Source organism: Zootoca vivipara, chromosome 2 (assembly GCF_965207765.1).
Source record: "Zootoca vivipara chromosome 2, rZooViv2.hap1.1, whole genome shotgun sequence".
NCBI lineage: Eukaryota > Metazoa > Chordata > Lepidosauria > Squamata > Lacertidae > Zootoca > Zootoca vivipara.
Window position 1 is genome coordinate 104,186,435 of NC_142584.1, and position 137,283 is coordinate 104,323,717.

A 137,283-nucleotide genomic window follows, 5' to 3' on the forward strand; every position below is an offset into this window, starting at 1 on the left:
AAAAAGAAGGAGGGAGACTTCCATTGCCTTTGAAGACCTATGTTTCCTGTGATCTTAATATGGAGGGGGAGACTGTCACAAGCTTCTCCCCATCCTTGTATGGTTTAATCCTGCTGTGATCCTAAAGCATGTGGGTGGGGAGAGAGATTCTCGAATGCCTTGTCCGTCTGGAACGGATTAATCCACTTTCCATTACTTTCAATGGGAAAGTTCACTTCAGTTTATGAACGCTTCAGTTCATGAACAGACTTCCGGAACCAATTGTGTTCATAAACCGAGGTACCACTGTAGTAGTAGTAGTTGTCTCCCCCACCCTCTTAAGGACTGCAGTGAGATCAGGCATAAAAGGTATGGGGGGGGGAGGTTTCTCCTCCGCAGTCCCTTTTAAGCCCAATCTCTCTCTGATGGGAACGGATGGGATTTTGACAGGTGAGCAGCTCTGCCCACCTGTCAAAATTTGGCCCGCCAGTCTGATCCTGATAAGAATCTGGCCCGTGGAGCCCAAAAGGTTCCCCGTGCCTGCCCTGCAAAAATCCACCTATTTCAGCCTAGATCAGAAGTCAGCAACCTTTTTTCAGCCATGGGCCGGTCCACTGTCCCTCAGACCATGTGGTGGGCCGGACTATTTTTTTGGGGGGGAGGGGATTAACGAATTCCTATGCCCCACAAATAACCCAGAGATGCATTGTAATAAAAGCACACATTCTACTCATGTAAAAACACCAGCCAGGCCCCACAAATAACCCAGAGGTGCATTTTAAATAAAAGGACACAATCTACTCATGTAAAAACACGGTGATTCCCGGACCGTCTGCGGGCCGGATTGAGAAGGTGACTGGGCCCCCGGCCTTAGGTTGCCTACCCTGGCCTAGATCGAGAGAACCCATCTGAGGAAGCTGTTGGAAGCTTCTACAATCTACATGCTTCAAGAAAGATGGTGGAGGCCCAGTAGAGAAATATAAATTCTGCACTTTTCTAAACCATACCAAGGATGAGTAATCTAAAAAAAGTATAAAAATTCCTTCCTGTAGCACCTCAGAGACCAACTAAGTTTGTCACTGGTATGAGCTTTCGTGTGTATGCACACTTCTTCTGTTTCAGTGTATCTGAAGAAGTGTGCATGCACACGAAAGCTCATACCAATGACAAACTTAGTTGGTCTCTAAGGTGCTACTGGAAGGAATTTTTTTATTTTGTTTCGACGACGGCAGACCAACATGGATACCTACCTGTAACTAAAAAAAGTACTGTATATTCCCGCGTATAAGACTACTTTTTAACCCAGGAAAATCTTCTCAAAAGTCGGGGGTCGTCTCATACGCCGGCTCGTCTTAATACGTTGAGTATATCCCAAACTCTATATTTTAACTGGAAAAGTTGGGGGTCGTCTTATACGCCCAGTCGTCTTATACGCCTGAATATACGGTATGTAACTACTAATAAATTACACATAGTTAACATAAGTTTTATTGCTCTAAGCTCATCTGATTTTGCTCCCAACAGAATATTTTGTTTGCCAGCTCACCAAATGAGAAAGCTGAACTATGAATACAGTTAAAGGTCATTAAACTATTCTCTGTTTGCTTGGGGAGGGCTTTAGCTGAATTTTAGGGGGTGGGGTGGGGAAGGATAGAGCTATTCCAAGTCATTTCACACATTGCAGTTCTGCTTGTTTTACTCGATTTGTAAAATGCCATTTTGAAAAACTGCAGCCAGATAATGAAACTTGGGGATATTAGATTTAAATCTAATCTATCTGGGAGAGGGGGGGGAGGAGAACAACTGGGACATCTGCCGTGACTGTGGTTCCCCGAGAACTTCTGCACATTCCAGCGCTGTTTTGCCAAAACATGTTATGCTTTCATTTTTGTTTTGGCCTCCTGGGTGCTTTTCCCATCACCCTTATCATAATGCCAAAGTCTCCCTTATCTCAATCTGTGCACGAAGGGCAAAGCAGCTTCTGCGAAAGAGGTGCAGATGTCGCTTTGCGTCATCTGTCTGGATCCATCAAGGCTGTTCTACTGTGATTATGAGACATACTGTGTCTGCTTGGACAGGATAGCTATGTGGGCCTCGCAGGGCCCAGATTAAAGGTTTTATATATATTTCACTGCTGAGGGAGGGTAGTACTCTGCACATGCTCAGGCACTCGTCCGTTTACTATGAATCAAGGCCGGCCCTAAGGCAAGGCTGGGTGGCGCAATGCGCCAGGGCACCCTCCCGCTCGCCCTCCTCCTTGCCTCCCTCCCTCCCTCCCGCCGCGGGTTCGAGTCCCGGCCTCAGTCTGGCGGGTCAGGTCAGGGGCATGAGGAAGACAAGAGGCCTCCGCGCAGGAGGAGGCAGCGCCGGCACCCCAGAGGACAACAAGGCAGCCCGGCCCACCCGCTGCGGCGCCCCTGAGCCCGGCCCACCCTCAGCGGCAGGCCCCGCCCATGCCATTTCCCTCCTCTGCGCCCGCGGTGAGTTGGGGGGCGGCGGCGGAGGGACCTTTGCGCCACAGCGCTCGATGTGGTTAAGACGGGCCTGCTATGAATTGAGCATGAGAGCTAAGTGGAAGCTCCATGCATGGTACCTCTAAACACCAGGCACAAAAGGCAAAGTGTGGGATAGATGCCAGACCTCTGAGCCCTCGCTCAAAAAGCCGAGAGGCAGACCACTAGGGACCGTTGGATAGAAAATGCTGAGCTAGTCTGACGCAGCAAGGCAGTTCCTATGCTTACACATTCCAGGGCTGAACCTTGCAGTCAAAACAGTTTGGAAATAAACCCCAAGGAGGAAGATGTATGCAAACCCGCCATTTTTGGTGCACATACGAAAAGTGTAAGGGAGACGTGTTCACCAGTTACAGTTACAATTTTCTCCTTTCCGGTCTTCCATTGCCCCACATCTGTCTCTTCGCCTCCATCCAGAATCGGACTGGATCAGAGAGCAAAAAGCTATCAGGGCTAGCATTGTGTTTTCTGTGGTGGCCCAAACAGATGCCTCTGGGTCCTGGAAATCAAAAAGCACAGACACGAAGGCACTATTCTCTCTGTCCTTGTAACTCAGGGCAGTCCTAGCTTGTGTACAGGGCTGGATTTAGCTTTGATGAGGCCCTAAGCTATTGAAGGTAATGGGGCCCTTTATATGTCCAGCTGTCCTTTGTCAACAACAAATTGTCGCTTTTTTGTGTTGAATATATGCTTGCTATGTGGTAATTGATGGACCTAATAGGTCCATACACAACACAAAACACTGTCGCTGTATGTAGGTTTTATTTTGTTTGTTTTTTATCTTATATTTTGGAAATGTACATCCAGTTTTTTCCCCTTTAAATTTTGTTGGGGCCCCCAAGAGAGTGGGCCCCGAAGCCAGTGTTTCCCAACCTTGTGCCTCCAGATGTTTTTGGACTACAACTCCCATCATCCCTAGCTAGCAAGACCAGTGGTCAGGAATGATGGGAATTGTAGTCCGAAAACATCTGGAGGCACAAGGTTGGGAAACACTGCCCTAAGCTACAGCTTGTTTAGCTTATATGTAAATACGGCACTGCTTGTATACTAGGGGTTGCCTGCCCTGCTCGCTCTGCTAAGCCTAGACTAGCCGATCCAATAGCAATCCAACCCCTCTGCCAATCCAATATTGTGTCCTATATTTCTAAGCAGTGAAAAATTCTGGAGCACCAATATAGGGAGAAAGGGCACCAGGGGTAGGGGGGCTTGTAAACTGGCCATATATGGTTGATCTGTCTGGACTGAGATCAACTCAACCCGCATACCTCTGTTTTGACGCTTAGTTCTTGGCTTGAATTCCCAGAAACCCTAGAAGGTGGAGGAAACGCTTGCACTTTCAGTTTAGAGAGTGAGGGGGAATTCCAGGTTTCTGGGAATTCAAGCCAAGAACTAAACGTCAAAACAGAGGTATGCGGGTTGAGTTGAATGTAATAACTTAAGAAATCATTTACTTCGAGAGAGACAGAGACTCCTGCAACAATACCCAAAGTTGAACAATCATCATCTGGACGTCCTCACTGAGCATCTACGCCAAAAGGTAAGCAGAGCAGCATCCTGATTTGTTTGGGTCTCTTACAAAAAACAGCATTTGTGAGATGTAACAACAGACTTTGCAAATGAGATACCTACTTAATGGCACCTGGCAAATTTTGCAGACTGGCATTCTAGGACAGTTCCCTTGGAGGAAGCTTCTCAGTGTACTTCTCTACTAAATGAAGTCAAGGCGAACAAGTGAAATGTTGAGGGCTAGCAACCTGAGGGCTTATTTGCAAAGCTACAGTATTTTCAGGATGGTGGCTACATTTCGATTTGTAGCCAGAAATTCCTAGAGGTCTTTCCTAAAGCAAAGACACATAGAATTGTGCTGTCCCTTTGCAAGAAAGATAAATAAAAATATTTTGTTATGGTTTTGTCTGTCTCCCAAATAGGATGGGGGGGATTTATTCTGGGGCTCAGCCCTAATACATGTTTCTCGTACTATGTGCAAAGGGGTTTCTCGATCATGCCCATTTAGGACTTTCTGAGGGCTGAAAAACCCTGAATTTAAAGGGCAAAAGGTCAAGGAGAACAGTGGGGTGGGAAGTATCTCATGTGAAGGCCCATATTTTCATGGGGAGGCAGGGTGATGCAAATCTACTCTAGACTGCAAATTCTGCTCTGGAGTAGGGAAGTCCTGAGTTCATAGTGTGGACACATCCTGCCTCCAAAGCTATTTTAGGCTGCAATTGTAACCCACTTGCCTGAGCCCCACCTTGGTAGTCAAATGGCTTGGCTCCCAAGTCCCAAGCACATTGGCTCCTGAACACCGCAAGCCCGGAAGTGAGTGTTCCCGTTTGCAAACATTTTTTGGAAGGCGAATGTCTGGCGCGGCTTCCACCTGAGTGCAGGAAGCTCCTGCAACCAATCGGAAGCCACGCCTTGGTTTTCGAACAGTTTTGAGAGTCGAAAGGACTCCCAGAACGGATTAAGTTCAAGAACCAAGGTACCACTGTATTGAAAATGTAATACCACTATTAAATTATATGAAAATGATATGAAGTGGAATTATGAATGATATATAACTTTTAGAAGACATCCGAAGGCAGCCCTGTTTAGGGAAGTTTTTAATGTTTGATGTTTTATTGTAGTTTTAATATTTTGTTGGAAGCCTCCCAGAGTGGCTGGGGAAACCCAGCCAGATGGGTGGGGTATAAATAAATAAATAAATAAATAAATAAATAAATACCAGTAAATAAAATTTATTATTATTATTATTAAGAAGTTATATAGAAAATAGTATAGGAATTAATACCAAAAAAATACAACACCCATTCCCTGCAAAAAGAAGCATTCCCTAAAAAAAACCTGAGTACACCTCTTATATCAATAGGCAATGGGAACAGGAGATGGACCTTTCCATTAATTATACTGTTCATGTGGGCAGATCCACATAAAACATAGACTATGAATTGCCGAAATCTACCTGGCAAGGGAGAAAACGTGCAAGTGGGACACCGGGGAACTTTGAAACACTGCCGTTGTTATATAGTGAGTCCAGCCAGTGGTAGTATAGTAACATCTTTATTCATGGCAGCAAGCAAGCAAGTAAAAAGGCACACGAAAACCCCAGCCCTGCTGCTATATAGAGGCACTTGGGCTAGCCTACCCAACCCAAGTGAAGCTAATTAAAAGCAGTCACTATCTGCCTTAACTGGGACGCTGGCGGCACTGTGGGTTAAACCACAGAGCCTAGGGCTTGCCGATCAGAAGGTCGGCGGTTCGAATCCCCGCGACGGGGTGAGCTCTCGTTGCTCGGTCCCTGCTCCTGCCAACCTAGCAGTTCGAAAGCACGTCAAAGTGCAAGTAGATAAATAGGTACCGCTACAGCGGGAAGGTAAACGGCGTTTCTGTGTGCTGCTCTGGTTAGCCAGAAGCGGCTTTGTCATGCTGGCCACATGACCTGGAAGCTGTACATCGGCTCCCTCGGTCAATAACGCGAGATGAGCGCGCAACCCCAGAGTCATCCGCGACTGGACCTAATGGTCAGGGGTCCCTTTACCTTTAACTCCCATAACTAGTTCCTGGCTGCTCTGCTACGGTGCTGTGCCTGCAAATTCAATACGCAACAGCCGTGCTGTTTTGCCCAAACTTGTTCTGCTTTCACTTTTGTTTTGGCGCTGTAAGTGCTGTTCCTGTTACTCTTATCATAATGCCAAGGTCTCCGTCAAAAGCAGGAAATGCATGTACGAAAGTCTTCTACAGAAGAGAAACACGACTTGGCAGTGCGTCATCTGTCTTGATCCATCAAGGGTGCTCTATTGTGTGGAGGAAACATACCAGAACTGCTGGCTGCAATGGCTATCAGGGCTCCAAGTAAAAGTAGTGATTATTTATTTCACCACTGAGGGAGGGTGGCACTCTGCACATGCTCAGGCACCCACTCGTTTATTATGGCTTGAACATGAGAGCTAAGTGGAACAGCCATGCACAAAGGCAGCATACCTCTAACAGAAGATCATAAGAAGAGCCGGCCAATGGCCCATCTATTCAAGCGTCCTGTTCTCACAGTAGCTGAGCGGAAAACCAGTAAGCAGGATCTGAGCCCAAGGGCCCAACCAGGAACCAAATGCAAAAGGTTGGATAGATGTCAGTATCTACGTCCAACTCTCTCACCACTCCGATCATGTGAAACTCCTCCTTAAATCCCTACCGTTGGAAAGAAATCCCCAAGGGGGTGGGGAAGCTCTAACATTTGCTGATAGCTTTAAAATCAAAGCCAGAGTTGGCATCCGATTGATGCATGTTAAGATCACTCTTTTAAAACAGAAAATAAGTGCTAAATCGGGTTCTCTATTCATTGAGAGCACGTGTTGCGGAAGGGTTAACAGGACATCCCCTGGGGTTTCTGGGCAGATTAGTCTAAATGGCCACCGGGCGATTGGACAGTTTGTTGCTGGGGGAAAAGTCATGTTGTAAGTTATAATGATTGATAGTGATAGCGGGTATAAATTCCTTGTGGGCAGATTTTTGTTTTCACTTTTGCCAGTACAACGGATCTCCCTCCTGCCCACCCTCTTTAAGGGCCTTTTGCTTTGACATTGCTATGCCTGTCATGGCGTCGCCTGCTTTGGAAACACTTAGTAATTTTTTGATGGAGGCAAGGTGCCAAACTACAATTCCCACAATGCACTAAGAAAGGATGGGGAAACTGAGGCCCTCCAGGAGTTGCTAGCCTGCCATCATCCGACACCATTGGCTGAATGACGGTGGGGAATCCAGCAGCCTCTGCGAAGCAACAGGTTCTGTTGTTGCATTAAGGGCAGTTATGAAAGTCAGACTGGCATAAGGGCAACAGATTGGGGATGGGTTATCTGGGGCTGTGCAGAGCTGCTTCCCACCAGTCCCAGCCAGCATGGCCGACGATCAGGGGCGGTGGGAGTTGCAATGTATGCTTTAATGCACATCTCGTCTCATCCCAACACAAACATTTTGTAGGCTTTCAAGATGGGAGGAGTACAAGCATCTATGCCGCCTCCGGAAGAAGATCTGTATGGTAAATAGAAGTTCTTTCTTATGCTTATATATGGCTATTGATCTGGATCCTCTATATCAGCTGTTGGGAATCTTTGGCCCTCCAGATGTTGTTGGATGACAACACCTGTTAGTCCCAGCAAGCATGGCCAGGGATGATGGGAGTTGTCCTTCCCCAGCATCTGGACGGCCAAAGATCTCCTACACCTGCTGTATACAGTATATTAATAGTACTTCACTTAGTAGTGCTGCGTATCTTAGGAAATCATTTTATGAGCCCGTCACTCAACCACCCAGTGGCGTAGCTAGCCGTTCGGGGGCCCAAGCCACCACACCACTCCCAGGAGAGATGCATGGCTCGGGCGCGCTGCAGGCCCCACGGGAAGTGCCGCCCCCTGCTGTGTGGCGCCCAGTGGCCCGCCTCCCCCCCCCCAGCTACACCTCTCCACCCACCTCTTGAGATATCCTGGGAACAAGGCTTGAATGGTAAAAAATTAACTGCGCTCAGTGTTATTTTTCTAGAAAAAGGGGTGCCAGAACTCACCACGAACGCTTCCCTTGTTCTTTTACGATGGCAATGGCACCTACCTGAGAGGTGGCAGAACTCAGTTCCAGTGAGTTCTGGCTGGAAAAATAAAAGCCCAGGCTGCACTATATTTTTTTTCCTCCAAGGCTGGAGCTAGCGTTAGGCCAAGTGAGGTGGCTCAGATGCTCCAGGGGGGCAGGGAGCAGGGAGGTGTCAGAGAACAGATCACTGCATGCTACACAGTCTGCCCTTCACCCTCAAAGTAAGCCTGTTCTACTCAGATGTGCTGGAGAAATCTGTCCCATCACCTGTGTTCGGGTTTCTGTAAGTGGAACGGGGCTTCAATATGTGGCATGTGGGTGGGTGGGTACATTTTCTCCCTCTGCTCAAGCAGCCCTGTTTGTGTTATTGCTATGCTACCATTATAGTTCCTGAAATGAGCTTGCAGTTGACGTTCTGTTGAATGCATATTGCAGATGGATGCAGGGAAATTTGCAGCCGGGGTTAAGGGATGCCAGGCATTCCTATCAAAGCCAGATGTTTGGTGTGAAGAGGTCTTCTCTAAGGAGGTCTTCTTCTTCTTCCTCTTCCTCCTCCTCCTCCTCCTCCTCCTCTTCTTCTTCTTCTTCTTCTTCTTCTTCTTCTTCTTCTTCTTCTTCTTCGATCACTCGTATCCGAGTAAAGTAAGATTGTCTTCCATAAGCACAGTTTTAACAATGGGTCCATAAGTGACTGCGGAGGCCAATTCTGGATCCACACGTCCTTCCACAGTGGGGACATTGGTTTCCAGGCAGGAGTTGATCACGGATTTGCCAAGCTCACCTTCCTCTTAGCACGTTTCTCCTTTGCGTCCTGAGATCGAGTGTCTTCAAAGCCCATGACACCTTTGGTAAAGGCTGTTCTCCAACTGGAGCACTCGCAGGCCAGGGTTTCCTAGTTGTCAGTGTTTATACTACATTTTTTAAGATTTGCCTTGAGACAGTCTTTGAACCTCTTTTGTTGACCACCAGCATTGCACTTTCCATTTTTAAGTTCGGAATAGAGTAGTTGCTTTGGAAGACGATCATCAGGCATCCGCACAGCATGACCAGTCCAACAAAGTTGATGTTGAAGAATCATTGCTTCAACACTGGTGATCTTTGCTTCTTCCAGTACACTGGTATTAGTTCGCCTGTCTTAATCTAAGGAGGTACCAGCTGTTCCAATGGGAAGTGCAAACCATGCCATATACCTTGTATACTGTACTCAAAAACAGTCTTGCAAGATCAGATCAAAACCCTACCTGGTTCAGCATTCTCCCTCTCCTTCCTTCTCTCTGTGTCCTTTTAAGCAGAGAAATTGTCACAGCTGAAGCTCCTGCACCGCGACCCCCTGATGCTACTAATAGACTTACTGATGCTACCAATAGAGTTGGCAAAGTTGAAATCTGATGCCTATGAACAGAAGGTATGCTGTCTCTTATTGCAATATATTCAGCAAAGAATTTGCTAGGATGCTGAAGTTTTTATGTGTATTTGGAATTTGAGAGTATTTACTTTCTTTCTTTTAATTTATTTAATCAATTTTTCGATACAAACATCAAGCACAAAAGACACATGCAACGAAAACCATAATGACAGTAATAACACAGAATTTGAGAGTACTTTCAAGTGTCCTCTCCTGATAGGAGGCAATGACTTCTGTTCAGATGGGAGGTCCATACTGGGAACATCATGAGTCAGAAGATCCTGCTCCTGTTTTTCAGAAAACTAACATAGTGGAACACTTATTCACATAGGCTGCACACACCATGCATTTAAAGAACACCAACTCCTCAAAAGAACTATGGGAGCTGTAGCTTTTACCTCACAGAGCTACAAATCAGGTTCTCTATTCATTGAGAGCGCGTGTTATGGTAGGGTTAACAGGACATCCCCTGGGGTTGCTGGGCAGATTAGTCTAAATGTCCACAGGGCGATTAGACAGTTTGTTGCTGGGGGAAATGTCATGTTGCAGGTTAATGATTGATAGCGATAGCGGGTATAAATTCCTCATGCACAGCTTTTGGTTTCACTTTTGCCAGTGCAATGGATCTTCCACCCACCCACCCGCCCTCTTTCAAGGACCTTTTGCGATTGACATTCCTATGCCTGTCATGGGGTCGCCTGCTTTGGGGCAGGGGCCCGGTAGGAATTTTGTCCATTTGGCTGATTGGCTGTTGCCATTTGGTTTTTGCCTACTGCGTAGCAAATCGTCACAACTTGTAAGGTTGGCGGTTAGGCATTGGTTAAAAAATTGGTTGGTGGAGGGGTATGAAAAGGCTGGGCCTACCCCTCAAAATTGCTGCTGCTTATAGGGGTATTCCGTTAAAGGAATCCTGGGGCTCGACGGGCTCTCGTCTGTACCCCCGCAAGGGCTAGGGCCATGCAAGTGTAAGAGCCTCGGGGAACATTCGGGGAGAGGGGAAGGGCCTGACACCCAGCTCCATCCTCTCTCAGGGGGTGTTTACCTACTGACTTCCCTAGATGGCTAGGGATGTCAGATCTGTCCCAGGGCGGGGGACAGATGGATGAACCAATCCCTAAGCAACCACTCACATTTGGTTGGATTTTAAATAAAGTTGTGGCCAAAATAATGCCAAAAACCTTAAACTTAAATTGCTGTGTGATGTGTGAATTATTGTGGGGATGTCCTGTGACCTCGACACGCAACTAGGAGGACAATCTCTTAGCCCCCTGCTTGAATATTCCAACCTGGCAGTCCTTCTCTCCTGCCTCGTTTACATACTCAAGTGGTTAGTCATTTGTGTCAGAAAGGAATTGCTTAGTACAGTCGTACCTTGGAATCCATTCCATAAGTCCGTTCGACTTCCAAAATGCTCGGAAACCAAGGTGTGGCTTCCGATTGGCTGCAGGAAGCTCCGGCAGCCAATAGGAAGCTGAGCCGGATGTTCGGCTTCTGAACAATGTTCGCAAGCCGGAACACTCACTTCTACGTTTGCGGCATTCGGAGCCGAAATGTACGAGTGCCAAGGCGTTCGGCTTCCAAGGTACGACTGTAGGCTAGTTCTTTGAAGGTGGCGCGGAATCTCCAACAGAGGCATCTGAGCACCCCTGACAAATTACAATTCCCACCATCCACTAAGATGAGGGTGGGGAACCTGTCACCCTCCAGAGGTTATTGGACTGCATCCCTGACCATTGCCTTTGCCACGTTTTCTGGGTCTAGCAACCTCTGGAGGGCCACAGGTTTAAGGGCACCCATGGCAGTAACACCGGCATAAAAATAAAATATCAGGGACGGGCAATCTGTGGCCATACAGATGGTGTTGTCCTCCCATCAGTCTCAGCCAGCATGGCTAATGGTCAGGGATGGTGGGCGTTGGAATACAGTATATGTTTCAATGTAAGTATTGTCTCATCCCCACAACAACACTTTTGTAGGATTTCAAGATGAAAGAGGAACAAGGATCAACGCTGTCCCAGAAACAATCTGATGGGAAATCGGTACTGATGGACTTGATGCAGTTTAAGGAACTGGATGCCCATGCATTGAAGGTATGCTGTCTCTTATTGTGATATATACAGTGTGGAGTTATAGTCGCTGTGGGTTAAACCACAGAGCCTAGGGCTTGCCGATCAGAAAGTCGGTGGTTCGAATCCCTGCGACGGGGTGAGCTCCCGTTGCTCGGTCCCAGCTCCTGCCAACCTAGCAGTTCGAAAGCACGAAGTGCAAGTAGATTAATAGATACCGCTCCGGCGGGAAGGTAAACGGCGTTCCGTGCACTGGCACATGACTTGGAAGCTATACGCCGGCTCCCTCAGCCAGTAAAGCGAGATGAGCGCCGCAACCCCAGAGTCATCCGCGACGTCTGGACCTAATGGTCAGGGCTCCCTTTACCTTTAAGGAATCTGCTAGAATGCTGAGGGGTTTTTTTCCATGTGGATTTGGAATTTGATAGTACAGTGGTATGTTGGCTCTGGAAAATAATCCATTCCGGAAGTCCATCTGACTTCCGAAACGTTCAAAAACCAAGGCGCAGCTTCCAATCAGTGCAGGTGCCCCGGAAACAATAGCTGACAGTTGTATTGGACATTCGGCTTTCGGAAAAAGTTTGCAAACCAAAGCATTTACTTCTGGGTTTGCGGCGTTCGGGTTCCAATTTGTTCGTCAACTAAGCCATTCGAGAACCAAGGTTCCATGGTACCTTCAAGTGTCCTCTCCTGATAGGTGGCAACTTCTCCTGTTCAATGTGAACAGGAGGTTCACACTGTTCCCAGTGGGGAACATTGTGAGTCACACAAGGCCATGCTCCTGTTTAACACAATAGGGCACCTGTTTACCCAAGAAAAAGGAAAACTTAAGCATGTTTCAGAATACTTTTTACCCAGGGGCAACTTTTTGTCCAATTTAAGAAATTAATTGATCAATCGGCTAAAACACATACATTTATTTGGACCAACATTGTGCAACCTTGAGCAGTTTTACTGAGAAGCCCCACTGAGTTCAGCAATTGCTTGTAAGTGCCTGTAAAAATGCACCCCACATTTTCTTTAAACAAGTGTCAGGCTTAGATAGAAAAAAAGGAACTCAATACTCCTTATTCATGTTAACTGTTCCTGAATCTATTTCCCTTTTGTGAAACAGGTGAATGTCAAGGATAGCGTGGAAAACCTCGTGAGTGCCTTGCTTCAAAAAGCCCACAGTGACCTGGAGAAAGTGCGAGCCATTTGGATGTGGATTTGCCACCATATTGGTAGGTGGGGGTGCCTTGTATCTAAACAGCTCCCAGCCGATGTATAAGCCAGCCGATGTCCTTCGGTCAGGAAAGGCTATTTGTAGTGGATATGCTCGACTCTTTGAAGAAATGTGCAGGTAAATCCTATTGCCCCCAGCCATATATGGGAAGCAGTTGTCACTTGGCAGGGATGATGGGAGATCTAGAGCAGGCTTCCTCAAACCCGGCCCTCCAGATGTTCTGGGACTACAATTCCCATCATCCCTGGCCACTGGTCCTGCTAGCTAAGGATCATGGGAGTTGTAGGCCAAAAACATCTGGAGGGTTGAGATTGAGGAAGCCTGATCTAGAGAACCACAGGTCCCCGCCCCTGCTATTTTATACTGTGAATGCTGTTGAAGTAAAAATGCATATGTATTAAGTTGGAGTAGATTCATTGAATTCAATGGAGAATGATAAACTTGATTATAATGGGTCTCTTCCATACATGACTTAGTGGGATAATAATACTAATACTAGTTATACTAATGATACTAATAAATACTAATACTAATAATCCCAGTCAAAAAAGGAAGTGAAAGCAACCACAATCCCTTGACAACTTCTTCTGTGATCACTTGTAGCCAAGTATGATTGTCTTCCATAAACATAGTTTTAACAATGAGTCCATAATTCTAGTTACAGGTAGGTAGCCGTGTTGGTCTGAGTCGAAGCAAAATAAAAAAATTCCTTCAGTAGCACCTTAAAGACCAACTAAGTTTTTATTTTGGTATGAGCTTTCGTGTGCATGCATGCACACGAAAGCTCATACCAAAACAAAAACTTAGTTGGTCTTTAAGGTGCTACTGAAGGAATTTTTTTAATGAGTCCATAAGTTACTGTAGAGGCCAATTCTGGATCTACACATCCTTCCACAGTGGGGACATTGGTTTCCAGGCAGGAGTTGATCACAGTGTGGATTTGCCAAGCATGCCTTCCTCCTAGCACGTTTCTCCGACTGGAAAGGCTGTTCTCCAATTGGAGCACTCGCAGGCCAATGTTTCCCAGTTGCTGGTGTTTATACTACATTTTTAAAGATTTGCCTTGAGAGAGTCTTTAAACCTCTTTTGTTGACCACCAGCATTACGCTTTCAAACTATGACAATTGTGGGGTTCCTGAATGTGTTTCTTTATCCCTCAGAGTTGCAGGGATACAATGCAAATATTTGGCAGGAGGCTGCAAAAGTGACGACTTTAAAGGGAAGAGCCGCCATGCCTGGAATGCTGTTTATCTTGATGGAAAGTGGCATCTTTTGGACTGCACATGGGGAAGCGGTTATGTGGATGACTCTTGTAGCAAGTTCACTTTCAGGTATGTTGTTAGACAACAGAAGGCCCAGTCAGAGTGTGGGACACAAGTTTGGTTTGCTTCCTTTGCTTTCAGAGGTTGGTTTTTTCATCGATCATGTTTTGTTGTTTAGTCGTTTAGTCGTGTCTGACTCTTCGTGACCCCATGGACCATAGCACGCCAGGCACTCCTGTCTTGCACTGCCTCCCGCAGTTTGGTCAAACTCATGTTCGTAGCTTCGAGAACACTGTCCAACCATCTCGTCCTCTGTCGTCCCCTTCTCCTAGTGCCCTCAGTCTTTCCCAACATCAGGGTCTTTTCCAAGGATTCTTCTCTTCTCATGAGGTGGCCAAAGTATTGGAGCCTCAGCTTCACAATCTGTCCTTCCAGGGAGCACTCAGGGCTGATTTCCTTCAGAATGGATAGGTTTGATCTTCTTGCAGTCCATGGGACTCTCAAGAGTCTCCTCCAGCACCATAATTCAAAAGCATCAATTCTTCGGCGATCAGCCTTCTTTATGGTCCAGCTCTCACTTCCATACATCACTACTGGGAAAACCATAGCTTTAACTATACGGACCTTTGTCGGCAAGGTGATGTCTCTGCTTTTTAAGATGCTGTCTAGGTTTGTCATTGCTTTTCTCCCAAGAAGCAGGCATCTTTTAATTTCGTGACTGCTGTCACCATCTGCAGTAATCAAGGAGCCCAAGAAAGTAAAATCTCTCACTGCCTCCATTTCTTCCCCTTCTATTTGCCAGGAGGTGATGGGACCAGTGGCCATGATCTTGGTTTTGACCAAACAAACCATAGTTAACATTAAAACACCGTTTGTCAGATTTAGGTGAGACAACAAGCTGTGGTTAGAAGCTAGCTTCCAAGTTTTTACAGCTCTGGGGGGAACAAGGGTGTAGGGACAATGGAAGAAGGGTGGTTGGGCCAAGTTAGTACAAGACCTGCTAGCCTAACCCCCCCCCCAAAAAAAACCCCACACCTGACAACAGATATTTTTGTATTCCCTCGAGTTAAAAGACTGCTCAGGGATTGGATTTATAAACAGGAAAATGAGCAAGACTTATCTTTAATCCGTATCTCAAAATTCTCCCATTGGTACTACGGTATTTGCTGAAATCTCACTCAATACTTCACTCTACGTGGGGCCGCCTTTGAAACTGACCCAGAAACTCCAGTGGGTGAAGAATGCCGCGGCGAGACTCCTTATGGAATCCTTGCCATGGGATCACATTCACCCGGTGCTATACCAGCTGCACTGGCTCCCGGTGGAGTACAGGATCAGGTTTATGGTGCTGGTTTTAACCTTTAAAGCCCTATACGGCCTAGGACCCTCGTATCTATGGGACTGCCTCTTATGGTATGCCCCACGGAGGACCTTACGGTCTGCTAACAACAACACCCCAGGGAAATTAGACTGGCCTTGACTAGAGACAGGGCCTTTTGGGCTGTGGCCCCGGCCTGATGGAATGCTCTCCCACAAGAGACCAGGGCCCTGCGGGATTTGACATCTTTCCACAAGGCCTGCAAGATGGAGCTGTTCTGCCAGGCCTTTGGGCAGGATGCAGTTTGACTTACTTTCCTTTGTATAAAACAAGCCTGAAGGAGGTCCCAACCCGCTCACAGGTCCTTGTATGATCAGTGGAAACTGTTGGTCCTGGCAATTAATAACCACTCTCATTTCCACCCTGATCATTGCCACCTGCCCAGATTTTAACTTGTCTGAATTAATTTTAAGATAATTGATGTCTGTTTTTATGCTTATTGTGTTGTTTTTATGATGTTAGCTGCTCTGAGCCCGGCCTCGGCCGGGGAGGGCTGGATACAAATAAATTATTATTATCATATTATTATTATTATTATTATTATTATTATTATTATTATTATTATACTTGCTGTCACTTACCTTCCTCCCTGTAAACTGCATTTACAGCTCTCCATTTTCAAACAAGGCCTACATCAGTCTTAGATGGAAGATATAGAAATGTTCCAAGGCATTTAAGACTTTGCATTTGTGGGGTAGGCGAGGTAGAAGATCTCCCCCATTATATACTCCATTGTTAGCTCTGTCAAAACCCCAGACCCCAGAAAGAGATTTTTGGAACAGATGCTGACACTGCTACAGGGACAGAACCCTGAAGTGAAAATGTGTTGGTGATTATCGGTGATCTGCTTGTTACATACAAAACAGCCCTATTTGCTATAGCCGCTAAGAGTATTTGTGCTAGCTACACCAAAGTCAATGCTGTAGACTGTGCTGGCGATGCATGCATTTGATTTTGGGGGGGTAAATGGGTGTATATCTCTGGATTTATCTTAACGGGTTTTAATTGACTGGCTGGATCGGTAATTGAATTTGTAAGGAGTGTCTCCACCCCCATCGTTCTGCCCGGACACTGAGGTCCAGTGCCGAGGGCCTTCTGGCGGTTCCCTCGCTGCAAGAAGCCGAGTTACAGGGAAGCAGGCAGAGGGCCTTCTTGGTAGTGGCCCCCGCCCTGTGGAATGCCTTCTCACCTGATGTCCATACCTGCCAAGTAGCTGTCAGAGAAATAAGGGACCGGGCCGGAAATAGCAGGCCGGAAGTAGCGCTGCCGCCATTTTGGAACTGGGTGGAGCATGCTCAGAAGTGACTTTTGATGCTGCTTTGCCCAGTTCCAAAATGGCCGTCATGCCAGAAGTTGCACTGCAGCCATTTTGGAACTGGGCAGAGCAGCATCAAAAGTCGCTTCTGAGCATGCTCCGCCCAGTTCCAAAATGGCCGCCGTGCCAGAATAAACCGGGGAGAAACAAAAAAAGGAACAGCTGGAAAAACGGGGATTTCCCGGGGAAAACGGGAGACTTGGCATCTGTGCCAGATGTCAAAGAGAAAAACAACTACCAGACTTTTAGAAGACATCTGAAGGCAGCCCTGTTTAGGGAAGCTTTTAATGTTTTATAGATTATTGTATTTTAATATTCTGTTGGAAGCCGCCCAGAGTGGCTGGGGAAACCCAGCCAGATGGGTGGGGTATAAATAAATAATTCTTATTATTATTCTTAAACACAATAAATGATTGATTGATGAACAAGGGTAGGGCGTGTGTGAAGCTCGCTATGGCTCATTCTCAACAAGCTAAACTATGATTTCGCTTGACTTCTGAACTGGCCCTAGAATTATTCCAGCTTCATCCTTGGATAGCTTTGCCTTTTTGACCCTGATGCTGATTTAGGAAATGTTTTGAAATACGGCACTATTCCACCTTCTCCTTTTGCAGATATAACGAGTTTTACTTCCTCACCAGTCCTGCTCTGTTTGGGAAGAATCACGTCCCTGATGAGGATGAGTGGCAGCTGTTGAAGCAGAAATTGACACCTGAAGCAGCTTAAATATAATATACAGTGGTACCTCGACTTACGAACGACTCGACAACCAAATTTTTCAACTTACGAATGGGGCTAATGGCCGCATGCTTACGAATGTCTCGACATCCGGAAAAAACCACAGCAGTTTTAGATAGGGATTTTTCGACTTTCAAATTTTTAGATAGGGTTGCTTCGACTTACGAATGTTTCCGTTTCCAATGCATTCCTATGGGAAATTGTGTTTACAATGGCGTTTTTCGACTTGCAAATTTTTCAACTTACGAAGGTGCCTTCAGAACGGATTAAATTCGTAAGTCGAGGCACCACTGTACCGTGTTTCTCCGAAAATAAGACACCGTCTTATATTTATTTTTCCTTAAAAAAACACACTATCGCTTATTTTCAGGGGAGGTCTTATTTTTTTCTTCCTCCTCCTCCTCCTGCCGCGGCCGGCATTGCTGCTGCGCCTATCACTATGTCTTATTTTCGGGGTATGGCTTATCTTCCTTGAATGCTTAAAAATCCTGCTATGGCTTATTTTATGGCTATGTCTTAAAATAGGGGAAACAGGGTGCCTAGTATGTAATTTGATGTCCTTAAAAAATAATCACTTCTTTCTAATGTATTGATTCATGGATACTCAATTTGTGTTAGTAGCAGAAAGAATACTGAACTCACTCTCTGGTTATCCTTTATGAATAGATTTTTATTTTTTAAGTCGGCTATTTATTTTCTTTTTCCACTGCATTGGCAAATCATACTAGGTACAATCATTGTTCTCTTTGTATGAAGTTGGTGTGAGCTATTTGCCAAAGTAATAGTTTTGTAATGTAGCTAAACATTACAAAACTATTACTTTAGCAAATAATAATTGCTGTTGTGCAAGAAACTGATTTCTGCATTTGTTGCTATACCATCTAATTGTAATCGTGAGTAACACCAATGAAAGAACAATGGCAAGACAAATTGATGGACTATGCAGAGTTAGCAAAGTTAACAGACAAACTATATGAAAAAGATAACAGTGACTTTAAAAATGAATGGGAACCATTTACAATTTATCTGGAGAAACAACAAAAAGAAATGGACTCACTGGCAGGATTTGAATAAACTTTCACAACTTTATTTCATTTAAATACAGAGGATGACAATGTAACAGTATTCAATCTATATAAATAAAAATGTAAATGTCCGTTTGTACAAAATAAAAAATCTCTGAAAGTTCTTGACCGATTGTTTTGAAATTTTGACACAATGTTGCATTCGAAAATGGGAGTGTTTGCATATAATTAGATTATATAGATGTGACACCTGTGACAGGTAAAAAACATGCTTTTTTGGAAAAACAGCACCATCTGTTGGGCATCAAAGCAACACACACTATAGTAATTTTTTTACTCCCAGGATGCCTTGGGGTGCGTGGTGGCATCCTTCCAGCGTGAGCGTGCTGGGAGCGGGTGGCTGGCGGGCCCTTCTGGGAGAGCAGGGGCCGGATCCTGTCCCTTCACTGCTGGCACCTCTCCTCTCCCCCCCCTCGACATGTCTGCCTTGTATAAGGAACGGCAGCTGGGCCGCCTGCCCCCTCCCTGCCGGGATCCGCCGAGGGAAGCGGCCAGACCCTCCCAAAAATGTGCATGTGGTAGGCGGCTCCTTCTGGGAGACCGTGGTCTGGATCCTGTCCCTTTGCCGTTGACACCTCACCTCACCCCCACCCTCGGCATGTCCGCCTTTGATAAGGAACTGCAGCTGGGCCACCTGCCCCCTCGCCCGCTGGGATCTGCCGGGGGAAGCGGCCAGACCCTCCCCAAAATGTACATATGGTATGCGAGGGGGAGAGAGAGGGGGGTCGTGGTGGAGGGTGGTGTCACGTGGGGGGAAGATGACGTCATGCGCCTGGGGCAACAGAGAGAGGGGTGTCGTTACGTCATGCCCCTGTCCTGGGAAACGGGGACCCTGACTGAGCCACAGCAATGCGTGGCCGGGTACAACTAGTAGTATATATACATGCAGAATACAACAAACAATGTAACAAACCAGAAGGGGAAGATGAGGGAAGTCGGGGGAGGGGGAGGGAGGGGATTGTAAATGTAATGGTAAGGTAGGATTGGATAATGGTTTATGATATTTGATATTTGCAATTACAAAATCGCAATAAAAATATTATTAAAAAATAATAATTGTAATCGTGAGTGATGGCCTTTCAAATAAAGTTTCTCAAGCCAAAAGTTTTAAATGTATATTGCATTTTTAAACATAGTTTTAGTAAGTTGGCGGAAGCAGAAGCAAAACTTGTGTTTTTGGCAATCTAGTAAGGTAAAGTCAGGGAAGTACCGTAATAATGGCAGTCCTAAAAATAGGTTTAAATGACACAAACGAAAACACATTTATGCTAGGTAAGTTGCACATTGTGGTGTTACATTGATCAAAAGAAATACTGCATGCAAAACACATTTCAAGTAGCATCTCATCACATTTCTTAACGCTAAGAACCTCAAAGAAGAGAATAAAGTTAAAACATATAGCTTTTTCTTTTCATTTGTTTTGTGTGTGTGTGTGTGTATTTGTGACAAGCATAATATGCTAAACTCATAAGTTTTATTGTCGTAAGCTCATCTGATTTTGTTCCTCACATATTACTCACATGCAGGGCACCAAACCCAGAAATAACCCTAAAACGTCACAAAAATGTCACAAAAAGGAGTGAAAAAGGCGCTGACCCGCACAGAGGTCTGGAACTAAACCCTCACGCAAAACGAGGATTGCCTGTACCCTACTCTGGACTTCTAAGCCAGTGGTTCCCAAACTTCCTGGTGCTGCTGCCCGCTTGGTTCCATAGACTTATCCCCAGGGCCTCCTATAGTCCTACTCTATAAAAAGCATTGGGACGTGGGTGGCGCTGTGGGTTAAACCACAGAGCCTAGGGCTTGCCGATCAGAAGGTCGGGGGTTCGAATCCCCGTGACAGGGTGAGGTCCCGTTGCTCGTTCCCAGTTCCAGCCAACCTAGCAGTTTGAAAGCATGTCAAAGTGCAAGTAGATAAATAGGTACCACTCCGGCAGGAAGGTAACGGCGTTTCCGTGTGCTGCTCTGGTTCACCAGAAGTGGCTTTGTCATGCTGGCCACATGACCCAGAAGCTGTACGCTGGCTCCCTCGGCCAGTAAAGCGAGATGAGCGCTGCAACCCCAGAGTTGGTCACAACTGGACCTAATGGTCAGGGGTCCCTTTACCTTTACCTTTATAAAAAGCATTACAGAGGAACCTCAGTTGTTAAATACTTTGGAAGCCGAACACTTCCAAACCGAACCCAAACGCTGACAACCCGGAAGTGAATGCTTCTGTTTTTGAACGCGCCTTGGAAGTCGAACCGAAGTCAATTTTTTAAAAAGAATTTGCCAGCTGGCAATTGATCCTCTGTTATCAAACATTTCAGAAGTCAAATGGTCTTCCGGAACAGATTCTGTTCGACAACCGAGGTTCCACTGTACAGTCGTACCTCGGAAGTCGAATGGAATCTGTTCCAGAAGGTCCATTCGACTTCCGAAACGTTCTGAAACCAAGGCGCGGCTTCCGATTGGCCTCAGAAAGCTCTTGCAGCCAATCGGAAGCCGTGGAAGCACCGCTGGACGTTCGGCTTCCAAAAGAACGTTCGACTCCCCAGGCGTTTGGGAACCGAGGTACGACGGTATTCAGAATAGTGGTTTGCACAACCGACTAAGAAAGATAATAACACAATAAAATTTAAAACAGCAACAATCAATTGGACATTTATTCCAAATCCAGTTAAAACTATTTAGTTCAATCAATTCAGTAAAATCGATGAGCTTGATCGAGTGATACCAGTTTTTCAAATTCTGATAGGTATGCCCCCCAGTGCCCCCTGCTGTTCTCTTGCCTCCTAGCACCCTCTGGTTAATCCCACAGCCTGTGCCCACTCTGGGAACCACTGTTCTAAGCCAGGGGTAGGCAGCCTAAGGCCTGGGAGCTGGATGCGGCCTAATCGCCTTCTCAATCCGGCCTGCGGACGGTCCGGGAATCAGCGTGTTTTTACATGAGTAGAATGTGTGCTTTTATTTAAAATGTATCTCTGGGTTATTTGTGGGGCCTAGGAATTCGTTCATCCCCCCCCCAAAGTCCGGTCCCCCACATGCTCTGAGGGACAGAGGAAAGGCCCACGGCTGAAAAAGGTTGCTGACCCCTGTTCTAAGCCGTGAAAAATTATGGGGCGACAATACAGAAAGAAAGCGCATGGGTAGGGCCAGTGCTTTCCCCCCCCCTAAAAAATGTTTAGGGGTAATCTCATTTTCCCACTCATATTGAAATACTGCCCCTCAATGAGGCCAAACTTAGTTTCACAAAATGTTTAGGGGTATGCATACCCCTGCATCCCCCCCCCCCTGAAAAAATGCGCTGGGTAGGGCAATACAACGGCCACATCTGAGTGATCTGTCCTCCTGACTGAGTTCAAGCCATGTTCCTCCCTCGCTCCTCCCCTTTGGGACTTTATTACACAAATACAGAGTTCCCCGTTACTCTCCAAATTCACACTACTATGCCATTGTGATGGTGACACACCTTGGCTGTATAAATATCTTTTCCCTAAGCAACCTCTATAAATAATATGATTGCTTGCATTTACGTTGTTAGAGAGAGACAAAGTTCAGCCTTTCTCCAACAAGGAAATGAAACAACTTAAGCTGTTTCTCCAAGGTGCACCGAGAAACAAACAGTCTTTCCTGCATGAATACTTCTTCTCCAAGGGAAAAGAATCATTCTCTGGACGTCCCTGCTGAGCATCTATGCCGAAAAGGTAACCAAGAGCATCTTGAATTGTAACCAAGAGCATCTTGAATTGTTTGGGCCTCTTACAAAAGCAAGGTTTGTGAAATGAAGCAACTGACTGGTCCATGGAGTGTCTATTTACCAGGAACTGGTAAGCTTGGCAGACCGGAATCCTAGGAGAGTTAGCAAGCAGAAGCTCATTCCAGGCACAGCCCCTGGAGGGAACTTTTCAGGTCACAGAATAACAGTTCAGTGAATTCTCCAGAGTGGTTCTCTCCAGTTTTATACAAATGAACGGTGAGGGATGGATGGGAATGGCAAGAAAAGCAGGTAAGGTAAGAGCTTATGCTCTCGGGCCCTTTTGGCAGGCCCTATTCATTCACCTTAATAAACCTGACTATGTCTGAAAATACAATGGATTTAAAAGCTGAATTAATATATCACATAGGTTATCTTTTTTCCTATTACAGTACTTTCTGCTTCTACTGAAAGAAATACAGATGATAGATAGATAGATAGATAGATAGATAGATAGATGATAGATAGATATAGATTGATATAGATAGATAGATATAGATGATAGATAGATATAAATAGATAGATAAGAGAGAGAGAGAGCACACGCTTTTTTTCTGGGGGGATGCGAGGGGATGCATACCCCTAAACATTTTGTGAATCTAAGTTTGGCCTCTTTGTGGGGCAAAAAAAGAGCACTGAATAGATAGATAGATGGATAGATAGATGGATGGATGATCTAAAACAAGGATGGATGATATAAAACAAGGACATGGGTAAATAAAGGCGGTCAGTGTGAACAAGTGAAATGTTGAGGACTAGTAACTTGTGGCAGAGGCAGATTTAGGGCAGCACAGCCAGTTCTGCCGCACAGGGCATCAAGCCAAGGGGGGGGCACTGCAGGGTGTTGCAACTATGATGTAGTGAATTGAGCAGAGCAGAAGGTGAGGCAGGGAGCTGCTGGATTTTGACCTTGCACAGAGCGCCACTGAAATTCGAAAGATCAAAGTTTTCCCCACCTCACTTGTGGGCCGAAAAAAGGCCCCACTGAATTTTTCAGGACAGTGGCTAATTCTTTTTTACCTATAACCACAATGCTCAAGTATTATTGTTCCAGTTGCTAGAACTGAGCTGAGGGGGTCTCCTTATACCGGTACCTCTTTCCTACAGCAGAGACGTGAAGGATCTCTCTCCATATGGACCTACCCAGACCCTGAAATAAACACTGGAGGCCCTTCTTTGTGTGCCTCCCCCACGAGAGGGCCAAAAGGTGGCAACACAAGAACAGGCCTTTTCTGCAGTGGCTCCCTGTTTGTGGAATGCTTGGCTGGCACCTTCATCATGCACTTTTAGGCACCAGGCAAAAACATTCCTCTTCCACCAGGCCTTTGGCTGATCTGTGGGTTAAACCACAGAGCCTAGGGCTTGCCGATCAGAAGGTCGGCGGTTCGAATCCCGCGACGGCGTGAGCTCCCGTTGCTCGGTCCCAGCTCCTGCCAACCTAGCAGTTCGAAAGCACGTCAAAGTGCAAGTAGATAAATAGGTACCGCTCCGGCGGGAAGGTAAACGGCGTTTCAGTGCGCTGCTCTGGTTCGCCAGAAGCGGCTTAGTCATGCTGGCCATATGACCTGGAAGCTGTACGCCGGCTCCCTTGGCCAATAATGCGAGATGAGCGCTGCAACCCCAGAGTCGGTCATGACTGGACCTAATGCTCAGGGGTCCCTTTACCTTTACCCCTTTTAAATGTGTTTGTGGGAGGGGGTGGGGTGTTATTGGTTTGTGGGGTTTTTTTTCCTGTTTTCATCGTGTATTTTGTGTTTTTTGTACTGTATTTTTATGTTGTGAACTGCCCTGAGATCTATGGATGAAGGACAGTACACAAATTTAATCATAATCATAATCATAATCATGCAGTACCTTTATAAGAAAAAGAAACAATAAGTTTTGGTTCTGTGTGTCTCCTGATATGATGGGGAAACTCTGTTATCAGGCTCATCCCCCCATGTGTTCTGGGTGCCAATCTTGCTGCCTGACAGGGCTCACTCAGTGCAGTCCTATAGCTGCCCAGATCTGCCTTTCCTAGGAAGCGCAGCAGAATCAGGGGAGTGAGAGCCAGTGTGGTGTAGTGGTTAAGAGCGGTAGCCTCGTATTCAGGTGAACTGGGTTCGCGTCCCCGCTCCTCCACATGCAGCTGCTAGTCACACTTCTCTGAAGTCTCTCAGCCTCACTTACCGCACAGAGTGTTTGTTGTGGGGGAGGAAGGAAAAGGAGAATGTTAGCCGCTTTGACACTCCTTAGGGTAGTCCTTTGGACAGTGTCCTCGAAGCCACCAACATGAGTCTGACCAAACTGTGGGAGGCAGTGGAAGACAGGAGTGCCTGGCGTGCTCTGGTCCATGGGGTCATGAAGAGTCAGTCGGACACGACTAAACGACTAAACAACAACAACAAGGGTAGTGATAAAGCGGGATATCAAATCCAAACTCTTCTTCTTCTTCTTTCTGGCTTGAGGCTGGCCAGCTGCAGACCAGACAGGGTGGGAATTGCAAGTCATATCTGCTTTGCATAGGGAGGTGATTACCAAAGTGACCCAGTCTCCCTGCAGGAAGACAACTTGCACGCACTAGGAAAAAGGTTTTATGCTATCTGTTGTGGTAATGATCAGCCTGCAGGGCATTGTGTTTGCATGTGAGCCCTGGCTCATAGCTGCCAAGTTTTCCCTTTTCTTGCGAGGAAGCCTATTCAGCATAAGGGAAAATCCCTTTAAAAAAGGGATAACATGGCAGCTATGCCCTGGCTAGCAGTGAAGTGTAGGTGGGTTCCCACGAGGCAAGACACAGTGATAACAGCAAGAACGTTTCTTGAACTACATAACTGGGAAACAGAGGCAAAGCAACTACTTATATACATTTCTGAAGGCTTGTGCCATGTCCCATTCCCAACGTGATTGGTTGTCTACATTTCCAAACTGCGAATCATGACTCTAGAGCAGGCATCCCCAAACTGCGGCCCTCCAGATGTTTTGGCCTACAACTCCCATGATCCCTAGCTAACAGGACCAGTGGTTGGTGAAGATGGGAAATGTAGTCCAAAACATCTGGAGGGTCGAAGTTTGGGGATGCCTGCTCCATACCTGCCAAGTTGCTGTCAGAGAAATAAGGGACCGGGCCGGAAATAGCAGACCGGAAGTAGTGCTGCCGCCATTTTGGAACTGGGCAGAGCATGCTCAGAAGTGACTTTTGATTCTGCTTTGCCCAGTTCCAAAATGGCCGCCACGCCAGAAGTCGCACTGCAGCCATTTTGGAACTGGGCAGAGCAGCATCAAAAGTCGCTTCTGAGCATGCTCCGCCCAGTTCCAAAATGGCCACCGGGCCAGAATAAACCGGGGGGAAACAAAAAAATCTGTTTTTTCAGCTAGGAACAGCTGGAAAAACAGGGATTTCCCAAGAAAAACGGGAGACTTGGCAGCTATGGCCTGCTCTAGAGTTCAAGGGCCAATGGCAGAGGCCCAAATCCTGAAATGTTCTGTGATTGGACAACATGTATTGAATCAGAACACAGGAGCTCAGAATCCTTAGTCCAGACTCAAGCTCAGGCAAGCACATGATACTGAATACATCACAAGCAGGCTGAAACGAAATGGGGAAAACCAGGCATAGGGCCCCCTAAGCTGCATGGGGCAATACCTCTGTGAGTACCAGGCATACCTATAAACCAGCTCAATGCAAGATCTGGAAGGCAAGATGCAACTACAGCATCCCTGGCAAATTGTGGTCCAGTTTCTGCTTAGATGCCTCCAGCGAAGGAGGGCTCAGCGCTTCCCAAGTCCATCTGTTCCACTATAAAACAGCTGTTACCATTAGGACTCTTCTCCTGATGCTTAGCCGAAATCTGTTTCCCGGCCATTTCCACTCATTACATAATTTGGGCATGAAATCTGCATGGCAGCCCTTCAGATGTCATTCGAAGAGAACAACCATGTTTATCTGACCTGTCTAATATCTGTATTCCGCCAGTCTAATATGAGGTATGCAGTGCCAGGGTGTCAAACTGTCAACTTGTAAATATTTTGATAAAGAAATAGATTTCACTGCTGTTTCTTTCAGCTGAACATCCAAGGAAAGGATGGCCTTTCATGATGGTTTATCTCGCACTCAGCAGATACTCCTGGCAATCTTCTGCTTCCCACTGCTGCCCTTCTATCTCTGCTACTTGTGTAAGTAGGAAGTGTAACTTGAGCGTTAATAGCCCGCATACATGGGAGTAAGTCTTACACATCTTATTCCATACCTCAGTGAACTCAGCAAGAATTGCTTCTGGACGTGTAGAGTTGCACAAGAAAACAGGTCTGAGGAAGTTGCCGTCTAAAGGGCAGCCTTGGAGGAGATTTAATTCAAGAATTCCGTCATTAGTTCTATGAGCCCACTCACCTCTGAGTAAAATGCAAAATAGCTGGCGACTGGTTTTAACATTTCATACACTTCATTGTATGGTTTTATGTGTAACTGTTGTAAACCACTCTGATAATTTTTATGAATAGGGGTGTGTGTGTGTGTGTGTGTGTGTGTGTGTGTGTGTGTGTGTTCTATAAATAAAATTCCCTCCAAATGCCCCCTTTATTCCCAGCCTGCTCCACCTGCCTTTCCCCAATTCCTTTTCGTTCCCTTCTGTCCATCAGCAGAGAACTAAAATTCCCACATTGTTTTTTTCAGAGCAACCTCACCCTGTCTCTGCCTTGGAAAACAGCCAATGAAAACAGAGTGATGATGTTCTTACAACCTTATCATTTAGCAAGATAATATATATTCATTATAGGTTTTAATGTCTGTATCTATCTATCTATCTATCTATCTATCTATCTATCTATCTATCTATCCAGGGCTGTCTTGTGTATATTTGGCGCCCTGGCGCGGCGGATCCTCCGGCGCCCCCGCCCTGCCCCGTTTCCCGGGCGGAGCTGCGCAGCCGGGTCGACAGGTGGGCGCAACGCACAGTGCGGCTGCCGGGAGTGCAGCTCTGCGGCGGGTGGGCGGGCGCCCTGCGCCACCCAGCCTGGCCGTAGGACCAGCCCTGTATCTATCTATCTATCTATCTATCTATCTATCTATCTATCTATCTATCTATCTATCATCTATATCTACAGTGGTGCCTCACAAGACGAATTTAATTCGTTCCACGAGTCAATTCGTTTTGTGAAAAAATTGTCTTGCGAATCGCGGATTCTCATAGGAATGCATTAATGCATTGAAATTTCATTTTTTGCCCATAGGAACGCATCAATTAAATTTCAATGCATCCCTATGGGAAACTGCGATTCGCAAGACGAATTTTTCACAAAGCGAATTCATCTTGCGAGTCACCATCAGATCGCAAAAAGCATTTGTCTTATGGAAAATTCGTCTTGCAGGGCATTTGTCTTGCGAGATACCACTGTATCTCTAATTTGTGCTTAGGTCGTGTGCTGGTTTCCAGACTTGTCACACACCTTTTGCATCAGAATCACTCCTCATAAAACTGCTGCCAAATTATGCACGAATACCCAAGATCCAAAGCAAGGGACTTGTGCTGCTTCTGTGCCAGTCCTTTGTTCTGGAATTGCTGCCCTTCTTTCACTCCATCATTGCCAACCCTCAGCTGGGAAGAAATTAGGACAGAAGGAGAAGGTAGACCTGAAAAAGAGAGCTATTGACCATCAGGCATGTTTCCTATGTTCCTTTTTGTAATAATGATGTCTCTGTAGGCTTTGCAACGAGTGAAGAGGATAAAGGGCAGCCTGGCTCCCTTGGTGAGTGGATATCCAAATCCTATTCCATTTATTTCTTTTTATACTTTGGATTGCATCCTTAGGCCTTCATTTCTCTTCACTGATTTTTAACCAGATTGGATGTAAGATGTTCGTAGTCTCTAGGAGTTAACATTTTAATGTATTTTTGTAGGAGGGGACCCAGGTGGCGCTGTGGTTAAACCACTGAGCCTAGGGCTTGCTGATCAGAAGGTCGGCGGTTCAAATCCCTGTGACGGGGTGAGCTCCCGTTGCTCGGTCCCAGCTCCTGCCAACCTAGAAGTTCGAAAGCACCTCAAAGTGCAAGTAGATAAATAGGTACAGCTACAGCGGGAAGGTAAACGGCGTTTCCATGTGCTGCTCTGGTTCGCCAGAAGCGGCTTTGTCATGCTGGCCACATGACCTGGAAGCTGTATGCCGGCTCCCTCGGCCAATAATGCGAGATGAGCGCCCCAACCCCAGAGTCGGTCACGACTGGACCTAATGGTCAGGGGTCCCTTTACCTTTACCTAATTTTTGTAGGAAGCCGCCCAGAGTGGCTGAGGAAACCCAGCCAGATGGGCGGGGTACAAATAATAAATTATTATTATTATTATTATTATTATTATTATTATTATTATTATTTAGGAGTTAACACTTGGTGTAACAGCCTGCGGTCTAACTTGTACAGTGGTACCTTGGTTTTCGAACGTAATCCATTCTGGAAGACCGTTTGAGTTCTGAAGCGTTCGAAAACTGAAAACTCAGCAGTCGACAGCTAGACCTCAGGATCTTGCACCCAGCATCTTCGACTTCCGAGGCATGTTTGAAAACTGAAGTATTTACGTCTGGGTTTACGGCATTTGTAAACCAAAATGTTCGTCAACGGAGACGTTCGGAAACTGAGGTACCACTGCATAAGGTTCTATCCAATGGTTGGAGCTGAGAGGGTGGAATATTGTAGCTGGAGGTAAAAGTTGAACAAACACCTCTGAGGTCTCAGACTCTGTGTGAGCCAGTTTTCACTCAATTATCTCTGAAGAGTGAGGGAGTGATCTCAGCCTATCTGGTCGCAGCTGAAGATCCCCACCCAAACCTCCCTTATGTGAAATAAAAAAAATTCCTTCAGTAGCACCTTAAAGACCAACTAAGTTTTTATTTTGGTATGAGCTTTCGTGTGCATGCACACTTCTTCAGATACAGTGAAATGGAAGTTTCCAGGCACTTATGTAGAGAAGGGGTGGGGAGGGGTGGGGATGGGGAGGGGGGATCACTCAGAAGGGTGGTGGAAATGGGTGATTGACTGACTGATAGCTGTTGATGACCGCAAACGACTGCAAATGGTTTTGCATGAAAAAGCAAGGGTTGAGATGGCTGAAGATCGCTTATCATGTATAATGAGATAAGAATCCGATATCTCTGTTCAAACCAGGTCCCTCCATGGTTTTGAGCTTGGTGATAAGTTGCAATTCAGCAACTTCTCTTTCCTTATGTGGGTTGCATGGCAGCAGCGGCAAAGCATCAGCAGGTTCCAGCGAGATCTCACTAGATCTCGCCAGAAGCTGCTGCCGCTGCAGCTTCTCCACCAATGGTGGAGGTGGCAGGGAGGGTGGGCCCCTAGGGGCATGCCACCTTTTGGGGTTCAGCCCTGAGTTATTCCCAAATTCAGGTGTCATTTCCCCAATAAAAGCTTCCCTTTTCCCAAAGCCCCCCCCCGCCCCCCATGCACACATGTGAGAAAGACAGGCACAATACAAGCCAGAGCAGTGATGGTGAATTGTATTTTTCCAACAGATCAAGTAGAAGAAGGGACGGTGCAGCAATCAAATAGACAGCGCAGATTAGCCGGTGAGAGAAATGTGTTCCCAGAATGGTAAAGCTTTCCACAGGGGCACTGCTGTCAATTTATTTGGCCAGTTTTGCCCCGTGATGCCACAGTTAGTTCATTGTTATGTCTGTGCATGTCTAATGGCCTGAATCTTGCTGGGGAGTTTTCCTCCTCGTGCTCTGTGTCAGGAAGATTTTGGGCATCACATGGCAGGACAGAGTCTCCAAGAAAGATGTGCTCTCCCAAACCCACATTCCCAGCATGCTCGCACTCCTGTCTCAGCAACGTCTACACTGCCTTGGTCATGTCCACAACCAGGGACGCGGGTGGCGCTGTGGTCTAAACCACCGAGCCTCTTGGGCTTGCCAATTGGAAGGTCGGCGGTTCGAATCCCCGTGGCGGGGTGAGTTCCTGTTGCTCTGTCCCAGCTCCTGCCAACCTAGCAGTTTGAAAGCATGCCAGTGCAAGTAGATAAATAGGTACCATTGCAGCGGGAAGGTAAACGGCATTTCCATGCGCTCTGGTTTCCGTCACAGTGTTCCATTGCGCCAGAAGCTGTTTAGTCATGCTGGCCACATGACCCGGAAAACTGTCTGTGGGCAAACGCTGGCTTCCTTGGCCTGAAAGCCAGATGAGCACCACAACCCCATAGTTGCCTTTGACTGGACTTAACTGTCCAGGGGTCCTTTATCTTAACCATGTCCACACAGTGGAAGATGGCAGGATCCCCAGTAATATACTGTATGGGAAGCTGGTTTAAGGCACCAGGCAGACCATCTCTGCCTTACAAAGATGTCTGCAAACCTGACATAAAGGCCGGCAACATCAACCCTGCCATGTGGGAAGACATTGCATGCAAACACATACCGGTAGTTTAATTAACCAACTAAACTATAAGAAGAAGAAGAAGAAGAAGAAGAAGAAGAAGAAGAAGAAGAAGAAGAAGAAGAAGAAGAAGAAGAAGAAGAAGAAGAAGAGTTTGGATTTGATATCCTGCTTTATCACTACCCTAAGGAATCTCAAAGCGGCTAACATTCTCCTTTCCCGCCCTGCCCCACAACAAACACTCTATGAGGTGAGTGAGGCTGAGAGACTTCAGAGAAGTGTGAGTAGCCCAAGGTCACCCAGCAGCTGCATGTGGAGGAGCAGAGACGCGAACCCGGTTCCCCAGATTACGAGTCTACCGCTCTTAACCACTACACCACACTGGCTCTGTGAGCCAGTGAGCAGTGAGCAGGCTGACTTGCATGTTGTTTTCTCAATTTCCCTCGGAGGAAATGGGAGGTGGTGAAAGAAGTATATGGACTATGATTGGGCTCGCACCCTTATCAGAAAGGGTCCAGTATGCACTGTTGGGAGTTAAGGATAATAGAAGGTCATGCAGCCTCCCTATGCCACTCCCAGAGCCAGTGTGGTGTAGTGTAAGAGTGGTAGACTGGTGAACTGGGTTCACGTCTCCGCTCCTCCACATGCAGCTGCTGAGTGACCTAGGGCTAGTCACACTTCTCTGAAGTCTCTCAGCCTCACTCACCTCATAGAGTGTTTGTTGTGGGGGAGGAAGGGAAAGGAGAAAACAACATGCAAGTCAGCCTGCTTACTGCTCACTGGCTCACAGAGTCTCTCAGCCTCACTCACCTCACAGAGTGTTTGTTGTGGGGGAGGAAGGGAAAGGAGAATGTTAGCCGCTTTGAGACTCCTTAGGGTAGTGATAAAGCGGGATATCAAATCCAAACTCTTCTTCCTCTTCTTCTCCTTCCATGTCCAGTGGGAGTGTTTGCAGACAATTTTCGGTAAGCCAAGAGCAGGGGTGGGGAACCTGTGACCCTCCAGGTGTTGTTGGGTGTCCAATACTCATCAGTTCTGGCTAGCATGGCCAATGGTCAGAGATTATAGGAGTTGCAGTACGACATCTGGAGGGCTGCAAGTTCCCCGTCCTGGACTTAGTGGGACAAACATATGAAATGATCTCCCCCCAAAATAACCTCTGTAGACTTTAGTGCTGCGGCTTGTGAGGTACTCTCAGCTAACATGGACATGGGCTTAGTTGCATGCTTCAGGTATGGTATTGTTGATCATGGCGGATCATATTTCCAACAGCTCGAGCCGAAGAAGGAACATGTCAAGAAATAAACGAGAATCCCAGAATCACAGGTGAGAGTGGTTTTCTGTTTAACAATCAACTGTAAGGCCTTCTTTTTGGGGCAAGTTGTCTAGTGTGCCTCCATGTTGTAGCTGTGCATGTCTGTCTGATGATCTGGGTGTCTCTACAGAGAACCTTTCCCTCAGATGCCAGGGCAGGGTGGGAGGACCAATGATGCAGCCACCATTGCTGAAGCCAAGGAAGTTTGGGTACAGTCGGGCCTGGACGGGAGGCTTCCTGGGAACATAGCTGCCAAGTTATCCCCTTTTTTAAGGGATTTTCCATTATGCTGAATAGGCTTCCTCGCGAGAAAAGGGAAAACTTGGCAGCTATGCCTGGGAATTCCCTATGTACACTGCCTCGGGTTCCGGGAGGAATGAAAGATGTACATTTGGCACATGCATGGACTAAATAAATAAATAACAGGCCCCCTCTCGCTTGTTGAGATCTTATCGGGAGGCCTCGCTTGGAGCACCTTTAAGGATTCAAGTAGAAGCAACTCTGCGTGTGTTCAGTAAACCTGAAGGAGCATCTCCACTCCCATCGTTCTGCCCGGACACTGAGGTCCAGCTCTAAGGGCCTTCTGCCGGTTCCCTCCCTGAGAGAAGTGAGGTTACAGGGAACCAGGCAGAGGGCCTTCTCAGTAGTGGCGCCCGCCCTGTGGAATGCCCTCCCATCAGATGTCAAGGAAATAAACAACTGTCTGGCTTTTAGAAGACATCTAAAGGCAGCCCTGTTTAGGGAACTTTTTAATCTTTGATGTTTTGTCGTGTTTTTAATATTCTGTTGGGAACCACCCAGAGTGGCTGGGGAAACCGAGCCAGATGGGCGGGGTATAAATAATAAATTATTATTATTATTATTATTACAGTGGTACCTCGGTTTATGAACACAATTGGTTCCGGAAGTCTGTTCATAAACTGAAGCGTTCATAAACTGAAGCGAACTTTCCCATTGAAAGTAATAGAAAGTGGATTAATCTGTTCCAGACGGTCCGTGGAGTACTTAAACTGAAGCGTTCATAAACTGAAGCGAACTTTCCCATTGAAAGTAATGGAAAGTGGATTAATCCGTTCCAGACGGGTCCGCGGAGTACTCAACCTGAAGTGTACTTAACCCGAAGCATGGGTGTAATTGGTTCCGGAAGTCTGTTCATAAACTGAAGCGTTCATAAACTGAAGCGAACTTTCCCATTGAAAGTAATGGAAAGTGAATTAATCCGTTCCATAAAGGTTTGTGGCGTTCATAAACTGAAAATTCATAAACCGAGGTGTTCATAAACCGAGGTTCCACTGTATTATTATTATTATTAAAATATAGTCGGAGTGAATTTCATGCTCTTTATTCAGCTTGTAGTAGCAAAGGAGAAGAGAAGAAGGATGGCTCTTTCCCCAAAACGTCTGCTTATATACAGTGGTATCTCTACTTACGAATTTAATGCGTGCCGAACGCACATTCGTAAATCGAAAAAAATTGTAAGTCGAATCCCATAGGAATGCATTGGGAGAAAAAATTCGTAAGTTGAAGCAACCCTATCTAAAAATTCGTAAGTAGAAAAAATCCTATCTAAACAGCATCCAAGATGGCGGACGGAGCTCCGTTCGTAAGTAGAAACATTCGTAAGTAGAGTTATTCGTAAGTCGAGGTACCACTGTACATTATTTACACAATGGGCCTTGCGTGATTGGCTACTTCAGGGCTGCACCTGTGGGCCAATCAGGTTGCGGATTGACTTCTGTCAGCAGCCTGATTGGCTGCTCCTGCAGGCCAATCAGGTTGCGGATTGACTTCTGCCAGCAGCCTGATTGGCTGCTCCTGCAGGCCAATAAAGTTGCTGATTCACTTCCACCTGGAGCTCGATTGGGTGGCTTCTGCGGACCAATCAGCAGTACATAACAATTATTATTATTACTTGCCCTGAGTGGAGACCTTCAGGTAAAGGTAAAGGTAAAGGGACCCCTGACCATTAGGTCCAGTCGTGACCGACTCTGGGGTTGCGCGCTCATCTCGCATTATTGGCCGAGGGAGCCGGCGTATAGCTTCCAGGTCATGTGGCCAGCATGACAAAGCCGGAGACCTTCAGAGAACAACACAAAACTTAATGTTCTTTGCTTGCCACCATCGAAGTACTCCTCTCACTGTGTCCCTCTCACAACAGCCCTGTGAAGTAGGTTCCTATGGTTCTCATTGTACAAAAGGGGTTGGAAGGCCACCAGCATTCACCCAGCCAGGCCAGTCATAAGGGCCTTGGTGGAGGTAAGATTTCAGTCTGCAAATCCAGCCCTATTAACCCCCGGGGCTGCACTTAACATTCAGATTTCCTGGATATTTGGATCTGCTTTAGGCTCAGAACAGGGACACAGGTGGTGCTGTGGTCTAAACCACAGAGCCTAGGGCTTGCTGATCAGAAGGTCGGTGGTTTGAATCCCCACAACGGGTGAGCTCCCGTTGCTCGGTCCCAGATCCTGCCAACCTAGGAGTTTGAAAGCACGTCAAAGTGCAAGTAGATAAATAGATACCGCTCCGTCGGGAAGGTAAACGGCGTTTCCGTGTGCTGCTCTGGTTCGCCAGAAGCGGCTTAGTCGTGCTGGCCACATGACTCGGAAACTGTACGCCGGCTCCCTTGGCCAACAAAGTGAGATGAGCGCTGCAACCCCAGAGTCGTCCACGATTGGACCTAACGGTCAGGGGTCCCTTTACTTTTACCTTTACCGTAGGCTCAGAACATTTGATGAGATCCCTTGTGGGTTCCTTTTCAGGTATACGACACTTTGAATGGTTTTGTTTGTTTATTTATACTGTATTTACTTGAATGTAATGCGCACCTTTTTTTGGCCAAACTACGTTGCAAAAAATTAGGGTGCCCATTAGATTTGATGGCGCATTTACATGTGCCAGCAAATTCTTTTTTTTTGGTTTCAAGGTTTTGAAAACTGAGGTGCGCATTAGATTCGACGGCTCATTAGATTCGTGTAAATGCGGCAGTGAAGCAGTGTGTAAAGTTTACGAAATAAGTTATGCAACAACATATGCTTTTTAAAAAATCACTTTTTTCGGTCTCTGAAATGCTCTCTGTTCTTTAAACAGAGGCAGCTGAAACGCACAATGAGGATCGTCTGCCGGTGCTTACCTATGAGCCTAAAGAAAGTATGTGAGCCGATGAATGTTGATAACATTAACTACAATTGCTGTAAGAATGATCTTGCTAAGGAAATCTCGATAAGGAGCTTGGTTTGAAAGAAAAGCCCATTTGTAGTAACAACAGCAACAAAACTTTTTTAAAGGGTGTGCATTGAATATTTTCAGCTTCTGGTTTTTCAGTATTCTCTGGCACCGTCATTTCCTGATACAGTAGTTGCTTCTTCAGGGCTACTTTTCTGCAATCTGGATTTATTTTGCTTATGTTACCTTTTATATGTGATATGGAGCCTGCGCAAGGGCTTAGAATCATAGAATCATAGAGTTGGAAGAGACCACAAGGGCCATCCAGCCCAACCCCCTGCCAAGCAGGAAACACCATCAAAGCATTTCTGACAGATGGCTGTCAAGCCTCCGCTGAAAGACCTCCAAAGAAGGAGAATCCACCACACTCCTTGGCAGCAAATTCCACTGTCGAACAGCTCTTACTGTCAGGAAGTTCTTCCTAATGTTTAGGTGGAATCTTCTTTCTTGTAGCTTGAATCCATTGCTCCGTGTCCACTCCTCTGGAGTAGCAGAAATCAATCTTTCTCCCTCCTCTATATGACATCCTTTGATATATTTGAACATGGCTATCATATCACCCCTTAACCTTCTCTTCTCCAGGCTAAACATACCCAGCTCCCTAAGCCGTTCCTCATAAGGCATCATTTCCAGGCCTTTGACCATTTTGGTTGCCCTCCTCTGGACACGTTCCAGCTTGTCAGTATCCTTCTTGAACTGAGGTGCCCAGAACTGGACACAATATTCCAGGTGAGGTCTGACAAGAGCGGAATACAGTGGTACTATTACTTCCACTACTGTATATTCCTCATTCCAAACCCAGAGGGTTAACATGCTACCTCTTAAAAATGAATATTCGATTATTTCAAAACCCATAAGAAAGAGCAAGCCATTTCATCCCGTACAAAGCAGGTTTCCCACCCACCTGCCTTAAAATAATAAAATAATAAAATAAAATAATAAAATAATAAAAATAAAAATAAAAAGATAATAAAAAACAAAAAAATAAAAAACAATAAATTACTATTACTATTATTATTATTAAAAGCAGCAAGAGGGACATTTCATTTTTCCTGCCACTTTTGTATTTATTTATTTTTACTGTGTGGTCGACTTGATATCTCTGTTTGCAAGTTCTCGTTGTTTGGTTTTTCGCCAGATCAAATCACTGTAGAAATACACCCTAGACACAGCACATCGCGGAGCAAAAAGAAGTTCCCCTTCAGAAAAGGTAGGTCCGTTTCTATGTTACAATGATGCATAAGAAAACAGAATATTATTTTTTTTATGGGAAATATTTTAGCTTCCTCCTGCCTGCGCTGCTTTAATGTGAATTAAAGGATGCTGTAGTGAATGTGGCAGATGGATGACATATTCGTAAGTTACAGGTAGGTAGGCGTGTTGGTCTGGCGTAGTCGAAACAAAATTTTAAAAAATTCCTTCCACTAGCACCTTAGAGACCAACTAAGTTTGTCATTGGTATGAGCTTTCGTGTGCATGCACGAAATCTGAAGAAGAAGGTATCTGAAGAAGTGTGCATGCATACGAAAGCTCATACCAATGACAAACTTAGTTGATCTCTAAGGTACTACTGGAAGGAATTTTTAAAATTTTGTTTCGATATTCGTAAGTGTTGCATATTCTGTAACCTTCTGGAAGCAAGAAGTGACCTGTACTTTTTAGTCATGCAGAGGAATGCTAAACAGGTTTGGCTAGAGTTATGAGCTTAACTTGTTCGCAGCCTCCCTGCCCTTAGAAACTCATTTTAAAGATATAAAACCACAGGCAGGCAGAGGACCCAAAGATGGACATCCAAAATAAACCACCCCCCCCATATTCTGAAAGAGCTGAGAAACGTATTCATGTATGCAACCGTCACCGCAAGAATCTTAATACCCTGTTTCTCATATTTTAAGACATACCCATAAAATAAGCCATAGCAGGATTTTTAAGCATTCAAGGAATATGAGCCATACCCCGAAAATAAGACATAGTGATAGGCGCAGCATCCATGCCGGCCGTGGCAGGAGGAGGAGGAAAATAAGCCATAGTGTGTTTTTTTGAGGAAAAATAAATATAAGACGTGTCTTATAATATGAGAAACACGGTAGCTAAATGGTGGAAGGGAGATAAAACACCAACTAAAATGGAGCGGCAGGTGAAAGTACTTGAATATGTAGAATTGGCGAAGATGAGAGGAAAAATTAGGAACCAGACAAACCAACAGTTTAACAAAGAATGGGATTTATTCAGATTATATTTAAAAGAACATTGTTCTCATATGAAGTCTTCGACGTGCTTTGATTAACTTCTGCAATGTAATATGCTACAAAGATCATGGATAATTTATGTTAAGTGAAAGAGTATAGAAATATGCAGTCAACAAGGAAACGACGGACCCATACCGAGGACGAGGGAAGTCTCAACATATGGAAAAAATATTTTATATGTAACATTTTCTTTGTATTTGATGGGATCTGTTTTTGTTGTTCTTTATGTGGTGAAGGGACTTAATAATAATAATAATAATAAATCAATCAAGATTAAATTGCAAAATAACCCCCAGTCCTTAACGTATTATTCCACCTTGTGTTCCTATGGATTTATTTATTATTTTTTGTCACTCATTCTTTGTGTGCATGTGTGCTCCTGGTGTTGCAGGAATCCAGGTGTTTCCTGAGTGGACAGGGAAGGACAATGAAGGTAAGGGCTCCAAATGGGACTTAGGTTCACATGTGGTGGGGATGTAAATATGGACAATGTTTCTGGCAAAGAGTGTTTAAGGCAGGCACCCCAAACTTTGGCCCTCCAGATGTTTTGGACTACAATTCCCATCATCCCTGACCACTGGTCCTCTTAGCCAGGGATCATGGGAGTTGTAGGCCAAAACATCTGGAGGGCCACAGTTTGGGGGTGCCTGGTTTAAGGAGATAATAGAAATCACTGGGTTAAAGCTGACCGAAAGTCCAGTGTTAGCATTATTATCAATTTACGATAGAAGGTTTGCAGGCTATGAAGGTCTTGCTCACATATTTATTGACAGCTGCACGTATTATGGTAGCTAGGAGATGGAAGGGACAAGCAGAATATAAAATTGGAAGAATGGTATAAAGAGGTGTGGGATGAAGCTATTAATGATAAATTAACATGTGCCATTAAGGTAAGACGGGGAATATGCAGGAAAAATGATTTCGAGGAGATATGGAGGGTGTTTGTAGAATTTGTACTGTTAAAACAGAAAGGGGTCAAACCATTTCAAGAGGGGTTGAAATTTTGGGAAGTTCGGTTAGTTGCAATGGAATGGTCTTGGGGGTGGGGTGCACATTTTAATTTTTATTTGCTTATGATTATTACTTTGCCAAAACAACAACAACAACAACAACAACAACAACACTTTCTTTATATTGAGGATTTGTTCACACTTCTGTTTGCCCCCCTGCCACTCTCCCTGGGAACCCCATTTTTTACCGTTGAATTGGAGCAAACATCAACAGGCTTTTCTGCAGATTGATGTTTGCTCTGATTCAGCAGTAAAGAGCAGGTTTTCCTGGGGAAAGTGGTGGGGCAAAAGGAAAAGTGCTCGGAGCTGTGCTTAGAAAGCAATGGAACAGTGGGGAACCACTCAGACCCATTTTTTAATAACCATGGGACAAGTGGAAATGTGAATGAGTCCTGAGTCAGATCATTGGTTCATCTAGACCAGTATTGTTGATACTGACCAGCTAACTGCCTCCCGGCATTTCAGGTGGAAGACATTCATAGCACTTCCAGGAGATGTTTGAGTTTGAACCAGGGACTTTCTGCTTGCAAAGTAGATGCTCCAGCAGTGAGCTATGGCCCACTCCCTAAAGGCAGAATTCAGAGCAGTGATTGTACTGAATCAATGGGGTGGAGCAACTCCCCTTTGAAGAAAGGGTGCAGTGTTTTCCCTCCATCCCCTTTTAACACTAGAACTCATGAGCATCCAAACTGGATGCTGGAAGATTGCCTTCCCCCATGTAGCCTAGCAGCCTCTGGGTGGCAGCAGCTTTTGCATCATTGCTTTAAGGGCAGCTATGAAAATTACACTGACATAAGAGCAATATAGGGATGCAGGTGGCGCTGTTGGTTAAACCACAGAGCCTAGGGCTTGCCGATTAGAAGGTCGGCAGTTCGAATCCCCGTGACCTCCCGTTGCTCGGTCCCAGCTCCTGCCAACCTAGCAGTTCGAAAGCACGTCAAAGTGCAAGTAGATAAATAGGTACTGCTCTGGCGGGAAGGTAAACGGCGTTTCCGTGTGCTACTCTGGTTCACCAGAAACGGCTTTGTGATGCTGGCCACATGACCTGGAAGCTGTATGCCGGCTCCCTCGGCCAATAATGCGAGATGAGCGCTGCAACCCCAGAGTTGGTCACGACTGGACCTAATAGTCAGGGGTCCCTTTACCTTTACCTTTAAGAGCAATATATCAAGGTCTCTGTGGCTGTATGCCTGTTGTTGGGCTCCCATTGTTCCCCACCCAGCATGGCTAAGGGCCAGGAATGATGAGTGTTGCAAAATATGTTTTAATGTAGATATTGTCTCATCCCAGCAATAACCGTTTTGCAGGGTTTCAGGATGGTGGAGAACAGGGATCAAGGCTGTCTAAGGGACAAGATCTGTACGGTAAATATAAGTTGTTGTTTTTATTTATATATATAAATTTTATTTTTGCATTTTACATTTTACATAAACAAATGAATTAAATACATACACATATAATCCATTTTGACTTCCTCCCCCTCCCTTGTGGCTCTTATTGCAATAATTCCCCCCTCTGTATCTCCATAATAACTCTAGTTTTATAAATCCTTTCTCAATCCATAGTTCAAATTTTTACACAAGTTTTCTGTCAATCCTACCAATACATGGAATTGTTTACAATAGCTTTTCGTATAAATTATAAACTTCCCCCATTCTTTATTAAAGACCTCCTCTTCCTGGTTTCTAATTCTTCTGGTAAGAATTTTCTCTTCCTGTACAACTGGTTTCTCTTCAGGTCGCATAAATCTTTTCCCTTTTATAAGTTGTTTCTTATATTTGCCTGCTGGCCTGGATCCTGTATACAGTGGTACCTCAGGTTACAAACTTACCGTGTTTCCCCCTTTTTAAGACACCGTCTTATTACTTTTTTTTCTCAAAAAACCACAGGGTGGCTTATTTTTGGTGGCATGTCTTACTGGTATTTTTATTACGAGTCTGAGGGAAGGGAGGTGTGCAGCCCTCTCTCCCCGGCCCTGGGATGTTCGCGAAGGGCTGCTCTCTCTCTCCTCCAAGGTGGGGACTCACTTAATAGCAATCTGCTACACTGGAGCTTCTTAAATCTAAACCAGTATAATGGAATCTATCTGTGTGATACAGTCCTAGCAGTAGCCTATACGTAAAGCAAGCAAGGATCTCTACCAGCCAGCTGCCCAAGACTTAAGTTCCAACAGTCTGATGTTCCAACAATGTAGCACTTTGTAGTCACTGATAGCAAAGAAGCTACCTGCTGAGAACAAAGAAGCCAGCTAAGCAGCAATTAAGATTGCTGACTTGGTAAATGGTAGCAATTGAGAAGCAATTGAGCCAGCGAGGTGAGGAAGCACGTGTTGTTAGGACCGGCAGTTTAACTTTTGTGTAGAGCAGCGTTTAGCAGCTCCGTTTAGCAGCTCACAAACAGCGAAGGAAAAAGTCCTTAATAAATAAAAAAAAGTCCCCAAGGCAAGGACTGCGATCCAAACTACTTACAAATCCTTAAAGGGGCAGCTCCACAGACAACCAAGCAGCATAAGGTAGAAAGAAAACTGCAGCAGGCTTTTTAAAAGGCTGCCTTATGCCTTCGGTAAAAGCAAGGAGACAACAATCAGACACGGGAGATTCCCGTTAAGAGGAAATCAACGTGCATTGAATGGAAAGGTGGGGGGAAGCGAGAGGTGGGCTGTGTGTGTGTGTGTGTGAGAGAGAGAGAGAGAGAGAGAGACGCAGGGGGGGGGAGAGAGACAGACGCGTGCACGGAGGTCTCTCCCTAAAAGGGAAAACAGCCTTTGCATTCTTCAATCGCCCCTCTTTTCTTCCTCGTGCCTTCATCTCCTCCCCACCCCACTTTTCTCCCCTTCACCAAGTAGAGCTTACACAGCTTGGCTAAAAAAATATTTTTGGATCCTTTTATTTAAAAAAATGCTCTCAGAAACGGGAAAGGGAAATCACGGGGCTTTGGCAGCCAGCAGCTACGGCTGTTCGGTGCATTTTTACAAGCTTTTAAAGGAAATACGTGTCTGTGGAACGACAGCAAAATGGGGAGAGATTTTTAGGGGGGGGAGTTGGCTGGCGGGAGGGGGGTTATTGCTAGTGGGTGAAGGGTCTATCAGTATGTCTTATTTTCGGGGTATGGCTTGTATCGCGCAATTGCTTAGAAATCCTGCTATGGCTTATATTATGCCTACGTCTTAAAAAGGGGGAAAGACGGTAATTCGTTCCAGAAGTCTGTTCTTAACCCGAAGCGTTCTTAACCCAAGGCATGCATATAGGCCTCCCGCGGCCCCAGAAGCAGATTGTGTTCATATCCCGGGGCAAAGTTCGCAACACTTACTCCCGGGTTTGTGGAGTTCATAACCCAAAGCGTTTGTAAGTAGGACTGTTCGTACCCCCACCCCAAGGTACCACTGTATTTGGTGTGGGGAGTCTTTAGCTCGGCAGGTGTTGTTAGACCACAATTTCCATCAGCCCCAACAAGCGAGGCCAGTGGCCAAGGGATGATGGTAGTTGTAGTTCAGCAGCTTCTGGAGGGCCAAAGACCCCCCACACTTCTTGTATATCTTAGCTGAGCCCATGCACAACCACTTGAGGTCTTCGGGGAACAAGGCTTGGATGGGAAATATTAACCACACTGTACCTTGGCGGGATGCGGGTGGCGCTGTGGGTTAAACCACAGAGCCTAGGGCTTGCCGATCAGAAGGTCAGCGGTTCAAATCCCCGCGACAGGGTGAGCTCCCGTTGCTCGGTCCCAGCTCCTGCCAACCTAGCAGTTTGAAAGCACGTCAAAGTGCAAGTAGATAAATACAGCGGGAAGAGGTAAATGGCGTTTCCATGTGCTGCTCTGGTTCGCCAGAAGCGGCTTCGTCATGCTGGCCACATGCTGTATGCCGGCTTCCTTGGCCAATAACGCGAGATGAGCACCGCAATCCCAGAGTCGGTCACGACTGGACCTAATGGTCAGGGGTCCCTTTACCTTTACCTTGGCCGCCAAAGCCCACCCTACCATTAGACAGAGCAAGGTGCCGCCTCAGGCATCAGACGCTTGGGAACAGGAAGAATGAGTGAGGTGTCGTTGAGCAGCTCTGTACATGCTAATGCAGCCTGCCCTGCGTCCTCTAAGTTAGCCTGCTCTCCTCTGGTACGGCGGAGCATTCTGTCTCATCTCTAGTGTTTGGTTCCTACAAGCGGAATGGGGTTTCTATTATATGTGGCATGTGGGTGGGTGGGTACATTTTGTCCCTCCCTTCATGCAGTCCTGTCTGTGTCCCTGTTATTGCTACCTGCTAGGGTTAAAAGACAGATGTTTTGGTTTGAAGGGAGATTCTTTGAGGAGGTAACAACTGTTCCAATGGGAGGTGCGCACCCATAGCTGCCAAGTCTCCCGTATTCCCCGGGAAACCCCCATTTTTCCAGCTGTTACCAGCCGAAAAAATGGATTTTTTTGTTTTTCCCCGGTTTATTCTGGCACGGCGGCCATTTTGGAACAGGGCGGAGCATGCTCAGAAGCGACTTTTGATGCTGCTTTGCCCAGTTCCAAAATGGCTGCAGCGCGACTTCTGGTGCGGCAGCCATTTTGGAACAGGGTAGAGCAGCATCAAAAGTAGCTTCTGAGCATGCTCCACCCAGTTCCAAAATGGCGACAGTGCTACTTCCGGTCTGCTACTTCCGGTCCAGTCCCTTATTTCTCAGGCCGGAACTTGGCAGCTATGTGCGCACCATGCCACTCCCACCACAAGATTTGTCTGCTTTGGCCCATGAAAAGTCATGCTCTTAAAATGTATCGCAAGAACTGATCAACATCCTATCTGGTCCAGCACAATTGGCTCCCTGTTTATTTGCCCTTTCCGGTTCATTGTAGTCCAACCCTATGAATCACATTTTAGGTCCTTCTCCTTTTCGCCCTCTTCTGTTTTTCCACTAGACTTCATCTGTTTATAGAATCACTTTTCCATGTTTGTTCCTAGATTACCCATGGGATAAATCCAGTCTGAAAACAATACCAGTCAACTTGACGCAGTTTAAGGAACTGGATGCCTATGCATCAAAGGTATGCAATCTCTTTTCCAGGGTGGAATAATAGTCCTGTGTGGAATCTGCTGGGATGCAGAGATCCTTCTCCATGTGGATTTGGAATTTGAGAGTGCCTTCAAGTGTGCTCTCCCGATAGGAGGAAACCCTCCGTTCCCAATGGGAAACACCATGAGTCGCAAGACCCTGCTCCTGTTTTCCACATGATGGACAGACACAACAGAGCACCTATTTATGTAGGCTGCAAACGCACCATAGGTAAAGGACCCCGGGCGGTTCAATCTAGTCAAAGGTGGCTATGGGGATGTGGGTGGCACTCTGGTCTAAACCACTGAGCCCCTTAGGCTTGCCAATCAGAAGGTCGGTGGTTTGAATCCCTGTGACTGGGTGAGCTCCCATTGCTCTGTCCCAGCCCCTGCCAGCCTAGCAGTTCAAAAGCATACCAGTGCAAGTGGATAAACAGGTACCGCTGCGGCGGGAAGGTAAACGGCATTTCCGTGTGCTCTGGCACTTGTCACGGTGTCCCGTTGCGCCAGAAGTGGTTTAATCATGCTGGCCACATGACCCAGAAAGCTGTCTGTGGACAAACACCGACTCCCTCGGCCTGAAAGTGAGATGAGTCTTGCAAACCCATAGTTGCCTTTGACTGGACATAACCATCCAGGGGTCCTTTACCTTTTACCTTTACCTTTTATACGCACTATAGAAATACACCAAAGTATCCTGGAAACTATCCTAACCCCACAGAGCTGCAATTCCCAGAACCCATAACACAAACCACTGTTTCTGGAATTCGTTTTCGGGTGGAGAGATGTGCTTTAAATGTTTCATGCTTAGTTATTTTGGGATGGCATTACCTTGGCTGCTCCTCTGCTTTTAAAATTCAAGAAATCAAAAGCCAAATAAGATTAGAGTCAACAACCACAGTTAAGCAGCCATTCCCTCTCCTCAGAGAACTCTGGCTAGCAATCATTAACAAGCAGTGCCGACGTCAGGAATCTCTGAAGGAGCTCATAGCAATTAAACTGGTGTACAATCAATATGTATTGTTGGTGGCACATCAATCCGCCCCAGATTTCACACTTCTGCTGGGTGACAACAGTAGGGTCGGCTCTGGATCCTGGGCTGCCTCAGCCCCTTGCCTTCCCTGCTCTCAGCATGGCTGTCTTAAGCATATGCGGTGCCGGGGTGCAAAGATCTGCTCAGTGCCCCCCCCCAGGCTGCCCATTCCCAGGAGCGCAGGAGGGTGGAGCATCTCACCTCAGCATCTCACTGGCTCGGTTGCCTCCAAACTCGCGGTGCAGAGCCCCCTGCAGTAGAAGAGCCCACCGTGGTGCTCCAACCAATGGGCAGGCTCTTCCCCAGACTCAACTCTTGGGCCCCGGACTCTCAGCCTGGTGCCCCTGAGAGCCCGGCGCCTGGGTGCCCCACACCCCTAGCGCCTATGGTTAAGACGGCACTGGCTCTCAGAATGCCCCGCTGGCTGTGGTTTCGCCCACCCACAGGTGGAACAGGTTGCTCTGTACTGGTGGACGGAGGCTGGTATCTCTCTCCACCAGTAGAAGTCAGCACTTCTGCCAAATCCAAGACCACCACCCACTGCCTGGCACAAAGGGGATTTGGATTTCAGCCAGAGATTGTGGGAATGGCATGCCCGTGTGCCCTGGAAAAGATTGTGCATGCTTCTCCCTTCAGAACAAATTTTAATGTGCAGTTCTGTGCAGTTTTACCCTGAAGTCAGCCTCAGTGAGTTCAAAAAGACTGATACCCGCTCTGAAAATTCATCAGCATTCTAATGCAAATTTTACAGATTTTTGCAAAGCATTTCCCCTAATACAATGTGTTCTTATGCACATACTATCTGAGTGCATGCAAATTTATTACATGTACATATGTTTTTGCAGACATTCTTATCTGGAGAGCTGTACTGCAACATCCGGAGCAGTGCAGATTTTGAATGATTGCTATGTTTCAGTTTGTGTGTCTCATTTTGGAAAGCTCAAATTAAATAGGATGACCTTGAAATGTAAAAAATAAATAAAAGAAAAAAGGCTGACACCCTTGTAAGTGCGTGTAGGATTGCACCCTAGGCTTTATTTAAACAGGTGGTTGCCTTAGATAGAAAAAATAGAACTGGGTACCCCTTTTCCATATTAAAAGCTACTGAATCTATTCCCATTTGTGAAACAGGTAAATGTCAGGAATAGCGTGGCAAACCTGGTGAGTGCCTTGCTCCAAAAAGCCCACAGTGACCTGGAGAAAGTCCGAGCCATTTGGACGTGGATTTGCCACCACATAGGTAGGTGGCGGGGACAACTTTTTGTATGCTTGTGCCCCTTTGCTTCTGACAACATCACAACGGACAGGCATTCCACAGGTAAAGCTCTCCCCTAGCCCTGCATCTCCATCCATACTGGGGGAGATTTTCCTTTCGAAGTGCTGCCTGCCATGCAGCTGATAGATGCATGGATGCCCCACAGGAGGGCGAAAACTCTGAAACAGGGTGGGGAACCTGTGGCCATATTGTTGGGCTACAACTCCCATCATTCCTGAGCACTGGTCATGCCGGCATGCTGTGAGAGGAGCAGGAAGTATTTGTGTTGCTGGTTGTTAGGGTTGCCAGACTCAATAGAGGACAGGACTTCTGTGCCTTTAATTGTGCTGCTCTCTTTTGAGTCTGGAAACCTTAAAGAGAAACCAGCAGACCCTTTGCTCGGAAATTAAACTTGGACTTCTTTCCCTGCACAGACAGCTTTCTAGGTCATGTGGCCAGCAGGACTAAACCACTTCTGGTGCAATGGGACACTATGACGGAAACCAGAGCACACAGAAATGCCGTTTTCCTTCCCGCCGCAGCAGTACCTAGAGGTGAAACTTGGAAAATTAGAATATCGTCGAAAAGTGCATTTACAGTACAGTGGTACCTCGGTTTATGAACCCAATTGGTTCCGGAAGTCTGTTCATAAACTGAAGCGTTCATAAACTGAAGTGAACTTTCCCATTGAAAGTAATGGAAAGTGGATTAATCTGTTCCAGACGGTCCGCGGAGTACTTAAACTGAAGCGTACTTTATCTGAAGCGAACTTTCCCATTGAAAGTAATGGAAAGTGGATTAATCCGTTCCAGACGGGTCCGCGGAGTACTCAACCTGAAGCGTAATTAACCCGAAGTATGGGTGTAATTGGTTCCGGAAGTCTGTTCATAAACTGAAGCGAACTTTCCCATTGAAAGTAATGGAAAGTGAATTAATCCGTTCCAGATGGGTCCGCGGCGTTTGTAAACCGAAAATTCATAAACCGAGGTGTTCATAAACCAAGGTTCCACTGTATTTCAGTAATGGAACTTAAAAGGTGAAACCAATATATGAGATAATGCATGACATGCAAAGCAAGATATGACAAGCCTTTATTTGTCGTAATTGTAATTATTTGTCGTTAGGCGGGTCAATTATAAATGGAATGTAATCAATGAAATGTAATAGCGATGTTTATTTTTGTTTATTTTTGTATTATTGTAACTATTTGTTTTATTACTGTGGAATTTCCAAAAGAAAGCATTTGTAAAAAGTAAAATAAAATAATAATAATAATAAGTTGCTTTACTGAAATAAATGCACTTTTCGATGATATTCTAATTTTCCGAGTTTCACCTGTATCTACTTGCACTGGTGTGCTTTCGAACTGCTAGTTTGGCAAGAGCTGGGACAGATTCGAACCGCCAACCTTCCGATCGGCAAACCCAAGAGGCTCAGTGACTTAGACCACAGCGCCACCCATGTCCCTTGTAACAATATTTTCATTTAATTGATCAATCACTCTGATCTTCTGCTCAAAGTTTGCAATCCAAGTGAAACTGCTGCAGTCCCTTATTCACTGTGCATTTCATGCTTTGGAGTGGTATTTCACAAATGTCTTTTTTCCTGCAGAATATGATGTGGAAGGCTACCATAACCTTGACAAGGTGTCTTGTGCAGCAGCTGATGTCCTTCAATCAGGAAAGGGCATTTGCGCTGGATATGCCTCACTCTTTGAAGAAATGTGCAGGTAATTCCTATTCGCCCCAGCCTCCATGACAAACGGTTGTTACTTGGCAAGGATGATGGGAGATATGGTGAGCCAGGGGTTCCCTACCCCAGCACCAAACTATGAATGCTCCTGAAGCAAATTTTGATATACAGTGGAACCTTGGTTTATGAACACCTCGGTTTACGATTTTTTGGTTTACGAACGCCGCAGACCCATCTGGAACGGATTAATTCACTTTCCATTACTTTCAATGGGAAAGTTCGCTTCAGTTTATGAATGCTTCAGTTTATGAACAGACTTCTGGAACCAATTACACCCATGCTTCGGGTTAAGTACACTTCAGGTTGAGTACTCCGCGGACCCGTCTGGAACGGATTAATCCACTTTCCATTACTTTCAATGGGAAAGTTCGCGTCAGTTTATGAACGCCTTCATAAATGTACATAAGGAAAATAAAAAAATTCCTTCAGTAGCACCTTAAAGACCAACTAAGTTTTTATTTTGGTATGAGCTTTCTTGTGCATGCACACTTCTTCAGAAACCTGAAGAAGTGTGCATGCACACGAAAGCTCATACCAAAATAAAAACTTAGTTGGTCTTTAAGTTGCAACTGAAGGAATTTTTTTATTTTACTTCGACCCAGACCAACACGGCTACCTACCTGTAACCAGTACATAAGCAGTTGCTTTGCCCCTGTTGTCTAGTTCTGTTAATTCAATAAAGGTTCTTGCAGTTATTGCTGTGTCTTGCCTTGTGGGAACCCACCTACACTTCACACTCTCCCTAACAAGCATCCTTCACCAAGAACTGCCTGCATGTTTTAAAGCTCCTCTGTGCTACCTTAAAAGCTTAAGCTAAATTTCTCTGTCTGCCTGCCTGTCGCCTGCCTGTCTTCAAAATCTAAGCTGAGATTCTCAGGGTGCCAGATTTTTCTTCTAACCACAGCTTCTATGTCAATGCACGAAACACAGTCCGAAATGCAATGGGCTCAAAATAATGTTCTTTGGCATAACAATTCCAGCCGAAAAGAGCAGTGAAATGACATTCCTGAATACCTTTCTTCTCTCCTCCCCCCCCCCCCCAGTATTGCAGGGATACAGTGCAAGACGTTGTCAGGGTACGCCAAAGGGGCTACGTACAAACTAGGAAAAGTCTTTAAGGGAGCGAGTACTCATGCTTGGAATGCTGTCCATCTTGATGGAAGGTGGCACCTTTTGGACAGTACGTGGGGAAGTGGCTACGTGGATGACAACAACAAAAACTTCGCTTTCAGGTATGCTGTTAGGCAAAAGAAAGCCTGGAGATAGTGTGGGACTCAGTGAAGGTATAGTTTACTTCTGCTGCTTTTAGAAGCCTTTTTGTGTGTGTGTCTGTTTGCGATTTGATGGCCACAAGGCTGGCCGTTGTAAGCATTTGCAACGAGAACCAAGCCATAGTGATGGGGGAAATTATGGAAACTCCACCAACCATTCATTTATCCCCTTGAGTGGTTCTAGAGTATTATGCTTATCCTGGGGAAGCTGGAAGCTAGGTTGTTGCAACACAACAGCCTTCGTCAACCCAGTGCCCTCCAGCTGTTTTGGACTACAATTCCCATTGTCCTTCATCAGTGGCCATGCTAGCTGGGGTTGATGGGACATAGAGTTCAGCAACATCTGGAGGGAATAAGATTGGGGAAGGCTGGTTTAGCACAGCGTGGCCAACGTTAACTAAAGTTGGTTTAAACAAGCTAGCTGGATAAGCCATGGCTTGTCAAACAAACCGCTGTTGACATTAAGCACAGATTTGGGTGAGATAAACTGTGATTAATCTGAACCAGGATCTAGTTTCTTCACAGCAGTGTGAAAGAGAGAGTGAATGTGAGGCTGGATGTGGCTCATTTTCAGCTGCCCCCCCCCCAATCAAGTAAATACTGTAAATCAAAATACTTAACTAGCTGACCAGTTGCATCAAAGATAGCTCAGTTCTGCCCCCCTAACCTAAATCCTGGCTATACACATGAACTGGGCCAATATAATTCCACACTAAGTTTTAGGTAACTTTCCCAGTTTGTCCTTGGTGATGATTGAAGCAATTTTATGAAATGCTGCACAATTCCGCCTTCTCCTTTTGCAGATACGAGGAGTTTTACTTCCTTACCCACCCTGCTCTGTTTATTAATGATCACTTCCCAGAAGACCACAGCTGGCAGCTTCTGAAACGGACATTATCACTGCGGCAGTTTGAACGCAATGTGTGGTATTGGCCTGCCTTTTATTCGTTAGGACTGACTGGCACATCCACGGCAACGTCAGTCATCGAAACAGGTAAAGTCAATCAGAAGCTTTTGGCTGTTTTGTTGCTTTTGGCTGTCACACTGCCAATCCGTCTCATGTTTTTTCAAAGGCAAACTGCCCCATAACATGAGTCGCTACTGCATTATTATGAAACAGGGATGAGGGAACCTGTGGCTCGGGGAACCTCCAGAGGTTGCTGGACTGCAACTCCCATCATCCCTGGCGATTGGTCATGCTAACAGGGGCTAATGGGAGCTAGAGTCCCACAACAGCTGGAGGGGCCACGCAGGTTCCTCACACAACAATTGAGAGGCAGCTGGATTGCGCCTGGTCTACCTGGACAATCCCTGTGCATTACATATTGATATATATTTCAGCAGAGCACATAACATAGCTGCTAAGTCTCCCGTATTCCCCGGGAAACCCCGTTTTTCCAGCTGTTCCCAGCCGAAAAAACAGATTTTTTTTGTTTTCCCCGGTTTATTCTGGCGCGGTGGCCATTTTGGAACTGGGCGGAGCATGCTCAGAAGTGACTTTTGAAGCTGCTTTGCCCAGTTCCAAAATGGCTGCAGCGCAACTTCTGGTGCGACGGCCATTTTGGAACAGGGCAGAGCAGCATCAAAAGTCACTTCTGAGCATGCTCCGCCCAGTTCCAAAATGGCGGCAGCGCTACTTCTGGTCTGCTACTTCCGGTCCAGTCCCTTATTTCTCAGGCCGGAACTTGGCAGGTATGGCACATAAATGAATACACTGGTAAAACCTACTGAATGACGAACTAAATAAACATAAAGCAGCACAGCAAACTCTCACGTGCGCAACAGAACTTTCCCCTCCTCTCCCCTGCAGCCCTCCTCACACCCTCCAGGTCTGCTTTAGAGGGTTGGATGACCTTCCAGATCAGATTTGGAGGGCATGTGCCAAGAGGAAAGGGTGGGCAGAACTCTGCACGAAGAGCTCTTAGTGACATCTATCAGTTTCAATGGGTCTACTCTTGGGTATAAACAATAACAGTGCAAGGTGGAGGGAAAACCTCCAAAAAAAAGTCTGCTGATGAGCATTTCTCTATAATAGAAGTATTAACAATTGGAAACTCTTCACTTTTCTTTCACAGAAAACGGCAAGGCAACTGTTTTCATTGAGAGTCGTTCTCCGACCCTCTTCCTTTGCAACCTCAACGGGGCAATCGAACACTGCTTCATGAACCTGCAGAGGAATGGGATGACCCTGGAAGTGTATCCTCAAGAGGTGGGGACTCATAGCTTGAACATCTCTGCCAAACCTTCCAAGAGCAAGGAGAACTACAGCCATGTGGTAAAATACTCCCTGGTGTGCCGATCTGTGGATAAGAGCTTCCGCTTGCCCAAACCGCTCTTCTACCCCATGGGGCCCAGCTGGTCATCGGAGGAGAAGGGGATCCTGGAGGCTTCGCCCGATAGCCCCATCATACACACTGATGACGGCCGCTGTGTTGTCACTTTCACTCGGTGGAGTGACCTGGACTTCTTTGCCACCCTGGACTCGGATACCAGCCGCACGCCAGAGAACGTGCGGAGGCGCCACATCTGGGTAACTCGCTGGGGTACTAAGGCTGAGTTGAAGGTACAGCTCCCTCATGCAGGGACCTTTGCTCTTCACATCTGGGCAAAGAAAGCATCTGATCCGGGCAAAAGTCATTGCGCCCTCAGCTACCTCATCTCCTGCCCAAATAAGGAGGTGACGTGGCCGGTTTTCCCACAAAGCTATACGAACTGGGAGGATGGCTTTGAGCTGGTGGCACCTCTCGCCGGGGTCCTGCCGGCCAACCGCGATGTCACGTTCAAGCTCAAGCTGCCTGGTGCAGATGAAGTGTCTGTCGAATGCAGAAAGTCTCGCCCACTGAGGCTGAGTGAAGACGGTTTCTGGGAGGGAACCTGCAGCACCTCAGGTGGCTCCACAGTGACAGTGAGAATGTCAAAAAATGGCAGTAATACCTTCTGGTCCTTGTTGGAGTACAAAGTGGAAAGTCACTAGCTAGTAGGAGACAGACTCAGTGGGAGAGTTGTGAGCCACAGATTGCTCCATCGACTCTGATGTGGCAGAGCAGCTCCACAAGGCCACCTCCTCCCTCAACTGTCATTTTGGGGCTGCCTCAGTGGGGGAGTTAGGAAGCAGGGCTCATTTCATCAGCTTTGCTGGAAGCCCAGTTCTTTCAGGGAACCTCTTGCCCCTGAACTGTGGCAGATGGTTGTAATGTATTTAGTGGTCTATGTTTGCCTGAGCTTGAGTCTGGACTAAGGATTCTGAGCTCCTGTGTTATGATTTGATACATGGTGTCCAATCACAGAACATTTCAGGATTTGGGCCTCTGCCATTGGCTCTTGAACTTTGAGTTGTTATTCACAGCTTGGAAGTTTAGACAGCCAATCATGTGGGGAGTGGGAGCGGCCCAGGCTTTCAGGAATGTATATAAGCAATTGCTTTGCCCCTGTTTCCCAGTTATGTAGTTCAATAAAGGTTCTTGCTGTTATCACTGTGTCTTGTCCCGTGGGAACCCACAGGGGCATACCCAGGATCAAAACTAGGGGGGGACAAGGGGCGGGGCCAAGGCACGGGAGGGGAGGGGCCACAAAGTGGGAACGTGGGCAGGGCTACGAAGCCCAGGTGAACACTAATAATAGTACATAAACCCAAAGGAAGAGAAAAAAAAATCTTTCTGACTCTCGGAGTCAGGTCATTGTTCCATTTTTCTTCTCCTCTTTATGCATTCCATATATTGGGGGCATCGTTAGGAGTCTTTACACGTTTCTGATGACCCCGGCGCCCGATGGCTAAGGCCATTTCCCAACAGGGACTAGGCTTGGACAAGCACGGCATGGCCAAAGGCTCTTTTGCCTCTGTGCGCCACGTGCCGAGCGGTGCATTTTATTTGCAGAAAACACACACAGAGAGAGGGGGAGGGAGAGAGGTTGAAAAGCTCATTCCTTCTTTCTTTTGCCAAGGACATGAGAGCGTGGCGTTGCAGATCGATTTCAGACCTCGCACGCAAAAGCTACGGATTAAGGGAAAGTGGCCGCATTTGCCGCCGCCGCCACCTAGGTATGGTGACTCAGGCTCCGCTGCCTGCTGCCGCTCCTTGAGACCAGTTCGGAGCCTGGCGGCGTTGGTGCTTAAAGCCATTTCTATCCGCTTTCGCTCTCACAGAAATAATGGGGTGCTCATTCCACCAGAGTAAAACAGCCGGAAACACGAGAGTTTTTGGAGAAACGCCGCTGTAGTGGAGAAGGGTTGCCTGGCTCGAGAGTAGACCTTCTGTTTCCCCCCAACTTTCCCATTGCGCCAAAAAAATATGTTTAAATTTCCCCGCTCAAATATTTCCAGTTCCTTGCTTTTAAGCTTACATTAGAGGGCGTAGGAGGCACAAGAAGCACTTGCAGCTCTTTGTGTGCGGCGCACTATAAATATAAGGCTCAAGGAAGGAGAGAACAGCTTGGGAAGATCAGAGGAGGAAGCTGACTTTAATAAGAAATACAAATGCTCTAAATAAATAATAAATAAGTTTGGCCACATTAACAAGATCTAGCCTTACTTGAAGAGACGGAAATAGCAACACATCTATTAACAGCAGCTTGTATTGAGGGGGTGCTTATCAAATTTGCAGATGACACCAAACTGGGATGGGTATTCAATGCCACAGAAGACAGAATGAGGATTCAAGATTAACTGAACAGATTGGAGACATGGGCCCAAAGTAACAAGGTGAATTTTAGTAGGGACAAACATAAGGGTCTACACTTAGGCAGATAGAGCCAGATGCACAAATATAAGATGGGGAAAACTTGGATTGCCATGTGAAAAGGATCTAGGAGTCTTAACATGAGTCAACGGTGGGATGCTTACCTTCCAAGTCCCGGACTGCAGAATCCGGGACCGGCAGCCGTGTGACACCGGAAGTTGCGTCAATGTAAAAAAACCCCCACAAAAACCCTAATGCTATTGCACATGCGCAGACCGCGCACACCACTTCTGCGCATGCGCATGCCACACGTGCGGTTAAAATACTTCTGGGTTTGCGGACTTCGTAAGTCGAAACCTTCAGAAGTCGAGGCATTCGTAAGTCGAGGTACCACTGTATAGTGTCTAGATCTATGGAAGTCATAGTCCCACGTGGAGTTCTCAGTCCAGTTCTGGGTGCCACAATTTAAGAAGGATATTGACACGCTGGAACGTGTGCAGAGAAGGGTGACCAAGGTGATCGAGGGTCTGGGGAACCAAGCCTTATGAGGAATAGTTGAGGGAGCTGGGTATGTTTAGCCTGGAAAAGAAGAGACTGACAAAAATCTAAAGGGATGTCACATGGAGGATGAAGCAAACATTCTCTCCTGCTCTGGAGGGTAGGACACAAACCAATGGCTTCAAGTGACAATAAAGGAGATTTCAACCAAACATCAGGAAGAACTCCTGTCAGTAAGCGCTGTTCAACAGTGGAACAGACTCAGAAGGTGGTGGACTCAGGGGCGGAGCAAGCGGGGGTGGGGGGCGGCCCGCCCCAGGCGGCGCCCTGGAGGGGGCGCCACTCACCCTGGAGAGGGTGTCACTCGGGACTGCCATCAGAGGCCCCAAGGCCAGGTGGCAGCACCACGATGTTCCGCAAGCGCTCGGTGGTCCTTACGGGGTGCCACTCTCGCACGGCACCCTTTAACGAGCCGCTCTTGCACATGCGGAACACCGTGGAGCCACTGCACGCCAGCGGCACGCCCAACGGAATGCGCATGTGCTAGATCCGGCACGTGCGCACTCCGGGATGCCGCTGGCGCTCGGCGGCCCTTACGGGATGCGTGCTACGTAGAGGGGGATTGCCCCCCTGCGACTTCTAAACGGAGCCTAAACGCCCCGTTTAGAAGTAGCGGCTGTGGCGAATTTGAAACGGTTATGTTATGTTTTTGTTTCGCAACCGACCTATCAAAGGGTTAACCCAGACTCCTGGTTTACTGACAGCAACATTCCATGGAAGGCGTGGCCTGCATGGGGTTTAAATGGAAAGGGGAACTGTTATTATCAGTTGGCGGTTGAGGGTTTTGTGTGGGAGCTTGGGTGGTTGTGGAGAAGGTAGATTTGGAGTAGATGAAGTAGTTGATAGGTATTCTGTTATTTGATTACCAAGAACGTTACCTTTGAAATTAAGTTTGTACCAATGTTACCAGAAAGCAACCATTAAGATTCAAGCCAATAAATATCCATCTTTAAAGTGTCATACCAGTAATCATCTATTTCATTTTCCAGCTAAGGTATCCAGGAACCCAGTTGGTGGGGAACTCTTTTAAACTGTCAAAACTGCCTTTTAGAGGAGAAAGGTTAGTTTGTGGCTGAGAGTGCACCAAGAAAAGGAGGGGGGCTAAAGGAGGAGACAGGTTCTGAGCGATAATAAAGTTACCTCAGGAAGGAGGCTAGCTTTACAGTGAGGGTGTTTCTAGTGAAGTGAAACCCTTATCCGAGTACACATAGGAACAGTCTTACTTATAGCCCGGAGTCTATATAGGTACCTGGCCACGTTTAGGCTGAAAGAGGACTCTCTTTTATTTTTGAAAACCCACGAGCGCTAGAGGGTTTAAAGAAAGGCTAGAGGGATAAGTGGGAGGTTTGAGTTACCTCAGAAATCCCTGTTAGTGCTTTTAATAATTGAGAGGTCAAAGCTATAAGACTGAAAGTGAGAGGACTTTCGTCGCAGCGGCCCATGCATCACTACATAGCGACCCATGCGTAGCGATGCCACGCCCCTCGGGTACATGGCAATTTGCCACCCCGGGTGTCGCGGCGGCTCCCTACGCCGATGGGTGGACTCTCCTTCCTTGAAGCTTTTTAAGCAGATGTAGGGGGCCACAGGTGAGAGAGCTGAGTGCAGGGTGGGGACCAAAGGTGGACGGACTATCCCAGAAGGAACATGACCTGTCCCCCACCAGAGATACTGCCCTTCCCCATACACCCCATGGCTTTCGTTACATATATGCAGATTGAGTATAAGATGGAAGAGCTCACCTCATTAACACTCTGACATGCCTTGTTCTCATAGCTGCCAAGTTATCCCCTTTTTTAAGGGATTTTCCCTTATGCTGAATAGGCTTCCTCGCGAGAAAAGGGAAAACTTGGCAGCTATGCTTGTTCTCCCATTGGGTTTCTAGGGGGGGGGGTCCCTGTGTTTTGCCTGCTCCAGGTGAGACTGGCCCAAGTCTATTGTTCTCTTACACTCACTGATGACATCACCTCCGGCCAGGGGAGGGGGGAGGGAAGGCTGGTCCCCTGAGCATCTGCAGCCCGTACTTTCTGTAGCAAGTAGTCACCTGTACTTTTTGGTCATGCTCAGAAATGCTTCACAGCCATGAGCTTGACCAAGAGACTTGCTAGCCGCCTCCCTTTCTTTAGAATGTCACCTTAAAGGTATAAAGCCAAGGGCATGGCGAGGACCCGAATATGACATCCAGACTACTCCCACCCCCTAGTCCTATGACGTTGTGTCCCTATGGATCCTTCAGTAACTCGTTCTCTGTGTGTATATGTTCCTGGCGCTGCAGGACTCCAGATATTTCCCCACCGGACGAGGCAGGACAATGAAGGTAAGGCCTCCTCTGTACGGCCATACATTCGGGGTAGGCACGGCGGTTGTAGATCAGCCCAAGGCACAATTTTGGACTACAGCGTTGTGGGCAAACGAGAACAGCATAGGAGGCTGCCTTATACTGGATCAGGCCATCAATTTATAGAATCATAGAGTTGGAAGAGACCACAAGGGCCATCCAGTCCAACCCCCTGCCAAGCAGGAAACACCATCAAAGCATTCCTGACAGATGACTGTCAAGCCTCCGCTTAAAGACCTCCAAAGAAGGAGACTCCAAAGAAGGAGACTCCTTGGCAGCAAATTCCACTGTCGAGCAGCTCTTATTGTCAGGAAGTTCTTCCTAATGTTTAGGTGGAATCTTCTTTCTTGTAGCTTGAATCCATTGCTCCGTGTCCACTTCTCTGGAGCAGCAGAAAATAACCTTTCACCCTCCTCTATATGACATCCTTTGATATATTTGAACATGGCTATCATATCACCCCTTAACCTTCTCTTCTCCAGGCTAAACATACCCAGCTCCCTAAGCCGTTCCTCATAAGGCATTGTTTCCAGGCCTTTGACCATTTTGGTTGCCCTCCTCTGGACACGTTCCAGCTTGTCAGTATCCTTCTTGAACTGAGGTGCCCAGAACTGGACACAGTACTCCAGGTGAGGTCTGACCATTCATCTAGCTCCATGCTGTTGGCACTGTCAGGCAACAGATGTCTGTTGGTGGGAGGCATTCCCAGTCCTACCCAGAGATGTCAGGAATTGAACAAGGGACCTTCCGCTTTCAAAACAGATGCTCTGCCACTGAGCTACAGCCCTAAAGACAGAATTCAGTACAGGGATGGAGGCTCAGTCTGCGACATGCTAATGCTCGGTCAGTTGCTTCCCCCCAACTGCCCCAATTTCTCTTTTTATATCTAAAGTTTAGGGAAGTTTTTAATGTTTGATGTTTTACCGAGTTTTAATATTCTGTTGGGAGCCCCCCAGAGTGGATGGGCGGGGTATAAATAATAAATTATATTATTATTATTATTATATTATTATTATTATTATTATTATTATTATTATTATTATTATTACCGACAGTCTTCACCACACACACCCTCCTCTGCCCCCTTCTTCTTCTTCTTCTTTGACGATCACTCGTAGCCGAGTAAGATTGTCTTCCATAAACACGATTTTAACAATGGGTCCGTAAGTGACTGTGAAGGCCAATTCTGGATCCACACGTCCTTCCACAGTGGGGACACTAGTTTCCAGGTGGGAGTTGATCATGGTGTGGATTTGCCAAGCGTGCCTTCCTCTTAGCACGTTTCTCCCTTGCATCCTGAGATTGAGTTTCTTCAAAGCCCACGACACCTTTGGTAAAGGCATAACACATTTAGAGGAATCTAGCTTCCCCCCCGCCAACTCATAATGATATTGTCTCACCCCAACAATACCAATTTCATAGGTTATCAGGATGACGGAGAACAAGGATCAACGCTGTCTCAGAGACAAGATCTGTATGGTAAATGCAAATTATTTGTTATATATGACTACAGACCTGTATATCAACCATAGGGAACCTTTGGCCCTCCAGATGTTGTTGGATGACAACTCCCATCCAGCCCTACAAGCATGGCCGGTGGCAAAGGATGATGGGAGTTGTAGTTCAGCAGCACCTGGAGGGCCAAACATCCCCACACCTCCTGTGTATCATAGTAGAGAAAGCACGTGCCCATGTGTACACCCACCATATACATGCCATGAGATGTTCTGGGAACAAGGCTTGCATGGTAAATATTAGCTGCACTGCACCCTTGCGTCCAGGACTGGCCCCATATTTAGGCAGAGTGGGTGCGGGGCATGTCTGGCACCAGATGTTCATCAGGAGAAGGGGGGCAGGCAGTGACGGATCAGAGGGCCGATCTCTGCATGCTACGCAGCCTGCCTTGCACCTTCTGCATTGGCCTGTTGTCGATAGTAGAAGAGGATATATTGATTACCGTACTTTTCCGTCTATAAGAAGCCCCCACGTATTAGATGCCCCCTATTTTCGGGGACTCAAATTTAAGAAAATGGGGGGAGATGGCACAGAGTTGCTGAGCTTTTTTGGGGGGGAATTACCCAAGGGTTGTTGAGCTTTTTTTAGGGGGGATTGCCGAAAATCGCTCACCCGCACGCATCGCAAAAGCCGCCTCCCATCTGTCCCATTGCTGGCAGAAGCTGCCAATCACCCGCCCAACTGCCAGAGTGTCAGCCAATCAACACCACCCATTGAAGCAGCACCCAATAACACGCGCAATAGCAGCGGCAGCAGCAACCAATCAAATGTCCACACTATGCACTACCCATGTATAAGACGACTCCCACTTTTTAGCATGATTCTTAAAGAAAAAAACCAAAGTCTTATACAAGGAAAAGTACGGTAAATATTATCCTACCTCACGCTAGTGAGCTGGTCGCAGAGTACATTCCCCTGTATATTTCAGGAAGCTAGTTGGTAGATTTGTTTGAATCTCTTGAGTTAAGCAATCCTGTCTGGCTTGTCCAGATTGGATTGTTCCTGGTGAATTCCCCTTTATTCCCTCTTAAAACACAACAGTGTTCTTTAAAAGTAATGATAAGAAGTTTACTTACATTCAGTTCACAGTATGATCCTGAAGGCAGGCTTTAGCTTGTGGTTACAGAAGAGAGTGTGAGTTCATCCCATATATGGGGACTGAGCCCATGTGCTGCTGGCTGAGAGCCAGCAGACAGCAAAAGCAGAATGGCTAAAAGAGAGCAACAAGAGAGTCACGAGAAGATGGCTGCATGACTAGCCCCTTTAAAGGGTCTGCCAGGGTCAAGCCCATCTACCTGGTCACATACAGGGGGAGGATGCTCCAGACAAGTGTGACAGGAAGTCCTCCTGGCTGGAGTAACATCCCCCTGTGTGTCCACTCTGGGCAAACAGGAAATGTTGTACTTGACTGCTACAGTGATGCAACTCATCCCACAGCCTGCTCTCCTCAGGTGTGGTGGAGGACTCTGTCCCATCACCTGTGCTTAGTTTCTGTAAATGGAATGAGATGGGTGGGTATGAATAATAAATAGTGATGATGATGATGATGATGATGATGATGATGATATATGTGGCATGTGGGTGGGTCGGCCAGTACACTTTATCCATCATCTGAACCAGCCCGTGTACAAAACCAGAGGCTTCAGTGTAAAGAGGACTTCCCTAAGGACTTCACAATATTTGTCAACTATGGTCCAAGAAATAAAGGTAAAGGGACCCCTGACCATTAGGTCCAGTCATGACCAACTCTGGGGTTGCGTGCTCATCTCGCTTTATTGGCCAAGGGAGCAGGTGTACAGCTTCCGGGTCATGTGGCCAGCATGACAAAGCCGCTTCTGGCAAACCAGAGCAGCACATGGAAACGCCGTTTACCTTCCCGCTGCAGCGGTTCCTATTTATCTACTTGCACTTTGACGTGCTTTCGAACTGCTAGGTTGGCAGGAGCTGGGACCAAGCAACGGGAGCTCACCCTGTCACAGGGATTCGAACCGCCAACCTTCTGATCAGCAAGCCCTAGGCTCAGTGGTTTAACCACAGTGCCACCTGGGTCCCTGGTCCAAGAAATAGAACCATCTAAAATTGTCTTGTGTGACGGCAGATCAAAATCTGCTCCAGCACTGTCTCGCTGGTTCTCTTTCTCCATGGTCATGTAAGCAGAGGAACATTGGTAAATGTGTAGCTGCAGTACCTCCACTCTGGGTTTTTACTTGGGGAGTAGAAAATGCCCGATATCTGTGGCCTTTTTCATTTGCTGCAGTTCGGCCATTTCAATCCCATGGTAGGTCCTCCTCCATTTCTCCTCTTGCCTTTTTCTGCTGGATTTGCACTGGTTCTAGAATGACTTTTCCATGTTTGTTCCTAGATTACCCGTGGGATAAATCCAGCCTGAAGTCAATACCAATGGACTTGACGCAGTTTAAGGAACTGGATGACCATGCATCAAAGGTATACTGTCTCTTACGGTGATATAGTCCACACGGAATAATAGTGCTGTAAAGAACCTTCTAGGATGCTGAGAGTTTTTTAAAAACAATAAATGTGGATTTGGAATTGGACCCTAAGGATCCATTCCAACTCTGCAATTCTATGATTCTATGATAGTACCTTCAAGTGTCCTCTTCTTACAGGAGGCAACTTCTTCTGTGCACATGGAAGTTCACAGTCGGAAACATTATGATTCAAAATCCACCCCAAGCCTGACACAAAGGGGATTTGGATTACAGTTGAATATTGTGGAAATAGCATGCCTGTGTACCCTGGAAAAAAGAAAGGTTAAACATGCTTCATCCTTCAGAATGGGACGCGGCTAGCGCTGTGGTCTAAACCACAGAGCCTTGGGCTTGCTGATCAGAAGGTTGGCGGTTCGATTCCCAGCGATGGGTGAGCTCCCGTTGCTCGGTCCCAGCTCCTGCCAACCTAGCAGTTCAAAAGCACGTCAAAGTGCAAGTAGATAAATAGGTACCACTCCGGCGGGAAGGTAAACGGTGTTTCTGTGCGCTGCTCTGGTTCACCGGAAGTGGCATAGTCATGCTGGCCACATGACCCGGAAGCTGTCTGCAGACAAATGCCGGCTCCCTCAGCCTATAGAGCGAGATAATAATAATAATAATAATAATAATAATAATAATAATAATAATATTTATACCCCACCCATCTGGCTGGGTTTCCCCAGGCACTCTGGGCAGCTTCCAACAGAAAATTAAAATACAGTAATCTATTAAACATTAAAAGCCTCCCTAAACAGGGCTGCCTTCAGATGAGCGCCGCAACCCCAGAGTCGTCTGTGACTGGACCTAATGGTCAGGGGTACCTTTACCTTTACCTTTATCCTTAAGAACAATTTTACCCAGGGATAAAATTTAACAGATCGATAGACTGATCAAGTAGAATGCATACACTTACGCAGCTAACTGTGTATTCCTGAGCAGTTTTACACAGAAGTAAGCTCCATTGAGTTCAGTAAGGCTGACTCTCTTTTTAGTGCATGTAGGATAGCAGGCACCCTAATTTTTCTTTAGACAGCAGAAATGAACTGGGTACTGCTCCTCCATGTTAACTTCTACCGATCTACAGTATTTACCTTTTGTGAAACAGGTGGATATCAGGAACAACGTGAAAAAACTGGTGAATGTCTTGCTCCAAAAAGCTCACAGTGATCTGGAGAAAGTCCGAGCCATTTGGGTGTGGACGTGCCATCATATAGGTAGGTGGGGGTGTGACCTTTCTGCCTGCGAAGCAGGAAGCGATCCCTCCAGACAATGGAACAACTCTTCTAGTGGTGTTATAGGAAAGCTCCTTTATATTGTTGTTGTTTAGTCGTTTAGTCGTGTCCGACTCTTCGTGACCCCGTGGACCATAGCACACCAGGTGCTCCTGTTTTCCACTGCCTCCTGCAGTTTGGTCAAACTCATGTTCGTAGCTTCGAGAACACTGTCCAACCATCTTTTCTTCTGTCGTCCCCTTCTCCTTGTGCCCTCCATCTTTCCCAACATCAGGGTCTTTTCCAATGATTCTTCTCTTCTCATGAGGTGGCCAAAGTATTGGAGCCTCAGCTTCACGGTCTGTCCTTCCAGTGAGCACCCAGGGCTGATTTCCTTAAGAATGGATAGGTTTGATCTTCTTGCAGTCCATGGGACTCTCAAGAGCCTCCTCCAGCACCATAATTCAAAAACATCATATATATAGCATTGGATTAAAGCAGAGCCTTTGAAGGTGATTAACTGTTGATTTGTGAATGAAATGGATACCCCTAATTGAATTGATTAGCTACTTGGCTCTTCTGCTAAAAGTTTCTGATGTAAGTGAGGTTGCTGCAGTCCATTATTCATTGTGCATTGCAGACTTTGAGGTGACTGTCCATAAATGTCTTTATTCCTCCAGAATACGATGTGGAAGGATACCATAACAAGGTGCCTTCTGAGGCAACTGATGCCCTTCAGTCGGGAAAAAGCGCTTGTGGGGGATATGCTGGCCTCTTTGAAGAAATGTGCAGGTAATTCCTATTGGGCCCGAGAGAGCTGGAGAGCCACAGGTCCCCCACCCCTGCTCTATACAGGCGACTTTCAACACATCATTATGGAGGCAAACTTGCCCCCCCCCCCCACAGCCACTGGAAATCCTGTTTGGCCCTCCCCACCATGCTTCTTTCACCAAACACTTCTTGTACCTTTTAAAACCCTTCTGTGCTGCCTTGAAAGCTTGTACAGTACTAGATTCCAGTCTCTCTCTCTCTCTTTCCAACATGCAAACCGAGATTCTCAGGCTGCCCGATTCGGCTTCTAACGACAATTTTTGTACCAGTGCAACATACAAAACTATCATGCAGGACTGGGGGATCTTGGGCCTTCCAGATGTTGTTCAGCTACAATTCCCACCAGCCTTAGCAAGCTTGGCCAACCGCCAGGAATGATGGGAGTTGTAGTTCAGCAACATCTGGAGGACCAAAGATTCCCCAAACCTGTAATATGCAGTTAAATGAGGCAGCCTGGCATTTCATAGAATCATAGAATCATAGAGTTGGAAGAGACCACAAGGGCCATCCAGTCCAACCCCCTGCCAAGCAGGAAACACCATCAAAGCATTCTTGACATATGCCTGTCAAGCCTCTGCTTAAAGACCTCCAAAGAAGGAGACTCCACCACACTCCTTGGTAGCAAATTCCACTGCCGAACAGCTCTTACTGTCAGGAAGTTCTTCCTAATGTTTAGGTGGAATCTTCTTTCTTGTAGTTTGAATCCATTGCTCCGTGTCCGCTTCTCTGGAGCAGCAGAAAACAACCTTTCTCCCTCCTCTATATGACATCCTTTTATATATTTGAACATGGCTATCATATATTTCTTCAGAGTAGTCCACAGGTGCCATTTAGCATAACTTCTCTTTCCTCCATCAAAATCCCAAATTGCACATCCTTACGGGGCAAGGTTGGGCAATATAGGAAAAAGCCTGACACGCAGGGTGATGTTTGGCTTCTCCCTGAAAAGAGAGCAAAATGAAGGATGCCCATTCTAATCCAAAAAAAGCAGCAATTGCAACCACGGTGCCTTGTTCACAATTGCGTTCCTGAATCCCTTTCTTTCCCCCTCAGTCTTGCAGGGATACAATGCAAGCGGTTGTCCGGCTTCGCCAAAGGGTTCCAATACAAACCAGGAAAAGTATTTGAGGGGAAGACTAATCATGTCTGGAATGCGGTTTATCTTGATGGAAGGTGGCATCTTTTAGACAACACCTGGGGCAGCGGCTGCGTGGATGACTCTTGTAGTAAGTTCACTTTCAGGTATGTTGTTAGGCAACAGAAAGCCCAGTCAGAGTCTGGGATACAGCAAGGGTATAGTGAACTTCCTTTGCTTTCAGATTTTTGTTTGGTTTGCTTGGACCACAGTCAGAATTGGTGATCTGATAGCCACAGGGCATCAGCATGGAGTGTTGAGGTAGTGGTAGGACAATTAATAGGTTCCAGAGCAGGGAACCCCAAACTAAGGCCCGGGGGCCAGATGCGGCCCAATCGCCTTCTAAATCCGGCCCGCGGACAGTCTGGAAATCAGCATGGTTTTACATGAGTAGAATGTGTCCTTTTATTTAAAATGCATCTCTGGGTTATTTGTGGGGCATAGGAATTGGTTCATATTTTTTTTCAAAATATAGTCTGGCCCCCCACAAGGTCTGAGGGACAGTGGACCAGCCCCCTGCTGAAAAAGTTTGCTGACCCCCGTTCTAGAGTATTACACTTATACTACATTATGGTTACCAGACGTCCCCGGATTTCATTTAATGTCCCCAGATTTATATTTTTAAGTGTTGTAGATTTATTATTAGGGAATGAATGTTGCAGGATTGGTTCAACGGCACAAGACACATCATATGGGGACTTCCGGCGAGTCAAAATGCCGGGCGCCACGGCAGCGAGCAGCTCCTGAAGCCAGCCAGAGCCAACTGCGCTACCAGGGTGGCTCCGGGCTGCTGAGACTACCGCTGCTGCCGCGAGAACCAGAGACACCCGGCGTGTCAACCCTGGAATACCCCGGAGCCGACTCAGGGAGAAGGAGGAGAGGAGAAGGAAAAGGAAAAGAGAGAAAGAGGAAGGAAAAAAAAAGAGGGGAGCCCCGACCTTGCCGCGCTGCTGCCATAGCTGCCACTTAGGAGGAGAGGTAGGAGAGCACTGGGAGGGCAAGGACACGTGGCTGAGCCCAGGCCCGACCTGAGCCTACTCCACGGCGGCTAGCGCTCCAGAGGAAGGCCACGCAACAGAGTGCCACGGTCCGGTCGGCGGGCGTCAGGACCAGAGGCAAGATGGTGGTGAAGAAGCAGGGTTGAGGAGCAAGGCAGAGGCGAAGGTCCACGGGGCATGAAGCAAGGCGAAGGCGAAGCAAGGGTCCAAGGAGCAAGGAGCAAGGCGAAGGGTCCAGGAACAAGAAGCAAGGCGAAGGTCCATGGGGCAAGAGCAAGGCGAAGGCGAAGCAAGGGTCCAGGAACAAGAAGCAAGGCGAAGGTCCACGGGGCAAGAGTAAGGCGAAGGCGAAGCAAGGTCCAAGGAGCAGGAGGCCAGATGCAACCAGGCAGGGATAGCGTTGCTGTGGCAAAGAGCTGAAGGGAAAATGCTGAGCTTTTATCCCTCCCAGCTCCTGCCACCAGGTGCAGTGAGATCTCAAGTGGCCTCACCTGGGTGACTACTCCTTGCCTCTCCAGCACAAGCTGAGGACTTCACCTGTGTGGCCACGCCTTGCTTCTCCAGCACAAGCTGAGGCATGCCCCAGTCCTGCAAAGCACTACAGGCCCCAGAGCCTGACTCCTGCCCATACTCCTGACACAGAGGAGACCACAGAAGAGAAGATATTACTTCTTCTTTTTTTAAAAAAATACCTGTTTTAATAACTTTTTTTCTCTCTTTTTTAAAAAAGTGTCCCCGGATTCTTTGAAAAAAAAAATCTGGTAACCTTATACTACATGTGTAGGATTTGGGGATCCTGTGGCAATGCCCCTCCCTCCACATGAAATAAGACACGAGACACAATGAATAAGTTTAAGTGGGCGAAAAGGCCACAACTTTATTGGTTACTAATGATGAGCGGTATTGGCTTAGGCATTGGAACCTAACCAGCTATATCCGACTGTAACCCGTGTGTTACAGTCTGGGAGAAATTAACCACCAGAAAGGAGCCCAGTGATGTACATCTACTGGGACACCTCCTGTGGCCACCGTTGGGGGGTGCCATAAGGCCCTGTCCTCTGCAGGCCCAGGACAAATCTACCGCCCCCGGAACACCTTTAACGGAGTTGCTTCTCCAATTTCTGGGCAGAGGATGACGCAATCTGCCCCCTTCTTCTTTTATGCAAATTTCCAATGCCTAACCGCAAAACCAAGTTGTGACGAATTGCTATGAGGTAGGCGAAAAAACCAGCTTGGCTAGCCCAAGTGGAAAAGGTCCTACCAGGCCCCTGGCCAACCAAGGCGACCAACCGAAGTCCATAGCAGCGTCGGCTTACCTGCCTAGCCTACAGGGTGGGTGGGCGGGTGATCCGTTCGGGTTGGGAGCCGGGGCAGGAAAGGCTGAGTTCCCGCCTCCGGCCGGTTTAAAGTTTGCAAAACCCCGCCTCCCGGCTGACCCTATTGGCCGGCCCAGGTATGACGGAGGCGGGAACTCCCACCTTGTGAGGGGTTTTGCAACACAGCAGCCTTTCTCTACCAGGTGCCCTCCAGTCATCACTAACTACCAGGTGCCCTCCAGTCATCACTAACTACCAGGTGCCCTCCCATCATCACTAACTATTGGGTGTAAGGCTTCAGGGACTCGGCTCCCCCCCCCCGCCCTTTGGCAGTAGATAAGCAAAACAAAGCGAAAGGAGTCTCTTACCAGTTACGAGATTTTAAATGGTCGCAGCGAGAGAACAAAGAATCCATTTCTAGGAATGAAGGTGCTCCCAATTAAGGATTCCACCCACTTCCTCCCTGGTCACCCACTTCACTTCTGCATCTTACAACCTGATCTCGCAACCACTGTGCTTTCTGTGCCGCCACCTTATCCACTCTCCTTGACCTTGGGCTGAGTGGATGGGCGCTTTCCAGCGAAATGGAGTCTGTTAACTCTCCCCCCCCCCAGGTCCTTTCCTCCTAGCTGTTCACCACCTTGCCTTGCCTTGTCAAATGAAGCATTATTGTCATTAAGCACACTTTAGTCAGATTTGGGTGAGAAAACAGGCTGTGGTTAATCTAAACAAGGACCTGGTTTCCAAACTGTTCACATGTGTGGCTGTGGGGGAGGGAGTTGGAACGAGGCTTGCTATGTTTCATTCCCAACATGCTAAGCTATGGTTTCTCTTGACCTCTGAACACGGCCTAGAAGTATTCCACGCTCATCTTTAGATAACTTTCTCCGTTTGACCCTGGTGCTGAGATTTCACGAAAGGCTGCACAATTGTGTTTCTTCCTTCTGCAGGTACAATGAGTTTTACTTCCTTACCCACCCTGCTCTGTTTATTAATGATCACTTCCCAGAAGACCACAGCTGGCAGCTTCTGAAACGGACATTATCACTGCAGCAATTTGAACGTAATGTGTGGTATAAGTCTGCCTTTTATTCAGTAGGGCTGACAGGGACATCCACGGCAACATCAGTCATCGAAACAGGTAAAGTCGTAGAATCAAAGAATCATAGAATCATAGAGCTGGAAGAGACCACAAGGGCCATCCAGTCCAACCCCCTGCCAAGCAGGAAACACCATCAAAGCATTTCTGACAGATGGCTGTCAAGCCTCCATTTAAGGACCTCCAAAGAAGGAGACTCCACCACACTCCTTGGCAGCAAATTCCACTGCCGAACAGCTCTTACTGTCAGGAAGTTTGTCCTAATGTTTAGGTGGAATCTTCTTGTAGCTTGAATCCATTGCTCCGTGTCCGCTTCTCTGGAGCAGCAGAAAACAACCTTTCACCCTCCTCTATATGACATCCTTTTATATATTTGAACATGGCTATCATATCACCCCTTAACCTTCTCTTCTCCAGGCTAAACATGCCCAGCTCCCTAAGCCGTTCCTCATAAGGCATCGTTTCCAGGCCTTTGACCATTTTGGTTGCCCTCCTCTGGACACGTTCCAGCTTGTCAGTATCCTTCTTGAACTGAGGTGCCCAGAACTGGACACAGTATTCCAGGTGAGGTCTGACCAGAGTGGAATACAGTGGTCAATAAGTCGATCAGAAGCACCTGTCTTGTTGCTTTTAACTGTCACAGTTACACTGACAATGAGTCTCGTGTCTTTTTCATAACACAAGACGCTACTGTGCTGTAAAACAGGGATGGGGAACCTGAGGTTGCTAGACTACAACCCCCATCATCCCTTACAATTGGTTGTGCTAGTTGGAGTCCCACAACAGCAAGAGGGCCACACAGGTTCCTCGCCCCTAATCGAGCAGAACCAGAACTCACTGGGTCTTCCAATATGTGAAGGATGCTCGAGAAATCTGTTATCATTCTCGGAATTATTAGGTACAAACGATTGTGAGGCAGCTGGATTGTCCTTGGTCTATTTTGATTATCCTTGTGCATTATATTACTCCTGGCAAACAAAGCCATTCTGTGGCCTTCGTGGAGTCGTGAGGCGAATCAAAACTAACCATCAAGATGAAACAGGAAGTAAAGCCTGAGGGGAGAAAACCTACAGGTAGTTAGTTGCTCAAGGAGGAGTCAGTGAGGAAAGAACAGATTGCCTGTTTCCCATCTACCAATCTATGAACCATCATTATTTTCAATGGGTCTACTCCATAGCTGCCAAGTCTCCCGTATTCCCCGGGAAACCCCCGTTTTTCCAGCTGTCCCCAGCCGAAAAAACGGATTTTTTTGTTTTTCCCAAGTTTATTCTGGCGCGGCGGCCATTTTGGAACTGGGCGGAGCATGCTCAGAAGCGACTTTTGACGCTGCTTTGCCCAGTTCCAAAATGGCTGCAGCGCAACTTCCGGTCCAGTCCCTTATTTCTCAGGCCGGAACTTGGCAGGTATGGTCTACTCTTATATATGGGTGTAACCCTATTTCTCACGGCAAGGTGGCAGAAAATCCATAGGGGGAAATCCATTCATGGGGTTTTAAAATAAAGATATTAACAAGTACAGAAAAACCATTACTTTTTGCCCCTTCCAACTTTTTTACTGGATTCCTGTTGCATACGAAAACATGTCGACATCAAAAACCTTTGCTTTTCTTTCACAGAAAACGGCAAGGCAACTGTTTTTATTGAGAGTCGTTCTCCGACCCTCTTCCTTTGCAAGCTCAACGGGGCAAACGAACACTGCTTCATGAACCTGCAGAGGAACGGGATGACCCTGGATGTGTATCCCCAAGAGGTGGGGACTCATAGCTTGGACATCTTCGCCAAACCTTCCAGGAGCAAGGAGGAGAACTACAGCCACGTGGTAGAATACTCCCTGGTGTGCCGATCTGTGGACAAGAGCTTCTGCTTGCCCAAAACGATCATCCAGCCTGTGGGGCCCAGCTGGCAATCGGAGGAGAAGGGGATCCTGGGAGCCTCGCCTGCCAGTCCGATCGTCCACACGGATGACGGACGCTGCGTTGTCACCTTCACTCGAAGTAGGGACCTGGATCTCTTTGCCACCCTGGACTGTGATGCCGGCAGCATGTCGGAGGACCTGCGGAGGCGTCACATCTGGACAACATGCCAAGATGCCCATGTTGAGTTGAAGATACAGCTCCCTCACGCAGGGGCCTTTGCTCTTCACATCTGGGCAAAGAAAGCATCCGACCCGGGCAACAGTCGCTGCGCCCTCAGCTACCTCCTCTCCTGCCCAAACAAGAGTGTGTTGTGGCCAGTTTTCCCACAGAGTTATACGAACTGGGAGGATGCTTTTGAGCTGGTGGCACCTGTCGCCGGGGTCCTGCCGGCCAACCGCGATGTGACATTTAAGCTCAAGCTGCCTGGAGTAGATGAGGTGTCTGTCGAATGCGGAAATTCTCGCCAATTGACTCTTAGTGAAGACGGTTTCTGGGAGGGAACATGCAGCACCTCGGATGGTCCCAGGGTGACAGTGATGATATCCAAAAATGGCAGTCACTCCTTCTGGGCCCTGCTGGAGTACAAAGTGGAAAGTCACTAGCTAGGAGAGGAGCAAATTCAACTATGTAAAAAGATCTACGCTTACCGGAAGAGAGGGAAACGGTAATCCATCATTAACCGCAGCTTGTATGTTAACCAGGTATAACTGGGAGCAATATTAGCAGTCGGATACTGGAGTATCTGATATTAAAAGACTAAGGGCTTGGGGAAGTGGTCCAAACAATAACCCTGACTAATTATAATTAAAGTAAGGGAAGGCAGACCTCTTAATAGTTGTTTTCTTTGAAGATGGAGTTTATGGTGTAACCAAAGGCAAGAAAATGCAGAACCACATACATTTTGAGAACGCTGTAAAATGGATTCATCTATATACACATACTTGATGGGCAAGCTTGTAACTTTGGCTGGTTGCTACCCCTAACAAAAAAAAAGTTCAACAGCACCTCTTTTTCTAACAAAAAAAAGAGGCCTGGTTCCATCACAATTTAAGCATAAAATATAGAGGAGGAAATGAGCAAGTAAATGGACCACATTCTGAACCAGGACTTCCTGCTCATGTTGAATGGACCACTGCAAAGTGTAATCTAAGGTGGTTATATGATGTGTGCCTATATTAATAGGGGGCCTTCACCATTAAAATAAAAACATGCTTCTTGTAACATAAGGTTTCCCATGGTTACAGGTAAGTAGCCGTGTTGGTCTGAGTCGAAGCAAAATAAAAAAATTCCTTCAGTAGCACCTTAAAGACCAACTAAGTTTTTATTTTGGTATGAGCTTTCGTGTATGCACACTTCTTCAGATACACTGGAAACGGAAGTGTCAGGCCCTTATATATATATACAGAGGGTGGTGGGGGTGGGTGGGGATGGGTGATGGGCTGATGGGAGTGGTAAACCTGTGGATGGCTGTTAACCCATGGTGTTGGTGTTGGACTTACACATATTTAACATTACAGTGGACAGCATGACAAGTCCGCTCTCTCACGAGGCCTTATTGGAGCAGAAACACTCCTCTCAAACCAGCAGCATCGCTAGCCTTCTGGCTGCCCAGGGCGGCAAACCAGAAGGCACCCCGCGCGGGATCCGGGTGCTGGAGCACCGCCGCTGGCAACCTGCTCCGTAGCGCGACGTGTGCTTCTTCCTACTCGGGCGGAGCGGCGAGGGGCGTCAGCGGCCGCCACTGATGCTGCTCTCTGGCCCACCCCTTGCCTCCGCCCCACCAGGAAGAAGCGAGGGGCGAGGACAGAAACATCGGGGCCTCCACAATGGCGGTTGCGCCGCCGCCACAGTATTGAGGGGGTGCCATGCTGACCCCCGCAGCCGTGCTGCCCCCCACAGAGCAGAGCCCAGGGCGCCCTGCCCCCCTATTGCGACGCCCCTGCCTCAAACTCAGTCATCTTACATGTGGACTCGGATGTTGCACTTCCACAAATAAATGCAACAGCAGCTACTTTGGAGCATTAGCCACACAGGTCCATTTATCTGTGCTTTATTTGAAACTGTAAAACCTGATCTCAAAGAAAGAGGGTGGGTGGACCTGCTAGTTCATAGAATCATTTGTAACCAGGGACCTCTGGTGGCAAAAGGAAGTGAAACAGCCACTCAACTCAGTTCACTTGCCTTCAGTTCCAACGTTGTAAACCACATAGAACCACATAGAATCATAGAATTGCAGAGTTGGCACAGCCCAACAAGACAATGACAAAAATCTACTGACAGCATACAAATCAGTAAGGCTCACCTGATCCAAAATACCCACCCACCCCACTCACACAGGAAAACAAAGACCACCGCAGCCAACCACAAATTAACAATCCACCAATCCCAATCTCTCTCACCCCTAAAAGAACACAAGCGAATAAAGGAGAAGCTGCACAAGCAACGCTGACATCAAACCCTACATATAAGTAAAATAGAAACATCACCACCCGACCCCCCCTTTCCACCCCCCTATCCACCTCAGTCCCCCTCTTTCTTCCCAGTGTCTCAACAAACGTAACTGATTTGCAAAAATGATACATGTAAAAATAAGAGAGACACACTGCACACACCCTTGTAAATCAAGAAATCTTTAATAAAAATACTTTAAAAAACAAGAATTGCAGAGTTGGAAGGGACCCTGAGGAATCTCAACTAAAGTTCGGGTCCTAGTCTCCAGAGCAGCAGAAAACAAGCTTGCTCCATCGTCCATGTGACAGCCCTTTAGAGCTCTGAAGATGGCTATTGTATCTCCTCTCAGTCTCCTCTTTCCCAAGCTAAACATACGCAGCTCCTTCAACTGTCCGTCACAAGGCTTGGTTTCCAGACCCTTGATGTTATTTCTTGCCCTCCTCTGGGCACACTCCAGCTTGTCGACATCCTTCTTAAATCATGGAGCGGAGCCCAGAATTGGAGGGCTCAGTATTCCAGGGCTGCTCTGACCAAGGCAGAATAGAGAGGTACTATCACTTTCCTCCATCTGGACACTAGGCTTCTGTTGATGCAGCCTAGACTAGCGATAGCTTTTTGTGGTTGGTGGTGGGTGGGTGAACAGGGCCGGATTTAAGTTTGATGAGGCCCTCAGCTACTGAAGGTAATGGGGTCCTTTATATGGCCAGCTGTCCTTTGTCAACAACAAATGGTCACTGTTTTTTTTTTTGTTGAACATATGCTATATGATAACTTATGGACCGAATAGGTATCTAAAGCCATTTGCACATAACAAAATAACCAGTCCATGCAGAATGTAGGCACCCTATACAGTATAGCCTATAGAAATGAGCAAACCAGTGATATTTTAGGGAGCAGGCTAGCAGGTGGGGCCGATTACTTACATCATAGGAGCCTACACAACACAAAACACTGTTGCTGTATGTAGGTTTTATTTTATTTGTTTTTCATCTTATATTCTGGAAATGTACATCCAGTTTTTTATCCTAACATTTTTTTGGGGGGACCCTCCCTAAGCTATAGCTTGTTTAGCTAATACAGGTGAAACTCAGAAAATTACCTAGAGTATCGTCGAAAGGTGCCTTTCTTTCAGTAACACAACTTAAAAGGTGAAACTAATATATGAGAGATAGATGCATGACATGCAAAGCAAGATATGTCAAGCCTTTATTTGTTGTAATTGTAATTATTTGTCATTAGGCGGGTCAATTATAGATGGAATGTAATTAACAAGATGTAATAGTGATGTTTATTTTTGCATTATTGTAACTAATTGTAATTACTGTGGAATTTCCAAAAGAAAGCATTTGTAAAAAAAAAAAAAAATAATAATAAGTTGCATTACCGAAATGAATGCACTTTTCGACGATATTCTAATTTTCCGAGTTCCACCTGTACATATGAATATGCCCTTCCGAGGAAAACCTCGTACAGCGCGGCTGCAGCGATGGCGCCTTCGCCCTCCAGGCAGGATGCTACCCATCCCTGACTGCGGTGCTTGCTTGCTTTTTTTAACAGTCCGCCCCTCGCTTCCCTCTCCCTCCGCCATCCCGGGTGCCTCCTGCCGGTGGCAGCCCCACCTTTCCCAGCTTCGGCTCCGGCCAGCCTCTTCCTGTTTCCCTCGCCAAAGGATGGGACGTCGGCGCCGCGACCCGGGAGGCGAGGGGGACCCGGGCATCGTGGTGGCTCTGCTCGCTGCCTTCCTCCTAACCCGCTCCTCGTTGGTCTGCTTCCCTCCTTCTCTGCTTTTCCTCGACGTGGAGCGCCGCGGAAGCAGCTGGCAGGCGGAGCCCAGTCGCTCTTTTGCCCGGAGCGCTTTCGTGTGCCGTCCGAGCAGCAGCCATGGCCGCCGCAGCCGGGATCCTGGCCGGGACCGTCAGAGTGGGTTGATCTCCCGGGGGAGTTTGGAGGAAAGACAGCGATGGGGAGCAAGAGATTTATGGGCATGCAGCCAGGACTGAAGGGAGGGCCGGGAGGAGCCAGGAAAGAACCCAAAAGAACGCCACCCCAAGTTTTGGAGCAGGGTTTCCCAAACCTATGTTTCCAGCTGGTTTTGGACTACATTTCCCATCATCCCTGGACCAGAGGTCCTGCTAGCTAGGGGTGATGGGAGTTGTTGTGGTCCAAAAACAGCTGGAGAGCCCAGTTTGGGAAACCCTGTTCTAGAGGCAGGGGGTCCCTTCTGATGTTGCTGAACTGCAACTCCCATCATCCCTTGCCATTGGCTGTGCTGGCTGGGGCTGATGGGAACTGGGGTCCAACAACGTCTGGAGTGCCAGTGGTTCCCCATTCTCCTTGTGTAAGCTGGGCAAGGTGCTATCAAACTGAGCTGACGGTTTCACTCTGGGTGCAGCAGCTCTTCCCTGTAATCCAGGGTTTCTCAAACTTTTTGAACTTCTTCCCAGCTTTTAACCTCGGTCTGTTATGTTATTGCTTATTTGTACGTAGCAGCCTTGCCAAATGGCCTCCAAGCAGGGCTGCAAAAATATCAGAATGAGAAAGAGACACAATAATAAAACGAAGCCACACAAGAATACAATTGGATGGAAATATATGGCAAGAACATCCTCCCCCCCCAAAAAAAATTGCAGCCTTCTCTGTGTTGCTCTACTGACTGGGAAGGAAGCTGCGATGTTCACCAGCCAGATGGGCGGGGTATAAATAATAAATTATTATTATTATTATTATTATTCACCCGGCTCCCTTTTCACTGAGCGTGGGTGGAACCATTAGCTCAGGCATCCCCAAACTTTGGCCCTCCAGATGTTTTGGACTACAATTCCCATCTTCCCCGGCCACTGGTCCTGTTAGCTAGGGATCATGGGAATTGTAGGCCAAATCATCTGGAGGGCCGCAGTTTGGGGGTGCCTGCATTAGCTAAATCCCACTGGGACGTGTGAGTGTGGCCTCAGTGGATGTGAATGAGTTGCATGTGGGAGCCGGTGTGAGAGTGGAGCCAGAAGCTGCAGCGAGAAAATGCGCCAGTAACAGTAATGCTTCTGATCTCTCCTTCAGGTGGAACTGCAAGAGCGCCTGGCTTCTCTAATGCAGCAGAGGGAAGTGGCGAAAGCAGATGAGAAGAAAATCAAGGAGCTGCTGGCAAGTCTCCAGAGCCACCTGCCTCCCCTCCCCCCCCAGCCTCCTCTTCTTAGAATATTTATTTATATTTATTTTATTTGTCCAATTTGTATACCACCCTTCTTTTTTGGGGGGGAAATTATTTTTATTTGATTTTACAAATTCATTCACATTCAAAATCACAAATAATAAAAATTACACAAGATTATTCCGAATCTCATGACTTGCCCCCCTTCCCTCCATGGGTTCTTTAGTTAACTTTTTCAACTGCGTACTATGAATCCCCATAGTTTTCAGTCCTCCGTTGTATCCAAAGTCTATGCAACATTACAAGAGTTATTTAAGTGTTTACAGTAGTCTGTCAAATACAGGTGAAGCTCGGAAAATTAGAATATCGTCGAAAAGTGCACTTATTTTAGTAATGCAACTTATTCTTTTTTATTTTTCTTTTAATTTTTACAAATGCTTTCTTTTGGAAATTCCACAGCAATAAAACAAATAGTTACAATAATACAAAAATAAACATCGCTATTACATTTCATTAATTACATTCCATTTATAATTGACCCGCCTAACGACAAATAATTACAATTACAACAAATAAAGGCTCAGCATATCTTGCTTTGCATGTCATGCATCTATCTCATATATTGGTTTCATCTTTTAAATTGTGTTACTGAAATAAATGCACTTTTCCACGATATTCTAATTTTCCGAGTTTCACCTGTATAGTATAAATTTCTCCAATTCTTTGTTGAAGTTTTGATCCTCCTGGTTTCTGATTTTCCCAGTCATTTTTGCCATCTCTGCATAATCCAATAGTTTAGTCTGACAGATCTCTCTGTTCGTCTTTCCAACTTGTCAAGCAGCATTCTTGCAGCTCAATTTGTATACCGCCCTTCATCCAAAGTTCTTAGGGTGGTTCATGTCGTCGTCATCATCATCTCATCATCAATATATAAAATAAAAGGTGCCTTTTCTCCCCATTTTTAAACTTCCAATTGTAAGCTTCTTGTGGCAGAGACTTCTTTCATTCCCTTCAGGGCACTATACCCTTGAGAGCCCCCCCTGCCAACTCCAGAAGTGGTTGCACTATGACCCTCCCCCAGCAGCCCCCCCCCCCGACCACCACAGCTCTCCTTTGCTGCCCCCCCAAGCTGGTTTTCACTAGAGAGGGTGGGGCTTGTGGAGTTTCCTTGTGGGTTGGGCCTGGGTTGGTTGGCCAATCCAAACATTACCTGGGAGGAGCCTGGGCAAAGCTTGCAGATTCCATTCATCCTAGGCATGGGAAGAGCCTGCTGCATAAGACCTAAGGCCCATCTAGTCCAGCATTGTGTTTTCACAGTGGCCTGAAGCAGGACCCAATTGCAGCAGCCCTCTCCCTAGTTGTGATTCCAGCTCCTGGTTCTCAGGGACATGCTACTTCCAGTGCTGAAGATCATTTGTAGCTATCATGGCCACTGGTAGGTTCATCCTCCAGGAATTTGCCTATCCCCCCTAAAACTCATTTAAGTTGATGGCCGTCACAACACCTGGTTGCAAATCCCGTCGTTTAATTGATGTGCTGTGTGGCAAAGTCCTTTTCTTTGCCCTGAATCTTCCAACATTCAGCTTCGTTGGCTTTCCCAGAGTTCTAGTAGGAGAGGAAGAGAGACACAAACACGTCTTCCTATCCAAATTCTCTGCACTGTGCATAATTTTCTGCCCCCACTGATTGACCTTTTCTCTCTTCGAGTTCTAGCATTAGGAGAGAAGAGGGGAAACCTTTTCTCAATCCCTTTTCTCTATGCCATCTATAACTTTATGAGCTTCCATCACGCCTTGCTTTTTCTCCAAATTTAAAAAGTCCCAAACTTTGATAGCCATTCTGCATAGGAGAGTCACTCTATCCCCCTTGATCATTTGGGTGGCTCTTTTCTGAACCTCTTCCACCTCTACAATATCCTTTGTGAGGTGAGGCAACCAGAACTGGATGCAGTATTCCAACTGAGGGGGCAAAATAGATCTGCATCATGATACGGAGAAGCTTTAGTTTCAGTTCTTTTCCTAATGACCCCTACTGTGGAATTCACCTTTTTTCCACAGCTGCTGGATGCTGAGTTGTCCTCAAAGTGATGGGTTTCTCCCCCCCCTTCCTCGGTGTCCCGGCTTTGTTCCTTTCTTTGGATTGTAGAAACGGATCGAAGCAGAGAAGCAGAAAATCATCCAGGAATGGAAACAGCTCTGTAAGTTTCTGAAGGAGCAAGAGCAGCTTCTGCTGAGTTGGCTGGAGATGCTGGGCTGGAAGATTGCACAGAAAAGGGAGGAGAGCCTCTCCAAGCTCTGCCTGGAGATTACCCTGCTTGAGGATTTGCTCGGCAGAAAGGGAGCGGAGAAAGAGGAGCCAAATTGTCTCTGGCAGGTGAGGCTGGGCTGTTGAACCTTGGCAAGAGTCTCTCTTGATTCTGCTCTGCCTGGGAAGGCCCGTTTTGAAAGTGTGAGTGGGGGGTTCTCCCAAATTTGAGTGTTTAAGGCAGGCACCCCCAAACTTTGGCCCTCCAGATGTTTTGGACTACAATTCCCATCACCCCTGACCACTGGTCCTGTTAGCTAGGGATCATGGGAGTTGTAGGCCAAAACATCTGGAGGGCCGCAGTTTGGGGATACCTGGTTTAAGGCCATGACAGCTTAGGCCTGAAATATCTGAAAGGCCTTTCCTACCTGCCCTCTTGGATGCTAAGATCAACAGAATACTCTTAGAGCTTCCACCATACCTGCAAGAGTACCAGAATAAAACAGAGCATCCCGTTTTCTCACCGAGAACATGGTGGCCATTTTGGGTTCCGTGATCTTGTGTGGTTTCATGCCGAGATCTTGCCCAGAAAAAAAACACTCCCCCCCAAAAAAACGTGTTGTGGGGTGCTGTGCTAGCATGGCCCCGAAAACACACATACGGTATTTCGAGTCCTGCAAGAGCATAGGCGGGAAGACATTTTTTCCCTGGTTTTGGGACTCAAAATGTCAGAGGGTATACTTCCACCACCCTTTGAGGTTCAGGTGGATGGTGGCTCAGGAGAGGGTCTTTTTAGTGGTGGCCCCTAAACTGTGAAACTCCATCCACACAGAGTTGTGTCTAGCACCTTCGTTATATAGCTTTCATCATACACTGAAGATACACCTCTTTACCCTGGCCTCCAATGCCTGGGATGAGGCATTTTAGGAGCCATCCTATTCTGTCTGTACATTTTAACTTTAACTGCATTTAATACTGCGTTTTTATGTATATGATCTGTCCTGGGACCGTATGGTAAGAAATCTGATGATGTTGATTCTCAATAATGATGAGAATGAGAGCTTAAAGGCCAAAAGAAGGGTGATCGTGGGCTGAGGGAAGAGGGAAGGGGTGGAGGTCCCATTCGGGCATGACCCTCGGATGCTAGGATCACACAGCCCCCCCATCTGCACCATACATTTATAGCAGCATAATACTACTTTTAACACTTATTGCTTCCCTCAAAGAATCTTGGGAACTGTGTTTTCTTAAGGGTGCCGAGAGTTGTCAGGCGACCCCTATTCCCCTCCCGGCGCTACAGTTCCCAGAGCTTCCTTGGAAGAGTGATGGATCGAGAACTGTAGTTCTGTGAGGGGACCGACAACTCTATTAACAAAACGGGATTCTTTGTGGGAATCCAGGACTGCTTAAAGTGATGTGTTCCTGCTTTAAATTGATAATGTGGATGGATGCAGGGGGGTCACAAGGCCATAAGAGCCCCACAGCCTGCCACTGACACCCCACTTTTTTTGTCTTCCCCACTAGGGCTTCAGAAGCACAGGGAACAGGTGAGTCTCTTTCTCTTTGTGGCTGGGCCGAGATAGATCCTGCGACGAAAACTACGGCTGCAGGGTAGTCTGGGGAGCGGGATTGTGCCTCGCCTTCTCTTCCTCTTCTTCCTTCCCCCAGTAATATGGAAGATGGCGCATCACCAAAAGCGGAACTCGACTTGGAGGAGCTCGGACAGAGAGTCAACTGTTTCTCTGAGAAAAAGGACACCCTGCAGGAAGTGATGCTGCGGCTCAAAGGTGGTCCAAGGTCCCTTCCCTGCCCTGCTTCCCTCAGTTTTCTGGCGTTGAAGAGGTTATGTAACAAAATTCTTTTAGGTTCGGGTCGATTTCATTATTAGATATATGGGGGAATAGATCCATCAAAGGACGTGGAAAGTAAGTAACAAGCAGTGCCATAGAAACCAATTTTGTCATGTTCTAGTTTGATGCTGGAACCTTCTGGCCCAAGATGGGTACTTCTCTTTTTTAAAAAAAATAATTATTTTTATTGGTTTTATATATACATCAACATCACACGAACAACAGATATTAAAAGAAAATAACAATAAAAAAGAGAAAGACAAAAAACAAAAAATAGAAAATACAAAAAAACATGAAGATAAAAATACATTAAAACAAATATCCAAATACTCCTTTTAACTTTCTTCTACCTTTCCAACCATTGTTTCTTGAACTTCCCCAGATCCCTCCTAACTGATTTCCTTTTCAAATCCTCTTTAGCAGTTTCTTACTCATTACTTCAAATATTAATCACAACTATAACTATTACTTCACCTTTACCTCAATCCATTAAATTTAGTTCATTTATCTATTTTCCTCGCATCTTCTTTCCTCCCTAATGCCTTAACAGCGAAATATTCCCATAGATATTCAGTCTTTTATATTCCAAAATATTTCCCTAAATATACTTTAAACTTCTTCCAATCTTCCTCCACCGTCTCCTATGCTTGGTCCCGGAGTCTTCCTGTCAGTTCCGCGAGTTCCATAAAGTCCATCATCTTCATTTGCCATTCTTCTATAGTAGGCAGTTCATTTTTCTTCCAATATTTCACAATTAGAATCCTTGCTACCGTAGTAGCATACATAAAAAAATTAACATCATTTCTTGGGATTTCATCCCCAATTATACCAAGTAAAAAGGCTTCTGGTTTTTTCAAAAATGTATTTTTCAATACTTTCTTCAGTTCATTATAAATCATTTCCCAGAAGCCTTTTACCTTAGGGCATGTCCACCACATGTGATAGAAGGATGGGTACTTCTCTATGGTTCTGTAGCCTCCCTCCCAGTGCTGCCCGACTGGCAATGTGCTGTGGGAGGTGTCTGGCTTTTCAGGCTCAGGGGAAGGTGTCCATGAGGTCCAGGCTCTGGCCCTGGTGGTCTGGGTCAACTTCGACAGGTGCATAGGACCTCCCACCTATTGGTCACCCGGTGGCAAAAGTTGGCTCACAGCAGTGCAGGGAGATAAAGGTCTGACTCGCTGGGCCAAAAACGTTCCTAACCCCTGCTGTAGTTGCCCCCTGCACCAAGCAAGGGGTTGGGCTAGATGAGCTCCAGATTACGAGCTCCAGATGCTACTACGAGGAAATTTTGCGTTGTCTCCATAACCCAGAAGGAGGCTGGTGAGCTGCCGCTGAGTGATAGCGGCTTCCTAAAGCTACCCAGTCAGTTCACTGGCGAGCTGCACCCGTTCTCTGCACTCTCGCAGCCTCAGTTTTCCCACCTGTAAATTGGGAATAAGGTGGCCTATTTCACAAGAGGCTTTTGTGAGAGGTCAGGCAGTTACATACCCAAATATTTTGGGCCGGGTGGACTGCTGATACATCCCTGCGAATTCTTGGGAGTATAAAATATTCTCTTCCTTGTTTTGTTTCTCCCTACCCAGAGACTTTACGGATGGAGCTGGAGGGTGACACAGGTACGTCTCGGAGTGCGTGCTGGAGAGAGACACTAAAACAAGACTGGTCAAAAGGAGGAGCAATAGACACACCTGGGCCTCCAAGACAAGTCCATCAGCCACATATTGTGGCTGCCCCAGAGCCTGACCATCACTGCCACCTGGTTTTTGCAGCACAGGGCAGGTAGCAGGAAATGATGGTTTATTGAGCACATGATGCAGCCACTTTGCCGAAGCCACATAGTTCAGTGCCTGGGATGGGAGATCGCTAAGGAGTCCCATGTACACTGCCTTAAGTCGCATGATTAAAGTGGAGGGGAAAGCCATTGTGTTGATGTACCAAACTAACTAAAGATGGAATTTTCCTGATGTCCCCCATGTTGTGCTTTCCATCTTGACAGGCTTCAGAATAATATCCACCTTTCAGTCCAGAGCAACGCCTCCTCGCGGCAATCAGCCAGTGGAGATTCTCAGAGGAGGTTTACGTGCAGCCGAAGGAACTCAGGTATGTAGGTGCGGAGATCTCCAGGACACAAAATGGCCATGTTTCTGGAAGGAAGCCAAAGAACCGATCCTGCTTCTCAGCTGTCACCGTATAGCCACATTCTCCCTTTAGTGTAAAGAGGGGCTAGAACCTTAGAATCATAGAATTCCACTGCCGAACAACTCTTAGTGTCAGGAAGTTCTTCCTAATGTTTAGGTGGAATCTTCTTTCTTGTAGTTTGAATCCATTGCTCCGTGTCCGCTTCTCTGGAGCAGCAGAAAACAATCTTTCTCCCTCCTCCATATGACATCCTTTCATATATTTGAACATGGCTATCATATCACCCCTTAACCTTCTCTTCTCCAGGCTAAACATACCCAGCTCCCTAAGCCGTTCCTCATAAGGCATCGTTTCCAGGCCTTTGACCATTTTGGTTGCCCTCCTCTGGACACGTTCCAGCTTGTCAGTATATTTCTTGAACTATGGTGCCGAGAACTGGACACAGTACTCCAGGTGAGGTCTGACCAGAGCAGAATACAGTGGTACTATTACCTCCCTTGATCTAGATGCTATACTCCTATTGATGCAGCCCAGAATTGCATTGGCTTTTTTAGCTGCTGCATCACACTGCTGACTCATGTCAAGTTTGTGGTCTACCAAGACTCCTAGATCCTTTCCACATGTACTGCTCTCAAGCCAGGTGTCACCCATCCTGTATTTGTGCCTTTCATTTTTTTGCCCAAGTGTAGCACCTTACATTTCTCCTTGTTAAAATTCATCTTGTTTGCTTTGGCCCAGTTGTCTAATCTGTTAAGGTCATTTTGAAGTGTGATCCTGTCCTCTGGGGAATTAGCCACCCCTCCCAATTTGGTGTCGTCTGCAAACTTGCTCAGGATGCCCTCAAGCCCATCATCCAAGTCATTGAAATCAAGTCTTACCTTGATTGTAAGAACGTTAAGAAGAGCCTGATGGATCTGGCCAATGGCCCATCAAGCCCAGTATCCACTAGCTCTCCTGGTGGTGAACCAGAAGCCTCAAAGACGGTCCTAAGTTCAGCTGCCCCTGCCCCACTGGTAATTCTTGGCAAGATGATTTTTTTTTCAATTAGGCAATAAAACACAAGCTGCTAGATTATCCATGTGCACAAACATGGCTCATTTGGCACGGGTTCGAATTTAAGACTGCTAGCGCATGCTCGACATCTAGAGCGGGGAAGCTGCTGAACTACAACTCCCGCTGTCCTTGACCATTGGCCAGGCTAGCTGAGGCTGATGGGAACTGGAGTTCGTCAACATCCGAAGGGCCACGGGTTCCCCATCCTTGGCCAATGAGCTCTGCATCTGATAGTAGATTTGAATCTGGGTCTCTTCCGTCTTCGTTCCAAAACTCCAGCTGCAGCACCACGTTGAAGCCCGCATAGTGCCCTGATGTATGTAGGAAAGGAAATAAAAAACGTAGGAACTCCAAGATATCCATTTGTGTACCAGTTACTAGATTCCAAATTGCACATCTGATGGATAAGAAAATGCCGGGTGCACAGCCCACGAAGCTCCTGCTTTTACTGACAGTAAGAGCTGTTCGGCAGTGGAATTTGCTACCAAGGAGTGTGGTGGAGTCTCCTTCTTTGGAGGTCTTTAAGCAGAGGCTTTACAGGCATATGTCAAGAGTGCTTTGATGGTGTTTCCTGCTTGGCAGGGGGTTGGACTGGATGGCCCTTGTGGTCTCTTCCAACTCTATGATTCTCTGACTTCTATGACTGTATCTTTCAGAAAGCATGAAACCCTTTATTTCCAGGGTCTTCTGGTCTTGGATCAGGTACCTGACCACCATAGCATCGAACGGTGGACTTCCAAGGAACCCAGGAAGGGACCGTTGATCAGAGGCCTAGAGGAACACAAGGAAGGTGAACTGGACTTAGTTATATATTTTGTTCCGCTCCGGAAATTACCTTTTGCTTCTGTCCAGCAGCTGCAGTAGCTCAGTCTGCTCCTGGCCCCGCAGTCTCTCCAAAAAAAAGGGCATTTGGATAGGTTCAAAATTGCTCAGTACCTTGCCTTTCTGAATTAAGTTGTTTTAATCTGTTGTCAACACTGATTTTTGATCGTTGGAACCTGCCGAAACTGTTGCTCTTCCTATGCTGCGAGCTGCAAAATCAGATCCAGCCATATCCGTCTTCAACAATGTGCTGCCCTCTAGAAGTTCTGGACTACGAGTCCATGGGCGAAGACTCCATGTTAGGGGGGCAGAACCTCAGTTAGTTAAGTATTTTTATTTATTTACTAGGTTGGGGGGGGGTAGCTGCCCCCTTCCCGCACCCCTTTGACTACGCACATCAGTATTGGCTGGGACTGGTGGGAGTTGTAGTTCAAAACCCTCAGAGCACCGGGTTGGGGAGCTTTACCACAGGCATCCCCAAACTTTGGCCCTCTAGGTGTTTTGGACTACAATTCCCATCTTCCTCAACCACTGGTCCTGTTAGCTAGGGATCATGGGAGTTGTAGGCCAAAGCATCTGGAGGGCCGCAGTTTGGGGATGCCTGCTTTTACCATGTTTCCTACAGCTAGGAGACTGCTGGTCCCTCCCCCCCCAATCCAAGAAGCTTACTCCCTCAATTCCTGGTGGAACGCTCTGTCCCAGGAGACTAGGGCCCTGCGGGATTTGTCATCTTTCCGTGGGGCCTGCAAGACAGAGCTGTTCCGTTTGGCCTTCGGACTGACGCAGTCTGACCCCACGGTTACCCTCCCCATAGGTTTTATTTCATAATGGTTTTTTATCTTATTTGTAGATTTTTAATTTTTCAAATTGAATTTTAACATTGTATTAATCTGCGTTTTAACTGAATTGTTTCTTTTATACTTGTGTTGATATTATTTGTTGTTAGCCACCCTGAGCCCGGTCTTGACTGGGAAGGGTATAAATAAAAAACATTATTATTATTATTATTATTATTATTATTATTATTATTATTATTATATTTCCATGCCACTTTTCATACAAATGAACACCAAAACGTCTTACAAACAATAAATAACACGATATAGCACAATGAAACATCACAATGAAATATCATCAAGATGACCCTTGGGGTCCCTTCCAACTACGATTCTACGATCATAAATACAGCATAAATCATATAGAATAATTAACATATAGAATAATTAACATATAGAATAATTAACAAACCATCACAGCCTATAAAACGCTGTTAACAAACCAACAACTGAAAGATAAGCTAAACATCACAACTAAAGCAAAAGTCATATTACAGTGATACCTTGGTTCTCGAACTTAATCCTTTCTGGTAGTTTTTCAACTCCCCAAACCATTTGAAAACCAAGGCGCAGCTTCCGATTGGCTGCAGGAGCTTCCTGCACTCGGATCGGAAGCCATGGCAGCTGTGTCGGATGTTCGGCTTCCAAAAAACGTTTGCAAACCGGAACACTTACTTCCGGGTTTGCAGCGTTCGGGAGCCAATTTGTTCGACAACTAAGCCGTTTGGGAACCAAGGTACAGTACCACTGTATATGGTTAACGCAGTGGTTCCCAACAGGTGGTCCGCGGACCCCCAGGGGTCTGCGAGCTATGCGAGAGGGGTCCGCAAGATGCTATTAGAATAAAAAATATATTAAATATATTTCGTATGTTAACAGATTTTTTGTTTTGGCCGCTTCCTGCATGAGCAGAGTCTAGTGCAAAACTAGAATTAGATGAGGCAGTAGTTCTGCTGTATGCCGTTAGGTGGCGCTTTACAAACACTACTGTTTTGCAAAGAGGCAGCGCGCGCATTCTACTAACACTCACCTCCCCAAGATGCTTTGCGCGCGTCGTCTTCATTTGTGCGCTACTGCGCAGGTACCCTGTCTTCTCCATTCCCCTCCCTCCTCCCTGGATTCTTATAAAAAGACTCTTAATTTGGCTCTCACTTTTTAATTTTAGGATTAGGAATTAATGGGGGTCCTTGTCACAATAGCTGCTCGATGAGGGGTCCTCGAGAAAATTTTGTTGGGAACCCCTGGGTTAACGAATCATTACAGCATTTATAACCTATAAAACACCATTAACAAAATAGCAGCCCCAAAATAAACTAGGCACTGTTTAGGTCATACATGGGTGTCTCTACACCAGTCAACCCCAAACTGCGGCCCTCCAGATGTTTTGGCCTACAACTCCCATGATCCCTAGCTAACAGGACCAGTGGTCGGGGAAGATGGGAATTGTAGTCCAAAACATCTGGACGGCCAAAGTTCTGGGGATGCCTGCTCTACACTCACAATCTTTCACTCTGTTCAGTTTGAGGACCTACCCAAGAAATCGAAAGTGAAACCTAGAAACTTTTGTAACGTTTGCTTTTTGTCCCAGTAGGGAACGGAATGCAAAGCGAGGACGAGATCAAGGTCTTTCAGCAGGAGGAGCAGACACAAAGGGAGCAGAATGTGACTGCTCCAGGCGAATGCCACAGGGTCGTTCTGAAGAATGTCAAAAGCGAAGAGCCAATCGGAACTGAGTGCAGGTTTGGGAATAACCTGCCGGGATTCCAAGGCCATCCAAGCCACCAGGAAACCGGAGGACTCCAAGCCCTGCTCGAGAAGAAGCCCCACGAGTGCCCGGCCTGCGAGAAAAGCTTTCGCCGCTTTTCCACTCTTGTTACCCACCAGCGCATCCACACCGGGGAGAGGCCTTATGAGTGCCGCCAGTGCGGGAAGAGCTTCAGACAGAGCTCCAACCTTTTCCGGCACCAGAAAATCCACACGGGCGAGAGGCTGCACAGCTGCCCCGAGTGCGGGAAGCGCTTCTGCTTCGCCTCGGACGTTGCCAAACACCAGAAAGTCCACCGGGCGGGGAGATCCCTGACGTGCCCCGTGTGCGGGAAAGGTTTCAGAGGCTGCACGGCCCTCGCCCGTCACCAGCGTACTCACTCGAGCGCCAGGCCCTATGAGTGCCCCGACTGCGGCAAAGGGTTCCGGTTTAATTGCTTCCTCCTGGCTCACCGGAGGACGCACACCGGGGAGAAGCCGCACAGGTGTGCCTCGTGCGGGAAAAGCTTCAGCTCGCACTCGGCCCTCTTTGCTCACCGCCGAGTCCATACGGATGAGAAGCCCTTTAAGTGTCCGGATTGTGGGAAGGGCTTTGGCCAGAATTCAACCCTCAAGACGCACCGGAGAGTTCATACAAACGAGAAGCCCTACCGGTGCTCAGACTGTGGGAAAGGCTTCAGCCAGCACGCCACTCTTCTGAAACACCGGATAATCCACACTGGGCATAAGCCTTACCCGTGTGCCGAATGTGGCAAGAGCTTCAATCGCAGCTCCGCCCTTTTGGCCCACAAAAGGATCCACACAGGGGAGAAGCCGTTCGAATGCCCTGACTGTGGGAAAAGCTTCACTCAAAACGGCCATCTGATTCGACACCGGACGGTCCACACCAAAGATGCAGGAGCCCACTAAACTAAGGCTGTGCAGAGACCAGAAATGAACCCAGTTCAATAATAATAATAATAATAATAATAATAATACTTGTATTATTTGTACCCCAGCCATCTGATTGTGTTGCCCCAGCCGCTCTGGGCGGCTTCCAACATGTATAAAAGCATAATAAAACATCAAACATTGAAAACTTCCCTTCACAGGGCTGCCTTCAGAGGGTTCCACAGGGTGGGTGCCACCACCGAGAAGGCCCTCTGCCTGTACATGCACTTATATGGTAGCCTGAATGGTTAGAGTGTGGCACTGATAACACCAAGGTTGGAGGTTTGATCCCCGTATGGGACAGCTGCATATTTCTGCATTGCAGAGGGTTGGAATAGAGGGCCCCTTCCAGCTCTATGATTCTATGACTCCTGTTCTTGGACACAGGTGGAGCTGTGGGTTAAACCACAGAGCCTAGGGCTTGCTGATCAGAGGGTCAGCGGTTCGAATCCCTGCGACGGGGTGAGCTCCCGTTGCTCGGTCCCAGCTCCTGCCAACCTAGCAGTTCGAAAGCATGTCAAAGTGCAAGTAGATAAATAGGGACCACTCTGGCGGGAAGGTAAACAGCGTTTCTGTGTGCTGCTCTGGTTCACCAGAAGCGGCTTAATGGTCAGGGGTCCCTTTACCCCTTTCCAGCTCTATGATTCTATGACTCGTGTTCTTGGAGGTACATGGGGACAGCTTAAGCAGAAAAACTATTTTCATTTGGACTGTGTGGTGGCATTTAAAAAATAATAATTGGGAGGAGTGGCTTGGTAGGTTTGCAAGCTGCTGGGAACTGGTGCCTCTGCAGAGTGGGTGATAGGCGGAGGGACACCCCCCCCATAGCTGCCAAGTTCTCCCTTTTTTAAAGGGATTTTCCCTTATGCTGAATAGGCTTCCTCACGAGAAAAGGGAAAACTTGGCAGCTATGCCCCCCCCCCCATATACCAGCCTGTGAGGGCCGGTAAGGCAGAAGGCTGGAGCTGAACAGTAGGTGGCGCCAGAGCCAGTGTCCAGCAGAGCCAATGACTTGTATCCCCATCCTCCTCCCTACTGAGTTCTTCAAGGGGGAAACAGACTCAGGAGGAGGGAGCTGACAGGCAGTTCCACCTCCTGGTCTGGCTATCAGGAAGGCAAGCAGGGCTGGAGAAATCAAGACTGATGTTGGCAGAGCAGTGCTGCATTTGCCCTGTGCTTGCCTTGCTGTCTGCATAAGACTATTGCCTGCTTCTCCAATAACATTTTTAAAAATATTAATGGTTAGTCCATATTTGGATTTGTGTTTCTTTTGCCCCAGGCCTTTTGCAGCAACGTCAAGGTGTTTCTGCGCATGCATGCGTGGGCTTCTTCCCTCCCTCTGTCTGTGATGGTCCCCAGAGAGAGGATGCACAGAGAGAGACAGGTGCACAAAGAATCTCAGCACCTGCAAAAACATTCTGCCGGAAAGGTGGTATATATACCATAAATCACTTAATAGAACACATTTCAAAAGCCACCTCCTGGCTGCTTTCTGCTCACACTGAAATCTGGAGGCGCATTTACCTCTTGTGTGTATATTGGTCACTAGAGCATGAGACTCTTAATCTCAAGGTTGTGGGTTCAAACCCCACGTAAGGCAAAAATGTTCCTGCATTTCAGGGGGTTGGACTAGATGACCCCAGGGGTCCCTTCCAAGTCTAGAATCCTACGATTCTAACACTCATTTCATGTCTGGAGCATGATGCATTGCTGATTCGGCTTGCAGAGCTACAATTCTCCAGACTGGGAATACAAGAAAGAATGATCTTGTAATTTCTGGATTTTAAGATTGAAAAAAATACTGGTTTATAGAAGATGATTTGATGATGATGATGATGATGATATGGTTGGACCTTAAGGGACGACTATCATATGTAGCTGCAGGACAGAGAGTCTGAATTGCTTTTATTTTTCCTTCTTTATCTCTTTTTCTTTCTTTTCCTTTTCTCTCATTTTTCCTTTCATTTCCTTCCTTCTGACTTTCTTCTCCTTTAGGCTAAGTAGCTGTTTTATCTCAGTATAAAACAGTGCCACCTGTGTCCCAGTGAAAGTGGACAAATAGGTTCTGCTCCAGCAGGAAGGTAAACGGCATTTCCGTGCGCTGCTTTTGCCAGAAGCGGCTTAGTCATGCCAGCCACATGACCAGGAAAAACTGTCCGCGGAGCGGACAAACGCCGGCTCCCTCGGCCTTTAAGGTGAGATGAGCGCCGCAACCTCAGAGTCATTCGCGACTGGATTTAATTGTCAGAGGTCCCTTTACCTTTAGCTGTTTTATCTCAGTATAAATAAAAATAAAAAAATCCTCCCAGTAGCACCTTAGAGACCAACTAAGTTTGTCATAGGTATGAGCTTTCGTGTGCATGCACACTTCTTCAGATACCTCATACCTATGACAAACTTAGTTGGTCTCTAAGGTGCTACTGGAAGGATTTTTTTATTTTTATTTTGACTGCGTCAGACCAACACGGCTACCTACCTGGAACTAGTATTATCTGAGTATATTATAAAAAAGATACTTTGTAATGGGTATGTATTTTTTGTATATCTTTGAATAAGTATCAGTTTATTTATTTCTAAAGCAAGCTTGCATGCTTGGGGAAGGGATGTAGCTCAGAGAGGGAGCATTTGCTCCGCACACAGAAGCTCCCACATTCCATTTTGGACTCAACAATATTGAAGTTAGAAGGCAGCTTCTCATGTTCCTATTCTGTTCCATCAACCCAAGTTAATCCAAATAGTGGAAGCATCACAGCTTATTGTCTTTGCCAAGAGATTCCTGCATTGTTGGTGAATGCTGGGCATTTCTCCTTTGTTATGCACCGTTTGGGGTTATGGTGCTCATTTCCATTTTGAGCCTGTTTTTTTTAGGCAAGCAGGAAGGATCCTCAGCAGACAAATCAATAGGGCAAAAGGTTCCTGGAGGGCAGGAAGTTTGAAACCCCAGAGAAACAATTGCTGTTCTGGGTCAATTCTGTTTCAGCCAGATTATGCTGACTAGATTATTTAAATTTAAATAATAATAATAATAATAATAATAATAATAATAATAATATCCTGGAAGGGGTGTAATTGGATGCAAAGGAAAGCAGAGCTCCTGTACCTTTAAACAATTGTGGAGCAAACAATTGACCTCTGCAGCTTTTCTCTGCTCTCCATGACAAGCTACAAGTGGCTGCTATATCTACATGGAAGCCTTTGCATCTGGCCACTTGCAGGATCAGGGTTTCAAATCCCCCACTCAGCCATGATACTCTCTAGTTCAGGCATCCCCAAACTGCGGCCCTCCAGATGTTTTGGCCTACAACTCCCATGATCCCTAGCTAACAGGACCAGTGGTTGAGGAAGATGGGAATTGTAGTCCAAAATATCTGGAGGGCCGAAGTTTGGGGGTGCCTGCTCTAGTTGCACCCTGGGCCAGTCACTCACTCTCAGCCTAACTCACCTCACAGGGTTGTTGTGAGGATAGAACGAAGTAGGGGGAGAAGAATGGACACTGGCTTGGAGGGAAAAGCTAGGATATGAATGCAAACGATCAGAGTTCAGGGCCGGCTCTTCATAGACCCCTGGTGGCACAGTGCACCATGGCGCGGGGCTGGTAAGCTGGGCACCGGCCTGGCAAGGTGGGTGCCACGCGGCGAAGCCGTGCGGAAACCAATTGCGCTCTGCGAGGGCGGGGCGGGCGGCGGAGCGATCTCCGCCCCTCAGCACCAGGGCGCGTAATCTGCTCAAGACGGCCATGTCAGAGTTGCCATCTCTCTTCACGTTATGCTGCCCTAGCAAGTCATGGCAGACTTGTCTGCGTCACCAGGAAGTCTGGGCTTTTTTATTTTAAAAAAATGCAAACTGGCCCAACGGCTTATCATAAGAACCGATTAACGGGGTCTATTCTTTGTGGATTCAAGTGCACTTCATCAGATGCACGAGGAAGCTCATCTGATGCTCATTTGAGATCCAAGGAGGCGAACTCTAGCCAATGCAAACTTGGGTAAAGGTAAAGGGACCCCTGATCGTTACGTCCAGTCGCAGATGACTCTGGGGTTGTGGCGCTCATCTCGCTTTACTGGCCAAGGGAGCCGGCGTACAGCTTCTGGGTCAATTAAGCAGCATGACTAAGCCACTTCTGGCGAACCAGAGCAGCACCCAGAAATGCCGTTTACCTTCCCACCGGAGTGGTACCTATTAATCTACTTGCACTTTTTGGCGTGCTTTCGAACTGCTAGGTTGGCAGGAGCTGGGACCGAGCAATGGGAGCTCACCCCATCGCAGGGATTCGAACCGCCGACCTTCTGATCGGCAAGCCCCAGGCTCTGTGGTTTAACCCACAGCGCCACAGCAAATTGGGTCATCTTCCAGGTGCCACAAGGCTAGTTGGCTACCTCTTCCACCTCTACGGAAGCTCTCGCTCGGTGTGCATGCAGTGGGAAAATACAACAGAGACCTATAATACGATGACTTCCAATGGCATGTTCAGCCATTGATTAAAAGTGCTCATTGGTGATGAACCGTCACACATGACACCTGCGTTTGCATGTTTTCAGGGGTCTGGAAACCCAGCCTGATGAGGAATGGTTGAGGGAGTTGGGTACGTTTAGCCTGGAAAAGAGGAGGTGTGATAGCCATCTTCAAATATCTCAGGGGCTGTCAGGTGGAGCAAGCTTGTCTTCTCCCGCTCTGGAAGGTAGGACTCAAACCAAGTTACAAGAAAGGAGATTCCGACTTAACATCAGGAAGAACTTTTTTGAGAGCTGTTTGACAGGGGAACAGTCTTCCCTCTGGGAGGTGGCCGACTCTCCTTCATTAAAGGCTTTTAAGCAGAGGTTGGATGGCCATCTGTCATGGACGCTCTAGTGGAGATTCCGGCATTGCTGCCGGGGGTTGGACTGGATGACCCTTGGGGTCCCTTCTGACTGAACAATATTCTGTGTTCTGTGTTATTTCCTACATTGGACTTGAAGGCAAGTGGTGGTTTCGCTTTCTTTTGCCACCAGAGGTCTCTCCTTACCCCTGAGGCAGGGGCTGCCGCTTCTACTGCCGGCCTCCGCACGTTGTGGGGCGGCAGAGCTTTTTAAGAAGTAACATACCGGTAGATGCCTGTCACCCCCATTGCGGCCAGGCGTCCCGCCGCTGCTCTTTCTCCTGGTTCCAGCTGGATTTCGTTCTTCTTTCTAAAGAGAGGAAGATTTGCTCTCTTGGCCCCTTATCTACTGCGATGGGAGCCAGCAGAAGTTAAAGGCGCAGGAAAAGGACTCTCCTGTCACCTGCAGTTCCCAGGTAATAATAATGATAATGATAATGATAATAATAATAATAATAAATGAATCCGGGAGATACATGCCGGGGGGGGCTGCGAAAGGGGGGCTTTCTACCTAATGCAGAGGCGGGAGAGGGGCCGGATCTTCGGATCGGACCGCAGGCAGCACCGGGGGTAGGAAGGTAGTAGCGAGCAGTGGTTATTGTTTTGTTGTTTTGGTTTTAACGATTCATTTCTGCTCTTACCTGAAGCGCCCTGAGAGGAAGGGCGGCACATAAATCAAATCAAATCAAATCAAATCAATAAATAAATAAGTAGCGGTTTTGCAAAGGACAAACCAAGACTTCCCTGAGCGGCTCAGCTGCCTTCCTCATTCTCCCAGGATGCTGCCAACCTTTATGGGATAAGTCATTCATTGCAAATAAAAAATAAAAAAAATAGAGATAGCGGGGGTTCCACCGCGGGTTGATCCATCTTAGGAGAGGGGCTACCTGAAAAACGGACCCCTTAATCCCCGGGGTATATGTGTCCGCTCCAAATCTTTTCTTTTTAAAGGATTTTGTTGCGTTCCCTCTTGCCCTAGGTTAGCTTCACTAGAGGGCTTGATGATTTCCAATGTGGGAACTCTTTTGGGGCTGCGCAGCGGCGTGGCTCTCTCCCCCGGGACTTTGCACGTGCTCAGAGGCACTCCTGTGATAGTCCAGGCAGAGAGCCTTAGTTCGAAATAGGAAAAAAAGAGTATTGCTTGTACTTGGTTGTTTTGTGGGAAGGAGAACGTTCCACCACGGCGCTCCTTGTTAACTGTGTGGGCTGAGGTTTGTTAGTTTTTAATTTAAAAACGAATCCCTGTTTTACTGCATGTGTTTTGCATGAAGTATACAAGCAAAATGCAGGTTCCTGCCTCAAGCAGATTAGGCGGCAGAGATTGGGGAGGGGGGGGGGAAGAGAGACAATAAGAAGGCAGGTTAAGCGAATACAGAATTTTGCTAGGATGTTGCACGGTATTCAGCCAGCTTTTAGGCTCCCCAGAACTCCTAACGGGCCTGGATGTTAAGCAAAAGGGGTGCAGGAGCTTGAATGATGTAACCACAAGACTAGGATCTAGTCATGATCTTAACATGGAGTATACCAGGAGATAGTGATCGTAATTGAAGATTACTACCGGTAGGTGTTCTGCAGGCTTCAAGTTGCACGCAGGTCGTGGGGGTGGGGGAGTCATTCCTTTTTGAAAATAAAGCATCTAGCAGTTACCCAGTTTTTGTGTCCCACTTTTCCTTCAAGAAACTAAACGGCCAGGTGTTGAGAGCCAGAAGATTGGTGTCATGGTTGAGTGCTAGACTAGGATCCTGGAGACCAGAGTTCAGATCCCACTCTGAAGCTCATGGGGGTGACTTTTGAGTTAGCCACTCACACTCATGTTAGTCTACCTCACAGGGTTCTTGTGATGATAAAATGGGGTGGGGCCACTTTGAGTTTATTGGGGGAAGGATGCAATAAATTGACCTGGGATAGCTCAGTTGGTAAAACAGGAGACTCTTAATCTCAGGGTCGTGAATGCGTTGTGCAAAAGAGTCTTGCATTGCAGGGGGTTGGACTAGATGACCCCCGTGATCCCTTCCAAATCCACACTTCTGTGCTATGAATAAAATAAATATCTGCGTGGCCACAGGTTCCTCATCCTTGGGTTAAGAAATAAGTGAGTGTCCCAAGGTCTCACACAGTGAGCTTCGCTGCTGAAAAAAAGGAGTTTGAACCTGGGTCTCCCCGCTCCTCGTTTGGCACCCTAACCACTACACCACATTGCTCCCCAACGAGGGCTGCAGCCCTATGCCTTACACTCCCACCTTAAGACTGCAACTGAATGTAGAGTTTGTGACATCGTCAGACTGAATGCAAAGCAATGTAGGGAAAAGACAAAAGCTAGATTGAGGTTAGGAGCAGGGGAAGGTGCCTTATGCCTGAGTCAGAGCATTTGCTCATGTAGCTCAGAGTAGCCTACACTGAATTGCAGCAGCATTGAATCCACATACAAAACAGATGCTGTACCCAGGGCCGGATTTAGGTTTGATGAGGCCCTAAGCTCCTGAAGGTAATGGGGCCCTTTATACGTCCAGCTGTCTTTGTCAACAACAAATTGTCACTGTTGCTTACATCCTAGGAGCCTACACAACACAAAACACTGTTGCTGTTATGTAGGTTTTATTTTATTTGTTTTTATCTTATGTTTTGGAAAGGTACATCCAGTTTTTTTCCTTTAATTTTTTTGGGGACCCCCAAGAGAGTGGGGCCCTAAGACATAGCTTGTTAAGCTTATACGTAAATCCGTCACTGGCTGTGCCACATTCTGGAGATCTGAAAAGCAGCTTATTTTATGCCGTTCTGGCTGGTCCTACTTTCCTAGCTGTGGATTTTGGATTTCCCTCCCTTTTCCCTTGTGAACCAACCAGCACATCATCTTTTGCTTTCTATTTACACACAGTGGAAGGCTTTGTTTCAGGAGGTGGGGTGGAGGCTAAGGGTTTCCAAAGGGATACTTGAGGCAGGCTGGGAACATCGGCCCTCCAGATGTTTTGGACTACAATTCCCATCATCCCTGACCACTGGTCCTGTTAGCTAGGGATCATGGGAGTTGTAGGCCAAAACATCTGGAGGGCGGCAGTTTGGGGATGCCTGCCTTAGAGAGAGGGAGGGGGTGCCCCTTTTCAGGAAGTTAAAATATCCTCTGTTCCTTATTAAGACCCTCAGCTCTGCTAATAATAATACGGTAATAATAATAATAATAATAATAATAATAATAATAATAATAAATTTATTATTTATACCCTGCCCATCTGGCTGGGTTTCCCCAGCCACTCTGGGCGGCTTCCAACCGAATATTAAAACAGTACAGCATTAAACATTAAAAACTTCCCTAAACAGCAACCTTCAGTTGTCTTCTAAAAGTAAAATAGTTACTTATTGCCTTGACATCTGCTAGGAGGGCATTCCACAGGACGGGTGCCACTACCGAGAAGGCCCTCTGTAGTGTGAGCAAGTTCAAGACTATGCGAAGACTAGCTGCTTTTGAAGAGAATTGCCAAAGCAGAGTCCAATCAGGCAAATACTGTAACCATTGACAGACTGGGATGGGGGTGTGAAATTCCTGCTAGGCCTGGGGCCTTTGTAAGGTAAGGTGGTATGCCTCAGAATACTGGGCCCCATCTGCATGGTACATTTAAAACAGTAGCATATATCACTTTGAACATTCTCCCAAAGAATCCTGGGAACCGTAGTTTGTCAGGGGTGCTGGAATTGGTTAGGGAACTGCTGTTCCTCTCCCAGAGCTTATCAATCAAACCCTCTTCTCAGAGAGCTCAGGAAATTGTAGCTTTGTGAAGGGAATATGGGGGTCTCTCTCTCTTGCGGATTCTCAGCACCCTTAGCAAACTATGGTTCCCTTTTTTGGGGGGGGGGGAGCCATGGCTGTTCAGAGCGGTGTGACAGGGCTTTAAATCTGTGGTGGAGATGGAGTCCTTGTTGCTTGGAATTGCCCGTCGAACCTGAACGCTGCCACACTCAGGTTGAAAGGATATCTCGAGGGCAAGAGAGAGAGAGAGAGAGAGATCTCAGGCATGTAGTGTGAGCAAGTTCTATCTCTAAGATCCAGAGGAGGCATAGTTTCTTTTATCATATGCGCATACTGCTCTGGGCCCCAAGACCCCTTGGTTCCTCCTGGCTATGGTTCACGCTGGAATCCCTCTTGCATTGCACGGCACTCTTTAGCCTACTTAAGACTACTGCATTGGCTACTGCGGCTATTTGCTGTTGCCACTGTCCGAAGTGTGCCTCTGAATGCCAGTTTCTGGGAACCACAAGTGGAGGGTGCAGCTATCGCACTCAGGTCCTGCATGTGGGCTTGCCAGAGGCATGTGTTGCTGGCCACTGCGAGAGCAAGACAGTGGGCCTTCATCCTGAGCCAGCAGGGGTTCTTCTTGCATTCTTATTTGAGAGTGAAGCAGGAGAGGGTTTTCTGTTTGTTTCAGATCCAGCCGAATCTCCTGGATGCTGATCAGCGAAGCTTCTACAGAGAAGCCATGCAGGAGAGGTACAGCTCCATCTTCATGGGTGAGATTATTTCCCCCCTGTTCTTTGCAGTTGTAAGGTATTGGGTTTTTTTTTTTTAGCACCGCAGAATTAAACTGAGCTGGACTTTGTTTTTAACTGTTGCGTAAAAGTTTGCTATGAAAGCCATGAGGATGTTGCATGGGAGAGAGGCAGAGCTAAGGACTCGCCGGGCACTTCTGCATCATGGATGTACAGGCAAGCCCATGCATGTTTACTTGGAAGTAAGTCCCCTTGTGTTCAAGGGGACTTACTGCAAAGTAGCTGTGCAAAGGACTGCAGCCTTAAACTGGCTAATAATAGTCATTCTTTCATATTTTGAGAGTGAAATGTATTATGTATGGGTTGGGAAACTTCAACACTTCAAAGGAGAGGAAGGGGAAATGTCTCTTCAAATATTTCAATTGTTCTATTAATGTAAGCTGCCTTGATAGTTTTTTTTATATTAGAAGCCAACATTTATATTAGAAGGCAACATTTATCCAATCCTAGTTTTTCTAAAAATTAACTGAAAAATTAACTTGATAGTTTTTTATATTAGAAGCCAACATTTATATTAGAAGGCAACATTTGTTGTTGTTGTTTAGTCGTGTCCGACTCTTCGTGACCCCATGGACCATAGCACGCCAGGCACTCCTGTCTTCCACTGCCTCCCGCAGTTTGGTCAAACTCATGTTCGTAGCTTCGAGAACACTTTCTAAAAATTAACTGAAGTTTTTTCTAAAAATTAACTGAAAGAATGAGATCTGCCTAGTTAATCAGGGCTACCTTTTTAATCCATTCAAATGTTTCTAACCTTTTAAATCTAGTCAACCTACTATGGGAAAACCAGTCACATGTACAGTACAGTGCATTCCCTTTCATATTTACTCAGAGGCAATGCCCTCCTCTAGTTTCAGTAAGGCTTATTGCATAAGGAGTGCAGCCCTAGATGAATGATCTATTTAAACATTCCCACATAAAAATACAATTCTCCGAAAGGGGGAGAAACCTTCTTTGTGTTATTTAGATTATAAATTCCATGCATGTGTCTTAACAAGCATAATCTAAAAAGAGGCATTACCCCTTCCCTCTTTTCACAGGATGGGGTGCTCCCAGTTAGATGGTGCTTGTCCATAGCTGCCAAGTCTCCCGTTTTTCGCGGGAAACCCCCGTATTAAAACCCGTTTCCCGCTGTTATCCCGAATAGAGAAAAATCCCGTAAACCCCCCTGGATTTCCTGCCTGCCAGGGAGGCTCCTTCTGCGCCTGTCTGGACATGCGCCAAACTGATTTCGGGTGTCGCTCTTCCCATGTCTGGGCACCGGAAATCGGGCAGCGCCGGCACCGGAAGTTGCTTCTACGCATGTCCAGACATGCGTGAAAACCTGTAGTTTTCACAAGTTTTCTGTTTTGAAAACTTTACTGCAGAGTGATTGCTTGAACAGTAACCTCCCCCCCCCCAAGAACTCTTGCTGGCTGGGGAGTCCAGGCTTTCTTTCTTGAAAAAGCAAGCGGGAAATGAATCCACAATTCATCTCTCTCTCTCTCTCTCTCTCTCTCTCTCTCTCTCTCTCTCTCTCTCTCTCTCTCTCTTCCTCTCCAAGCCTCTGGGCTGTTTGCCTATCTGGGACAAGGGCAGAACACTTGGGCCCCAGATTTCCAGAGCTACCGCCGTGATGCAGATGAAGAGATGATTAAACAATTGCCAGAACAAGGGCCAGAGGCAGCAACCTGGTTCAATTCCTACCGGTGTCCTGTGAGCATCCATAGTTCAGATCCATCTGATCCAGGTAAGGGTTGTACTTGGCACCTTCAAGCTTAAGCCTAAAATCACCTTCCGAGCCCCAAATCAGAGGTGGCTAAGTTATCATGTTCCAGATGTCATTGAACTACAGCTCCCATCAGCCTCGGCCAGTGTGTCAGTGATGGAATTTGTAGCCCAACAACCTCTGAAGGGCACCAGGCTCTCCTCAAGAAGGACATGAAGGCCACAGACCCTTCCCCCAGCTACAGAAACTGGTATTCTGGCATATACTGCATTTGAACGTGGTGGTTCAGTCATGCCAAATAAGCTTTGCTAACCTTAAAGGTAAAGGTAAAGGGGCCCCTGACCATTAGGTCCAGTCGTGACCGACTCTGGGGTTGCACGCTCATCTCGCAGTATTAGCCGAGGGAGCCGGTGTACAGCTCCCAGGTCATGTGGCCAGCATGACAAAGCCGCTTCTGGCGAACCAGAGCAGCACACGGAAAGGCCGTTTACCTTCCCGCTTACCTATTTATCTACTTGCACTTTGACGTGCTTTCGAACTGCTAGGTTGGCAGGAGCTGGGACCAAGCAACAGGAGCTCACCCCGTCGCAGGGATTCGAACCGCCAACCTTCTGATCAGCAAGCCCAAGGCCCTGTGGTTTAACCCGCAATGCCACCTGCGAACCTTATCCTCCTCCTAATTTGTACCTGTAAAAAGGCCTCCATGCTAGCGGTCATCCTCACCTCTTCTGCTTGTGAATTACATAATTTTTTTGTGCCAGATGTGTTTCCCCGTCAGCAATCAAGTTCACCGTGTTTGACAAGAAACCACTTCTCTTTCGACACCACGTATAATTTTATACAGTTCAGTTCGGTCCTCAGCCCTAAACGGCTTCGTCCCTGCATACATGAAGGAGCATCTCCACTCCCATCGTTCTGCCCGGACACTGAGGTCCAGCTCCAAGGGCCTTCTGGCGGTTCCCTCACTGCGAGAAGTGAAGTTACAAGGAACAAGGCAGAGGGCCTTCTCGGTAGTGGCACCCGCCCTGTGGAACACCCTCCCATCAGATGTCAAGGAAATAAGCAACTGAGTTTTAGAAGTCATCTGAAGGGCAGCCCTGTATAGGGAAGTTTTTAATGTTTGATGTTTTACTGTGCTGAATGTCTTTAATTTGTTGGAAGCCACCCAGAGTGGCTGGGGCAACCCAGTCAGATGGCCTGAATAATAATAATAATAATAATAATAATAATAATAATAATAATAATAATAATAATAATAATAAACAACTATTATTATTATTATTATTATTATTATTATTATTATTATTACTACTACCCCGCCCATCTGGCCGGGTTCCCCCAGCCACTCTGGGAGGCTTCCAACAAAATATTAAAATACAGAAATCCATCAAACATTAAAAGCTTCCCTAAACAGGGCTGCCTTGAGATGCCTTCTAAAGGTCTGGTAGTTGTTGACCTCTGGTGGGAGGGCATTCCACGATGAGGGGAGGAGACGCTCCTTCAGGTATACTGGACCGAGGCCGTTTAGGGCTTTAAAGGTCAGCACCAACACTTTGAATTGTGCTCGGAAACGTACTGGGGGCCAATGTAGGTCTTTCAGGACCGGTGATATGTGGTCTCGGCGGCTGCTCCCAGTCACCAGTCTAGCTGCCGCATTCTGGGTTAGTTGTAGTTTCTGGGTCACCTTCAAAGGTAGCCCCATGTAGAGCGCATTGCAGTAGTCCAAGCGAGAGATAACTATAGCATGCACCACTCTGGCGAGACAGTCTGCCGGCAGGTAGGGTCTCAGCCTGCGTATCAGATGGAGCTGATAAACAGCTGCCCTGGATACAGAATTGACCTGCGCCTCCATGGACAGCTGTGAGTCCAAAATGACTCCCAGGCTGCGCACCTGGTCCTTCAGGGGCACAGTTACCCCATTCAGGACCAGGGAGTCCTCCACACCTGCCCGCCTCCTGTCCCCCACAAACAGTACTTCTGTCTTGTCGGGATTCAACCTCAATTGAATTATTTCCCCACCTCCCCCCTGCAACACACATTTTATTTTCATTTCACTTTTCATAGGGAGGATGTTCCGACCTCCTTTTGGTAGCCTCTCCCAAGCCTTCTCAGGGATTTTTATTTTCCTTTCCTTTGCAGATGATGAGCCGATGAGCGAGGAAGAAGATGAAAACCTGAAGAGGGTAGAAGGTCCCAGAGTCACAAAACCACAGGCCTCTCTTTTGGGGAAACCCAATGTTGGTTCCAAGGAGGGAGAAACCTGGGAGAGTGGGAACAATCACTTGCAGGGACATACGGCCAGCAACAATCCTGCCGCTGAAAAAGATGGAGACCTTGTTGGTAACGAAAACATCCAGCAAGGCATAGATGCAGAAGAAGGGAGCCAGAACGTATGCCTCAAGTGTGGGAAAAAATATGGTAGGACGTCAACTCTCAAAAGACATGCAAAAAGCCACAGTAGTACGAGACCCTATATATGTGCCACCTGTGGCAAAGGTTTCATTGAGAAATCAAAGCTCATTGCCCACACACAAGCACATAATAAAAAGCTTCATTTGATAAGGGAACCCTACGAATGCCCCGAATGTGGGGAGGACTTCTTTACGAAAGCCTCTTTCAATAAGCATCGGGCGACACACACCAACGAACCAACCTATTCGTGCCCTGACTGTGGGAAAAGCTACAAGGCAGAGATGCGCCTAGTTCGCCATGTGGCGAAGGCCCACTCGGGAGCGACTCTCTTCAAATGCCCTGACTGCGGGAAAGGCTTTACGAAAGAGAAAGCTCTCACTCGGCATCGAGTGACGTTCCACACCGAAGGAGGAAGCTTCTACCGGCGCCATAACTACAGGCCGCGTGTCGGAGAGGAATCTCCTCCAATCAAACGGCGGCGGAAGCTCCCCGCAATGGAGCGTCCTTGCAGACTCTCAGAATGCAAGGGAGGTTTGGGTGACGACGCCGGTCATTGGAGAATGCAAGAAAAGGGGAAGCCTCATAAATCCCTTCCCCGTGAAATGCACTTTGGAAAGAGGCCGCCCCGCCCCACAAATAGGGAACGTGGTGCAGAAGAATATAGCCACGAATGCCCCGTGTGTGGGCGATGTTTCAAGAATGGGAGATGCTTTGCTAATCACTGGAGGGTGCATGAAAGACAGCGGCAGCGCGAACAGGCCGGTGCATTCGGGGAAGAAACCCGGCTCACTAGAAATAAAAAAACCCAAGTCGATTTTGAATCCGATGCATGCTTTGACTGCAGAAAGCCCCTCTGTGCCGACTCGACGCTGCCTGTGCGGCCCGAAATTGAAATGGAAGGAAATCTGTATAAATGCCCCAACTCTAGGAAAATCTTCAGAGACAGCCGACGTTTTGCTAAGCGTCAGAGAAGAGGACATCAGGAAGACCTTGAGGCAGGAGCACTGCCTGCTGACCAGTTGGAAACCCCCCGGAAGAAAGGATCCTATAGATGCTCACGTTGCGAGAGAGTCTACTCAACCCACTCCAACCTCAGGAGACATCAGAGAGTCCACTCGGGATGCAGACCCGCCAAACGTCCCAGCGGTGGGGAAGGTTTCGCCTGCGCGGGGTCCTTCCCTGACAACCAGAAAGCCTGTGTCAAAGGAGGAAGCGGCTTGCATAAATGCTCTTGCTGTGCGAAAGGGTTCCGTGCTAAAAGTGTGCTGAAGGGACGCTTGCCACCCAGGGTAAAAGTCAAGCCTTACAAATGTCCCATTTGTGGGAAAGCCTTTGCGTCCAGATACACTCTCGCTCAGCATCTGGAAACCCATGAGGATGAGCAACACAGTCTGCATATATGCTCGTTCTGCAGCAAAGCATTCCGAACCTGGACCTCCCTCAATAGACATCAGCAGCTGCACATGGGAGAGAAGCGCTACCAGTGCACTGTTTGTGGGAAAGCCTTCGCCTACAGAGATGCCCTCGCTCACCACCGGGAGATACACACGCAAGGGCAGTTCCACAAGTGCAATTTCTGCCTGAAAACCTTCCCGACCGGTAATTCTCTCAGTAGACACAGGCTCATCCACTTGAAAACAAGGTCCTACCAGTGCTCTATCTGCCAGAAAGCCTTCGGGACAAAATATTCCCTCCGTAGGCACCAGGACACGCACGGCAATGGAAGTCCAGGCAAACTGACCGGTGGTGGGGAAGGTCCTGGTGTAGCTGAAGAGGAAGCTAGCACGACAGAAGAGAATTCCAATGGCTCGCCCGATGGTTCAATGATCTCTGGGCATGAGGACATCGACAAGGAGAAGGAGAGCTTTGAGAGTGTGGGTGGCGCTGCCTGGGACAGCCGCTCGGGGGGAAATTCTGCCAAAGGGTTAGAAGAATATAAGAACACATTCGGAGATGGCTCGGTGCTTCCCGAATACCAAGCTAGACATGCCGACGAAAGTGTCAGCCCATTGTGTGAAAATTCAATAAATTCTAAGCACCAGGGAGTCCACGTTGAAGGAAATTCACCTGAATGCTCTGGGACGATGGGCAGATCAGAGCTTACTGGACAAGAAGAACCTGTTACTGGTGACCGAACCCTTTCCAGGGATGGGTCCGTGGTTGCTCACAATCCAGCGAGCGATACAGAAGGACATTTCAGCCTGTGGACCGACAATTCAGCCTATTCTGGACTGGTTCAGGGAGCCTCTATAGGAGAAAAGCCTTCTGGGAGTGTGATGACCCTTGTGGACGGCTCATTGCTGGCTGAAGAGCAGAGCACCCACTTAGAGGAACACCCCGTTAATGGGTTAGATGGTCAGGATCCCGTTGGGGTCAATTCAACTCACTTGAGTCGTGAGGGAGTTGTCACAGGCAAAGAAAGACATACATGCCTTAACTGCGGGAAATCCTGCAGAGATAAATATTCCCTCACTAGACATCAGGTAACCCACACCTCAGCGGGATCTTATCAATGTCAAACCTGTGAGAGGAGTTTCCGGAAGCCTCAAATGCTAGCAAGGCACCAGCTCACACATGGAGATCTCAAGCCTAATCAATGCCATGAATGTGGGAAATGCTTCAAAACAAGGTCCTGCGTTGACAGGCATCTGAAGACCCACAGGGAGAAGCCCTACTGCTGTGTTTATTGTGACAAGAGGGTCGCAACAGGCACAAATCTTCGGAATCACCTAAGGCTTCACACAGGAGAGAGGCCGTATAAGTGTGCAGAGTGCGACAAAGATTACACGACACTGTGGACCCTTAAAAATCATTTGAAGACCCATTTGAAAACGAGCTCCGCCTAGAGCCTCTCTGCAGAACAGCTAGATCAGGTTTCGTAACATAGAGTTGCCATATTTCAAAAAAGTAAAATTCCTGACACCCGCAAAGTTGTTCAGCTTTTAGGCAGACCCCCAAATTGTTAAACTTCTTTGGTGGACCCCCTTCCCCACAAAATAGTGATTTTAAGCTTTTGGAACTGTTTCCGTTGCTTTTTCCACCACGTTGCCAGAAATCCGTGTTTTCCCCGACACTTGGCCGATTTGGCTAAATTTCCCTCAACGCCACTTTTGCACCTGAAAACCAGGACATATCAGGGATTTTCCTGACGTATGGCAAGCCTACTTACTATGTTTTCCCACAACGTAATGAAATGGGACGATCCTTAATATGGTCTGCTGCTGTGGGTCTCTTTTTTTCCTACGGTCGTTGGTGCTGAAACAGGCCTGTGTCTTCAGGGAACCCAGAATCTCTATACAGTATAAGGAATGCTCATAATCTACCTCACAATCAACTTTACTTGTGCAGTTTCAAAGTACCTTTGCTCAGGGAATGAACCTTTCATGCTGCTGGTGATACATACAGTAGATATTTTGGTTGTTTTGAATGACTGAACCTGACTTGGGAAACACGGATACTGCTTGATTCTTAGAATTTTGAAGTGTCAGGCATAGCTCTAGTGGCTTTAGCCCAAACGTAGCAGAGTTTTCCTGCACAGCGCAGAAGCTAGTTGAGGTGGAAATGACTAGTCGGCTAGACGCAGAATAACTATTTACAGGATTTATTAAAAGAAAATAAAACCAGCAGAGTTTCTGCATACAAAGCAAAGCAAAATAAATCCTTACTCTCTCTCTCTCTCTCCAACCATACGCAGCACTCCTACTCCTAACACCCAACAAGAAACAACTGTGCTAGCATTCCTAGATAACAGAGTTCAGTGCTGGTCATTAACCAATCAGAGAGCTGTTGCCAGGCCAGGCAGACTTTGGCTTTCTGCCAAGACTAAATTGACACTGCCTTGAGTTAACTGTGTGAAGCAAGAATCTGTAAGTTTCCCATGAGAACCAATTAACAGAAACCGAACATTGATGGAGGAGGGAGGTGATGACCAAGAGGCCAGTCTACGCTCTCAAAAGAAAAGGTGTGGGGAGAAACAACTGCGTAGTTATTAATTTTAAAACATCCACACCCTAGTCAAAAAACAAGAGCTGCAGAATATTGTTCACTTGGGCATGGCTTAGTTTGATGTTGAACTGGTCTGAATTCTAACACCCTGGTCTGAGCCAGTGAAGCATAATGGTTAGAGCAGGGTTCCCCAAACTTGGGTCTCCAGCTGGTTTTAGACTACAACTCCCATCATCCCTAACCACAGGTCCTGTGCTAGCTAGGGATGATGGGAGTCATAGTCCCAAAACATCTGGAGGCCCAAGTTTGGGGAACCCTGGGTTAGACCTGACGGACCAGGGTTCAAGTCCCCATTTGGCCACAAAACTCACTGGGTGACCCTGGGCCAGTCGCTGCTTCTCAACCTAACCTTGCTCACAGGTTTGTTGTGGGGGATTAACAGAGAAGCAAGGGAAACATGTGTGTCACCTTTGGGGGGGAAAAGTGGTATGTAGATGCAATAAATGAATAAAAGTAATATTTCAAAGTCCCTCTTTCATCTTCTGGAATATGATGGCAACAGAAGTACTGTACTGAAATATGGTACAAAATTAAAACCTACAGATTTCTACAATTTACAGTGACTGGAAAGCCCAAGATCGTTCAGGATAATTGCCCTACAAAGTCCATCCTTTGCAGGAATCCCAATTTACTATTGTTTTTCACCTGGATATATTGTGTGTGGTTTTTTTTTTATAGGAGCAGCTGCTACTTACTTATCGCAGACACTCCTCTGGAGCCTAAAACATTGAGGATGAATTATTTACACTGTTTTTTTCTTCATAAAAGCTTTTGTTACTGATATCTGTTTTCTGGATTTTATTTCGATGTGGGTGGGGTCAAAAGACATGGCTGCTGGATGGCAGAAGAAGGAAATTATCTTGAGCGTAGGAAAGTGATTTCTCTGCCTAGTCAAAGACTGGGAGGGGAAAAGCTTCTTCTTCATCATCAGCATCATCATAATATATTATTTATACCCTGTTCATCTGGCTGGGTTTCCCCAGCCACTCTGGGTGGTTTCCAACAAAGATTAAAAATGCATTAAAACATCAGTCATTAAAAACTTTCCTAAACAGGGCTGCCTTCAGATGTCTTCTAAACATCTGATAGTTGTGTATCTCTTTCACATCTGACAGGAGGGCATTCCACAGGGGGGGTGCCACTACCGAGAAGGCCCTCTGCCTGGTTCCCTGTAACCTCACTTATTGCAGGGAGGGAACCGCCAGAAGGCCCTCAGCACTGGACCTCAGTGTCTGGGCTGAATGATGGGGGTGGAGACGCTCCTTCAGGTATACCAGGCCAAGGCCATTTAGGGCTTTAAAGGTCACCACCAACACTTTGAATTGTGCTTGGAAACTTACTAGGAGCCAATATAGGTCTTTCAAGACCGGTGTTATATGGTTCGGCGGCTGCTCCCAGTCACCAGTCTGGCTGCCACATTCTGGATCAGTTGTAGTTTCTGGGTCATCTTCAAAGTTAGCCCCATGTAGTGCGCACTGCTAGTCCAAGCAGGAGATAACTAGAGCAGGGGTAGGCAACCTAAGGCCTGTGGGTCGGATGCGGCCCAATCGCCTTCTCAATCTGCCCTGTGGATGGTCCGGGAATCAGTGTGTTTTTACATGAGTAGAATGTATCCTTTTATTTAAAATGCATCTCTGGGTTATTTGTGGGGCCTGCCTGGTGTTTTTACATGAGTAGAATGTGTGCTTTTATTTAAAATGCATCTCTGGGTTATTTGTGGGGCATAGGAATTCGTTCATTTCCCCCCCAAAATATAGTCTGGCCCACCACATGGTCTGAGGGACAGTGGACTGGCCTGGAAAAGGTTGCTGACCCCTGAACTAGAGCATGCACCACTCTGGTGAGACAGTCCACAGGCAGGTAGGGTCTCAACCTGCGTACCAGATAGAGCAGGTAGATAGCTGCCCTGGACTCAGAATTGACCTGCGCCTCCATGGACAGCTGTGAGTCCAAAATGACTCCCAGGCTGCGCACCTGGTCCTTCAGGGGCACAGTTACCCCATTCAGGACCAGGGAGTCCTCCACACCAGTCTGCCCCCTGTCCCCCCAAAAGAGTATTTCTGTCTTGTCAGGATTCAACCTCAATCCGTTAGCCGCCACCCATCCTCCAACCATATAATTCCTCATTTGTCTGTGACTTGTGTGTTTTGGTATGGAGGAACTCTCGGTCCAGTGAATAAAGTAGTTTAACTTAGAACCAGGTTTTCCATCTCGCCTGAATTTTGGGAGCCAGGGTGGGTGCCAAACATCTCAGATCAGCCGCCCACTTCCATCACTGGTTGCCCAACAAGCGTTTGGTTGGATTTCTTCTCCATGTTTCGTGTCCTGGTTCCATCTTTTGCAGAATCTTGTGAGAGCCCTCAGGATGGCTACTTTGTGAGGGCAGAAGTGAACCAGGGCCTCACAAGTAGCACCTGGCTTTCCATCTCCCAGCAGTAATTAAAGCGAAGGGTCAAAAGGGGAAAGTCAGGAGATGGAGAGGGAGTGCCAGAGCTCTGGCAACATCCAAGAGCCACTGCTCCTCAGGCAGGAAGAGAGGGAGGGGGAAAGAGAGGAGGGGACTCAGACAGGCCGGAGACCTTCCCCCCCCACACACACTGGAATTAAGGAGGAGGGGAAAGGGGAGGAGGTTAGCTGTCCCCCGACTGTTATGTTGGTCAAGGTCGCGAAAGGGGGCAGTGCCGGATTCTGAATCGGACTGATGAGACATGAAACCAGCAGCTCAATTCACTGTAAATAATGTGCACCAATGAAAGTTCCTGAAAGACAAGCATGTGGGGGGTCGTTACTCAAGAGTAGTCGCAAAAAACCTGACAGTATGTAAGCTTTAACACACACATTTGGGTATTAAGTCAAAAGCAGGCCATCGTCAGTCTTCCTAAATTGCCACAGCTGCTGTATTTCTGGGTGGGGCTTTAAATAAGTGAATGGAAGATGGAATGAGCTGCTACCCAGTAGAAGCTTCTAGAACCCTGTCACTAAGCCCACACTCTCCCTGGGTTTATTTTTGTTTGGTTCAAAAAGTAGAAGTTGTCTTGATTGAACAACAGCTTTTTTTTCGTACACAACTGCTTACAATGATCACCTTCCTTAAAAATAAAGTTAAGACCTTGTGTGAAAAGAATCTTACAAATGAGTTTATCCAGGCTCCGTAAAAGTCAAGCACAACAGAAAATTAAGCTATTAACGCTCTGAGCCAAAGGGTGGTACTTTGAGGCAAATATAACACTGCATAAATTGGCCTGGTAGGTAAGTGGGGATTTGAACCCGGGTTCTTCAGCATTCACTTTCCACATTTCAGAGACCTCTTGGCCCTGCAGATCTCTCCTATCTAGCTAGAGTGGGTTGAGAGCAAAGGCAGCTGTGTTGACCCATAAGGAAAATGTCATAATCCTCACAAAACTCTGTGCAAGCCGTCAGGTTCTCCAGAATGCTTTCATCAGGCTAAATGGTGAATAAAGAGAAATAGTTCTGGGTAACTCAACAGCTTCCACACTAAAGCCAGAATTATGTACAGTGGTACCTCGGTTTATGAACACAATTGGTTCTGGACGTCTGTTCATAAACTGAAGCGTTCATAAACTGAAGCGAACTTTCCCATTGAAAGTAATGGAAAGTGGATTAATCCGTTCCAGACGGTCCGCGGAGTAACCGTTCATAAACTGAAGCGAACTTTTCCATTGAAAGTAATGGAAAGTGGATTAATCCGTTCCAGACAGGTCCGCGAAGTACTTAAACTGAAGCGTTCATAAACTGAAACATGGGTGTAATTGGTTCCGGAAGTCTGTTCATAAACTGAAGCGTTCATAAACTGAAACGAACTTTCCCATTAAAAGTAATGGAAAGTGAATTAATCCGTTCCAGATGGGTCCGCGGCGTTCATAAACCGAAAATTCATAAACCGAGGTGTTCATAAACCGAGGTTCCACTGTACTGTATAGTCAAAACCCATTGGGTGCGATGGCTGGTGGCGTTGCCAAATAGGTTTTCTCCAAACACCAGCCCACTTTTGAATTAAAACATATTTTTGCCCAGGTGCATAAAGATGAATGTGCACAAGTTAAAATAGCATTCCATTGCCCTAATGGGGATTTTGGAACTCCCATCTCTCCAGGTGGTTGTGCTGGTTATCACCTGTAAACCAGCAAGCAGATTTACTAAGGTCTGAACAGCTTTACTAGGAAATTTTATTAAGGAGTTTATTCCATCAGCTTGGGCTGGTAGCCCAGGGATACACTACTGCTGTCTATGTGCTTTGGCAACCTCTAGGTGAGATTATGGCAATGTATTATACATAGGATTGCCTCTGAAGATGGTTCAAAAACTCCAGTTGGTGCAGAATTGGGTCAGGCAGCTCACAGGAACCATACTCTCCAAGTGCCCCTATTACCCAGGGACAGTCCTGGATTTAAATAAACTGTCCCAGTTTCTGACTTGACCCACAAATGTCCCACCTTTCCTTAGGGTGTCCCTATTTTCACTGGAGAAATGTTGGAGAGCATGGAGTTATCCGACCCCCCAAGCCATCTGAAGGAAGCCTTGTACTGTATAGGGAAGGTCTAAAACAGGCATCCCCAAACTTTGGCCCTCCAGATGTTTTGGCGTACAACTCTCATGATCCCTAGCTAACAGGACCAGTGGTTGGGGAAGATGGGAATTGTATTCCAAAACATCTGGAGGGCCAAAGTTTGGGGATGCCTGGTCTAAAATGTTGAATGTTCTCTTATGTTTTTATATATGTTGGAAGCTGCCCCAAGTGGCTGGGGCAACCCAATCAGATTGGGGGGAAATAGAAACCTATTCAGACCCTGAGGTCATCCTCTGAGGCCCTTCTTTGTGTGCCTCCATGAGAGATCCAGAAGGTGCATGGGTGTAGGGAGGGGGAAACTGCCCCCCAAATCAAATAAATAAATAAAAACAACTGACCAATTGCGTCGCAGAATGCTTGGTTCTGCCTCACCCATGAGCGGGTGGAAAGATGTGCCTCCCCATTTGTGGCATGTTCTCCCCAGGGAGATTTGTCCAGTGTTTTCATTATATACCTTTAGGTGCCAGGTAAAGGTAAAGGGGCCCCTGATCATTAGGTCCAGTCATGACCGACTCTGGAGTTGCGTGCTCATCTCGCATTATTGGCTGAGGGAGCCGGTGTACAGCTTCCAGGTCATGTGGCCAGCATGACAAAGCCACTTCTGGCGAACCAGAGCAGCGCACGGAAACGCCGTTTACCTTCCCGCTGTAGCGGTTCCTATTTATCTACTTGCATTTTGACGTGCTTTCGAACTGCTAGGTTGGCAGGAGCTGGGACCGAGAAACGGGAGCTTACCCCGTCTCAGGGATTCGAACCGCCGACCTTCTGATCGGCAAGCTCTAGGCTCTGTGGTTTAACCCACAGCGCTACCTGGGTCCCTTTAGGTGCCAGAAACCGCCCCAAAAACCATTCCTCTTAACCCGGTCTTTGTGGGAGGGGGTGGAAGTGTGGAGTTGTTGGTTAGTGGGTTTCTTTGTTCTTTTTTATTATATATTTTGTGTTTTTACCTTGCATCTGTATGCCCTGAGATCTATGGATGAAGAGTGGTATACAAATTAACAACAACAACAACAACAACAACAACAACAATTTAAAATTCATTTCCCCTTTGAGGTAATGCAGTCAGGCCTTTCAAGAGAAAAGGGACATACCGGTACTTCATTTCGGAGTAAAATGGGTTGTGTGGAAGTGGTTGTCCTCATTTGCACCTTGGCATGCTTGCTGGAGTGGTCTGAAAATATTCAGCTTGCAATGCAGTCCTGTAAGTGTCAACTCAGTAGCAAGCTCAACAGAATCCAATGGAAACTACTCCCAAGTAACAGGTAGGTAGCCGTGTTGGTCTGAGTCGAAGCAAAATAAAAAAAATCCTTCAGTAGCACCTTAAAGACCAACTAAGTTTTTATTTTGGTATGAGCTTTAGTGTCTTTAGTGTCTTTAAGGTGCTACTGAATGAATTTTTTTATTTAACTCCCAAGTAAGTACAGGACCAGGGGTGGATCTATTATAAAACTAACGAAGCTTAAGCTACAGGGCCCTGAATCTCAGAGGGGTACCAGAAGCGACCTTAGTCCATATTGCTTAATTCTTATTATTTTGACTAGTAGACCCCATTTGACTCAAATGGATTAATTTTTTGTTGTATATATTTCAACAATCCTAAAGTTTGAGAGTCAGGAGCTTAGATGTTGCAATGGTGTGGCGATCTGCCGTGGAACAACCCCATTGAAGAAGTTACTACAAACCTAGTAGCTGGTTGTGAAGGGGCCCCCGGGACAGTCCAAATTTCAGGGCCCCCAAAATCTAGGTCCACCACTGTCTACAGCTGCACATTTGCTGACTAAAATATATACTCAGAGGAAAGCTTATCAGGGTTATTGAATGGAGCATGTTCTCAAGTAAGTGTGCGAGGATTGCAGTCAAGTAATTGTAAATAACAGTAGAAAAGAATTGAAACTCTCTCATCGGCACCCCCAAAGCTCCAAGGCGATCTTCATGCCATCTACTTCCAAATCATATTTAAAGGGAACTCCTCCACACAAAGCACATAATAATAATATAATAATAGAGGTTCCCTAACAACTCTCAGTACCCTCAACAAACTACAGCTCATGACTTTGGGGGGGGGGTTATTTAATGTGGGACGGTACTGCTTTAAATAGAGTGCCTTGGGGATGGGCGTGCGTTTCAGAAAACATTGCACTCTGCAGGTGCCTAGAGGCACACTGCTCTGATAAAAGCTCTTCCTGACTCCGGAGAGAGAGAGGGAGAGAGAAAAAACCTGGTCTTTGTTATCAACTTCCAGGCGCCAGAGGGGATTATCAGAAAGGCAACACACTTCCCTGCAACCCCAATATCCCTTTCTATCATTGCCCCCTTTTTTTGCATTTCCATTGTTCCATTGTTGTTCTCAGGTACTTTGGGAAAGGGGAAAGCACTCTGGGTTGAAAAGGGGAATGGGGAAGAGAACGAAGGAATGAAAAAAGTTGTCTGTAGGGGCGCCGTGGTCCTGGGGGGGAACTGCACCCGGTGTCTTTCAGCCTGCCGCGCGCAGCAGCTGAGAGCACAGGAGCAGTTCTCGGAAGGGAAAGGTGGCAACCTCAGTTGGCCATTTGAGGGCGAGGGAGGGGTTTTTTTGTCTCCTCCTTTCCCCGCCATCCTGGGACTGTTGGGTCAGACGCTGTTGCTTCCGGGACCTCGCCCTCCTGGGAAAACCGGCATGGATGAAGGCAACTCCCACAGCACCGCTGGGAATGTGGGGAAGATCTGACTTGGAAAGTGGCTCTACTTCTCTTGGAGCCCGGGAGTCCCTGAGCTGAGTTTGGAAGCTCCAGGTAAGCAAACCAGGAAGGGAAGAACCAGTGACTCTGACCTCTTGGATAGATGGCGGAGGCCATAATGGGAACGAGAAGGAAACTGAAAGGGAGAGGAGGGAGGGAAAGAGAAAGAGAAAGGAAGAGGAGACTCTCCAACTTCTCTAAGCAGCGGTTGGATGGACATCTGTAATGGATGCTTCAGTTGAGATTCCTGCCATTGCAGGGGGTTGAACTACCGTAGAAAGATGACCCTTCCAACTCCATGATTCTATGATTCTTTTTTAAAAATAATTTTTATTAGGTTTTACAATTTTATATCATAAACACAATAAAATAAACCATAAATCCAAGTCTCCCCCCCCTTGACTCCCCCCAACCTCCTCTTCTGGTTCTTTAAATATTTGCTCCTTTTGCTTATTTTGTTTACCTTCATTTAAAAATATTTCAACTAAATATTCTTAGATTCTTATCCTTTTTATACCATATCATTCCGAATTACATCTTGCATTTCTTTTTTGTAGTTTTCCCCAATTAATGCTCCGTAATTTATACACTTTCCCCCTTAATTGTAAGTGTTTACTCAAAAACTGTAAGTGTTTACTCAAAACCTCCGCTAGTAAGTGTTTACTCAAACCCTACAATTCTATGATTCTAACTCTGCCCAGATCAATTACCGGTAGTTCAGTTTGGGAGGCCGTCCTAATGGGTGCAAGAACTGGGGAAGGACGTACAGGAATATAGAAAATTGACACAAAGACTTAAAGAAGGGACACAATTGTTTCTCCCAAAGGATACTTTAGAATTACAAGATGGAAATGAAGATCAGCCGCAAATCGCAGAACCTGAGCAACTTGTGAGAGAAGCTGCAAAGGACATTCTATCCAGAGGACTCTAGTCCAAGAAGAGATTCAGGATGCTGGCCTCTCAGTGGGAGAGGGAGGCCAGATTCTGATCAAGGTTAACCAGACAGTGATAGCAGATTTGTACAAGATTGGGCTTTGGGGAGACAAGAAGAAGAAAGTTGGGAAAGGGAATTGGGGACAGAGACTGGAACAGCAGAAGGAGATGAGGAGAGAGGGAGGAGGCATGGAATGGGTAAGAGATGGAGTGGGGTGAATATTAAAAGGAATTTTAAACAAGGGATGGATTAATTGGTATGAAAATGGATTGTTAACCGGAGCTGGCTGATGTTTACAGGGAACCGCCAATCAGGGGAAGGAGGGGGGTGTTAAAAAGTATGGTGAATTAAATTAATAGTGAATTTTTTTCTAGATAACTAATTGGGAATATTTTTTAGAGAAATTAGAGGCTAAAGGGTTTTTTGCAGATCGAGTATATTTCTTATTCTTTTTTCTTTTTCTTTCTTAAGTAGGATGTGAAATCAATTAAATAGGTTATAGTACAGATTGTGATATAAGAGAAATATATAAAATGGGAAAACTGCTGAAGTTGGGTTTAAAATGGACTCTGGAAGGGAGGGACGGGGAAGCCGAAGTTATGTTAAGGAATATTAGATAAGATTGAATATTTTTGTTTGTTTTTTCTATGGCTTTTTTCCTTTTTCCTTTTTTTCCTTTTTACTTTTTTCTGGTTTGTTTGTTTGTGCCACTGATATTTTTTCTTTTTGGTCAAGTGTTTGTTATGAATATTAACTTATAATAAATGTTTGAATTGAAAATCTTTAATAAAAATTATTTTTTTAAAAAAGAAAGTCTGGAGGGTGAGTTTGGGGGGGGGGAACATTTGGATTATGTAGCTAGTGCTCCTATATTCAGATTTTGATCGATGCTTTTTTAGTTGGGTCTTGAGATGCAAGAAGCACCTTCAAAGGACATCACTTGGTGTTTTGAGGGAAGAGGGTGGGCGGTGAAGTGCCCCTTCACACGCTATAACCGGCACCCTGAACTGGCAAGATTTTAGGGTATGGTGTTTGGAGGAGGGATAGAAATCTGGTTTGCGGGGTCTCCTGGCTTGGAACCATCAATGGAGGAAAGCCTTTCTGAAACTTCCCTTCTTGCTTCTCCACAGGCTGCAGAGAAAAAAAGAATACTTTTTGACTCAGACACACCTCTTGCTTGATTCGCGGTCATCCTAAACTCTTGACGGAGGAAGAGAAATGGCTGTGGCGAAGATGGCTCAGGTAGGGGAGTTTTGTTGGGGGTTTCTGGTGGGGCGGGTGAAAGATGGGGGGGGAGAAAGCTTGCCCGTGGGGGCAGTGGGGGTGGGAGGAAGGCCGAGAGGACATCAGGTCAAAATGGATTCAGGTGTTAAGGCAGGCACCCCCAAACTTTGGCCCTCCAGATGTTTTGGACTACAATTCCCATCTCCCCCGACCTCTGGTCCTGTTAGCTAGGGATCATGGGAATTGTAGTCCAAAACATCTGGAGGGCTGCCGTTTGGGGATGCCAGTTTTAGATCTTCCCTATACAGTACAGGGCTTCCTTCAGATGGCTTGGGGGTCGGATAACTCCATGCTCTCCAACATTTCTCCAGTGAAAATAGGGACACCCTAAGGAAAAGTGGGGCATTTGTGTGGGGGGGGGAGAAAGCTTGCCCTGGGGGGCAGGTGTGGTGGCAGCCATAAGCTGAATCCTAACTTTTTGGCAGAGAATGGGGCAGAATCCAGTCTGGGCTCTGCATCTCTCCCTGCTTTAAAGCAAAGTTGAAAGGTTAGGGAGGGAGCTGCTTTTGTCAGTCAAAAAAGAATAGAGGGGAAGTAATGAGAATATGCACTATTATTACATATTATTTGACACACTCTGTGACAAAGTGCCTTACAGCTGCCTTAGGCACCATAGAAACAAAGCAGAAAGGTAGGATATAAATAGTTTTATCGCATTCACTTTTAATAAAAAATCCTAAAAGTCATAATTGTTCATATTCTACATTTAGAGACATAATGCCCTGTCCAGCCCCCCAGAGAATCTGATGAGTAAACTGCAATTTGGCCAAAGTCTCCCAGCACTACAAGCCCCATGAGGCTTGTGCTGATTTAAAATTTACACCCCCATAGGAATCAGCTGCCTTTTGGATGGAAGAGATTTCAAACATGTTAACAGCTTTCTAACGGTCAACAATTCAATGAGAAACCTGTGTATGGGGGTAGAGGATGGAGGGGGGGGGACCATTTAGATTTCTGCCCATTATGCAACAATTAATATGCAGCAATTAAAAGCATGGAGTACTTTTCCGTGAAAAAAGGGGACATCCGGCAGAGCATCACATTCCCTAGCTAATTTCCTGTTATTCAAAGTTAGCCTTGGTTGGCTTGGCCCCAGGGCATGCTGGGATAGCTGCTACTCTAGGTTTGCCATATTTCAAAAAGTAAAAACCAGGTCACTCCAAAAGTTGTTGAGCTTTTTTAGGAAGACCCCAAAGTTGTAGAGCTTTTTATAACAAAAACAACGCGATTTTTCTATTGACTTGTCTAAGATACAGGACAAAGCGCCACCTTTCTGAAATTGCCCTGCACACTTAATAATAATAATACTATTACATTATGTTATTTAATATTGAAGTATTACCCTGGAATTATCCCTCTTTTTTAAAGACTTAAAAGTTTTTTCAGTTATACAAAATGAAGTGAAAAGGTGTAATATATGCATATTTTATACACACACACACACACACACGATTCTTATATGCACTAATACATAAATTCTTAATAATCTACTGTGTTCTGTATAAACTTGTTTCACATATCAATATATTTATCTAAACAAAGTGCATGTCAATAAGCAAGCCGTTCACATGTTGCGAGTGTTGTCATGTTTTCAATCCATTGATTATTAAAGGGGAGCATATTTTTGTTCTTCCAGTTTATCAATTACCAGTCTTTGGGTTGTAGTTAGGGCACACAGAATCCATTTTCGTTGTTCAGTTGTCTACTTCCATATAATAGGTATATAATTCAAAATAATATTTTCTTCTGAAAATTTTAAAATCTGTACTGTCAAATTTATACAGTTCAACACTTTCTCCCAGAACTTAGTGAGAGCAGGACACTGTAAGAACATCTGTTTCAAAGAGGCATTATCCTTATCACATCTCCAACAAAGAGTTGCATTTGACCGTCCTTTTCTATGCAAACATAATGGAGTCTAAATATTATTTTCTGTTGTATAAGTCTTCGTTTAAGATCCATCAATACCTTTGCTACCACAATTACCCAGGAGCTTCATGGCCACATGAGGGTTTGAACCCATTTACCCACCCACCCACCCCTAACCACTACACAACACTGTCTCTCGTGAGCTATCACTGCAGACTCTGAGTGAGGATCTTTCTTTTTTCCAATCCTGCTGTTCCAGGTACCTGAAGCCTTGCAAGAGGTGACCGTGCACTCCACTGAAGGGCCGTGTCTGCTTGCGGGCCGTCGCCAGAGAGCCTTGTGTAGGAAAGCCATGCAGGAGAACTGTAGCTCTATGGTCTCCTTCGGTAAGGATTCTTTAACAAATATATAAATCACAAAATCAGTCCACTCCAGATTAAACAATGGAGGCACGAGTCACCAGCTTGTCTCTCAAGTTCTTCAGGAGCTTCATGAGGCTGTTGAGCATCCCTCCTCTCGCCTATAGGCGAAACCTGCAGTCGCTCAGCAGCAGAGTTTGTTGTTGGCACGTGAAAGACCCCAGAATTAGTTCCTGCTGGCACAGGGCTGGCATCACAGGTTGGCAGCTACTGAGGGGCCCACCCCACAGACAAGAGTCCCCTGGCACTGCGGCTGCAGCCCATGGAGGGAGTCGTGCCCAAGAGATTGCCAAAATCTGGAGCCGGCATTCCCATGTGTTGGGGCTGGGAAAGACCTGAAATCCCATTTGAAACAACCCCGCCCCTAAAAAACAACACTCACCCAAGCGAAAACCCCATCCCCATTAAAACCATAGGGGCCTGGCCAACACCCTTGTTCCACCATCAAAGGGAGAGCCAGTGTGGTGTAGTGGTTAAGAGCTGTAGCCTCGTAATCTGGGGAACCGGGTTCACTTCCCCGCTCCTCCACATGCAGCTGCTGGGTGACCTTGGGCTGGTCACACTTCTCTGAAGTCTCTCAGCCCCACTCACCTCACAGAGTGTTTGTTGTGGGGGAGGAAGGGAAAGGAGAATGTTAACCGCTTTGAGACTCCTTCGGGTAGTGATAAAGCGGGATATCAAATCCAAACTCTTCGTACTCTTCTTCTGCCGCCAGGGTTTGCAGGCTTTATAGAGCTTCCCCAGCAACTGATGCACACCTAACCGGGGCTGGAGGTTTTTCCAATGCTGCTTGCCTGCCCAGGTTCCTGGTACCTGGCCCACTTTCACAGCTGCAAGCAGGTCCTGGTCTGGAGAGCCAGTAGAGGCCACAGATCCAGCAGGTAGAGGGGAGATGGAGGTCCCTCAGGCAGTGGCTGCAGTCAGCTCCATAGAGCTGCTGTCAGATTTTGTATTTTATTTGCCCTTCACCCAAGTTCCCCCCCCCTCTCTCTCTCTCTCTCTCGCTCTCGTACTCTGCTCAACTCTGTCTTCCTCTTTGTGTCCACCTCAGGCGCATTCCCTGCCCAAGGCTCCGAACTGCTCAGCCGGCTGGATCGAGGGGAAGACGCCTGGGTCCCAGATCTCCGGAGCTCTGACGACAGTGCAGACGAAGGCCCGGTGAAACCGACGCTGAAGCGATGGCCGAAGGCAGGGATGTGGTGGGATGTGTACAGGAGCCCAGTGAAATACACCACTACATCAGACAGCTCAGGTCAGGATTGTCTAGAGAAGCCCTGTGTTTAGATGCCCTCCCCCCCCAAGGAACGTCATAGAATCCCAGAACTGTCAATTTGGAAGAGGGGGACCCCGAGGGTCATCCAGTCTGACCCCCTGCAATGCAGGAATCTCAGCTAAAGCGTCCATGGCAGATGGCCACCCGACCTCTGCTTAAAAACCTCCGAGGAAGGAGAATCCACCACCATTTGGCCGTGCTCCAAATCCCAGCATTTCTTCCTAAGGGGGCGTGGATGGATTTTATTATTTATTATTATTTAAACTTATTATCCAGCCTTCACTCGAAGGTTCCCGGGGCACGTTACAACCATTTAAGCACCGTGTTGATGGAAACAGTTGAAAGCAATGTACAACCACGAAAATATGGCGAGTCCTAAGGATGCACATCTCTTGCGTCCAGTGCCGGATTTACGTATAAGCTAAACAAGCTATAGCTTAGGGCCCCACTCTCTTGGGGGCCCCAAAAAAATTTAAAGGGGAAAAAACCCTGGATGTACATTTCCAAAATATAAGATAATAACAAATGAAATGAAACCTACATACAGCAACAGTGTTTTGTGTTGTGTAGGCTCCTGTGATGTAAGTCATGGGCCCCGCCTGCTAGCCTGGTCCCTAAAATATCACTGGTTTGCTCATTTCTATATATAGGGTGCCTACATTCTGCATGGACTGGTTGCATGTTCAACAATTACTTTGATAAAATACATATTTTGTTATGTGCAAATGGCTTTAGATACCTATTGGGTCCATAAATTACTTTATGGCCTAGATTCAACACCAAAAACAGCGACAATTTGCTGCTGACAAAGGACAGCTGGACGTATAAAGGGCCCCATTACCTTCAGTAGCATCAAACCTGAATCCGACCCTGCTTGCATCAAAAGCCAGGGTTAAGAGTCGCCGTTGGGACTTTTTGATGCAGTCAGACATTGTCTGTTCGAATTCATGTTCCGATACTGCTGCACAATGGGAGGAGAACGCCGTCTCTCTTGGCACAAGAATCCAGGCAATATTCAGTGCATATTCATTGCACATACTTCCAATGGCTACCAGGCATTAGACTTCTGAATGCTAAACTGAACTACACAGAAGTAAGCCTCGCTGGGAGGTATTCCACTTGCTCATCCTGTCAACATAAACATTACTGCTGACACAGTGGGGCTTCCTCCCTTTCCTTGCCCTGCCTGTGCTCCTCCCCAAATCTACTCTGAAGCGTTTTGGGGGGAGATACCCCTAGAACAGACAGGAGACATGCAGGGGAGGGGAAGTACCATTCTGCTAGCTGAAAACCTTGTGCCCTGTCTTAATATTACATTGGATATAACCCACTGGATCAGGCAGGGCTTCTCTCAAATAAGTATACTGAGGATTTTTTATTTTTATTTTTAGTGCAAGAGACCAATACAGCTACTGTTTTGGATAGCAAGTGAAAGTAATTCCTTTCTATATAAACATGCACATTTTCATTAATTAATTACATTTATATACCACCTTTGTCTTCCAAGGAGCTCAAGGTTGTGTACATGGTTCTCTTCCTCCCCCTTTCATCCTCACAACAACAACCTTGTGAGGTAGGGTTAGGCTAAGAGAAGGTGACTGGCCCAAGGTCATCCAGCGAGCTTCCTGGCTGACTGGGGATTCGAACCCTGCTCTCTCAGGTCATAGCCCAACACTCTAACCCAGGGGTGGTCAACTCCCAAGAGACTGCGATCTACTCAGAGTTAAAAAGAGGCAGTGATCTACCCCATTTTGGGGGGTTCAGGTTGTTGAGCTTTTTTTTTTTTAGGGAGGAAAGCCCTTTTTTAGGGGTTCAGGTCAAAGTTGTTGAGCTTTGAGGGAAGCCAGTGATCTACCAGTGATCTACCACAGACGTCTAGTGATCTACCAGTAGATCACGATCTACCTGTTGGACATGCCTGCTCTAACCATTAAGCCACACATATGTTTGGCAACCTACCCGTTTTTTCTCAGACACCTGCAGGAAAAACTTCTCCCTCCCCCCCCCAAAGAAAGCAAAATAAAAAAAATATTTTTACCAAATAAAATATTGCCTTTGCTGAAAATTACATAGAAAGAAGGGAAGAAGCATTTTAAAAGCCAGGAAGAATAAGTCAGAAATGGAGGGAGGAAAGAACTCTTGATTGGATGGAATAAAGGAGCAGTTTTAGAGATTTTTCAGGCTGCCTGCCTGTGGGTAAAGGAAGTGAATAGAGAGTGTTGTCTCCCCACTCCCTTTACCAGAACATAGTGGGTTTATGCATGGGAATTTGTTGCCATCGAGACGCACAAAATTATTTCACGCAGTGCATAATTTGTGAAATGGTGACTGCCATGAGATGTGGTGACAGCTGTTGGGGTGGATGGCTTTTTCTCTGCTCTCATAACGACCCCACTTTTTGTATATCCTCCTCCCTTCTGTGGCCTGCAGAGGATGAGCAGGAAAGTGAAGATGAAGAAGAGAAACGGCCACGTCGAGGTCACAAGCTGACGATCCTTCGTAGAAACGTACTGGGCAACTTCAAGGGGAATGGATCCCAGAGCGCGAAGCAAACAGGAGCCTCCAAGAATAGGCCTCAGCTGAAGAAGCACCCACGAGCCCAGCTAGGGAAGATGAAGTGTAACGCGACAGAAGTGGGCGATGTTGCTCCGCGCATAGCCAAAGAGAAGGCTCCTGGAGGGAACTGCGGCCAGGCCTTCAAGGCAAAAGCATCTCATTCTGGCGAGTGGCCGTACAAATGCTCTTTCTGTGGGGAAAGGTTCACAGCCAAAAAGGTCCTTGCCAGTCACCAGAGAGGTCATGCGGAAGAAAGGGGTTATAAACACCCCAGCTCAAGGAAGCACCCAAAGGCCTACCTGCGGGAAAGGCCTTTTGAATGCCCCACGTGTGGGAAGTGCTTCCAGCGGAAGAGCACCCTGACAGCTCACCTGAATATCCATACAGGAGAGCGGCCCTATAGATGCCCCAAATGCGAGAATGCCTTCACCCGAAAGGACCACCTTGAAAGACACCAGAGAAGCCACGTGAGGGAGAAGGGTGGCAGGCGTCCCAAGGGAGAGAGAGAAGCGAGGGCAGCCATTTCCCTTGACGCTCCTGAGGAGAACTCTTCTGCAGCCTCTGTCTCTGAGGGAACTTTCTTATCGGGCCTTGGCGCTGATAGACAGCAGGGGATCCCCCCAAATCTCTACAAGTGCCGGTTTTGTGGGAGGTGTATGCGGACCAAAGTTTTGCTCGTTGACCACGAGAGAATCCACAGGGAAGAGATGCCCTACAAATGTTCCCAGTGTCAGAAAAGCTTCCTTCATAAGAACAGTTTTCTCCAGCATGAGGCGACCCACCGGAGGAAGGCAGCCTGTGAGCGCCCCGTGAGGATGAGCGCCAAGTATACCCACTCTGCTTCCAGAATCACCCCCACAGCAGGGAATCCCTCTGCAGTTCCGACGGATGGGGGGAAAGTCACAAATGTTTTTAACCTTTCCCAACACCCCAGAACTCCAGGCGGGGAACGGGTCTATAAATGCCAGTACTGTGGGAAATGCTTGAGTGGAAGTGGTCCGCTCACCAACCACGAGAAACTCCACAGAAGAGGGAGATCCTATAAATGCCCCGACTGTGTGAAATGTTTCTCTCGGAAGGACAACCTTCTCCAACACAGGGCAACCCACAAGAAACCTGTCGGAAGGCCCAGGTTGAAGAGTATCCGCTCTGAACCTGAAAGAATCCACACAGAACTGAAGCCCCGTACAGACCTGAGGGACTGCATTGTCACTCGCAGCGTGGCTCGTAGCTTAAGCCTTTCCAAGCACCCAAAAAGCTACACGGAGGGCAAAGTCTACAAATGCCAGTACTGCGGGGAGCACACAAGAACAAAAAGTTTGCTCGTCAATCATGAGAGAATCCACAGGAGAACAAAGAAGCTTTACCAATGTTTGGAGTGTGGGAAAAGCTTCTATCAGAAGAACTACCTTGCTTCCCACCAGAGAGGCCATGTGAGGAAAAAGCTCTCCAAATGCTCAAACACCGACCAAAAAATGACCACAGACAATCCCCGCTCCCTGAAGCGTGCAAATCCTCAGAGAAGGAAAGCACCATGGCTATGCTTTAAATGTGGGAAACGCTTCGATTGTAAATATAACCTCACCAGGCATCAAAGGACCCACTTGGCAGAAAAGCCCTTCAAATGTGTGTGTGGGAAAGGGTTTGTTGAGATGTGGCATCTGAAGAGACATGAGACAACCCAGCTGAACAAGAAGTGCCATAAAAAGCTCCTTGGGGCTGAGGGGAAACGTGCCATTTTGAATTCTGCAAATGGCGTCCACCCTGAGGAGAAGAATCGGGGAGAGCTACCCGTAAACACTGAGCCACCGACAGCATCGAGCACAGTAGAAAGAAACATTTTACCGGACACTGAAGAAGAAAACACACACTCTCTGGTGGCCTTGGCAGAAGCTTCTGAGGTGGAAATTCTGGACATTTCTGAGCAGGGAGGAAACCATGCTCAGGCGCAAGTGGAATTATCCGAACACTCCCAACAAAACTCCTTACAGAAAAGCAGAGAAGGGAATGTCTCTGTCAGCCAGCCAGTGGAATCTGAGAGAAAGCTATCAGGAGAAGACGGTGTTATTCTGCGTTACAAGCAAGATGACCACAGCGAAGGTGAGCAGGTTCATCAAAGACACTCTTGCAAAAGGGCCCGTCTCCAGAGTCACGAGCGGGAAAAAGTCTGTGTCAGGTGGCAATTGAGATCACAGGCCATGATGTTAAGGAGGAGATCTAAGCAAAAGATGCAGCTAGTTGGTAAGCAGGCCAGATCCTGCTTCTGTCAGCAGGAAGGGCCAAAGATGATGCCAAGAAAGAAACCCGGCCTCCTGCAGGCCTGCAAGAAGGTAGAAACCTGCAGTGGCCCTCAAAGGAACCTACACACAGCTGCTTTCCCCAAAGGCAACTCAGACTCTGAGAGCTGCACGGCAGGAAAATGTGATGCCGTCTCCATCGGTGGGCAAGAAGACCTGCAGGAGTTGCCACCGGTGCCTGAAAGAAGCCCTTTGGAGAGTTGCGAAAGAGCCCAACCTGCAGATGAACTCCAGAAGGAGTCTCTTCAGAACATGGTGATGATGCCAAGATGGAAACCCAGCCCTCCAGGGGCCTGTAAGGTAGAAACTTGCAGTGGCCCACAAAGGAACCAACACACAGTTGCTTCCTCCAGTTTGCTCAAAAGTGCCCCAAAGGGCTTCGAACCAGGAGAACTGGGCTTCTGCCCACCATCCCAGAGGATGTTCTCCAGAGAATCCCAAGCAGAGACTGCTAAAAATGCAGCACTTGAAATGTTGCCCAGTGCTGAACTGAAGAAAGATCCAAAGGAAGTGCTGGAAAGGGAATCCAAAGGCAACTCGGGCTCTGGGAGCTGCACGGCAGGAAAATATGATGCCATTGCTATCGGTGGGCAAGAAGACCTACAGGACTTGCCACCGGTGCCTGAAAGAAGCCCTTTGCCCAGTGGCAAAAGAGCCCAACCTGCAGATGAAGTCCAGAAGGAGTCTCTTCAGAACATGGTGATGATGCCAAGATGGAAACCCAGCCCTCCAGGGGCCTGTAAGGTAGAAACTTGCAGTGGCCCTCAAAGGAAGCAACACACAGTTGCTTCCTCCAGTTTGCTCAAAAGTGCCCCAAAGGGCTTCGAACCAGGAGAACTGGGCTTCTGCCCACCATCCCAGAGGATGTTCTCCACAGAATCCCAAGAAGAGACTGCTAAAAGTGCAGCACTAGAGATGTTGGCCACTTGTGCAGCGAAGGAGGAAGTGCTGGTAAGGGAATCCAAAGGCAACTCGGGCTCTGGGAGTTGCACAACAGGAGAATACAATGCTGTTGCCATCAGTGAGCAAGAAGACCTGCAGGAGTTGCCACCGGTGCCTGAAAGAAGCCCTTTGGAGAATTGTGAAAGAGCCCAAGCTGCAAATGAACTCCAGAATGCCCATCAGCAGCCCAAAGTGGAGCTGGTACTGTCTGGAGAAGCAGGAAACACATGTCCGCAGAGCTGCAAGAAGGAAACAGGCAGTGCTGAGCCACAGACCGCGATAGCAGCAGAACCCACAAGCCCAGCTCCTTGGGACGAGGGTGTTTCCAGTGAGCGGAAATCAGAGACAACACAGCTGAAGTATGAGTGCAGCCAGTGTGACCAGTTCTTCGAGAGCCAAGCCTATCTTGAGAGCCACAAGAGGAGCCACAAGTGCAGGCCCTTTCTGTGCACCCACTGCAGGAAAGGCTTCCCTGCTGTACATACCTTGAACGTCCACATGCGAATCCACACGGGGGAGAAGCCGTTCAAATGCCCCGAGTGCGACTATCGCTGCAATGTGAGTGCCAACCTCAACAGGCACAGGAGAAAAACCCACAACTGGAAGAACCGACAACTGCCCAAAGTGCAGAGGACACTGTCTGGAGAAGCAGGGAACGCATCTCCGCAGAGCTGCAAGAAGGAAAGAGGCAGTGCTGAGCCACAGACCGCGATAGATGTGGCTGTGAACCAGGGAGAACTGGGCTTCTGCCCACCATCCCAGACAACGTTCTCCACAAAATCCAAACCAGAGACTATAAAAAATGCTGCACTAGAGATGTTGGCCACTTGTACATTGAAGAATGAGCCAAAGGAAGTGCTGGAAACCGAATGCAAAGGCAACTCGGGCTCTGAGAGCTGCACAGCAGGGAAATACAATGCCGTTGCCATCGGTGGGCAAGAAGACCTGCAGGGGTCGCCACCGGTGCCTGAAAGAAGCCTTTTCCAGAGTGGCGAAAGAGCCCAACCTGCAGATGAACTCCAGAATGCCCACCAGCAGCCCAGTTTGCTCAAAAGTGCCCCACAGGGTTTCGAACCAGGAGAACTGGGCTTCTGCCCACCACCCCAGACGATGTTCTCCCCAACATCCAAACCAGAGACTGCTAAAAGTTCAGCACTTGAAACGTTGCCCAGTGCTGAACTGAAGACTGAGCCAAAAGTAGTGCTGAAAAGGGAATGCAAAGACAACTTGGGCTATGGGAGTTGCACAGCAGGAAAATGCGATGCCGTCTCCATCGGTGGGCAAGAAGACCTGCAGGACTTGCCACCGGTGCCTGAAAGAAGCCTTTTGCCCAGTTGCAAAAGAGCCCAACCTGCAGATGAACTCCAGAATGCGTCGCTTCAGAACACGGAGATGATGCCAAGATGGAAACCCAGCCCTCCAGGGGCCTGTAAGGTAGAAACTTGCAGTGGCCCACAAAGGAACCAACACACAGTTGCTTCCTCCAGTTTGCTCAAAAGTGCCCCAAAGGGCTTCGAACCAGGAGAACTGGGCTTCTGCCCATCATCTCAGACGATGTTCTCTACAACATCCAAACCAGAGATCATCAAAAGTGCTGCACTAGAGATGTTGGCCACTTGTGCAGCGAAGAAGGAAGTGCTGGTAAGGGAATCCAAAGGCAACTCGGGCTCTGGGAGTTGCACAACAGGAGAATACAATGCTGTTGCCATCAGTGGGCAAGAAGACCTGCAGGAATTGCCACCAGTGCCTGAAAGAAGCTTTTTGCAGAGTTGTGAAAGAGCCCAAGCTGCAAATGAACTCCAGAATGCCCATCAGCAGCCCAAAGTGGAGCTGGTACTGTCTGGAGAAGCAGGAAACACATGTCCGCAGAGCTGCAAGAAGGAAAGAGGCAGTGCTGAGCCACAGACCGCGATAGCAGCAGAACCCACAAGCCCAGCTCCTTGGGACGAGGGTGTTTCTAGTGAGCGGAAATCAGAGACAACACCGCCGAAGTATGAGTGCAGCCAGTGTGACCAGTTCTTCGAGAGCCAAGCCTATCTTGAGAGCCACAAGAGGAGCCACAAGTGCAGGCCCTTTCTGTGCACCCACTGCAGGAAAGGCTTCCCTTCTGTACATACCTTGAACGTCCACATGCGAATCCACACGGGGGAGAAGCCGTTCAAATGCCCCGAGTGCGACTATCGCTGCAATGTGAGTGCCAACCTCAACAGGCACAGGAGAAAAACCCACAACTGGAAGAACCGACAACTGCCCAAAGTGCAGAGGACACTGTCTGGAGAAGCAGGGAACGCATCTCCGCAGAGCTGCAAGAAGGAAAGAGGCAGTGCTGAGCCACAGACCGCGATAGATGTGGCTGTGAACCAGGGAGAACTGGGCTTCTGCCCACCATCCCAGACAACGTTCTCCACAAAATCCAAACCAGAGACTATAAAAAATGCTGCACTAGAGATGTTGGCCACTTGTACATTGAAGAATGAGCCAAAGGAAGTGCTGGAAACCGAATGCAAAGGCAACTCGGGCTCTGAGAGCTGCACAGCAGGGAAATACAATGCCGTTGCCATCGGTGGGCAAGAAGACCTGCAGGGGTCGCCACCGGTGCCTGAAAGAAGCCTTTTCCAGAGTGGCGAAAGAGCCCAACCTGCAGATGAACTCCAGAATGCCCACCAGCAGCCCAGTTTGCTCAAAAGTGCCCCACAGGGTTTCGAACCAGGAGAACTGGGCTTCTGCCCACCACCCCAGACGATGTTCTCCCCAACATCCAAACCAGAGACTGCTAAAAGTTCAGCACTTGAAACGTTGCCCAGTGCTGAACTGAAGACTGAGCCAAAAGTAGTGCTGAAAAGGGAATGCAAAGACAACTTGGGCTATGGGAGTTGCACAGCAGGAAAATGCGATGCCGTCTCCATCGGTGGGCAAGAAGACCTGCAGGACTTGCCACCGGTGCCTGAAAGAAGCCTTTTGCCCAGTTGCAAAAGAGCCCAACCTGCAGATGAACTCCAGAATGCGTCGCTTCAGAACACGGAGATGATGCCAAGATGGAAACCCAGCCCTCCAGGGGCCTGTAAGGTAGAAACTTGCAGTGGCCCACAAAGGAACCAACACACAGTTGCTTCCTCCAGTTTGCTCAAAAGTGCCCCAAAGGGCTTCGAACCAGGAGAACTGGGCTTCTGCCCATCATCTCAGACGATGTTCTCTACAACATCCAAACCAGAGATCATCAAAAGTGCTGCACTAGAGATGTTGGCCACTTGTGCAGCGAAGAAGGAAGTGCTGGTAAGGGAATCCAAAGGCAACTCGGGCTCTGGGAGTTGCACAACAGGAGAATACAATGCTGTTGCCATCAGTGGGCAAGAAGACCTGCAGGAATTGCCACCAGTGCCTGAAAGAAGCTTTTTGCAGAGTTGTGAAAGAGCCCAAGCTGCAAATGAACTCCAGAATGCCCATCAGCAGCCCAAAGTGGAGCTGGTACTGTCTGGAGAAGCAGGAAACACATGTCCGCAGAGCTGCAAGAAGGAAAGAGGCAGTGCTGAGCCACAGACCGCGATAGCAGCAGAACCCACAAGCCCAGCTCCTTGGGACGAGGGTGTTTCTAGTGAGCGGAAATCAGAGACAACACCGCCGAAGTATGAGTGCAGCCAGTGTGACCAGTTCTTCGAGAGCCAAGCCTATCTTGAGAGCCACAAGAGGAGCCACAAGTGCAGGCCCTTTCTGTGCACCCACTGCAGGAAAGGCTTCCCTGCTGTACATACCTTGAACGTCCACATGCGAATCCACACGGGGGAGAAGCCGTTCAAATGCCCCGAGTGCGACTATCGCTGCAATGTGAGTGCCAACCTCAACAGGCACAGGAGAAAAACCCACAACTGGAAGAACCGACAACTGCCCAAAGTGCAGAGGACACTGTCTGGAGAAGCAGGGAACACATCTCCGCAGAGCTGCAAGAAGGAAAGAGGCAGTGCTGAGCCACAGAACCAGGGAGAACTGGGCTTCTGCCCACCATCCCAGACAACGTTCTCCACAAAATCCAAACCAGAGATTATAAAAAATGCTGCACTAGAGATGTTGGCCACTTGTACATTGAAGAATGAGCCAAAGGAAGTGCTGGAAAGGGAATGCAAAGGCAACACGGGCTCTGAGAGCAGCACGGCAGGAAAATATGATGCCGTTGCCATCGGTGGGCAGGAAGACCTGCAGGGGTTGCCACCGGTGCCTGAAAGAAGCCCTTTGGAGAATTGTGAAAGAGCCCAACCTGCAGATGAACTCCAGAATGCCCACCAGCAGCCCAGTTTGCTCAAAAGTGCCCCAAAGGGCTTCAAACCAGGAGAACTGGGCTTCTGCCCACCACCCCAGACGACGTTCTCCCCAACATCCAAACCAGAGACTACTAAAAGTTCAGCACTTGAAACGTTGCCCAGTGCTGAACTGAAGAATGAACTGAAGACTGAGCCAAAAGTAGTGCTGAAAAGGGAATGCAAAGATAACTTGGGCTATGGGAGTTGCATAGCAGGAAAATGCGATGCCGTCTCCATCGGTGGGCAAGAAGACCTGCAAGAGTTGCCACCGGTGCCTGAAATAAGCCCTTTGGAGATTTGCGAAAGAGCCCAACCTGCAGATGAACCTCAGAAGGAGTCTCTTCAGAACATGGTGATGATGCCAAGATGGAAACCCAGCCCTCCAGCGGCCTGTAAGGTAGAAACTTGCAGTGGCCCTCAATGGAACCAGCACACAGTTGCTTCCTCCAGTTTGCTCAAAAGTGCCCCAAAGGGCTTCGAACCAGGAGAACTGGGCTTCTGCCCATCATCTCAGACGATGTTCTCCACAGAATCCCAAGAAGAGACTGCTAAAAGTGCTGCACTTGAAACGTTGCCCATTGTTGAACTGAAGAAAGAGCCAAAGGAAGTTCTGGAAAGCGAATCCAAAGGCAACTCGGGCTCTGAGAGCTGCACGGCAGGAAAATATGATGCCGTTGCCATCGGTGGGCAAGAAGACCTGCAGGAGTTGCCACCAGTCCCTGAAAGAAGCCTTTTGCAGAGTGGTGAAAGAGCCCAAGCTGCAAATGAACTCCAGAATGCCCACCAGCAGCCCAAAGTACAGCTGACCCTGTCTGGAGAAGCAGGAAACACATGTCCGCAGAGCTGCAAGGAGGAAAGAAGCAGTGCTGAGCCACAGACCGCGATAGCAGCAGAACCCACAAGCCCAGCTCCTTGGGACGAGGGTGTTTCCAGTGAGCGGAAATCAGAGACAACACAGCTGAAGTATGAGTGCAGCCAGTGTGACCAGTTCTTCGAGAGCCAAGCCTATCTTGAGAGCCACAAGAGGAGCCACAAGTGCAGGCCCTTTCTGTGCACCCACTGCAGGAAAGGCTTCCCTGCTGTACATACCCTGAACGTCCACATGCGAACCCACACGGGGGAGAAGCCGTTCAAATGCCCCGAGTGCGACTATCGCTGCAATGTGAGTGCCAACCTCAACAGGCACAGGAGAAAAACCCACAGCTGGAAGAACCGACAACTGCCCAAAGTGCAGAGGACACTGTCTGGAGAAGCAGGGAACGCATCTCCGCAGAGCTGCAAGAAGGAAAGAGGCAGTGCTGAGCCACAGACCGCGATAGATGTGGCTGTGAACCAGGGAGAACTGGGCTTCTGCCCACCATCCCAGACAACGTTCTCCACAACATCCAAACCAGAGACTATAAAAAATGCTGCACTAGAGATGTTGGCCACTTGTACATTGAAGAATGAGCCAAAGGAAGTGCTGGAAAGGGAATGCAAAGGCAACACGGGCTCTGGGAGTTGCACAGCAGGGAAATACAATGTTGTTGCCATCGGTGGGCAAGAAGACCTGCAGGGGTCGCCACCGGTGCCTGAAAGAAGCCTTTTCCAGAGTGGCGAAAGAGCCCAAGCTGCAAATGAACTCCAGAATGCCCACCAGCAGCCCAGTTTGCTCAAAAGTGCCCCACAGGGTTTCGAACCAGGAGAACTGGGCTTCTGCCCACCACCCCAGACGATGTTCTCCCCAACATCCAAACCAGAGACTGCTAAAAGTTCAGCACTTGAAACGTTGCCCGGTGCTGAACTGAAGAATGAACTGAAGAATGAGCCAAAGGTAGTGCTGAAAAGGGAATGCAAAGACAACTTGGGCTATGGGAGTTGCACAGCAGGAAAATGCGATGCCGTCTCCATCGGTGGGCAAGAAGACCTGCAGGACTTGCCACCGGTGCCTGAAAGAAGCCTTTTGCCCAGTGGCAAAAGAGCCCAACCTGCAGATGAACTCCAGAAGGAGTCTCTTCAGAACATGGAGATGATGCCAAGATGGAAACCCAGCCCTCCAGGAGACTGTAAGGTAGAATCTTGCAGTGGTCCTCAAAGGAACCAGCACACAGTTGCTTCCTCCAGTTTGCTCAAAAGTGCCCCAAAGGGCTTCGAACCAGGAGAACTGGGCTTCTGCCCACCATCCCAGATGACGTTCTCCCCAACATCCAAACCAGAGACTGCTAAAATTTCAGCACTTGAAATGTTGCCCATTGCTGAACTGAAGGAAGAGCCAAGGGAAGTTCTGGAAAGCGAATGCAAAGGCAACTCGGGCTCTGAGAGCTGCACGGCAGGAAAATATGATACCATTGCTATCGGTGGGCAAGAAGACCTGCAGGAGTTGCCACCAGTGCCTGAAAGAAGCCTTTTGCAGAGTTGTGAAAGAGCCCAAGCTGCAAATGAACTCCAGAATGCCCATCAGCAGCCCAAAGTACAGCTGACCCTGTCTGGAGAAGCAGGAAACACATGTCCGCAGAGCTGCAAGGAGGAAAGAAGCAGTGCTGAGCCACAGACCGCGATAGCAGCAGAACCCACAAGCCCAGCTCCTTGGGACGAGGGTGTTTCCAGTGAGCGGAAATCAGAGACAACACAGCTGAAGTATGAGTGCAGCCAGTGTGACCAGTTCTTCGAGAGCCAAGCCTATCTTGAGAGTCACAAGAGGAGCCACAAGTGCAGGCCCTTTCTGTGCACCCACTGCAGGAAAGGCTTCCCTTCTGTACATACCTTGAACGCCCACATGCGAACCCACACGGGGGAGAAGCCGTTCAAATGCCCCGAGTGCGACTTTTGCTGCAATGCGAGCGCCAACCTCAACAAGCACAGGAAAAGAACCCACATCCAGAAGGGGCTCCACCTTTGCCATCTGTGCGGGAAGAGCTTCTTGTTCAGCCACAGCCTCGCCGTGCACTTGCAGTTGCACAGCGGGAAGGAGCCGTACGCCTGCGCCGACTGCGGGCAGATGTTCCTGCGCAAGAACTTGCTCGTTCTGCACAGGAGGTACAAGCACCAGTCGGAAGCTGTGTAACTGGGCTGTCCCTTCCCCTGGAGAGGTCAGCTCCGAGGGCACATGCTTGGCGCAACAGACCCAACCTAAGCTGAGACTGCAATCTGCACACTTGCAATCTGCACACTTGCACGCCGTAGGTTTGGCTGCTGTTTTGATCGTGCTCTTGCGACGGCCACATCCTGACTCAGGACTATGCTAGCTTTGTCCCTTCTTGCATCTCTCCCAGTTGCACCAGGAACTGGGGGGGGGCAGGTTGAGCCACAATAATTCTCTCCCCCTCTATATCAGGCATCCCCAAACCCTCTATATCAGGCATCCCCAAACTGCGGCCCTCCAGATGTTTTGGCCTACAACTCCCATGATCCCTAGCTAACAGGACCAGTGGTTGGGGAAGATGGGAATTGTTGTCCAAAACATCTGGAGGTCCGAAGTTTGGGGATGCCTGCTCTATATGGTGAAAGGACAGGGGAAGCCCTTGGCAAGATGATTAGGAGGGATATTTGCGTTCCTGAACCTTGGCAGGGAGGGAGGGAGGAAAGAACAACTTTATCTCCAATGGCTCTCCCATGTGCGCTTTCGTCCCTTCTGATGTGTCCTTTGGCAGGTCTGCTGGAAAAGGGTATACAGATCCCTGCTCTGCCACTGATGGGGTTTTTTCGGCCTGACCTTGTCTCTCACGTCATGCAGCCGTTGAGAATGGGATTCTGGGTTGAGAAATGCCGCCGCCCCCCACTCCCATTTGCACTGCTGATCTGAAAGACATTTTTTTGCTCCACCATAAAGTAAGGTTGTTTTTTTTAATGTTTATCATCCAGCCTACCTCCTCCTTTGCCTGTATGTGACATAACTTGCCTGACCCGGCTGTTGTCTGGTTGTTAGTTCTTGCGAAAATGTCATTTTCCTGATAAGAACCCCCCACCGCTTCTGCACCAGCCACCCTTATCCATGGCACATATAACCTCCAAAGTGGGAAGAGGGTATCTGGGGGGGGGGGGACAACCCCCTCGCCCTGCCCCCAAGTTGGGGGTTTATCCTGTGTGTTTTTGTTCTCCTACTTCATACCTCCTGTGTTAGAGCAGGGAAACGGGGGGGCCTTTGGCCCTCCAGGTGTTTGGTGGACTACAACTTCCACCACCCCCTGGCCATTGGCCATGCTGGCTGGGGCTGATGGGGAGTTGTAGTCCATTATCTGCCACGGAACAAAGCTTGGTGAGACCATACACCAGGCATCCCCAAACTGCGGCCCTCCAGATGTTTTGGCCTACAACTCCCATGATCCCTAGCTAACAGGACCAGTGGTCGGGGAAGATGGGAATTGTAGTCGAAAACATCTGGAGGGCCGAAGTTTGGGGATGCCTGCCATACACCTTCTGCCCTTCCGACAAGAAATTCAGTCCTGACGGGCTCTCCCTTTCCCTTAATGGCCTTGAAACACATGTGGATGTAGGAAAACGGAGTTTCCACCTGAATAAAAACCTGTTACATACAGATCAGTGTCTTTGCCTCTGTCACACAAAAATACACCACAGGTTTATATTGTTGGTCCATGGGAACTTAGGGAGCTACTTTGTGCTAAGTCAGACCATTAACCTGCCTGGCTTATATTTTCAAGAGTTTCAGGCAGGAATTTTTCCTAGATTGAACCAGACGCCTGCCCTTTCTTTGTTGACATTCTGTCTTGAGAGCAAGCAGCTCAGTCACCTCAGCAAGTTCATATTCTGGCCATTATCAAGTGTCATATCTCGTCTGTCCTTGCTAGTGAGAGGTATACAGTGGGGCTGGGGAGCCTCAGATTCCAAGGCTGAATGCGGCCCTTTGGGTCCCCCTATCTGGCCCTCAGAATTCTCCCCAGGCCATACCCCTCACAGGCCTGCTTTTACTTATTTATTTCCTGCAATTTATTTTACCACTCAACCACCGACGTTTTCTAGCTGACTGTACAATGTTATAACCGTGACATGGAAAATATGCAGCCGTACCTTGGTTGACGAACACCTTAGCAGTCAAATGTTTTGGCTCCTGAATGCCGCAAACCCAGAAGTGAATGTTTGCGAAGTCAAACGGTTTGGAAGTTGAATGGACTTCCAGAACAGATTCCATTCAACTTCCGAGGTATGACTGTAAAGGTAAAGGGACCCCTGACCATTAGGTCCAGTCATGACCAACTGGGGTTGCGGTGCTCATCTCGCATTATTGGACAAGGGAGCCGGCATACAGCTTCCAGGTCATGTGGCCAGCATGACTAAGCCGCTTCTGGCAAACCAGAGCAGCACACGGAAATGCCGTTTACCTTCCCGCCAGAGCAGTACCTATTTATCTACTTGCACTTTGACATGCTTTCAAACTGTTAGGTTGGCAGGAGCTGGGACCAAGCAACGGGAGCTCACCCTGTCGCGGGGATTTGAACCGCCAACCTTCTGATCGGCAAGCCCTAGGTTCTGTGGTTTAACCCACAGTGCCACCCGCGTAATAATATCTAATATCTAAATAATACCTAAAGCAGAATAAAAAACTGCTGTGGATAGCAGTGGTGTAAAAGATCAAAGACATCCTAAAATGCTTATTTAGAAGCCTGGGAGCATAAAACAAGTATTTTTACCTGGGAGCCATCAGTGAAAAGGAGGCTGAGTGGAACATGGTCCGACCTTCTCAAGAGGCAGAGCAGTAGTATAAACTCAATCATGCTTGTGTAGTCACTGCCACACATAAGCTTTTTTTAAGGTTAGATTTTTTTACAAAGCAGTCAATTTTTTAAAATGCAAATCCTCCTAAGTGTCAAAACCCGCTTTTTTAATGTAAAAAAAATATTGATATAAACACATACAAAATACGGTAAAAGTGATGAACTACACAGAAGCTGTAGTTACAGGTAGGTAGCCGTGTTGGTCTGAGTCGAAGCAAAATAAAATAATTCCTTCAGTAGCACCTTAAAGACCAACTAAGTTTTGATTTTGGTATGAGCTTTCGTGTGCATGCACACTTCTTCAGATACACTTGAAACAGAAGAGTCAGACCCTTATTTATATACAGAGGGTGGTGGGGGTGGGTGGGAATGGGTGATGGGCTGGTGGGAGTGGTAAACCTGTAGATGGCTGTTAACGACTGCTGGTGACTGCAATTGGTCCTGCGGGGGGGGGGGGGAAGCAAGGGCTGAGGCGCTAAAGAAAGCTTGACCATGCATAATGAGATGAGAATCCTATGTCTTTGTTCATCCCAGGTGGCTCCATGGTTTTAAGCTTGGTAATGAGTTCCAATTCAGCAACTTCTCTTTCCAGTCTGTTCCTGATTTTTTTCTGTAATAAAATAGCTGCTTTGAGATCTTGTATAGAATGTCCTGGGAGACTGACGTGTTCTCCTACTGGTTTCTCTGTCTTGTGGTTCCTGATGTCAGATTTATGTCCATTTATCCTTTGGCGTAGGGTTTGGCCTGTTTGTCCAATATAGAGAGCTGAAGGGCACTGTTGGCATTTGATGGCATACTGTATATACTGTTGGCATTTGATGGCATACTGTATATAGACCCTCTGTATGTACATAAGGGTCTGACTCTTCTGTTTCATGTGTATCTGGAGAAGTGTGCATGCACACGAAAGCTCATACCAAAATAAAAACTTAGTTGGTCTTTAAGGTGCTACTGAAGGATTTTTTTATTTTACACAGAAGCTGCTTTATGCTAGGTTCAGACGGTTTGTCCATTTAGCCCAGTATTATGGATTCGAGAGATGAGGATCCTGCGGCCTTCCAGATGTTTTGTTCCTAACTGAGCTTTCAGAATGAGATAGAGGAATGTCAAAGGAGATAATAAAAAATAGAGTGACATAGTAAGCCCCGCCCAACCCTCTGCTGTGGATATGTCATTCCAGATTTTGATAGCCTCCAATGCCCGTTAACTGTGGCCATCTGTCGGGGATTGTTGGCAGCTGTATTTCAGTAACACCTGGAGGTCTCACCCTGAGGCCTCTCTTATCGCTTGCTACCTGATCAAATTAGGGACCCTCTGCCCGAATTTGCCTGCAGAGCAAACTGAAAATCCAGACACAAAAGTTGTTGAGCTTTTTAGGGCAAAGTTTCATTGACCAAAGTTGCAAAATCTCCAAAAAAAAAAAGGTTCCCCCAGAATTCGCCACTTCCAATATGTGGCAACCCTAGCATGTGCCCTGCCACCCATCTGCACTCCAGCTGCACATTTAGAGCAGTGCAATGTCACTTTAAAGCAGTGTTTCTCCACCAGCTGTTGTTGGACTACAACTCCCACCATCCCTAGCTAGCAGGGGTTGGGGATGATGGGAGTTGTAGTCCAATAACAGCCGGGGACCAAAGGTTGAGAAACACTGCTTTAAAGAGTCATAACTTGCCCCAGGGAACTGTAGCGTGTGAAGGGTGCTGAGAATTGTTTGGAGCCCTACAATTCCTAGAGCAGTTTAACAATCGTTCCCTCTTCCCAGGGAACTCTGGTTGGCAGGGGTTTCCCTGAATCCTGTAGCTGGCAGAGAACAGAATAGTGGACTGCATATTAAGATTTTTTTTCTACTTCCCTAAAAGGGGGTGGTGGTGGTGGAAAACCTCTAGCAACTCGCCTGAAGATACTGGTATATATATTTTTAAACATCCCCAAAATGCATGATGAAGGCAAAACGAACATGCTTCTTTCCTACCAGGAATAGGACCCAAAGCCAACAGGAGAAAGAAAGCCTGGGCAAAGGGGGAGGACTGGAGCCTAAAGTTTCCACACTTTCTCCCTGGCCCCTATTACTTAAAGACAGTATCAAAATTAATCCAGAGCCTCAGGCTGCAAAAGGGAAGTTTTAAAAACTCACTAATGGCTGCTTCTTGAGATGACCCTGAATTATTTTATGAAAAGCAATAAGGAGGAAGACCACCAGCATTTCCTGCTTAGGTTGTCATGCCTTTCAGCAGTTCTCTTTTGTTATTTAAGTAATCTCTACAGCCTGAAGATTTGGGGTCTTCAGGGAGGCCAATCCATGCAAAGCCATTATGAGAAGGAGTACTTAAACCAGGAATGAGGCAGGTTTATCTCCAGCAGGGCAGTTAATGGAGGAATAATAGAACCAACAACAACAACAACAACAACAACAACAACAACAACAACAACAACAACATCAACATGGCCCTCAGGAGCTGGACTCCCTGCAGGGAGTGAAAAACCTCCATATCAAAACATTTCCAGCAAATTAGTTATTTCCACATGCGGCCTGTCAGTGGAAGTGAATCAGTCAGGCTGCCAAATCCCTCCTCTTTCTCCCTAACTCTATATTTTGCAGGTAGGTAGCCGGGTTGGTCTGCCGTAGTCGAAACAAAATAAAAAAATTCCTTCCAGTAGCACCTTAGAGGCCAACTAAGTTTGTCATGAGTTTGACCAAACTGCGGGAGGCAGCAGAAGACAGGAGTGCCTGGCGTGCTCTGGTCCATGGGGTCACAAAGAGTCGGACACGACTAAACGACTAAACAACAACAAAGTTTGTCATTGGTATGAGCTTTCGTGTGCATGCACACTTCTTCAGATACATGCACACGAAAGCTCATACCAATGACGAACTTGTTGTTTAGTCGTTTAGTCGTGTCCGACTCTTCGTGACCCCATGGACCATAGCACGCCAGGCACTCCTGTCTTCCACTGCCTCCCGCAGTTTGGTCAAACTCATGTTCGTAGCTTTGAGAACACTGTCCAACCATCTTGTCCTCTGACGTTCCCTTCTCCTAGTGCCCTCAATCTTTCCCAACATCAGGGTCTTTTCCAAGGATTCTTCTCTTCTCATGAGGTGGCCAAAGTATTGGAGCCTCAGCTTCACGATCTGTCCTTCCAGGGAGCACTCAGGGCTGATTTCCTTAAGAATGGATAGGTTTGATCTTCTTGCAGTCCATGGGACTCTCAAGAGTCTCCTCCAGCACCACAATTCAAAAGCATCAATTCTTCTCCAGCTCTCACTTCCATACATCACTACCGTACTGGGAAAACCATACCTTTAACTATACGGACCTTTGTCGGCAAGGTGATATCTCTGCTTTTTAAGATGCTGTCTAGGTTTGTCATTGCTTTTCTCCCAAGAAGCAGGCGTCTTTTAATTTCGTGACTGCTGTCACCATCTGCAGTGATCAAGGAGCCCAAGAAGGTGAAATCTCTCACTGCCTCCATTTCTTCCCCTTCTATTTGCCAGGAGGTGATAGGACCAGTGGCCATGATCTTGGTTTTTTTGATGTTGAGCTTCAGACCATATTTTGCGCTCTCCTCTTTCACCCTCATTAAAAGGTTCTTTAATTCCTCCTCGCTTTCTGCCATCAAGGTTGTGTCATCTGCATATCTGAGGCTGTTGATATTTATTCCGGCAATCTTAATTCCGGCTTGGGATTCATCTAGTCCAGCCTTTCGCATGATGAATTCTGCATATAAGTTAAATAACCAGGACGAACTTAGTTGGTCTCTAAGGTGCTACTGGAAGGAATTTTTTTAAAATTTTGTTTCTATATTTTGCAGTCACCCAGAATTATGAGATTAATCTGTAAACTGCCTTGAATCCTGTCAGGGGCAAATATATAAAAATAAATTTGTTGCTGTTGTTACAATAGCTCCAGTGTGAAACTGCTGGGTTACAATTGCAGTAATCAGGAAATTCTACTCTATTCCATCTGATAAAATGGGAGGCCGAGGAGGTTCGAAGCCCTGCTCAGCCATGACCTTGGGCCAGCCAATTTCTCAGTCTCTAACCCTACCCCGCAGGGTTGTTGTGAAGATAAGATGGAGAGGTGAGAACCATGTGCACTGCCTTGATCTCCTTGGAGGAGGGACATAAACGTAGTACAGTAAATAAATAAATAGCCAATGGAAGCTTAAACTTTGTTCATCTTTAAAGCACCACAAGATTCTTTGTTGGTTTTGATCCAATTGTATTGTAATAGTAAGTGCAAATAAGTACCTTTGTCAATAGATGGCAGTGTACATTGTTCTTGGCACTTGCGTTGTCCAGTTCACAGGAATTGTCTAATACAGTAGTGCCTTTAAATTAAAAGACCAATCGGTTTTTATTCTACAAATGGCCCGGGGAAGCAGCAGCCCTCTCTCCCATTGCTTATTCTCTTGCAACCCTATTCAGAGGTTGTGTGTGTGTGCTACTTGTTTTGTTGTTGTTGTTTAGTCGTTTAGTCGTGTCCGACTCTTCGTGACCCCATGTTTTGTTTTGTTTTGCTTAACCTGTTTTGTTAAGCATTGTTAAAAGGTAAAGGTAAAGGGACCCCTGACCATTAAGTCCAGTCCCTGAGGACTCTGGGGTTGCGGCGCTCATCTCACATTATTGGCCAAGGGAGCCGGCATACAGCTTCTGGATCATGTGGCCAGCATGACTAAGCCGCTTCTGGCGAACCAGAGCAGCACACGGAAACACTGTTTACCTTCCCACCTATTTATCTACTTGCACTTTGACGTGCTTTCGAACTGCTAGGTTGGCAGGAGCTGGGATCGAGCAACAGGAGCTC

At 47.2% G+C, this 137,283-nt stretch overlaps 6 protein-coding genes across 11 annotated transcripts; all 6 read left to right on the plus strand.

Annotated features, from left to right (window-relative positions):
* The first annotated feature begins 3,840 nt into the window (after positions 1–3,840).
* LOC148686995 (uncharacterized) lies at positions 3,841–18,646 on the plus strand. Of its 3 annotated transcripts, none has more exons than XM_088662683.1 (7): positions 3,841–4,029; positions 7,467–7,524; positions 9,359–9,474; positions 11,451–11,564; positions 12,655–12,763; positions 13,926–14,096; positions 17,362–18,646. In XM_088662683.1, the coding sequence occupies exons 2-7, from the start codon at positions 7,476–7,478 to the stop codon at positions 17,415–17,417; spliced, it is 615 nt and encodes a 204-aa protein (XP_088518809.1). In that variant the 5' UTR covers positions 3,841–4,029; positions 7,467–7,475; the 3' UTR covers positions 17,418–18,646. The 3 variants fall into 3 exon arrangements, with proteins under 3 accessions (XP_088518809.1, XP_088518807.1, XP_088518808.1); XM_088662681.1 differs by having other exon boundaries at positions 3,855–4,029; positions 17,335–18,646; XM_088662682.1 differs by having other exon boundaries at positions 3,855–4,029; positions 9,362–9,474; positions 17,335–18,646.
* A 3,299-nt stretch (positions 18,647–21,945) lies between these two features.
* Positions 21,946–52,235, plus strand: LOC148686996 (kyphoscoliosis peptidase-like). 2 transcript variants are annotated; one of them, XM_088662670.1, is made up of 15 exons: positions 21,946–22,229; positions 26,322–26,431; positions 27,956–28,000; positions 29,771–29,824; positions 31,902–31,955; positions 35,032–35,091; positions 36,305–36,376; positions 37,807–37,848; positions 39,733–39,789; positions 43,365–43,447; positions 45,619–45,727; positions 47,354–47,471; positions 48,538–48,726; positions 49,569–49,759; positions 50,841–52,235. In XM_088662670.1, exons 2-15 carry the CDS (start codon positions 26,341–26,343, stop codon positions 51,737–51,739), a joined length of 2,064 nt encoding a protein of 687 aa, XP_088518796.1. In that variant the 5' UTR covers positions 21,946–22,229; positions 26,322–26,340; the 3' UTR covers positions 51,740–52,235. The 2 variants fall into 2 exon arrangements, with proteins under 2 accessions (XP_088518796.1, XP_088518797.1); XM_088662671.1 differs by lacking the exon at positions 21,946–22,229 and adding an exon at positions 22,258–22,531.
* A 5,533-nt stretch (positions 52,236–57,768) lies between these two features.
* LOC118080078 (kyphoscoliosis peptidase-like) lies at positions 57,769–69,466 on the plus strand. Its single transcript, XM_088662461.1, has 7 exons — positions 57,769–57,811; positions 60,215–60,297; positions 61,447–61,555; positions 62,233–62,344; positions 63,437–63,625; positions 66,783–66,973; positions 68,445–69,466. Exons 1-7 carry the CDS (start codon positions 57,769–57,771, stop codon positions 69,446–69,448), a joined length of 1,731 nt encoding a protein of 576 aa, XP_088518587.1. The 3' UTR covers positions 69,449–69,466.
* Positions 69,467–72,943: 3,477 nt separating this feature from the next.
* LOC148686997 (uncharacterized) lies at positions 72,944–86,228 on the plus strand. 3 transcript variants are annotated; one of them, XM_088662673.1, is made up of 9 exons: positions 72,944–73,217; positions 74,352–74,435; positions 76,588–76,815; positions 78,211–78,233; positions 78,355–78,473; positions 80,120–80,152; positions 80,533–80,636; positions 82,410–82,518; positions 84,975–86,228. In XM_088662673.1, exons 1-9 carry the CDS (start codon positions 73,179–73,181, stop codon positions 86,057–86,059), a joined length of 1,824 nt encoding a protein of 607 aa, XP_088518799.1. In that variant the 5' UTR covers positions 72,944–73,178; the 3' UTR covers positions 86,060–86,228. The 3 variants fall into 3 exon arrangements, with proteins under 3 accessions (XP_088518799.1, XP_088518801.1, XP_088518800.1); XM_088662675.1 differs by having other exon boundaries at positions 84,978–86,228; XM_088662674.1 differs by having other exon boundaries at positions 78,358–78,473.
* Positions 86,229–95,218: 8,990 nt separating this feature from the next.
* Positions 95,219–104,345, plus strand: LOC118080079 (uncharacterized). Its single transcript, XM_035105010.3, has 3 exons — positions 95,219–95,435; positions 97,018–97,203; positions 99,322–104,345. Exons 1-3 carry the CDS (start codon positions 95,219–95,221, stop codon positions 102,438–102,440), a joined length of 3,522 nt encoding a protein of 1,173 aa, XP_034960901.3. The 3' UTR covers positions 102,441–104,345.
* An 8,726-nt stretch (positions 104,346–113,071) lies between these two features.
* On the plus strand, positions 113,072–129,882 carry LOC148686998 (uncharacterized). Its single transcript, XM_088662462.1, is given in 4 exon segments — positions 113,072–113,080; positions 115,251–115,377; positions 116,462–116,662; positions 119,114–129,882. Coding segments are annotated over 4 exon segments (11,106 nt in total).
* The last annotated feature ends 7,401 nt before the right edge of the window (positions 129,883–137,283 follow it).

Coding starts and splice junctions, on each gene's coding strand:
- LOC148686995 (XM_088662681.1), top strand. CDS start 7,476: ATGGGAGGAGTACAAGCATCTATGCCGCCTCCGGAAGAAGATCTGTAT. Junction 7,525..9,358: donor TCCGGAAGAAGATCTGTATG/GTAAATAGAAGT, acceptor TGTCCTTTTAAG/CAGAGAAATTGTCACAGCTG. Junction 12,764..13,925: donor GTGGATTTGCCACCATATTG/GTAGGTGGGGGT, acceptor TTTATCCCTCAG/AGTTGCAGGGATACAATGCA.
- LOC148686996 (XM_088662670.1), top strand. CDS start 26,341: ATGGCCTTTCATGATGGTTTATCTCGCACTCAGCAGATACTCCTGGCA. Junction 36,377..37,806: donor GAAGTTCCCCTTCAGAAAAG/GTAGGTCCGTTT, acceptor CTGGTGTTGCAG/GAATCCAGGTGTTTCCTGAG. Junction 45,728..47,353: donor GTGGATTTGCCACCACATAG/GTAGGTGGCGGG, acceptor TTTTTCCTGCAG/AATATGATGTGGAAGGCTAC.
- LOC118080078 (XM_088662461.1), top strand. CDS start 57,769: ATGACGGAGAACAAGGATCAACGCTGTCTCAGAGACAAGATCT. Junction 62,345..63,436: donor CTCTTTGAAGAAATGTGCAG/GTAATTCCTATT, acceptor TTTCCCCCTCAG/TCTTGCAGGGATACAATGCA. Junction 63,626..66,782: donor TGTAGTAAGTTCACTTTCAG/GTATGTTGTTAG, acceptor TTCCTTCTGCAG/GTACAATGAGTTTTACTTCC.
- LOC148686997 (XM_088662673.1), top strand. CDS start 73,179: ATGGCCGCCGCAGCCGGGATCCTGGCCGGGACCGTCAGA. Junction 78,234..78,354: donor TTCAGAAGCACAGGGAACAG/GTGAGTCTCTTT, acceptor TCCTTCCCCCAG/TAATATGGAAGATGGCGCAT. Junction 80,637..82,409: donor GTGCAGCCGAAGGAACTCAG/GTATGTAGGTGC, acceptor CTTTATTTCCAG/GGTCTTCTGGTCTTGGATCA.
- LOC118080079 (XM_035105010.3), top strand. CDS start 95,219: ATGTGGGCTTGCCAGAGGCATGTGTTGCTGGCCACTGCGAGAGCAAGA. Junction 95,436..97,017: donor GTACAGCTCCATCTTCATGG/GTGAGATTATTT, acceptor TTCCTCTCCAAG/CCTCTGGGCTGTTTGCCTAT. Junction 97,204..99,321: donor TTCAGATCCATCTGATCCAG/GTAAGGGTTGTA, acceptor TTTCCTTTGCAG/ATGATGAGCCGATGAGCGAG.